General features: G+C 43.4%; 1 protein-coding gene and 2 pseudogenes across 6 annotated transcripts; 2 read left to right on the top strand and 1 right to left on the bottom strand.

Annotated features, from left to right (window-relative positions):
* The first annotated feature begins 35,590 nt into the window (after nt 1-35,590).
* Nucleotides 35,591-93,089, top strand: RNF182 (ring finger protein 182). 6 transcript variants are annotated; one of them, XM_054698321.1, is made up of 2 exons: nt 35,591-35,630; nt 89,918-93,089. In XM_054698321.1, exon 2 carries the CDS (start codon nt 90,126-90,128, stop codon nt 90,867-90,869), a length of 744 nt encoding a protein of 247 aa, XP_054554296.1. In that variant the 5' UTR covers nt 35,591-35,630; nt 89,918-90,125; the 3' UTR covers nt 90,870-93,089. The 6 variants fall into 6 exon arrangements, with proteins under 6 accessions (XP_054554296.1, XP_054554298.1, XP_037374791.1 ...); XM_054698323.1 differs by lacking the exon at nt 35,591-35,630 and adding an exon at nt 41,211-41,451; XM_037518894.2 differs by lacking the exon at nt 35,591-35,630 and adding an exon at nt 60,160-60,198.
* Nucleotides 93,090-102,795: 9,706 nt separating this feature from the next.
* LOC119253403 (keratin, type I cytoskeletal 18-like) lies at nt 102,796-104,457 on the bottom strand (annotated as a pseudogene).
* A 5,841-nt stretch (nt 104,458-110,298) lies between these two features.
* LOC119253400 (folliculin-like) lies at nt 110,299-116,073 on the top strand (annotated as a pseudogene).
* The last annotated feature ends 28,106 nt before the right edge of the window (nt 116,074-144,179 follow it).

Below are 144,179 nucleotides of genomic sequence, written 5' to 3'. Positions count from 1 at the left end.
AGCAACACTGGCTCCTTTTATTGGAAATTGGTATTTAGAGACAAATATCTGACAAATTCCAATGGCCAGAGGTGGGAAATGGTTTTTAAGAGAAAATATGTCCTGAGTTCAAATCAATAATTAGAATTATAGGATCTTTACTTAAATTGTTTAATTTATACTTACATCTCTTATGAATTAAAAACCTTGGTTCCTGATAACTTTAACATTAGTTGCCTATTTGGACATATATATATACACACACACACACAGGTTTCAGATAAACAATATCAATTTTATTGCCTAATAAATATGCAGTTAGTACAACTGAAGATTTATTTGTAGCTGTTTGGTACCTTAAGGCATAACCCACTAGGGATGTACAATTAAAATGTTGTGCTTTGCAGTGATATGAATTATTATCATTATAATGATATATAGTAAGAGTATTAGTATTATTACCATGGTAATTGTTGTACATTATCAAACCGAAGACTAAAATGAAGTAAATGAGATTCAGTGTTTAGAGTCTATAGCTATGAGAGTTTTCTATAATTCCTTGAAAACTCTAAGAGTGGTAGGGATCTCCTGGCGTGGTTGAGCCATCCACTGAGGGTAATTTCTTCTGCTTTGCTTTTGATTTCTGAGGATGCCTTCTATGTTGATTTAATTTTATTTTGTAAATATTTAAAACATGTATATAAGCCCAAAATTACATCAACAGAGCAAGGCAAATTCAGAGAGTCTAGCCTCCATCCCCACCATCTTAACCTGTTCCTTCCCCTTGTAAGTAATCATTTTTTTTTTTGCTTTATCCTATTATATAATAAACTAAGCAAATAAGACCCTGCATATTGGTTTCTCCTCTTTCTTATCTGGAGTTTAGCATTTTATCTGCTCTGAAACCTCATTTTCTTTTTTTCACTTACTATGTCCCAGAGATCACTCTGCAGAGAGAGCTGAAATGTGAGGTCTTGCAAACGTTTTTCTGTAGTTACAGCTGCAAGGTCAACAGACAGGTGTTATTTCCCCATGAGTTTCAGAAGTGTCTCATCAGTGAAAAAGAAACCATGGCCTCAAGCCTCCTCAGCCTGCATCTTACAGCTCCGGGATCTCCCAAGTCGCCCTGTGATTGAGCCACTACATCACAGAGGTCACCTCATAGCGAAACCCTGGGGCTGGGCCCCGCTGTGGAAAGCCCAGGGCGCTGCCCTGCCTGCTGGGAAGCAGAGAGATGATGCTGGTTCTCGCCCTGGGTCACTGCTTCCCAGCCGTGTGGCCTGGAGAGGGGGCAAGTTCATTCCCACTCGAAGGACTAATGTGAGAATGAAGTGAGATGAAGCGTGTTCAGTGCCCGGGTCCCAGCAGAAAGGCGACACTCAAACTGCAGTGGTCATCACAGGCGTTCAGTAAGCTTCTTCAGGAGCGTGATCCTCACTTCATCTTCAGAAATGCCTGCTGCTCTCCTTCCTTTGTAACAGCCTTTCTCGCAGCTGGCTTTATGTGCTTCAGGCTAGTCGTATAGCCCGGCGGGTTGTCCATATGCGTCCACATCTATGTCTTAGAAGCTGGGTCCCTCTACTATGATCTGTGCCTACAGCTCATTGCAGCCAAGTGCTGGATTTTTTACTGTGTAAAATTAAGATATTGTAGTGAAGGAATAGCTGCTTTTCTGGCAGACTTCTACCACCATCTCTGATTTATTTATGTAATGCTTGGCCCTTCATCAGGAGTCAACCAACAATTAGAGCAGGATCTCTGGAGGGAAATATGTTCCCATTTGTGACAATCTATTATGTGATTTAAAATGCAAGAAGGAACTGCGAAGAAAATTGAGAGCATAAACTTCATTATAAATTAGACCTTGACTTTTACTTCAGCTGTTCCCTTGAAATGGATCATTCCCATGATTCAGAAGTCATTTTCCTCTGAAGCAAATATTCTCCCTGTGACCTTTTATACACTGAGAGATGAAATTACAGAAATTACACTTTTAAATAGACACATTCAAGATATTAAATCTAATGTGTGTGGTGTGTATGTGTGTATAGTGTGTATTGTGTAGTGTCTGTATACAGTGTGTAAAAGTGTGTGATATGTATTTTGTGTGGTGTGTGTGTGTGTGTGTGGTATGAATGTATGTGGTATGCATGTGTGTGAGGTATATATATACGTATATGTGTAGTGTGTGTGTGTGTTTACTATTTTTCTTCTCAGCAAATTTCCTTCAGTTCTGTGATTCTCAAACTTGCCTGCACAGTAGATCTCAGGGGAGAAAAAGTTTAAAAACTGATGCCAAGTGATACCCCGCACCATCAAAATCACATCCCTTAAGGTGGCACCCAGTATCAGCATTGTTCTGACCTGAACCTAGATCATTTGAATGTTTAAATAGAGTTAGCTAGTTTGGTTGGTTAACTTGTTTAAAATTGCAAGGAGAGATTGCTTCTCAGCCTTTTGGCTAAGATCAAGCGTAAAATTGCAAGGAGAGATGAGATGATAAAAAAATCAGTGTTTGACTGTTATAATCCCACAAACTTAGGAACTTAAGACAATGGCAACCTACTTGGCAAAGTCAGATCTGTTGAAGTTTGAAGATTTGAAGTTTTTCAAAGAGGATTTTACAGGAACTAGTGCTGAGAAAACCACTCCCATGAGCTTAGAAAAGGTCATCCTGGTCTTAAAATGTCCAAGTATTGAAAATAGCACCACCTCAGAAAACCCCGTCTGTGGCTCCTGGTAAACTTCCCCCTATGGCCTCAGGGAGAGACCCAGGCAGTGGGTGAGGGCAGGCTTCAGCCACAGGCCTCGTGCCCCACACAACCTGGCTAAGGCCCAGCCCCTTGAGCAGCTATTGTGTGAAGACACTGGCAGGAGTCAGCACAGTACATGCAACTGTGGGGACAGTTTGATGGTGGTGGGACCACAGGGTGCCTGCTCTAATCACCTCCTTCACAATGAAAAGCATGTATATCACCTCCTATTTTCTTACAGTCACAGAAGGCTGGGACAAGGAGGGACCTCAGAGAAGCCTAATCTTTTTTCTTTTTTTTAATGAGTACAAGAACTAGATATAGGCTGGAGGTGCTGGGGGTGAGAGGAATCACCAGAGACAGAGAGGGGAACAGAAAAGGCAGATTGACTGAAATACACTGCTGAGGGGAGCAGCGGGCAAGTCAGGAGAAGTCTGCTGCTCCATGTGGGTAGCTCCCTGGCTGGGGATCCTACTCAAGCTTTAGTGACTGGTGATAGCCTGATAGCACTGACACTTTAACCCCTGTGCCATCAGGGAGGCCAGTGAGAGGTCTATTCGTATGGCTCACTGTGCTTCTAAAACTTGGGGTTCTTTCTTCAAGAGGAGGCTTTCACACAGGCCAGGTCAAGTAAAGTTGCTCGCTTAAGATGGTGGGTGCCCAGAATCCTACCTACAAAGTAAACCTTTTGCCACTAACCCCAAGGGTTTGGAAAGGCCAGGAGGAAGAGCGCTCACCCCAAACCATTTCATCTTAGAAGAAGGAAAGTGAGGCTCTCAAACCCCAAGTCCTCTTCTGTGTTGTGCAATGGCTTGGGGAGAAGCACAAAGCAAGGGCTAACACCTACGTGTCCAGACTCTCTTACGTCAGGTTTTGTTTTCACAAGGAAATAAACTCGGCAAACTTTATGTTGGGAGGCGTGGCCAGTGGCCAGAAGGGTGCTCTTGTGCAAGCGCCAGGTCTGCCCCCTAGACATGGGGCAGACCTCAGAGCTGCCACCACCTGCCGCCATGCTGGCCTCACCTCTCCAGGCTACTGGGCAGAGACTCCAGGGACCCTGGAACCCTGGATCCTGGGGTCTGTCTCTTCGGGGCCTGCACACCTGATAGTCTTGATACCAAACGCAGGCCTCAGTTTCCCTCAGCCAATAAAAGGAAACAGAGTTTGAGGAAAAGGAAAATGGTCAAATTTGTTGACAAAGGAGGAAGGCAGCGGCCTCATGTCTGAAAGACCAGCCACCGTCCTGCTCTTTGGCAGAGGGCAGGGTCTTTACACAAAGGAGTAAAACAAAAGGGAGCTGGAAAGGGTCAGCATGTCCTTTTGATGCAGGTGTGCGGAGATTTCAGGTGGGCGCCAGCTTGCTTTGTTAACACCTGATGTTTAACTTCCTTATTATCCTCTTAGGGATGTCCTTCCTTTTCCTTAGAATGCAAGAAGACAAACCTGTCAAGCAAGGGGGTAATTCAAGAAATAAGGGAAAGACAAACTTGTTCATTCTTATCTGAGAGACCAGACATTTGTAACTGCATCATTCTTGCCGGGAAGTAAATGTCTGCCTTAGTGTTCCTGGGCTCCTAATCCCATACCAGATTATTCTTTAAAAAAAAAAAAAATGATTTATTTATTTATGCATACAAGAACTGATGTACAGGCCAGAGGTGTGTGTGTGTAGAGGGGGTGGGGCGTGAGAGGATTCACCAGAGACGGAGTGGGGAGCACAACAGTCAGATCCACTGAAAACACTGCTGAGGGGAGCAGCAGGTGAGACAGGAGAGGTCTGCTGCGCCATGTAGGTTTCTCCCTGGCCAGTGGGGGGGCCAGGGATTGAACTCATGCTGCAGAGGCTGTGAACAACTTCATAGGTTGCATCTTGACCCCTTGCGCCATCAGGGAGGCTCAGAAAGACTGATAATTTTCAATATTATAAATTGTTTTTAAAATTCAGGAAGGAGGGGCCTCCCTGGTGATGCAGTGGATTGAGTGCCTTGATGTGAAGCTGTCCGCAGCCTCTGCAGTACAGGTTCAATTCCTGGCCAGCCGGGGAGCTACCCACATGGAGCGACAGACCTCTCCTGTCTCACCTGCTGCTCCCCTCAGCAGCATATTTCATCATTCTGCCTGTTCTGCTCTCCGCTATATCTCTGGTGAATCCTCTCACCCTCCCGCGCCTCTGGCCTGTACCCCAGTTCTTGTATAAATAAATAAATCTTAAAAAAAAAATTCAGGAAGGAGAATGAAACAAATCTGTGGAGCTAATGCTTTTCTAAAATTTGAAACATAAGGAGAAACCACAAATAGAGATCGACATATTTGACCATGTAAAATATTTCTATATGATAAAAATTTATTTGCTACAAATATGAATAACAACACAAGGTCACTATCTATAACGAAGTCCTTCCAATGTAGTAGTGAAGTCGTTTTTGGAGGTGTTGGGTTCGGAGAGTGGGGTCCTTGGGTTAACTCTGGGAAAAGTTTCACCAGATCTCCCCTTTCAGTGGCTCCCCTTTCAGTCTCCGTGAGACAGAGACATTAGTTATAGCCAAAAGGGCAGGTTTATTACAAAAAGGGGGAGAAGAATAAAGGACACTTGCATAGACACAAGCGGGCAGAAAGGGCTGTCCAGAAAGGGGCAGGTTTGCTAAAAGTGAGGCCTGCATGGTCACAGGCGGGCTGCCTTCAGGAGAGAGGCCTCTGCTGAGGGAGGTCAGTGCAGAGAAGGCCTAGCAAAGTCACAGATCACGGGCAGACAGGAGGCTGCTGCCCTGTGGAGGGAGAGGCCGAGGGAGAGAGTTGGTGGCTCTACAAAAGGAAAAGGTTGGCAAAAAGAAACACCTGCTTAGCCACAAGTGGGCAAAAGTACTGCTGCCCCCTGCTAGTGCAAAGACTGCACTCATAGAGCTTTCTTCTTCCTTTGTGGAGTGGTTTGTTCTTGTTGATGTTGAATAACCGTAGAATTTGAAAGGAACCAGCGCTTCTGCAATGCCCCTCCATCTCCACAGCCTCACCTCCTTACACTCCCTAGCAGCAGCCTGAGGCTGGCGTGGGTCTGCCACCACCTTGGTCCCTAAGGATTTTTCATTTCTGTATCTGCTTTAGTGCCTATGTTAATCCCTCTGCCCCCACCTCCAGCTCCCAGCACCCTGTGAGCCAGGTTTCTGAGCTTGTGTTGCCTCCTTTCCAGCTTTTCTATTATTTTCCTCGATCGGCAAGAAAACTTGAAGTGTGCACTAGACAAATGAAGAAAGACATGGACAAGTATTTCCCGAAAAGAAAAAAAATGCAAATAGGAAAAAGCCCTTTGAGGAAATGTACAGTCTTGTCCATGAGCAGATAAGAATTAACAGAACTAACTAGAATTAACTAACAGATATTTCATATCTTCTAAATTAGTCAAGAGTTCTTTTGTTTTTCTTTTTAAAAAGAGCCCTATGCTGCTGAATTTGTGATGAAATTAGAACTTCTTTTATTTCTGCTGCCATCGTCAATTTGTATGTCTTTTTTGCAAAACAAAATGATTTTGTATTGATTTAGATAAAATATTCCTATTCCATGATGCAGTTGTGCAATTCTAGAAAATTTATCCTAAAAAGCATATCCTTAATTCAAATTAAGAAAAAACCCCTATGGAATCCAGCAAGAAGGCAGCAAAGTGAAGCTGCTGGGCTCTCCTCCTCCAGACACTCAATAAAACTGATTCAAAACAAAACTAAAACCTTCTGAGGAAAAACTGGTTATCAGGGCCTCCCTGGTGGCTCAGCGGTTGAGCGCTGGGCTGCGAAGCTGCCCGCAGCCTCTGCAGCGCCGGTTTGATGGCTTGATCCCTGGCTGCCAGGTGAGGGCCCCACATGGCGCACAGACCTCTCCTGCCGCGCCTGCTGCTCCCCTCTGCAGTGTACTTCGTCAGTCTGCGTGTTCTGCTCTCCACTCTGGCTCTGGTGAATTCTCTCACCCTCCCACACTTCTGACTGTACCCAGTGCTTGTATGAATAAATAAAATAAATCTTTAAAAAAAAAACTGATTATCAGCACACATAATGGGAGCCTCAGCGCCATAGAAAGGGGTACGGATAGGAAAAACTCTAAGTGAATTTTGTTTAGAGTGATAATGGGGCCATACAGGAGGAGTGGCAGGGCACCTACAGCTATTGACTCAAGCAACATCGGGACTCCCAAGAGCCTGTGCTGCAGTGGATAGGGGGTGCAGGAGCAGGCACCTAGGACCCATGGTGCACTGTTGGAGAGTAGCAGGTGTGGGAGCACAGAGCCAGGACTACTGGCTCGAATCGGAGGCTCAGAATGTAGCCAGATCCCCTCCATTCTGCAATGAAAAGAATTTCCCTGACCTAAAAATTAGAAATAAATGGAATTAAACTCTAACCACCCTTTGATCTGCTTCCCTCTACTCCCTTCTGGTGATTAACATGAAGTGGCTTGGATCACTTAACATTAACTTAATTTGGAATATTGATTGTTTTACCTCCATAATAAATTTCTCTGTGTCCCTGCGGGGTTGATACTGGCTTCAGAAACAAACACCTGCTGATTGCCCAGCAAACACCCTGCTAGGAAAGTTAACACCTTGACTCATGTCACTGAGATTCTCTGGCACTTTCTTGATCCTGGAAATGAGAAGCCTTGCACTTCCCTCACTTTCCTTTGCCCCTTAGATAATCCCAGCCTGAAGGGGCTGAAGCCAAAGACTGTTACAGGTGGTGCCCCTGGAGGGGGTACTGGTGGGGATGAGTAGCCCCAGGTGAGATACAAAGTATCCTGAAAGTAGCTCCATTTTCAGTACGAGCAGCAATTCCACTCCTAGGGATCTACCCAAAGGACACAAAAATATTGATTCAAAAGAGCACCTGCACCCCTATGTTTATTACAGCACTATGTACAATAGGTAAAGCCTGGAAACAACCCAAATGCCCAAAAATAGATGACTGGATCAAGAAGATGTGGTCTATATACACAATGGAATATTATTCAGCATTCAAAAGGGATAAACTCGTGCCATTTGCAGCAACGTGGATGGAGCTAGAAGGAATTATGCTCAGTGAAATAAGCCAGAAGGAAAAAGAAAAATATCAGATGGTTTCACTTAGAGCAGGAATATAGGGGAACCAAATAAGACATCAGTGTAAAAAAATAATAACAGTACAAAACACAACAAAGCAAAAACAGACAATTATAAACCAGAGACATCCTGCAGGGGAAGAGGCGGGAGAGGGACCAGAGGGAGGGAGGGAGGAGCACGGATTCAGTGTTCAGGGCTCAGTGTTCAGGACTCAGTGTTCAGTATTCAGTGTTCGCGATTTCAGCATTTTCAGATCTTCAGCGATTCCGTCAGCCATTCCTGCCCCCACCACACTGATCTTCCAGAAGGCTGCTGCGGGCCTCTGAAGGATGCAAAGAGGCTTCCAGCCGCCAACCTCAGAGAAGAAAAGTTCAGAGGCTTTGCAGGCAGCCGAGCAACTGAAACTGTCCCCAGCTTTGTTGCTGTTACAGCCTGGAAGGAAAAGGCTAGAGCCCTGAGCTGGGACTCGCTCGCTGGGCTGCGTGAGTGTGGGCCATTTGTGGGGTCATTCCCTTGGGGGGAGAGGAGGTCCTGAACAGACTCCAAATAGGTTTTGTGGACCCCACCCTCACCCCAGACCAAGGAGAACCAAGGCACCAAGGACTACAAATCCCATAATGTCATCGCCACTGAAGGGAGGGTTGCTGGGAACTGAGGGTGCAGTTAAGCAGCCAGGCTTGGTGTATAACCTGACAGGTGGGTCTTGGGGGAGTCTCTGGGTTTTTTGGCAGCTCTCAGCGTGCTATTGGGGTTCCAGCTCAGAGGAACTGGTAGGACACATTCACTAATTTATCTCTCTCTTTTTCTCCCTGGGTATTCCTCTCATTTCCCCTTTTTATAAATAAACTCTCTATTAACCTATTTGTGTGTGCCTGCAGTTGAGTCTCACTATGAGTTCCTTTTAAGCATGCAGGTGAGGACCCACACTCAGGCCACTCCATTTCCCATTGGGGATGCCCCGTAGCAGTCTGGCTGCTGCAGTGTCGGTTGTCATGCTGTGCTGGCGCATCTCAGCAGCTCTGGTTTTCGTCTCCTGTGTGTCTTCTGCAGTCTTCGTGAGCTGGATCACAGCCTATAGTCTGGATGCCGCTTGCTCCAGGCCTTCAGTGGCAGGAAGTTGCCAACTTGGGAGCCTTTGCTTATAGGACTTTAAAACACTGGACGCTGCTTCGGGTGAGATAAACAGCCATTTGTGGCCTCAGTGACTGTTCCCTTGTTTGTTAAATAAATCCCATTACTGTTGCTCTTTGAACCTGAGTAGCCTTGCAATTGTGCACGCAGGTGAAGAACTCAGACGGTGACTGGTGAACTCTTTGGGCAGCGTCTTTGGCCAGTTACAGTGCTGCCTTGCATCACCAGCATCCGTGCCATTCAAGGAGCTACTTTTTGAGGGGCGCTTATCCCACTGACTCCTCTGTGTAAAGACATATTTTCTGGTTCAGAATTTGACACTCCAGAAATGAGTGTAAGACCCAGTTTGGTGGGTTGCAATACACAGAACAGGTGTTGTCTGAATCAGGTCAGAGCACATGGACTTCCCTATAGAAGAAGCTACTAGTGTATTCCAGGCCAAGATATCTGAAACATCTGCTGCCCCCCACACCCCAACCTCAAGTCCTCAAAACACCTGCTGCCTCCCACACCCCAGTCTCTCGTTCTCAAAACACCTGCGACCTCCCAAAAAAGTACTTTACAACAGGAGGTTTAAATTCCTGAGTCTACTAGAAATGTCTATTGTCCCTGTCCTCTTTAATACCTACTACCCCTCACTAGTACCACTCCACAACTACTCCAACAGGTGCAAAAACAATAGTTTAAAAATCTATCCCTAGTAAGACCCATACAAAATCAGAGATGAGGAGACAAAACACAGTACAAATGCCAGAACAACACGCAAAAGGAGTCCAACTCAGTGGAGTTGCAGTGCATGACAGAAGGGGCCCTCAGGCAACAGTCCTAGCAAAGTCGAAAAAATAAAAAAACAGGATATAAAACAACACAATAAAAATAATGACACTATGAGGCAGCTACATTCAGAAATGATAGAGTTAAGAGACACTAGCTGATTTTAAAAATTGAGGGTTTCAATAGCAAACAAACAGAAGCAACTCAGATAATTAATGAGCTTAAAAACCACAATGTTAGGGCCTCCCTTGTGGTGCAGGTGGTTGAGTGTCGTACTATGAAGCTGTCCGCAGTCTCTGCAGTTCGCGTTTGAGCCTGGCCGGCTGGCAAGAATCCCACATGGTGCACAGACCTCTCCTGCCTCGCCCGCTGCTCCCCTCAGCAGTGTATTTCGTCAGTCTGCCTGTTCTGTTCCCCGCTCTGGCTCTGGTGAATCCTCTCACCCTCCCATGCATCTGGCCTGTACCCCGGTTCTTGTATAAATAAATCTTTAAAAAAAAAAACACAATGTTAGAGAACACAAGAATAGAACAAGGTAGAGAAAAAATAATTCACCAGACTTTGGAAAGTTGACCAGGACTTGGCCTGCAGTTGAAGGCTGCTTCCTCCCCTGAGCTGTTGCAGAAAAGCCACAGTCAGGACACCTGACTCAGTGGCCTCCAAGCCTACCTAGATTGGAGGACTTCCATGAGTTTAACATACTCTTGTATATTAAACAATAACATTAATAACTTTTGGGGGGGGGGGTGAAGTGGATATCAAAATAAAGCTATGTGAATTTTTCTTTGCAATTAGAAAGTATAATTAAAATGCCTCCCTGAATGTTATGATTACAAGACGGGCCCAAAAGGATGGTGTAAAAATATTTACTCTCGACTTAAAAAGAAAGGCTATTTTGATCTGTCTTTAACTAGTTTAGATTCTGAAATTATTCTAGAAAATCTGCTTTGAGTTTACTAAGATATTTCTGTTGACATTTGTCAACCCTCCAACGAATTCCACCTCTCTCCCATATCTAATTTTAATTTTTACTCTACTTATGAAAGGATTCATTCAGTCTTGAATGCTAGAAACACAAACTGTTTCCCTAAGGAACACAAATCTGTGGGTTTCATAACATTTCCAGGAAGCATATAAAGTAAAGCAGATGTTTTTATTGGGGTTAGTGATTTTTGGCCAGAAGGTCAACTTAACCTGTTTTCCCTTTCACCACATCACCCAAGGCCAAACAGTGAGAAAAGGACAGACTCTACAACTGACCCACGTCCCCCATTCCAGAAAGGTGATAGGGCCACAGCAAAGATGCCCACTGGGGACAGGACCGGCCCTGGAGCAGCCCCGCCCAGGTATTCCCCCTGCCTGCACCCTCATAACTGTCTCTGCGGGCACATGTGTAAATGACCGTTAATTCAGCAGGGTACAGAGTATTCCTCAACTCCTTGTAGTCCAGTGATGCGTTAAGTAAGAGGTTCACAAACCAAGGTCCATGGACAGAATGTAGGTGTCTGCAAATGCAGAGAGAAAAAAAAATCACATTCCGGGCCTCCCCGGTGGCACAGCGGTTGAGCGCTGGCTTGCAAAGCTGCCTGCAGCCTCTGCAGCACCAGCACAATCCCCGGCCACTAGGCGAGGGTCCCACATGGTGCGCAGACCTCTCCTGCCGCCCGCTGCTCCCCTCAGCAGTGTATTTCGTCAGTCTGCCTGTTCTGTTCCCTGCTCTGGCTCTGGTGAATCCTCTCACCCTCCTTCCTGTGCTTCTGACTGTACCTAGTGCTTGTATAAATAAATAAAATAAAATCATTAAAAAATATATATATATAAAATCATATTCCTATGTGACTTTGTCGCCAATGGAAATCACTGGTATTTTCCTATCGTGACATTAAAAGCAACCAGCTGAAAAGGTGAATTGTGCTCATCACCTCTTTAAAAGTATGGTGGTGGTTAGGTCCGCAAGGGGGCTTATTTTTAATGCATCAGTGAAGAAGCATGTTGTTAAGGAATATTTGTATTCCCCCCCAAATTCATATGTCGAACACCTAACCCTGGAGATAATTAGGGTTAGATGAGGTCATGAGGAAGGAGGATCCAAGATAAAGTTATAAGAGGAAGCAAAATGGTGACTTGTGCAAGCCTGGAAGCAGGCCCTCATCGAGAACCAAGTCAGCTGCCACCTTGATCTTGGTCTTCCAGCCTCAAGTGTGAAAAATAAATTGTTGTTTAAGCTGCGGTGCTTTGTTATAGCAGCTCAAACTGACTAAGACACACATACAACACAGCAGCGCATATAAAAGAATCCATTAACTTTATTTGCACATAATTGGCTCCCTTTATATTCCTTAGTATTTCCTTTGAAGCATTTGCAAGCATTATTCCTGGCACAAGAAGTCTCAGAAATCTCACAAATCCCTCCATCACATCTCTGCTTAATAGCAGCAGCTTGCTCCTGCCTCCAGGGTGGAGACGTCTTGTTTTAAAACATGGTGTCGGGCCTTATTTTGTGCTCATTTTCCTTGTAGATCAGAGTCTTGATCCACTTTTACCATCACAGACCTCTCCCTGCTCTCGGCCACCATGTGAAAAGTGTGTGCTGTTGGGGAGGGTGTACACAGAGTGGTGGATACCCCACGCTCCTGGGGAAATAACCTCACCACCAGCCCTTACCATCGGTGACCTTTCAACAGCCCCACAAGTTGGCACACCCTTCACCTTCACAGGACTGTGGGTGGAGCAGTTGAAAGTCCTCAAAACATTTAATGAGAGGAAATTTTAAGTTTTATATTAGATCAATATTATTAGTCCATTTTTTTCTTAAAGATTTATTTATTCTGCATACAAGAGCTGGGGTACAGGCCAGAGGCGTGGGGGGTGAGAGGATTCACCAGAGACAGAGTGGGGAGCAGAACAGGCAGATTGACTTAAATACGCTGCTGAGGGGAGCAGCGGGTGAGACAGGAGAGGTCTGCTGCGCCGTGTGGGCAGCTCCCTGGCTAGGGATCGAACTCGTGCTGCAGAGGCTGTGGACAGCTTCATAGATTGTGTGTTAACCCCTTGTGCCACCAGGGAGGCCCGATTAGTCCATTTTTTAATAAAAGTTCAGGCAAGCCCTGTGTTCCAACCTTGCCAGTACCTTATTAGTTATCCTCATCTGTCAGGTGATGGAAAGCTGCATTTTTCAAAAATGCGTTTTCGCCCCTCTCCTCTGCATTTCCCTCTCTTTGCCCCTCCCCTTCTCCCTCACAGCCCTCTTCCTTTCTCTCCCAAACTTCATCTTTTAATTCTTTTAATACACTGGATTTGATAAGCTGGGCCTCTTGAGCAAAGGCACATAACTTTAAAGTCCATCACGGTGTGGATCTAAACTGCTCGGACTAAAACTGATTGCTTTTGGACAGGATTGGGAGTCTGTGTGTATGTGTGTTTGTGCATGCGTGTGCGTGTGTGTGCGCGTGTGTTTGTGCATGCGTGTGCATGCGTGTTTTGCTTTTTTCTATCACAAATCTGTGTTTCCACAGAAGAGCTCTAGGTGGCAGTAGAAGATCATGGAGATTTGTGGCTCACTTGCTAATCTGCAGTCTCAAGACTCCAGGCTGAGAAGAACGGTGAGGAAAATGTTCATGCTTCGATTACTCGGTGCCAGAACTAACCTGACACTGTGCTCGGGTCAGCTCACCACCTGTCTTTTCTGGACAACTGTGTTTGGAAGGAAGGAAACTCACTCTCTCTCTACACACACACACACACACACACACACACACACACACACACACACACATGTAAGCCTAGAGGAGAGAATGCTTTTGATGGACAGTAGAAAAACATGGTAGTGAGGGGGACTCCCTGGTGGCGCATGGGTTAAACCTCAGGACTGTGAAGCTGTCCGCAGCCACTGCTGCCTGAGTTCCATCCTCGACCAGGGAGCTACCCACAGGGCACAGCAGATCTCTCCCGACCCACCCGCTGCTCCCCTCAGCAGTGTATTTCAGTCAGTCTGCCTGTTCTGCTCCCCACTCTGCCTCTGGTGGGTCCTCTCAACCCCCGCACCTCTGGCCCGTACCCCAGTTCTTGTATGCATAAATAAATAAATCTTTAAAAAAAAGAGAGAGAGAAAATGTGATGGGTTTACCCTCCCACACCAAAGGTAGCTGCCTCTGGGCAGCCCCTCAGGCACCATCCAGGTTAAATGGTCCAGTCAAGAGGTGTCATCTAGGGTAGGGGACCCTGAAGGATAAATAAGGCAGCACAGGAGCCAGCTTGGGATCCCCCAGATTCATCACTCTCTATCTGGCCTCCAAAAGAAGAAAGAAGGCTCCCAGCAGCTGACTTCTGAAGAGAGAGAAGCCGAAGGGTTTTGCATGGAGCTGGAAGCTGGATGTGCCTCTGGTCTTATTGCTGCCACCGCCTGGGAAGAGCACCCCAGGCCCCAGGCTTGCTGTCTCGTGAGCTGTGTGTCATTGGTGTGGGCCAGTGGGTCATGAAGAGCTGTTTATCAGATCACCCGGTGCCGGAGACCAGCTCCGGTGAACAGGGCTGAGGAGAGGATCCAAAAGAAGCAATAAATGACGAAATAACAAACACAAAATGGTAAGAGAAGCAGGACCCGGGGGACGCAAGGCTCCTCCATTCAGGCTCAAGTGTCTCGAGTGCCCAGTGCAACTCATTTTTACTGATACAAACCGCCCCTCCCCTCCTTGTTAGTTATCAGGCAATGAATCATCTCTTAGTATTTAGCCTTGTCCCGGCTCATTCACCGCCAGGGTTCTGCCTTCTCAGGTGTATCTACTCCCTTCCTAATCTTGCCTGTTTCTCAGTCTTCGTTTTGCTGACAGAAGGAAGAACGTCTCGGGCTGGACACAGGCAGTCTTCCAGCCCGTGATGACCAGTCTTCCAGTCACGACCTTGTCATTGTCCTTGTCTCAGCACCTCATGCCTTAGGGGTCTCCACAAGTCCAGCACCACCTTGGTGCTGCTGCTGCTGCTGTTTCTTACTCCAGCATTCGGTGCTGTTCATCCAGACCTTCGGGCTATTACTATGGCTGCTGCAGCATCCTCTCAGGACCCCGCCTGTGAGCAACTCCTGCTGCCACCGTCAGCTGGATCCACAAGCTCGGCCACAAGCTCCAGGCCCTCAGCAGGATGGCGCCATCTTGGGTAAGTGGCCTTTAGTTTGGGACTTCTGGACACTGTGGACACTATTTGAGGTGAGACAACTGGTCACTTGTGGTCTCAGTAACTCTTTGTCTTCTGCATTTGCTAAATGGGGTTTACCCCATCGCGGCGTTCCCTGCGCTTGAGTGTTCTTGTGGTTGTGCATGTGGGTGAGACCCACAGGCCCCACAGGCAGTGAACAGGTAGCTGGCTAGGACACCCCTCTAGCCCTGTTTCACTTCTGGGAATATTTTAATGTGAAAGAACTCCAGTAATTAAATCAGTAACCAAATTCACAAATATTCCCCTTTGGAACCTCGTTAGCTTTACTGGTACTGCAGGCTGTGATGGCAGCCTCCGATTTGAAAACCTTTTCCTTTCAAGGTAATTGTAGCATTTGTAAGGGAAAAAAATTGTAACCCCAGCAAATTAAAAGCAAAATATAAGCTTTTAAAACTTTAAATCTGTGTTTATTACTTCTCAGAAAACAATGTTATGGAAATCACCACCTGGCTTTAGAGGTTAACCAATGAATGTGGAACGTTAAAATTTATCATCTTATAGACAGTTATGTAGTTTGCTAGCTGTGATCTATGTTTACTTTTTGTTTTGTGGGTAATGTACAGACAAGACTATGCTTTCTGCTTATTTAATATTCCTTACTTGTTGTAGCTGTGTGCTAGGCCAGGATATGTAATTAAATGCTTGTTGACTTAATTTGCTGAAATCCTTTGGCGTGAGAGAATGTTATAGTAAAAGAAAATGCTGGACTGAGACTTGAAAGACCCAAGACTCATCCAGATCCTGTGCCCCTATGGAATTATTATATAAATCACTTCATTTTTCTAGACCTCAAGGATCTCAAAAAAAAAAAAAAAAAAAAACATGCTGACCGTTCCTCTCCCTTGACTCCATGAGGGAGCTATCAAATATATAAAGCACTAATAATACTATCACACCTCATCTTTGTAAAACAATGATGATTTATAAAGTTCTCAGCGCGTACATCCCTGCTGCATTTGTTCCTCATGGCACCTGATAACATAAAAACAGTTACTCATGTGTGGTGACATGGGTGGGGTGAAAAGTTTCCAAGTCTTCAAGATCTGGTTCCTTGATGCAAAAGACAATGTCTTTTTCAATTTTGCTCTCTACACTTGAATTGTATTCTGTATAAGCAGTGAGGAGAAACCAGGCCAGGCTTTTAACACTGCTTAGAAATCTCCCCACTTACCTAAGTTAGTTAGAAAGTTCTACTTTCCACAAAACTCTAAACACAATTCAGTCAAGGTCTCTTCCACCTCACAGCGAGGACTGCTTTTCCAGGGCCCGATAACATCTTCCTTGTTTCCACTGAGATCTTATCAGAAACACCTGGAACATCCATATTTCTACCGACAGTCTCTTCAAGGCAAGTGAGGCTTTTCTAACATGTGCTTCAAAACTCTAAGCCTCCACCCATTGTCCAGTTCCAAAGCCACTTCCATATTTTTAGGTATTTGTTAGAGCTGCACCTTGCTCCTAGCCAGGAGAGCTGTATTAGTCGGCCAGGGTTGCCAAAACAAAGTAACGCAGGTGGGGGTGGCTCCAACAGCGGAGGTTAATTTCCTCATAGTTCAGGAGGCTAGGAGGCCATGCTCCGGAGTTGGCAGGGTTAGGTTAACTCTGAGGCCTCCGTTCTTGTCTTATGTCTCTGTTCTTGTCATCACGTCTCTGGGACCTGTTCCCTTTTTTTACGCTCTGTTCAAATCTCTTCTTACAAGGACACCAGTTTCTTGGATTAGAGGTGTAGGGTAAAGAAAATATCAGGCTTTTCTGCCCTCCCGCCATCAGGATAGATGATGGATCCTTGCGGTCCTGAATGCATGCCTGATGGCGGGCACCTGGAGTAGGGTGTGGGCAAAGGTAGATGGGATTCAGTTGAGCTAAGACTGTGCTTTTTAAGGGCGGCATCACGGGGACGCCAGTAGAAGCCGAAAGAGAAGCCGAGAGAGAAGCAAAAAAGGCCTGCCAGCCTCCCGGCCCCCCAGCACCCCTGCCTGCCATATGCCTGGTGAACCCCAATAAAAGACCTACAAAAGGGCCTCCCCGGTGGCGCAGCGGTTGAGCGCTGGGTTGCGAAGCTTCCCGCAGCCTCTGCAGCGCCGGTTCGATCCCCAGCTGCTCCCCGGCCACCGGACGAGGGTCCCACATGGCGCGCAGACCTCTCCTGCCGCCCGCTGCTCCCCTCAGCAGTGTACTTCGGTCCTTCTGCCTGTTCTGCTCCCCGCTCTGGCTCTGGTGAATTCTCTCACCCTCCCGCGCTTCTGACTGTACCCAGTGCTTGTATAAATAAATAAATAAATATTTAAAAAAAAAAAAAAAAGACCTACAAAAAACCGCTGAGGACTCTGACTCCTCCTTTACCCGGTCTGCATGGGATCAGAAAACCTGCACTGTGCCCTTTCCTGACCTTACAGAGGCCACCCTAAAAGCTGCATGTTAACTACGTTAAAGACTTTATCTCCACACAGTTATATCCAAAGATACTGACTTAGGACTCCAAGTTATGAATTTTAGAGGGGGACACAATTCAGCCCATAACAGACAGTAGCCTCAGGGGAGAACATTAATGAGCATAGAAATTTAAACCAAGACTCATATTTTTTTAAGATTTATTTATGCATACAAGAGCTGGGGTACAGGCCAGAGGTATGGGGGGGTGAGAGGATTCACAGAAACAGAGTGGGGAACAGAACAGGCAAACTGAATGAAACAAACTGCTGAGGGGAGCAGCGGGCAAGACAAGAGAGGTCTGCTGCGCCATGTGGGTAGCTCCCTGGTTGGGGATTGAACTCTCCTGCAGCGGCTACAGATAGCTTCACAGGTTGCATCTTAACCTCTTACATCACCAGGGAGGCCCAAGACCCATATATTCTTAATATCCTATTAAGGTGAAAAAAAGGGTAGTGGAAGTGTGTCTCGAGTAAGTAGACCTGTGAATGGTTGTCAGGAAACAAGACAAAAAGATCAGTCAAGATCATGGGAAAGGCCATGGATTCTGAAAGGCTTACTAGGGATTTGATGGATCACAGCAGGGTCATGTGCCTTTTATAAATCGTTTGAAATGCTATTATTTTAAGGTTTAACAATTTTTGATGCATTTTTAGGATTAAATGCTTCATCTGCACCAGAATTATAATCCTAAAAGTTACTAAGGCAATTGTGTTTTCATCTCTAGCCTTTGAATGGTATAAATCGCTTCAAGTCAAGCCACCATGCTGAGTGAATCTAAGGACAGGCACCATGGGCTGAGTAACCACTAGTTCAGTCATCATCAACCCAACAAAATTAGTGGGAATTGCTGCTTGGCTGTTCATCATCCCGAGATGACTCGGAAATCCCAAAACCCAAACTAACTGCCTCATTGCCAAGGTCATTGGCTTTGTCTCCTCAAATTGTGTGGGTCTGTGCTTTGTAAACTGTAGATTAACCATCTCAGAGGATTAGGATCACACTTGAAATGAATATGTTAATAACAGTAGGAGAGAAACATTTTTAAATGTTACTCTTTGAGAGTGAAACTGCTCTTGGATTTTAAAATGTGTGTTTTGAATATAACACCACCCGTGTATATTTATGTTTAAAAAGAATCAGATAGGGCCTCCTTGGTGGCTCAAGGGGTTGCGATGCAACCTGTGAAGCTATCTGCAGCCACTGTGGCGAGAGTTAGATCCCCTGCCAGGGAGATTCCCACATGGCGCAGCAGACCTCTCCGGTCTCACCTGCTGCTCCCCTCAGCAGTGTGTTTCACTCAATCTGCCTGTTCTGTTCCCCACTCTGTCTCTGGTGGATCCTCTCACCCCCCACACTGCTGGCCTGTGCCCCAGTTCTTGTGTGCATAAATAAATATTTAAAAAAAAATAAAAAGAATCAGATAATAGATGAAGATATCATTGTACAAACATAAATGGAATATGTTTGTCTATTGTCTATTGGGTCTGCCCTTGAGATCCCAGGGGCTTCCAGGAAGGCAAGAGGACACAGAGGTGCTGGACACAACTCAGAAGTTACTGCATGTCTTTCTCTCATTGGGACTGAATGGACAGTTGAGGGAAAGTTTGGGGCAAATCAAAACCACTCAATCTACAAACTGGCGTTCATTGAGTGGGTGCAGAAAAGCGGGGCCTGGAATTATTCCTCACCAAGTTCCTCTAGGGTCCAAAATCAGCAATCAATACAGATTTCTTCCTTGGTTGGGAATAGATCTAAACCCCAAGAGCGGTTCCTTTGAGGAGCTTCTGCACAGGACAAAACATTTGTGGTTTTGGGCAACCCCAGTTAAGATCTGACTGTTAAAATATTTCTTCCTGTACTTGTCTTTGGTTTTGTGATAATTAATTTAAAAGGACACACTAGTACTTGTACCAAATAATTGAAAAATTCTATTAAAGATGCAACCAGATGGTTCCTAACCTTCTTGGCAAGTCATGATTAGAGCTGCCCTTTGGTGAGCAGCTTCTGTGTGGGCACCTCCTGGCAGGGGTCCACGCAGAGATGAGGAGATGGGCAGGAGCAGTCAGATGGCTTTGCTGCTGCTGGGAGGAAGGTCCCAGAGCTCTGTGCTCTAGGGCTGGTCAGTGGTTCATTGACGCTCCATAGAGGTTTCTGCATATGGAGGTTTCCCACAGTCACCCAACTGGTATCCTTGCTTCCACTCTTACCCCTCTATAACAGTCTATTTTCCACACAGAGCAGAAGTTATGAAACATTAATGGGTTTATGCACTTCTCTGCACAGCAAATCTTCCCATATGTCCCCAGCAAAGAGATCAAAATCTAAAATCTTGAGCCTCCCTGCCTCCCTGGTGGTGCAAGGGGTTAAGCATCTGCACTGTGAAGCAATCCACAGCCAATGCAGCATGAGTTCGATTCCCGACCAGAGAGCTGACCCACATGGCGAGCAGACCTCTCCTGTCTCGTCCGCTACTCCCCTCAGCAGTGTATTTCAGTCAGTCTGCCTGTTCTGCTCCCCACTCTGTCTCGGGTGAATCCTCTCACCCCCCGCACCTCTGGCCTGCACCCCAGTTCTTGTAGGCATAAATAAATAAATCTTTAAAAAAAAATCTTTACAAGGACTTTGATTTGGCCGCTCATCACCTACTGGTGTCCTATCCCATCACTCTACATTAACCTTAATGGCCTGTTGGCTATTTCTTGAATTCCTCAGGCAGGCTCCTTCTCAAAGCCTTTGCACATTTTTTTGTTCCAGCTTCCTGGAATGCTCTTCCTCTGGACACACACTGTCTTGCTCCCTCTCTTTATTTGGGTCTTGGAATAAAAGTCATCTTTTTCAAGAGGCCCTACCTCTCCACCAACTCTACCCACTCCTCATTGCTCTTACTCGGAATAATCTTAAATTTAATAAGTTGAAAAAAAGAGTATGAAAAACTTTTTTCTTGAACCATTTGTGAGTCAGTTGCCAATATGGTGTCCCATCACCCTTAAATACTTAAGTTTCAAAGTCCCACAAACAAGAACATTCTCCTATAGGACCATAATGCAGCCAGCAGGATGGGGAGATTGACATTGGTTCATAACTGCTACCTAATATTCAGACCCCACTCAAGTGTCACCTATTGTCCCAACACAGCCAACTGCCTTGCTGTCACTTGTCATGGGTCTTGGTCTTTTTTGATTTAAAACACCATGTTTTCCAAGATCCATATTCTCCAGTCTTTCAGAAACTTTTATGTCTTTGACGCTTTTGAAGAGTATCGACAACTGATTTTGTGGAAGGTCCCACAGTTTGATTTGTCAGGATGTTTTAATCAGGATCAAATTCAGTTTTACATCTTCTGGGAGGAATACTGCAAAAATGATGTTATGTTCAGAACCAGTTAAATTATTTACAGGGCTCAATGGAAAATGAAAATGTGAACTTTTTTTTTAATTATTGAGAATTTTGAGATGGCAATACCAGAGCACTAGGCTCACGGCCAACTCCTGCCCATGAGTTTGGCCCTGTCTGTGCTCTACACATTGCATCTCATCAGGTGATTTAGCATCATCAATGGCCAATGATGTCGGGGGTCCCCCATCATGGGGCCAGCCAGAATTCTTCTCCATAAAGTTACTCTTCCTCTTTGTAAGTGGTCAGGGGAAGACACTTTTACATCAAAACAAATTCATAGTTTCCAATTGTATTCAGTAGTGTTATTCATTACTCGTTGTTTATTATTATTATTTTTTAATTTACAAATACAAGAACTGGGGTACAAACCAGAGGTGTGAGGGGTGAGAAGATTCACCAGAAACAGAGTGAGGAGCAGAACAGGCAGATCTACGAAAATACACTGCTGAGGGGAGCAGGGGCTAGAAAGGAGAGGTCTGTTGTGCCATGTGGGTTAGCAATCTGGCTGGGGTTTGAACTTATGCTGCAGTGGCTGCCAGTAGTTTGATAGCACTGAGACTTAACCCCTGCGCCACCAGGGAGGTGTATTTATGTTGTTGTTGTTTTTCACTTACATACAGTCTCCAAGGCTTGCTTTGGTGTACTGTTCTATGAGAATTAACATGTCTAAACAAATGTTCTCACCATCACAATCGGAATGCAGAGCACTTTCCACACCTCAAAAAAGAATTCTCATGCTGCCCCTTTGTAGTCAGACCTCCCCTGCTCCCAGTGCTTGGCAACCATGGATCTGTGCCCCTGTGGTTTTGCCTTTTCAGGCTTTGCTTTGTGGCATAAATAGAATTATAGTCCTAGTCATTTTTATGAGATGTGAGATGCCTGTGTGATGCATTCTTGATGTCCCCTGCATAGCCTTCACTGTATAGATGCATACAATGTACTAATTCGTTCCCCTTAGGCTAGGTTCCATTTTCCTTATTCACATTCATGGGATTTTCTGTTTTCAGACTCCATCCTCTCTGATAGAAAATATGGATCCTGCGAGTCTATGTTCCTAAAAAACTCCCAGGTGCTGCTGGCACTGCTGACCCAGGGGTGACGCTTGCAACCGCAGGGCTGTTGAGAATTGTGTGAAGTGATGATTGGAAGGAGGAGGCCGGGGGCTGCAATGCAGGTGGGCCAAAAGGGGCCTGCACCAAGGCAGTGACAGATGTCAGGACAGGAGAGAGAGATTGTAGCGTTTGTAAAGAGATGGACCGACCAGGCTTGAGGGATGGAGACTGTTCCAAGAACCCCAGAAGAGGAACAGGGATGAGGGAGGGGTGCAGGGAAAAGAGCTCACTTTTAATCATGCAGTTTTAGACAAGCCAAGTGTGAAAAGTGGTGGCAGGACAGCAGGTAGGAACATCCGGTGAAAGTTGGCCGTGAGGATTGGGGCTCGGGGAGCAGGAGGTCTGGGCTGAAGTCATTGTTGAGTGTGGGGTGTGACCCCCGGGGGGATGGGAGTGGAAAGAGCAGAGCCGCAGGGAGGGCAGGCCTCCTTCCCAGGCGGGGCTGCTCTGCTGCCCTTCCTTCCTTTGCTATGCTTACATGTGGCTGGGCCCAGAGCCAAACCTCAGCATTGCAGGGACTTGCTTCGTGTCGCAAGGACACGACTGTGCCCACAAGCTGCCGGCGTCAGAGTGGGTGGTAGTTTGGGCAGGAGAATCTGATCTCAGCTGCCCCACTGCGTCCCTGGAGAAAGTGGAGGGAACGACTATTTTAGCCTCTGCTCTTTCCCATGTTTCTTCTAGGCACAGGTAACATACATTCACCTTTTAAAAATATTTTTGCACTCAGTAAACTAAGCGAAATAATTATAAAAGTCTGCACATATTACTAGCCTGATAGCCAAAGTTAAAGATCCTGATTCAAATGATATCACAAAAACAAATAAAAAAGCAGTGGCAAGAGTCCAAGACTTCAGTTTCCTTTATCCCTGGAGTACCATCTTCTAGACAGGCTAGGACTTGCACCAGCCCCTCGACTTCTTCTGCTCCAGCCCTGCGTTTCCCTAGGGCGGTGGGGAGTGAGAGAGGCATCGTTAATTTCCTTCAACACAGTGCATCCAAGGAGACATTTTGTTCACCCCTAGGACCAGAGTGAAAACCTTATTAAAATGAAAACTTTTTCTGCACTATATAATTTTTTTAAAAGATGTATTTATTTATTTATACATGCACTGGGTATAGTCAGAGCATAGGAGGGTGAGAGAATTCACCAGAGCCAGAGCGGGGAGCAGAGCAGGCAGACTGACGAAGTACACTGCTGAGGGGAGCAGCGGGCGGCCGGAGAGGTCTGCGCGCCACGTGGGACCCTCCCCTGGCGGCCGGGGATTGAACTGGCGCTGCAGAGGCTGCGGGCAGCTTTGCAGCCCAGCGCTCAACTGCTGAGTAACTGGGGAGGCCCTGCGCTATGTCATTTTAACTTATAAAAAAAAGCATTCTAGTAGGTGTGATCCCAATTGGACAACAATGAATGTCTTTGAGTGACTTGTGCTTTTTTGTTTGTTTTCACTTATCTGTACTCTAATATTGCCTTCTACAATAAATATGCTGCCTCTGTAAGTAAGGTCAGTGCAGGTTTGTATTGTATTGTAGAGGACGTGAGGAAACAGGAAGCTTGTATATACCCTGGGTGGGCATCTAAATTGGTATGACCATTATGGAAAGCAGTATGGAGAGTCCTCAAAAAATTTAAAAAATAGATTTCATACAATTCACTTCATTTACCTACTTCTGGGGAGTTACACAAAGAATACTAAAAACACTAATTTGAAGACATAGCCACCCCCTTGTTCACTACAACGCTATGCATGAACGTCAAGAGCTGGAAACAGCCCAAGCGCCCATTAACGGATGGATAAAGGAGATGGGATACCCACACATAATGGAATACTACTCACTCAATAACATAAATGTAATATAGATATGTGTGTATGTATAATACATATAACAAGATGTATATAGGGGTCTCCCTGGTGGCGCAAAGGGTTAAGTCTCAGCACTATGAAGCTACCAGCAGCCACTAAAACACAAGTTTGATCCCCGGCCAGGGAGCTGCCCACATGGCGCAGCAGACCTCTCGGGACTGGCCCGTTGCTCCCCTCATCAGTGTACTTCTGTCAATCTGTCTTCTTTTCCCCACTCTGTCTCTGGTGAATCCTCTCACCCCTCACATCTCTGGCCTGTACCCCAGTTCTCATATGCACAAATAAATAAATCCTTTAAAAAAGACCTATCTATAAAACAAAACTTTATAGATATTATATTATATATAAAGTTAAATATAGATATCTGCATTTTATCTTACCATTTGCAACAACATGAATGGACCTAATAAGTCAGAGAAAGACAAACACTATATGATTTAACTCATGTGTTGTAAATACAGGAACAAAGGAATGAACTAAATAAAAGAAAAATAATGCCAAGTCACTTGTTACCAGAGGGAAAGTGTCAGTTGTGCAGTGAGGGATGGCCTTGGACATTTGGTGGTGAACTGAGCGCGGTACATACAGGTGTTGGTGTATGATGATGGACACCAGAAACCTAAATAATGTTAACATGCAATGTTACTTTTCAAAATAAATTTTTAAAAAGGGTGAATTATAGATGCTCTTCTTTTGCTTTCATTTATCTCTACTATAGCATTGTCTTCTTCAAGAAATGTGCCTTGCTTTTTTGTAAGAAGAATTCAGTAAGATTTTACACATTTGAAAAAGCCCACTGCTCAGATCCCAGGTGGGTGCAGGGCACATATTAGCCGGATGAGTAAGAGAGTGAGAAGCGCGTGGGTGAGCAGAGCCGGGACTGTCTGCACCACTGTGCCTGCAGAGCAGGGACTCAGTGCAGCTCTAGGTTTGCCTTCCTTTATTTCCTCCCTGAGCCCACAAACTCCCCAAGGCAGTGGGTAGGAGAGGAATTTGTTTGACTGTTGTGAATCAAAGCAAGACCCAGAAGGCCCCACCACTGATTTTTCTAAGATTTATTTATTTATGCATAGAAGAACTGGGGTACAAGCCAGAGGTGTGGGTGGTGGGGGGACTCACCAGAGACAGAGTGGGGAGCAGGACAGGCAGATTGACTGAAATACACTGCTGAGGGGAGCAGCGGGCGAGTTCTGCTGTGCCATGTGGGTAGCTCCCTGGCCGGGGATCGAACTCATGCTGCAGTGGCTGCAGATATCCTCATAGGTTGAGTCTTAACCCCTTGCGCCACCAGGGAGGCCCAACCACTGATTAATTGTAGGGATAAAGGTGAGTATGTTCTTATGTAAACAACCTGTCTCAGCGCAGCTGGTGAGACAAGTCCCCAAAGGCCAGAATCCTGCTAGCCAATTAGCAGGTGCTCAACTGCGAGGACTTTATATTCCGAGGTCTAAGCAGCCTGATGGTATTTGAAAATTAGCTTTGTTATGGCTTGTTCTTCCAAACTGAACAATATAGGATTAAACTTGGGGGGGAGGTGGACTTGGTTTAAAAAATGCAAACTGTGCCTTAGAGGAAGGGAAGAAATTCAGCCTGCAGCCAAGAAAAGGAACTGATTGCAGTGAGTGCAGTATTTGCTGTTTCAAAGGTTCTTGTTCTACCATTCAGCTATGTGATCTTATAAGAAGCAAGAGCATACTTTAATAAGAGCAAGTAGTATTTTTCTAAATTTCTTCATTCACGCAACATACATGTATGAGACACCTGTTTATGTGCTTCTCATTAGCAGCCCAGTGCCACAGCGTTTATGGTTTTAAACTTGTCTCTCTCACCTAATGGGAGTGAGGCAGGTCAGTTTGTGCCAGGCCTTGAGAGTCAATTGCTAACTTTTTAGGATCTTTGCAAGCCCGTTGTATAAATTACAACTAAATTATATTAAAAAATAAATATATAAGTACTCACAAGTCCTTCCTATTTTACTACATTTTGCTGTTATCTGTGTTCTCAAGTTTATTTTCCACTACTGTGCCTGTGTCATAGAAATCCCACATAATAGCATGCTGCTGCATATCTCTGTTCAGTGATGTCATGTGAGGGTAGCATGAAATCAGCTATGGCAGAAGCTTTTGTACCACAGACTTTGGCAAGCACTACAGTCTTAAGAAAGTGATGGAAAAAATGTTAGTGATGACTCCTATCAAAGTTTCAGTGGAATTCTTCAAAGAAACAGAACTAACAAACATTATTGAAAATTATGTAGAGCTATAAAAGATCCCCCCCCCAAAAAGGAAAAGCAGAATGGAAATATAATGCTTTCAGACTTAAAAAACTATTCTACAATAATATGGTAATAAAAACAGTATGGAATTAGAAAAAATAGACACACAGAACAATGGGATAGAATTGAGAGCCCAGAAATGAATTTATATGGAAAGGTAATCTACAATAAAGGAGCCAAGAGTCCACAATAGAGAAAAGAAAGTCTCTTCAACGAACAGTGTGGAGAAGCTGAACAGTCACATGCAGAAAATTGAAACTAGATTACTCTCTCACACCAGTCACACAACCTCTGCTCAGACTGGGTTGCTGCTGCTTTGCTCAAGTGGTAAGGACTCTAATATAACCCTTGTCACTTTTGTTGAGAATGTGTCATCATCACCAGACCCCAAGTTCCTCGAGAACAGGGACCACAGGTGATGCATCTTAAGTTCACATCCTGGCCCTGGGACTTCACAGATTTCCACCTCCAGAGCTGGCAGTCACTGGGCACTTACTGTGGATGGGCGATGCAAAAAAATAAATAAATACCTTCGATGATGCTCAGTGTAGATCAAAGCCATTTCAGAGAACTCTGAAATTTGTGTTGAGCCAAAATCCTTTCCCTGTACTTTCTATCAATTTTTTTTTTTTTGTAATTGATCTAGTCCAATCCTTCTTCCTCCTAACAGTTCCTCAGATACCAGAGATAAGAATGAGTGACCCCCTCGGGCCAGTCTTCTACAGATTACAAAGCACTAGTTCCGTTGACAGTTCCTCTGCAACCATAGTCCTAGGTCCTGTTATTCCAGATTACAGACCTCTAGAAGGCCAAGACCTTGTTTTATTAATGTTCATCCCAGCATCCAGTTCTTAAATATAGTTCATTTCCTCAGTAACATTTGCAGACCACCTACTACATGCCAGAACCTCCTGGGCTTAAGAACACAGCAGTAAAGTCTTTTATCCTATGAAACTTAACCTTGTAGTCAGGGAAACAGGCAGAAAATAAATTAACAAGTGGATGTGTGTCAGATGGGATAAATGCTAAGAAGAGAAATTAAACAAAGTCAGGAGATAAGGTAAGGAGAGTAGAGTACATTCAATAAAAATGTGTTCATTTGAAATGCAAATAGACCTTTATAGGTTCCTAGCTGTGCAAGAGGCAGGAGATGAAGAATTTGAGCACAGAGCAGCTGCTGAGGGCCAGGACATGCCCTGTTCCAACCGATAGAGGACAGCAGAGGGCAAGCCACATTCCCTGCGCTGCCTGGCATCTCCCTCGGCAACTGGGAACAACCCGGTCATTATCAAGTGAGTAAATTACCCAACAGCCCTCAACCAGGAAAAGCTCCTCAATAGCTTTTATTACTAAATTGTCAGCGGGCTGTAAGAATAGTGAGGGTTTTTCTTTCCTCGTTTGTGCAGAACCACATCCTCTAACAGGAGGACACAGTTCCGTTTTGAACAAAATAATTACTTTTTTCCAGGATGTGTCTGGGAGACTGAATGAATGATCGACTCACAGACTTAAGAATCCAGTTATTTCGATAGGGTAGACCGCGCCAGGATCTTCAGACAAGCCTCCCCATGGTGTTCAGAGCTGACCCTCCCAAGAGGCGCCTCTGGGCATGTGGATTGCTCCCCTCTGCTGTTGAGGCCCTGCAGGCCCACAAGAAATATTTCCTGTTCCCTTAACCACATGGGAGATTGGAAATTGGGGGTGTTGCCCAAAATAAGGATTTTTTTAAATCAGAAAGAAACCTTGTATTGGAGAAACCCAGCTAGAGCATGAGCACAGAACAAAAACACCTCATTTCCCTCTATTGAGTTTAAGAATCTACATCCATATAGAGTCTCCGTACATGTGTAAGGAAGTGTGTTCTTTTTCCTTCTAATCTGCCCGATATTAATTTGATTGTTCAGCTAACCTGAAAAGAACACTGCGGGGTCAGGGAAAATTCCCTCTCAGCTCCTTCACTTCCCACAGCCTAAGAGAGTTCACTTGGAATGTTTGCACAACTCTCCTGTCACTGAATTGAGCACCATTTGATTCTTGAAGGAGTCCGTCGTTTTGACACAGTAATAGTGACTGAGAGAAAGCAGCTAGGAAAAGTGGCTGACTCTTCAGAGGGAGGGGGTAGAGACAAATAATAAATTTTATTATTTTACCACTTAAATTTTATTATTTTACCATTTAAAATAATACATTTTAAATTTTACCACTCCCAACCTACCCCAGTTGTTAAAACATCTCAGATTCAGGGTAGTATCTAGTTGGATGTGACTCAATCAATATTAATAGGGTTTCCATAAGACTCAGGACCCCCAAGATCAGCATTTGCAAAAGAGTGTTTCGTTCCGTATGCCTTCAATAATATCTAGCACGCACAGGAAACTCTTGAAACTTATTTTTATTGCAAGACAAGGAGAAGCATCTGATAAGCATCCTCTTGAGTGGCATGCCCTTTTCCTGGGCTGGAGAATTAACAGCCCAGTGGCTTGGCTTCTATGATCATTCCCCGGAGTCATTTATGTTACCTGCAGCTTTATCTGTCTGGATAGGAGAAATACACATCTGAGATCAAAACACAATCGTCATTTTAATGATCACTACCATTTATTGAACCCTCTCTAGGTGCTATGCTCTATTATTCACATTCTATACTATTTAACCCTCTCTCGCCACCTGTCAAATGATGATGTGGATGTTCCCCACTCATTTTCATACAATAGAAGTTCAGGAAGTTTCAGGAAGTGGTTGGGTAAGTCTCAAGGCTGGGATTTCAGGCCAGCCACAAAAAACTATAAAACTTGGACTTAGCTCACTATCAAATTATGATTTGATGCAATTGGGGGAGTGGCAACAATTTTTCAGATGCATAGTTTCCATGGAAATAGGGTACAGGGTGAATTAAATCAAAATCAGACTTTCTTCCACCCACCCGCTGCTAGCGTGGATGCCCCAGGCCCAGAACCTGGCACACACGCCTTCAATTATGGACACTTGGGCCAAGGGAAGGGCGTGTGTATCTGTAAGTGCAGGCAACTGTGCCCAGAGGCCAGGGATAAAAGGACAGTGTGACTGTGAGACAAGACTACCACTACGGCTACACGAGGACCACTCTGAGGTGAGACCACAAGACGATACGAGAGGGAGAACATCAGAGAGACCAGAGAAAGAGAGAGTGCAAAGGATCCTGGGGGCTGAGAGCCTTGAATACCTGCTGCTTCCCAGGCCCCCTGCCAAGCCAGTGCCAGCCTCCCTGCCTGGTGAGCCCAGGTACCTGTTTTCCTAAAAAAGCATGAAAGTCTTATAAAAATCTATCAGAGGCTCCATGATTCCTTTATCCGTCTGCCCAAATGGACAATGAACTCGCCCTGCGCGTGCTTGTACAACATGGGGGTAACGTGGCTCGGATTTATGGAGATTAGAATCCAACAGAGTCACCTAGAAATCCAGAGAAGATGAGAAAAGAGAAATGAGCTTCCTTTTTCTTGTTCGTGCTTCTATTTGTCTACATATCCGTCCCATTACTAAAACCATGCTTCACAGCAGAAACTGGTAAACCATGTAATGGTGGGTTATTGAATTTCATTGTTTTCCTTTCTGAACATAAGACATCGTGTTTTATTTATTTTTTTTTTTTTTTACAAGACCTTATATTTCTCCGTCTCGGCAGGGGCTGAGAAGTCACTGAAATATGTGAGAACTTAGTGAGTTAGAAGACATGTATTTATATGACTGCGGACTAAACAGCTTCAGCAGTGCCCCATCCAACCTTTCCAAAGCACCGCATCATTTTCTGTTGCCTAGACCCGCCAGAGAAGGCTATTTTTGGTGAGCCACCTAGACAGAAGCTTCTTTGGACACTAGAGAACTCTCCAGTTCACTGAGGGTGTATCCTGGAGACACCAAGGAAGTGTCTGTGTTAGCATAGTGGCGCCCCCATTGGAGGATAAGAGAAGGATCACAGAGGCTGTGAATTGCTTCACAGTGCGGTGCTTAACCCCTTGCGCCAACAGGGAGGCCCAGAGTTCTATCCCCGGCCAGCCAGGGAGCTACCCACATGGCGCAGCAGACCTCTCCTGTCTCGCCCTCTGCTCCCCTCAGCAGTGTATTTCATCAGTCTGCCTGTCATGCACCCCACTCTGTCTCTGGTGAATCCTCTCACCCCCCCACACACCTCTGGCCTGCACCCCAGTTCTTGTATGCATAAATAAATAAATCTTTAAAAAAAAAAGAGAGAGAGAGAGAAGGATCGCTGACTAGTCCTGCTTCCTTAAAAGGAATCATTAGTAGAAGGTACGAATCTATTTCCCAGAGAACGCAAAGCCTTTTTCACTTTCCTGGCCAACAAACACTTTAATGTGCTCCTGTTCAAAGCTTCGCTCAAAGAAAGCAGATGTTTCTTTCTTTTTTTTTTTTTCATTTTTAAAAAACAGAATAGTATTTCATCTTTGTTTGTTTTTTTCGAGCATTTTTATTTTATTTTATATATTTTTTACATCATTTTTGCACAATGTATGCATTTTCATCTTGGTATAGTCCCCATACATTTGATGGCTCTCATATTTCTCTAAGGGATTCGCTATAAGGAGGGAGTTGAGAATATTTATTGAGCACCTGTTGGCCCTTTTGAAACAAACGATTTAAACTCTCGGGTATGGCCTGAGATTTTTTTAGTTCAATGGACCAATATACTTTCTTTGAGTCTGTGCTGCTTAGGAGCAGTGTAGAAGAGAGGGCATTTTTCTCTACTTGCAGGGATGTGATGGTCAATATTTGCCTTTCAGAGCAAATTTGCTAGTACCCTGGGGGACTCTTGGGAGGAGAGGAATTTGTGAGTTCTGAATCTTCAGCTTCTATGGACTCAGCAGAGACTTGTTTTCTTTTTAAGGCCTTCTGAATGGCTAGAGCAAGGGTTTGCCAATCCAATTTTAAAACTAGCCATGAAGAAAATGAATTTTAAGACATAGACAACAAAAATACTTTTTTCATGTTATGAATGTGTTGCTATCACCTCATTAAACAATGTCAGAACGTGGCTGGAAGGCAGGGGTAAAGGAGCTGTTGCCTAATGAGGTTATAATGAGAAAACATTGAAATTTGCTTATTTTTGTTCTGCCTATTCCAAAACTCACAGTTTAATAGGATAAAAACAAGCTCTCAATAATTTTAAGGTACTTCTTCATGTGTACTGGTTAAGAGCCTAGTAATTCTGCTACTAAAGAACTGTGTGACCTTGGATATAGTGTACAATAAATAAAGACTATTATTTACAGTCAAGGAAAAAAAATGAGGATTTGGGTAGAAAAAACCCAACTTGTAGAAAAGGAAAATTTCTATATATAAAGGCTTTGGTAAAGACATCTTATTTTACTTCACACATTAGGGATATGAAGATAATAAATGGAATGTAAGCCACTTGGGGACACTTGTATTTGGCAAAAGCTGAAAATTTTAATATTTAATTTTAATATTTATCAAAATGAGGTTATTATGAATGCTGATCTGGTAATTGAAACTTCATTTATTTTACCAACTTAAAATGGACCAAAATATTTCTGATATTGAAAATAATTTTAGAAACAGTTCAGAGGTGAAGAGAATTAAATTTTGATGACCCAGCCACATTTCCAATCAGCCAATTTAAAGGAAGATATCTACCTATTATCTATCTATCTAGACTAACTAAAGGAAGATATATCTATATCTATATCTCTACATCATTATCTATATATCTGTAGACTAACATGAACAGTAAGTTAATAGAATAGTGACAGATGCAACAAAGCATAACAATAATAGGGCCTCCCTGGTGGCACAGCGGGTTGAGTGTAGCGCTGTGAAGCTGTCTGCAGCCTCTGCAGTGTGGGTTTGATTCCTGGCCAGCCAGGGAGATACCCACATGGTGCGGCAGACCTCTCCTGTCTCGCCCACTGCTCCTCTCAGCAGTGCTTTCGGTCCATCTGCCCGTTCTGCTCCCCCCTCTATCTCTGGTGAATCCTCTCACTCTCCCGTGCCTCTGCCCTGTATCCCAGCTCTTACATAAATAAATCTTTAAAATAAAATAGTAGCTAATAAGTAATAACAGCTAAAATTTATTTAGCTTTGTTTATGATCAGGTATAAAAAGAAAGTTTTTCGTGCGTTATTTTCTATGAATAAGCAAAGCAATGAGGTAAGTGCCACTAAGATCCCTTTGACAGATATAGAAACTGAGGACCAGATGTTTTAAGTCGCTTGTCCAGGTCACATAGCTGCTAAACAACAAAGCTGGGAGTTAGGCCCAGGTAATCTAATTTAGTGTCTAAAATATAAGGAGATGAGCTAATGCTGGTATATATTTTTCTAATAAATTGAAACAATTTAATCTAAATTACTACATTATGGCATATCTATGAATTGAGAAATATTAAAGAGGTAATTTTATTTTGTTATAACTAAAGGTTAAAAAGAACAACTAGCTTTAGATTTCTTGAGGTTAATTTTATCAAAAACATTATTTCTTTTTTAAAATTAATTTTTTTTAATTGAGGTAATATTGATTTAGGGGAATAGGCTCCCCCTCCTCAGATGTGTGTTACTACCCCATACTGGCCACAGCTATGGAAGCACCCACAGTCTTTGAAACCTGGTCTTTGTTTTGTACTTACTGAACATGTGGATTTGGACCATTTCAGATACTCAGTAGCCGGTGTGGCTAGTGGCTACTGAATTGGACTGTGCAGTGCTAGAAGATCTTTTTAGGAAAATGAATTAATTAGTTCACATATTTCAAAGATGGTGAGAATAAGAAAGGCAGTCATGTATCCATTCACTAATTTTTCCCTTCCGGTACCTTCATTTCCAACATAACTATTTGGATTAACGGCTGCCACTTAACCTATTCAAATGCTGTCCCTTGGCAGGTAAAGTAGCAAATTTTAGAACTTCTTTACAATCTTGTAACTTTATCTAGGAGCTAGAATGGGGCTAGAACTTCAGATAAAACTAAAACCTTCCTTGGGAAAAGTGAATGTTTACAAGAATGCCTCACAGAAAAAGGCAGAACAGGTCACTAAGGAATTCAGCGAGAGTGGACCCATTCAAACCTTCAGCAGCATGTGATTCTTCTCCATTCTGTATTTTTTTTTTGTATTTTTGAGTCGGCAGTAATATATACATCAACAACTACTTAAGAATCTCCGTGTACTTTTCTAGATATTTATCCATATATCTATATGTATGTTTATTTATCCATACAGACATGGGATCACCCCATACATATCGTCCTGTGGCCCCTCTTTTTTTTTCAGTAAGAAAATAGATATTTCTATATATTTTGTTCTTTTAAATGGCCGCATACCCTTACATGAGATGAATGAGCCAAATTTATTTAGCCACATCACTATTGATGGATATATAAGCTGTTTCAGTCTTTTTGCAATTACCAAGCTGTGGCAATGCACATCCTCATAAATCTCTCATTGCATACTGGTGTATTTCTGCATGACAGATTGTTAAGAAATGAGTTAGCTGGGGGAAAGGTATGTACCTTTTAAATTTTGATAAATATTGTATTTGCCCTACGGCCTGTCGGAAAGACCTTGTATCTTGACTTCATCTAGAAGTAGCAATTACAGGCAAGTGGCAGACCTTTCTGAGGATGAAGCTGTTGCTCTTCACCAGAAAGCGGATCTTTTATTTTCATTATTTAGTACGTGTGGTTTCAATCGGTAATGACATTATTTCACCTTCTGTTTCCTCAGACAGGTAGCAAACCCAGAAAATACCGCCTACCAATGGGGTTTTAATATGTCATTGACATTCCTTTGGTGATTAACAAAGGCAGCAAATAAATGCCATGCTCCCCAGGGTCTAAATGAAGATGCTGCAGACTTTGTATTCAGTAACTGGTGATTCGAGAAAACATCGTTTGGGGTGATGACTCATGCACCCCAAGGTAGCTGTCCTCCAGGGCTGTCCTTCAGAGGAAGCATGACCGAGGGTCTGCTAGTACTTTTCCTTCCCTCTCCAAGAACTTCCTTGGAAGGATGCGTGGCATGTGCCAAGGTGAGTCTGGCCCTTCTCTTCCCCTGAGCACCACGCCCTGCAGGGCACAGCCAGTCCTTGGCAGGGACAGCCCGCGCTCATGGCACTTAGCAGGCACAGCCAGTAACTGAGCAGGGCAGCAGCTACGGTTCACAATGCAGCAGCAAAGTTGTGCGTTAGCCTGTTGTGTTGACAAGTGTGTGCTGGGTTTGCAATCAAAAGCGAAGCCCCTGCCTTTTCTCCTGCTGGCGCCCTGCGCTAGACGGATGCAGGACTGGGGCGCAGGGAGGCCAGACCCAGCGGAGGGGCAGCTTGGTGAGGGGGGCTTGGTGAGGGGGGCTTGGTGAGGGGAGCTTGGTGAGGGGGGCTTGGTGAGGGGGGCTTGTGAAGGGGGCTTGGTGAGGAGGGCTTGCTGAGGGGGGCTTGGTGAGGGGAGCTTGGTGAGAGGGGCTTGGTGAGGGGGCTTGGTGAGGGGGGCTTGGTGAGGGGGGCTTGTGAGGGGGGCTTGGTGAGGGGGGCTTGGTGAGGGGGCTTGGTGAGGGGGGCTTGGTGAGGGGGGCTTGTGAGGGGGGCTTGTGGGCAGGGATTGTGAGGGGGGCTTGGTGAGGGGGCTTGTGAGGGGGGCTTGGTGAGGGGGGCTTGGTGAGGGGGCTTGGTGAGGAGGGCTTGTGGGCAGGGATTGTGAGGGGGGCTTGGTGAGGGGGCTTGTGAGGGGGGCTTGGTGAGGGGGGCTTGGTGAGGGGGCTTGGTGAGGGGGGCTTGTGAGGGGGGCTTGTGAGGGGGCTTGGTGAGGGGGGCTTGTGAGTGGGGATTGTGAGGGGGGCTTGTGAGGGGGGCTTGGTAAGGGGGGCTTGGTGAGGGGGGCTTGTGAGGGGACTTGGTGAGGGGGGCTTGATGAGGGGGGCTTGTGAGGGGGCTTGGTGAGAGGGTCTGGTGAGGAAGTCTGGTGAGGGGGTCTGGTGAGGGGGGCTGGTGAGCGGGGCTTGTGAGGGGACTTGGTGAGGGGGGCTTGTGAGGGGGGCTTGCTGAGGGGCGGCGGGGCAGGCGCGGTGCCCGGCAGTCCCTGCGGGCTGCGGCAGCGGCCACAGCCCGGAGCGCGGGGCACCAGTTGCTCCACACTTTGTGGGTTCGCGCTGCTCCTCTGCTCTCCCGGGAGTGAATTTCCATTCGAGGGTCCCGCCCCGCCGCAGGGCGCGCGGCGAGGGGCTGGGCGCCCGCCGCGGGGGAAACGCGCGCCAGCCGGCCGGGGCGGGCGCCCCTCGTCTTCTCCCCTCGGCCGGGGCGCCGCGCGGGGCGGGAGCCGGGAGGGGTGGGGCGCGCCGGCGGCGGCTGGCTCCGAGGGGGTCCCCGCGCCTCGGAGGACGCGGGCGGGGCCCTGCCGGCGGCGGCGCGGCACCCTCCGGACCCCGGGCGCCGGGTCCCCGCCGCACCCCGGGCGCGGGGCGGTTGCCATGGTGACGCAGGGTCGGCGGCTCCGCGCGGAGGAAACAAAGCCGCCCGCCGCCGCCCGCCGCTCCCGCCGCGCGGCTCCTCCTCCGCGGGCGCCTCCCTCGGCTCCAGGCGCCGCCGCCCGAGCGGCTCCGGACCCCGCGCCCGCCCCGCGCCGCTCCCGGGCCAGGTAAGGCGGGCGCGGCCGGGAGGGGCGCTCGGGCCGCGGGGCGCCGGGCCGGGCTGCGGCCGCGGCCCCGAGGGGGGCGCCCCGCCGGGGTACGGCCTCCCCCGCCCGCAGCCCCCGCCGGCCGCTCCGCAGCCCGCGCGCGAGCCCGGGGCCGGCAAACTTCGCGGCGGGCGGCGGCCCCGGGGTGGGCACAGCCTCCCCAGCCCCGCGCGGGCACAGCCTCCCCAGCCCCGCGCGGGCACAGCCTCCCCAGCCCCGCGCGGGCACAGCCTCCCCAGCCCCGCGCGGGCACAGCCTCCCCCAGCCCCGCGCGGGCACAGCCTCCCCCAGCCCCGCGCGGGCACAGCCTCCCCCAGCCCCGCGCGGGCACAGCCTCCCCAGCCCCGCGCGGGCACAGCCTCCCCAGCCCCGCGCGGGCACAGCCTCCCCCAGCCCCGCGCGGGCACAGCCTCCCCAGCCCCGCGCGGGCACAGCCTCCCCAGCCCCGCGCGGGCACAGCCTCCCCAGCCCCGCGCGGGCACAGCCTCCCCAGCCGCGCGCCGGGGCCGGGGCCGCCGTCCGGGCGCCGCTGCTCCGCGAGGGGATTTGGCGGCGAGGCCATGGGTGGCACCTGCCGACAGGTACCCGCCTCGCTCCTTCCTCGAGTCTCTCTTTTCCCTTCCTCCCTTCACCCCCTCTTCACTGTCTTCCTCTCTCTCTGCTTTTCCTCTTTCCTGCTCTCCTTTTGGTGTGTTCTCGAGGCTTTTAGGAAAAAAGGTATGATAAATATTCCCCTTTGGACTTGCATGTTTCATGGATCATTCTCGGGGAGCACCGGATGGGGGGGGGTCCTAAGGGGAATCAAACACTTTTGCAGCCCCGGGAGAGTGAGCCCAGTCAGTGTGAGGCGTTCCCAGGTGCTTCTGCACCTCGTTTGGGCTGTGAGCGCGGTGACCTTTCTGTTTGGAAGGGGCAGGTGCACCTGCGAGGGAGTGGGAGCCGGAGTGCGTCCTGCAACACCGGAGTTGACAGGCCCGGTACTTTGCAGACTAGATACTTGGTGCCGATGTCGCTGCTGTTGCTTCTGGAAGGTGTTGTGGTCATGCTTTAAGGACCTGCAAAGCACCTTACGTTTTTGTGTCTAAAATCCCCAGCACCTCTGAGAGCAGGTAGCTGGGTGTTACCTACATGGTGTTTATGTGCCTGACGACAAGGGTTAGGATGCTGTTGCCAAGGGCACGGGGTACTGGATGGGGACTTGCTCCAGTGACGGGTGTGCCTCGTTTTTCTCAGTGGCCCCAAGCCTTACCAGTATTTCGTGATATTTGATTTGTGCAGATGCAGAGAATGAATTAAAAATAAGATTGTGAAGTCTGTTTTTTTTCCTACTTAGAAGTCACCTGCGAAATAGTGTCAAAGACAAAATAGGATTCATTTACAGAAATACAGCTGATTTATTCTAAAGGAATAGTATAGTTGTTGACATGATTTGTTTTACTGAGGAGAGCTGTCACAAGCATAACGGGAAAATGATTCAACTCATGTAATTGTATATCCAACTTCGTAAAATAGTTTATAAGTTAGAATAGGTCAGGTAGAAAACATTCTATGGAATGGAAGAAATTAGATCTTTGCTAACAGGTAGTTAATGAAAAGAAGCCCATGTCACTGATCATTTTGAATTGCAGTTGATTGGAATGATGGCTATTAAAGCTACTTGAGGTGCCAGGCGTAAAGTGATTATCTAATATTGCTCTTCCCTCTTTTGGGATTTTAACACCTGTCAGCCTGCTGATTGCTAGGCTTCTAAGTCTGTTCATATTTGCTAGCAATTTTAGGTAATGTCACTTCATTAAAAGATTGTATTGGATCTAAAGGATTAAGTTGCAACAGCAATTCGCAGATCATTTTATAATTCGGTTTGTTTTTAAATCGAGTTATACCTGTACAGTGATTCACAGATGCCCTGCTAAATACTCTGTTGATAGTAATGAAAAGGTACATTGATTAAAATGAAGTAGATCTGTTTTGAGAAGATAACCAGGAGGAAAAAAAAAATCAGCATTTTCTCATTTACTCAGGAAAGGCAATCAGAATATTGAAATCCAGGCATATTATGTAAACACAGAATATGTAGCTTCATGTTGTGGACTAAAAATAATTATTTTTGTTTTCTTTCTGTGGTACCCAGAGTACAGTTTTATTAAGATCTTTGTTGGCTAATCCGCCGTTCAGATGCAGGGTCTCTGGACCTGCATCTCAGCCAGGTGGAGCCCCACTCTCAGTGCGAGCCTCCCCCTCTCCATGGTGGCCCTAGTTTGTGTGCTGAAGAATGGGGACAGCCAGTGTGGATTCAGGACTAGGATTCACAGGGCACCAGGCTCGGTGTAGCTTGGCATCTTTAGAGCTGTATTGCTTTCTGCCAAAAAATAAAGTCAGTAAATATCTGGAATGAACAGCCATGTATCGCAAGCCTGCTTTGCTGAGTGGTTTATTTAGACAAGCTCTGAAGCATGAAATGAAACTTTTGTCGGTGCAGTAAAAGACAGTAATTTTTATTTTCTATGTGTTACTGGTGTTTTGAGGGATGTGCATAAGCAGGTAAGGAAGGAAAAAAAAAAAAAAAACAACAGACTGTGCTTGCTCCAGTGTCTCCTTAGGAAATGCAGATGGAAAGAGCTTCATGTCCCGGGTTAAGCCGCTTGGTGGAAGTTGGCAACGGCACTGTGTGTCTTCAGGGGTAAAATGCTGCTGTCACTGTCCCCGATGTACAGCTGTGTGAGCCTTCACCTGTATTTCTATGCTCAGGAGTCTTAATTTTGTGACATAAAACCGGTCCTAATTGTTGGTATAAGTTGTAGAAGAAGGTCTGGTAATTGTAACCACAACCTGTGAAGAATTCTACAACTTAACACATCAAGGATGTCCACAAATCTGAAACGAGCCAAGAAGTGTTCTCGGTGAAGTCAGGGTGTACATGATATCCGTGCCATGGAAAGGCACTGATTTGTCACCACGTGAACCTTCACGGCAGTGGGAGGCCACGGAAGCCTGTGCTGGCTGTTTCTGGGTCAGCGTTCTTTTGCAGTGTCTGACTGCACAGCGGTAACATGACGATGCTTGGTCACTCAGCATGTCGGGCAATGTGTGTGAGCATGTGCAAAGCCCATGGAGGAAGGATGGTAGTGCCTAGTGATGTCTTCATTACCAAAACATTTACTTTTAGAGTTGGGGCCCCGGGGAGTACTGCAGCCCCTCAAGGAGAAAGGCTGTAAACACCAGGTACTGTTAACTGACCTGCTGTGGTGGTGGTGATTGTGACTACCTTGCTGAGAAAAGGCGTGGGAGACATGTGACAGGAAGTGGTATTTTGCGACATGGATTATTAATAGCGATTGATGGAGGCTGAAAAACTTCTGTGGGCATGTGTTCCATTTATTGTGCTGTCAATTAAAATGAAGATAAGATGTCTTAAGCCACTTGGTGAAACAAATGCTTGGGGAGAAAGTAGACATTTATCCTGTTGGCCACATAATTAGTGATATAAATAGAGTTCAAGGCTAATGATTGATTTCCTTCTGTACCAGTTATTTGTAGCAACTATATATTGAGTTGTCAGAAAAGTCATATTTTTCTCTGTATTTTTCAAGCAAAAATGTGTCATGACTTTCCCGACATGGCAAATGTTTGAGTGTCTCTTTTTATATATTCCGTAGTGCTCAGTGCAAGTCATCTTGGCTCTAAAGATTTAGAAATTACTTCTTTTCCAATTATTATGATTATTTAAAAATTTATGTGTAACTCATTATACAATACCCAATATCCTTTTTGGCCTAGTTTTTAGCCTTCTTTTTCTTAGGGGAAAAGTTACCAGTGAATTCCTTAATGCTTTTAAAATAATTTTATGGCCTCAGGGCTTTTTAGAAAAACAGGATGTTAATTTGGTATTCAAGCAGAAAAATACTAGAAACTTAGTTTTAATGGTGTGCACTCAAAAAAACAGCAAACCACATTATAATCTTTCATTTCACATTTCTAGAGGTTATATGGTGGATAGGAAATTTTGGATCCTGTTAGGTGATTGAGTGCCACTTCCCTAAGTGTCTTGGACCAGCTCTCTGCTGCTGTGCCTTGTAATCAGTTGAAGTGAAAGCTAAATGGCCACGAGGTGGAGGCTAGTGAGTTAAAAGGTGTTAAAAAGGGAGATTAATATGTACTCAGAGCCTGCAGGGTTTGGCTGTGAAGGGGTGGGCAGGAAAAAAAAGACTGTTGGCACTAATAATTTCTTAAACGCCTTATGGGCCAGACTCCTGAAGTAATTACTCAAGGACTATTTACACAGTTTCCAGAAGCTGCCACTCTTACAACAGAGATGCTGCTCCAGGTTGCTTACCTTTACCTTTTCTCTTGCTTAAGAAGTGACTCCCTTGAATTGTGGCATAAGTGCACTATGAACGTCAAAGGTTTTGTGTGGGTATGTTATGTAATCTAACTGGTCAGGTACATAATGGAGACGTTAATGGAGCTATAAAATAAAATTATGTGCCTAATAGATTTGAATAAGAGTTTATGTTTCTGATTATCTGTCCACTATAAACCATCTTTCTTCTCTTAGGACATAGCGATTCAAGGGAGGCATGGCATTTTGTAGAATTTGATTACTACTTAACATGTCAGGCACAGTTATATTGAAGAATAGATGTTTACTCACTCTTGGTTTCTTCGTGAAAGATTTCTTTGTGGCCTTATCTGGTATTTCCTCTTGATATATACGATTTCCTTAGACCCTGTGATTGTAGTTCTTTTTCCTATCAGTCAAACCCTTCCTAGTGCTCTCTGTGGGCACTGTGTAAGTGCCCCAAAATATTAACTTATTTAATCCTCACAAGAGCCCTATGAAGTAGGTACTATTTCGATCTCCAGTTCAAGGAGGAGGAAACAGATATGATCTCTCTCCATTATACTAACCCAAAGGTCCACAAAATAAACCAGAAACCTGACTTCTTGATATCAAAGAATACACTTCAATTCACTGATGGATATTAACAGTAGAAATAATTGCACTAAATGCTCTGGCACTTGGGCTTTTATTTCCTAATAAAAAGGAAGAAAACCTAAATTCATAAAACAAGAGTTCTTCATGGCACAGTATGATATGTACTAATATTCTTTTCTGTATATAGAAACTAGGATTAATTCGCAAAAAAAGATACTTCCTGAATGGTAGTTCTTCACTTACTTCTATTCATAAATCACAAGGATATGTATTTTTCTATGGTGCGGGTTTTGCTAGATGTGTGTAACTATATCTTCTAAATGTTTTTCTATTTTGCATTGCTTATGTGAACTATCAGTCAGGCCTCACCTGTTTATTCCTGAACTAATTCTAACCTGTCGTAAGGTTTTTTTTTTTAAAAAAGATTATTTATGCATACAAGAACTGGGGTACAGGCCAGAGATGCGGGGGGTGGGGGTGAGAGGATTCACCAGAGACAGAGTGGGGAGCAGAACAGGCAGACTGACTGAAACACACGGCTGAGAGGAGCATCAGGGGAGGTCTGCCGCACCATGTGGGCAGCTCCCTGGGGTGGAACTCCTGCTGCAGAGGCTGCAGAAAGCCTCACAGTGCCCTGCTTCACCCCCGGAGGAGCCCCAGGGAGGCCTCCTGTGTTAAGGATTCAGGGATTATCCTTTCTCACACTCTCTCTCGAGAAAACTCCATTTCTACTCTCTTAAAAAAAAAACAAGTCAGTTGTGTGGACACCTACGTCTGCCTGTTTTTTGTGCTACCCTTGAAGTTTCTCAAGAACGACAGCTATGTTTGCTTGTTTCCAAAGCCAAGGTGGGTACAGATGTCCTCTCTGGAACAAAATGATTAAAAGATTTTTCATGTGATAGAAAATTACTGTTTGAACCGAGTTCCAATGGCCAGGCCTGCGGGGGCCAGGGCCAAAGCGGGAGGAAGGGCACAGGGACTGTGGGGAAGGATCATGGGTGCTGGGGTGCTGGGGAAATTATGGGGACTAGACCTGAGGGGAGAAACCAATTACTGTAGAAAAACGAACCTGTTATAAGAAGATAAATCAATGAAAAAAAAAATCAGGGTGCTATGAAATTAATTTGAGCTTTTAATTAACTCTGAAAAATAACAGTAGAAATCAAATATCACAATTCTGTTGTCAAGTTATTTGGATTTCTTGAGATGTTATATATAAAGGCAGAAAAAATGAGCTCGTTTAATTTTATATTAGCGGTTATGAATAAGCTTTTGATTGCTCTGCCCAAAGAAAGCAAAAAAAATGATCTTTGAAAATCATTTGTATTTGTCTTGATAATACTTTTAGTGTCTTACACCCCAACCCTTTCCTTCCCTGTCCCCCATTTACCAGCATGTTCTCACTGCCTCCATGGAAGTGTGATTAAATAAAAGATATGTCCATAAAAGCCAGTAATGAAGCACAGTCCTGCAGGTGCTTTTAATGACAAGCGTTGTAATAGCTACCACTTATTGAGCACTTACTGGGTGCCCTGTCCTCAGCCGAGTATGCTTCATAAACTGTCTCTTAATTTCCCCTTTCCTCAGCCATGAAGTGTCAATAACTAGCTTATCCAAGACCGCAGAGTCGATAGATTTAAAAGCATGATTTGTGGGTAAACACGAGCAGAAGTTGGCTGTGATGGCTTTGTTAATTATCAGCAGACAAAGAGCACCTTTTTGGTTATGTCTGCTTAGGACAGTGGCCTTGAGGACTGCCTACGTGGGGCAGATTCAGAGTGATTCCTGTGGGTAATTGACAGGGAAAAGGTGGTTCTCAGGGGGCACCCAAGAAAAAATTGTTTATGCATATTGCTGCAGAGACCAGGTGGGATTTCAGGGTGGAAAGGGTGAGAGAGTCCTTCCTCTGAGTCCACTTTAGAATTAAAAACAAAATTAAGTGGCATTAGCTTCTAGCTCCTGAACTTTGTTTTCCGTTTTACTGTGCTCTGGATTGGGAATGAACAGAACAGGGCCACACGAGGTGATACAGGATGAAAAGAGATGAGATGAAAAGGAACTCAAATACCGTCTCCCTCTGGCTGGCCTTGTCTGAGGCGCAGAGCAACAGTGGGGGGAGGGGGGTGCAGGCTCAGATGAAGTTCTAAGCCTGAAAGCTATTGTCATCTGGGTGATTCCTCTGTAATCAGGGCTTTTCCTGGAATTCCTAGTGCAAATCTTTCTTGATAGCTACTGGGAAAAAAGAAGAACAAGAGACTTTTAGTTAAAATTGTAACAGCATGAAAAAGCTTCCTTTTGTGAACAGCTAGTTGTTTTGGCCAGTGTGAAGGCTCCCTCCCCCATTCAAGGACAGTAAGAGAGTCAATAAAACAGTGGTTTGAGTGTGACACTGAGCTCTGTACGTACCTTCTCCATGTCTGACCTTGGGGCCATCTCTTCATCTTCATTACCTGTAAAATGGAGAGAGTAATATTTCTTACTTCACTGGGTGGTTGTGAGGATTAAGTGAATTTTAAAAATGCCTAATTATTAACTGTTAAGGGTAAGTTTTTGTGCAGAAATGACAACTAACATTTGCTTTCTTTACAGGTGAAAATAAAAATCTAGTTTTTTTTAGGTCTCTGAGTTGAGACTTACTTATTATTATGCTAATAAATCTGATAAATACAAGAAATACCCTTCATGTTTTCTTCGGTGAAACTTTAATTCATATTGAACAGATGGAATTTTGTAAACTATCCGTCTCAGTTACAAACTTAGTAAAATTGAAATCCTTAAATAATTTCATTTGTATGTATAAATTTAACGTATCTGATTTTGCTGTTTAAATAAATAAGATGTTTATCTGGCAAATTTATGACCCAAATAAGTAAAACTTTTCCAAATACTTAGCTCAGGCACCTCTGACTATTCCATCACTTGCAAAATCAATATTTTATAAATATGGCCAAATTTTTAAAAACATTTCCATCTAAATAAATCTATTACACATTTTAAACAAGAATCTCAAGGCTACTCTATTAGTTTAATGTCAGATTCTTTTAAACACTAACAATGTAGCAACCACACTGTTTCATTTAATAACACATATTTCTAAACTTTTCTAAAAAGTATTAATAAAAGTCTGACCTTCTCATCTCTCTACTTAATTCAAAACCTTCTCTAGATGGGAAAATACCTAATAGAAGGAAGTTTATTATCTAAGGTAAGGTGAAGGTACTATTCCAGGTGAGCTTGAGTCATGGCACCATTCCATATTGATTGCAAATTCTGCTTAATGATTTTTCATTGAAATATGGTTCCTTATTTCACACATTTCAGGGTTAGGTGCTGTACGTGGGTTGAATACATCCTGGACAATTCTTCCTGTGATAATGATGGACAGGCTTGACCCTCTTTTATTTATATTCACCATGACGATGGGTGACTCCAAACCATGCTTTTCAGACAGTATTTTAACCCTTTGAACAGTGCTGTTCCAAGATGTAGTTTTAAATTCTTGATAGCCATATTAAAAAGTAGAAAATCAGTTTAATATTAGATTTTATTTAACCACAGTATCAAAAATTTCATGCTTTAAAATTTAATCAAAATAGTTTTTAATATTTTTTTACATCATTGTTCATTTTTAAACAATGTTTGCTTCCCCCCACCCCCTCAGGTGTGATCCCCATAGAGTTTCCTTCCCCAAGGCACCCGTGCACCATCACCCCAGTCCCAGTCCCCTGTGCGCCTCCCTCCCTCCCACTGACCCCTCTCCCTCTTCCTCCCCTGCAGGGTGTCTCTTATTTATGCCGTTTTGACTTGAAAGACATTTTAATGTCATTTCATGGAATACAAATATCCCATAGTTTTGTCTGTTTTTCTAAGTGGTTTCTCAACTTTGTTTACAACAGTAGGTTCATGTAGGTTCAAAGTAGGCATGTGCCATCTTTGTTTCATTATAAGTAGTTTACCATTTAGAGATAAATGTTAAGACTTAACTGTGATATATGTGTGAGTCCAAGTGCTGACTGGAAACACTACTTCTTTCTTCTGGTCTTTCATGATCCTGTTATCCTAGACAACCATTTATAGTATCTTCTTTTTTATCCCTCAAGCCTGTAGCCTCTCTTCTCTCCTTATTGTCTGCAGGTAACAACTTCCATAAATTTCCACCACTGAATCACTGGTCCCCACCTGCTTCTGAAACCTCTACCCTGACTCCCTTCTCAGGCAGAAGTGGCGAAGGCAGTTCAGGGCCTCCAAAGTTCTTTGTCCTCTGCGAGCCCCCGGCCTCATCTTCCATGGTTCCCTTGCTCCTGCAGTCCACGCTGCTGCATGTCTGCTCTGGCCTCTGGACCTCAGGGCTGCTGTCTCCTTCACCGGGATTGCTCCTTGTCCAAATATGTATATGACTCACTCCCTTGTGCCTTTCAGGTCTGTACTCGCATGTTATCAGAAGGCCTTGCCCGAGCACTGCGTGAAAGTCGACATCTTTTTGTCTCTTGTACTCTCTGTGCCTGTTCTTTTCCTTAGCACCATTACTGCTGGCACATCGTGTAAACTCACACAAAGTATATGTTTGTCTTCTTCTTTTGTGCAAAATCCACTAAGACAGTGCCTTTCCTCATTTGTTTTTTTATGCTGCTATAGTTATAGTCCCTAGAGCAATGCCTGGAACATAGTAAATGATCAATAAATATTTCTTTTTAAAAAAGATTTATTTATTAATTTATACAAGAACCAGGGTACAGGCCAGATGCGCGGGAGGGTGGGAGGATTCACCGGAGACAGAGCAGGGAGCAGAACAGGCAGACTGACGACGCACACTGCTGAGGGGAGCAGCGGGTGTGACAGGAGAGGTCTGCGTGCCATGTGGGACCCTTGCTGGTCGGCCGGGATCGAACCGGTGCTGCAGAGGCTGTGGACAGTTTCACAGCGCAGCGCTCAACCACCTGTACCACCAGGGGAGGCCCTCAATAAATATTTCTTAAGTGAATAAGAAATATTCAAACTCCAGACTGTTCTGTATTTCCATTGTCAAGCTATGTTGCTTGGTGTTGTCAAGTCAAATGATCCCAGAGAAGAGCACAAAGGGTGTGGTCCTCTATTCTGGCAAAGAGATCAGAATTATTTACTTCGTAAAACTTGAGACATCTGTAATCACTGAGATGAGCCTTTCCATGGCAGACATGTTTGCAAATGGGTGAGGGATTTTGCTAATCTTGTAACTTTTCATATCTCATAATTTTTAACTATTTTGTTGAAGTCTTAAAAAAGCTGCACTATAGCTGGGGTGGTAAAGAAGGTACCCTTTCTCAACTGCAGTCCTTGCCTACTGCCTCATCTAGGCTCAAGCATAGCGTAGAGGTGGAAATAAAAAAAGATTTTACCTAAGTAGCGCTTAGATGGAAGAGCTGGCCTAGAGGAGGGATCGCTGTGGTTCCCCACTACACAGCTCAGGGGCCCACAGCACAAGAGGAAGCTGGAGTCCCTGACCCTCATTGGAGGTGACCTTTCAGTACTTGGCCGCCTTAGATCCTGTCTACCCCTTGTTGGTACCAGTTCTCCAATCACTTCAACAGGTGCAGAGCCCAATGTGAAAGTTTGGCCCGATTACAGACCATGGAAACTAGAAGTGAAGACAACGAAGAAGATGTCACAAGTGCTGGAGCAAGGAAACCCAGGGAGGTCTCAGCCCAGCAGCACTGCGGTACAGGCCTGAAGAGAAATTCAAGGTAACGGTTCTCACAGTGTCCACGGAATTCAGCACAGCCACGGAGCATAGAAAACAGCAGCAGAATAAAGACCGAGGAAATAGAAAACAAAATACATCTCCGCTCCCAGCCTATGAATTAAAAACAGTCCTGCTGATTATTGGAGCTGATGCCCATGTGTTATTTATGAACCTTTTCTTTTTGAGCTTGTGATCTTGTCTCCTGAGAAAGTGAACAGTCTTACTGAAGATTATCAACCCAGGTACTCAAAGATGGAAGTTAAATCAATAGGTGGTTACGGGTGTGTGGTCTGCTCGCTGGTGCCCTGCCTGCATTGCACGCACATGATGAGCATGTCCTTCCTCGTGGTCACATCTAGGTGTGAAGTCACATCTGGCTTTGCCACTTAATAAACTGCATGGCCTGGATTGCGTTACCTCGCTCCCCTAATGGCAGCTTCACTTTCCTTATTACAGAGTGGGATCCTATCAAGAAGATGTGGTATATATACACCATGGAATATTATTCAGCAATCAAGAAGTATAAACTCATGCCATCTGCAGCAACGTGGATGGAGCTAGAAGGAATTATGCTCAGTGAAATAAGTCAGAAGGAAAAAGAAAAATATCAGATAATTTCACTTATAGCAGGAATATAGAGAACCAAATAAGACATCAGGGGAAAAATAATAACAGTGCAAAACACAACAAAGCAAAAACAGACAATTACAAATCAGGGACATCCTGCAGGGGAGGAGGAGGGAGAGGGATCAGAGGGAGGGCGGGAGGAGCTCAGGGGACTGAGGTGATGGTGCACGCACGGGTGCCTTGGGGAAGGAAACTCTATGGGGACTGCACTTTATGGGGGGGGAGCAAATATTGTTTAAAAATGAACAGTGATGTAAAAAATTAAAAATTAAAAAAAAAAGCAAAGTGGGATCCTAATGGGGCCAACATAGCGAGTTGTCTGGAAGGCTAAAGGATTAGATGAAGGAGTAGATGTACTTACTATCAGCTTATTTATTACATTTCTTATTATCTCTGCGATGTCATTAGCTTGGGAGTGTTATAGGAGAAGTAACTTGTAGTGGTTGCACTTGTATACAGAAAGATGGTTTAACCATCTTGAACATAAACACTCCCAGCAATGGAAGTTGATTTGTGTCCATTTAAAGGAGTTTTGCCATTTAGCCGCCAATTTCACTGAGGCAAAGTGCTTGCTTTTGTACCTGACACCAGTTTGTAGGTTGGAAATGATCATATTTAGCTGTATCCCTGAAGAGAGGGCTGAGTTGGGATCATTTGGGGACTGTTGTAACAGATAAACCTGTTAGCATAAGGCAGAAGTTCTTCCTACTGATAAGTGATGAAGGTCTGCAATTTTAAAGAGCAGGATAAGCAACACTTTCTGTGAAATCTCTTCTATATTCAGAAGGTGTCAGCCCTGTACTCGCCCCAGGAATTTCCTGGTTTTATGAGAGTGTATTCATTGATGCAGTACATTTACACAGGTAAAATAAATGACATCCATACAAGGAGGAGACCAGGAAGCAGTGGGCGCCGAACTGTGAAATGACTGTAGTGTCGTCACCTGATAGGGCTGTCGGAGTCAGTGATGGATGAATGGACATTTACAACACGCGTGCTTGACAGAAGCACTTAATAATGTCAGTTCTCCGCTGCTTGGCATCATTTCCCTCTATCATCTGACCTCTCGTTTCTGCCTTTTTGTGCAAGAGATGAGACTTACGCTTGAAGCTGTTTTAATCATTCTTTAAACAAATAACTCTGGCATTTTACTTCCCCCCCAGATCTCTGTTTTGTATTTTTTAGTGCCAAAGTTCTTTACAGCTCTCTTCAAATGTCCAGTCCCATGTAATTTAAGAACGGCACCGACTCTACTTAAAAAAAAAAATAATAGTGTAACATGAAAAAGTCAGACATAGTCACTATAGCATCAACATCTCATTGCATAGACTGCAAGTATTTTTTTAATTATATTTTTATTTTATTTTATTTTTTTACATCGTTCTTCATTTTTGTGCAATGTGTGCTTTCTCATCTCGATTATCGTTCCCGTGAAATTCCCACCACCGGGTCACCCATGTACCATCACCTTAGTCCCTTGTGCTCTTCCCTTCCCTTGTTTTCTCTCCCCCCACCCCCCTGCGTAATGTCTCTGGTTTATAGTTGCTTGTTGATTTTGATTTTCACTTTATTATAATAACTTTTTTTCCTCCCTGATCCCTTATTTGGATCCTCTACATTCCTCCTATAAGTGAAATCATCCGGTATTTTTCTTTTTCTTTCTGGCTTATTTCGCTGAGCATGATCCCTTCCAGCGCCATCCATGTTGCTGCAAATTGCATGAGTTTATCTTTTTGGATTGCTGAGTAATATTCCATGGTGTATATGGACCACATCTTCTTGATCCAGTCATCGATTTTTGGGCATTTGGGCTGTTTCCAAAGCTTAGCTATTGTAAACAGTGCTGCTATAAACATAGGGGTGCAGGTGCTCTTTGGAATGGATGTTTCTGTGTCCTTTGGGTAAATACCTAGGAGTGGAATTGCTGGATCCTATGGAAGCTCTATGTTTAGTAGGTCCAGAAATCTCCACACAGCTCTCCATCGTGGTTGGACCAGTTTGCACTCCCACCAGCAGTGCAGGAGAGTTCCTTTTTCTCCACATCCTCACCAACATTTGTTGTTAATTTTTCTGATATGTGCCATTCTCACTGGTGTAAATGGCATCTCATTGTAATTTCGATTTGCATTTCCCTGATTACAATGATGTTGAACATTTTTTTTTCATATGCCTGTTGGCCATCTGCATTTCCTCTTTGGAGAAGTGTCCTTTTAGCTCTTTTTTTTTTTAAGATTATTTTTATTTATTTATACAAGCACTGGAGCAGGAGGGTGAGAGAATTCACCAGAGCCAGAGCGGAGAGTAGAACAGGCAGAGTGATGAAGTACACTGCTGAGGGGAGCAGAGGGCGGCAGGAGAGGTCTGTGCACCATGTGGGACCCTCGCCAGTGGCCGGGGATCGAACCGGCGCTGCAGAGTCTGTGGGCAGCTTCGCAACCCAGCGCTCAAACATTGTGCCACTGGGGAGACCCTCTTTTTAACTCTTGTGCCCATTTTTTGACTGGGTTGTTTACTTTGTTTTTGTTGAGTTTTGTCAGCTCTTTGTAGATCTGAATCCAAGTATTTTTATTAAACTAAATCTACAAATAAATTTTCATTAATTTGATATGTTTGTGAAACATTTTCATGTAATAGAATAGCATTTTTTAAAAGATGGATCAATGTTTAGAATCAGGATAAAAAAATAAGAACATGTTAATAAGTTGTGGGATTGGGTTAAATATGCTGCAGTAGCTTCTTTTCTGGAAGTATTACTAATCAGAAAAATTTTATCTTGTTTTTCAATGCCTGAATTTTTTATTATTGCAAAAGAATTCTGTAGTGATTTAAAAAATATATACAGCTCTTGTTTTCTCTCAAATCTGACAAGCATATTCATTTTGTTGTGTGATACTTGCCTTTGTAGCCTTTGAAAGGCTAGCAGTTCTCTCCTATCTTCCTTCTCAGCTATATTTCTTTTTGTATCCTGAGCTCCAGTGTCCTGGGTCTTTCAATCCTTCACTTGTGCAATGCTTCATCCTGCCCCTGGTCCTTTGCACCGGCTGTTTCTCCTGTGTGAATGCACTGCCCGTCTCTCTTCTACTCAGTCAATACTTGCTCATTTTTCAGATTTCCACTCAGTTGTGCTGCCTCAGGGAAATCTGCCTTTAAATTCTTGACCTCTTCTTGATCCAGTCATCTATTTTTGGACATTTGGGTTGTTTCCAAAGCTTAGGTATACACCGTGGGATATTACTCAGCATTCAAAAAAGATAAACTCATGCCATTTGCAGCAACATGGATGGCGCTGGAAGGGATCATGCTCAGCAAAATAAGCTAGAAAGAAAAAGAAAAATACCGGGTGGTCTCACTCATACCAGGAATCTAGAAAACTTAAATAAGGGACCAGGAACATGAATATCTATAAGAAAGTGAAAATCAAAATCAACAAACAACTATGAACCAGAGACATTCTATGAGGGGTTGGGGGTGGGGAGGGGAGGGATTGGGGTCAAAATAAGGGGCTCGCAATTGTATGGGGAATATAAAAATAAAAAATAAATAAATTCTTGACCTCATTAGACATCGCTACTCATTCAACAAATACTGAGTGGCTGCCGGGGGCCAGGAGGAGTTCTAGGCTCTGGGAATACAAGAAGACATGATTTTATTTATATAAACAAAAACATTTATTGATATATATATATATATTTATACCATTGCTCATTTCAGCACAGTGTTTTCATTCTAGTGATGAGATATGCAAAACCAAACAAGAGCCAAATAAACAAGAAAACTTGCAGAGTGGAAATGTAGATACTTAAAGTAATTGAACTAAGGGATGGCTACCTCAGATTAGAAGACAAGGTAGCATCATTTAGGCTGAGATCTGGGTGACAAAGGGAACCTTAGTCGCTTTAGAGAGAAAGAATTTAGAGAGAAAGAATTAAGTGCAAAGGCCGCAGGCTGAGAGAAGGCAGGAGAGTGATAGGAGATGATGTTAGAAAGGCCAGCTAGTGGGAGGCTTTGTCATTCAGGGTGAGGATTTGGTTTTAGGGTATATGCAATTGGAATCCATGGGCAAGGCTTTTGAGGGTAGGGGATGGGGATAGTTGGCTTCTATTTTAGGAGTGGGTCATGAGAGACCCACAGTGGTAGCAGGGAGAGTTGTTAGAAACCCCCCAGCAGTCTAAATGATAGATGGTGTACTTAACTACAGTTGTAATCTTACATTTATTTATGAGGTTATTTGATGGATATTGCCCTTTATTGGGTTGTAATCTACACCAGGGCAGAGGCAATTTATTTTTTTGCTTAGAGTTATATCCCCAGTGTTCACTTCAGAGCAAGCACCATATGGACACCAGGATACTTAGAGCTTAAGTGACTAGATAAGTATGATGAGAAACAACAATGAATAAGATATAGTTCAAGTATGTATACTTAACTATCGAGTCATTGTTTTCCTTACATCACACACAGGGGATTTATGTGTAGCTCAGCCAAAGAAATTACTATAGCGAGCAGGAAAAAATTCTTGAAGTCATAATGTCAAGGTTTTTATTAAAATATTTAGGTTAGAATTGCAAATCATTCGCTCCTGTTTTAACTGTGTAACCTCTAGAAGCCACATGTTAATAAGCAAAAGATATTTTCACGGGGAATCTGTCAGAACATTAAATAGTCAAAAAGGATAGCATATGATGTCATTGAAACTATGAAGATTGTTAGGATCATTTAATCATGGTAATAATGGGTGGAAAGTTTCTATTTTTAAAAAAAATTATTTATATTTTATATCTGTTATTTTTACAGTATTTGCTTGCTCCTCTCAAGTGTAGTCCCCATAAAATTCCCACCACCAATTCACCTGTGCAGCATCACCAGAGTCCCTTGTGCTCTTCCCTCCCCTGTTTTGATCCCTCTCCCTCACCTGCAGAATGTCTCTGATTTATTTAATTTTTAAAAACAAGATTTATGATTCATTTAAGATAGACCTCACTATAGTGCGGTATTAGAAATGGACCATGGGATCTCCTGGTTTATTTCACTTTTCATAATCCCTTCCAGTTTCATCCATGTTTCCACAAGTGAAGTTCTCTAGAACTTTTTCATTGCATTGATTCTTTTTGGTTCTTTTTTGCAAGTGACTTTTAAAAGTTTCACCTTCTAATTTCTTGTTATGTTTTTTTATAAATACAACAGATTTGGTATGTTGTCGGTGAACCAAGGATTTTGCTACATTCAAGCACCCTAACAAGCTCCAGGCAGTGCCGGGGCTGCTGGAAAAAAAAAAAAATCTTTTGGATTTTCTGTGTACAAACTCCTTTTATGTGATGGAGTTTTATTTTTTCTTGTCCACTTTTCATATGTCTTTTTATTGCGTCATTGCACTAGATGGATGAGGCCTTGGTTACAATTTTGAGTAGAAGTGATGATAGCAGGAGCTTGTCTCATTCTCATTCCCAATTTCAGAGGGAAAGCTTTTAATATTTATAATATGGCATTTACTTTTGTCTATTGTTGAAACCCTTTTATCAGATTACAAAGTCATTTTATTTTGTGATTTTAATCATGAAAATGTATTAAGGTTTATCAAATGCTTTTTCTGCATCTATTGAGATGTTCTTATGATTTGCTTCTCTTATTTTGTCAATGTGGTAATCACATTTGAAACAAATGTTCAAACACGCTGGTATTCCTGTTATAAATCGAGCAGATGTGCTATCATTTTTATGTTTTGTTGAATTTAATTTGCTGGTATTTTGTGTAAGTAATTTTTGTCTGTATATTTAGGTGATTTACTAGCTTTTAGTTTTCCTTTTTATATGCAATGCATTTGCTTTGTTTTGGTATCAGGGATAAGTTGGTCAATTTGGGAAACATTCCCTTTTCTGTCCAGTTTTCTAAAAGATATTGATATTCCTCATCCCTTAAATGCTTGATAGAAAATTCATCCGAGACTGAAGTTTTCCTTATAAGAAAGTTTTAAATTATGGATACAATTGTGTAAATGAGCATAGACCTATTCATATTTTCTATTTCCTCTTTTGTTAAGTTTGGTAGGTTGTGATTTTCAGAGGAATTTGGTCTAAATTTTCAAATTTACAATTGAAAGTTGATAATAAAATAATCTTAAAACCTTTGTAGAACCTGAGTAATTTTCATTTCTAAAATTCACAATTTGTGCTCTTTTTTTCGTGATCAATCTTGAGCTCATCTGTGATTCATCAAATTTATCATTCTTTTAATAAGTATATTTTGATTTTTTTGGGATTTTTTTGAATTTTGGGTTTTTTGTTTTTGCTATGATATGCTTGTTTTCTAATTCATTCATTTCTAGGGTTTTTTTTTTTCTGGCATATCATTACCTTCCTAACATTTTTTGGCTTTTATTAGCTACTTTTAAAAATTTTGTAAGGATACTTAGATTATTGATTTTAAGTTTGTTATTCTAACATATATGCATACAAAGTGCTACATTTTCCTTTGAGCCGTGGTTTTAATAACATTCTATTTGTTTTGATATCATAATTTAAGTTTTTTGCTTAATGTATTTTAAAATGTTCATTGTACTTTTTTTCTTTGGCCTATAGTTTATTTGGGTACTGACTGCTTAATTTCCAATTACTTGGGATATCCTGTTTATTTTTTGTTGATTTCTAGCTTATCCTAACTACTGTCAAATAACATGCTGTCTTTTGATATTTTTGAGCCTTGTTTTATGTTTTGAATGATCACTTATGGTAAATGGCATTGTACTGTAGTTACTAGTGCAGTATTCTATACATTAGATTAAATTTATTAGTTGTATGATCAATCTTCCTAGCTGCTTCTTTATTTCCTGCTTATGTCAGTCTTTGAGAATGATAAGGTAAATTTCTCACTATGATGAGTGGTTTTGGGCTTTTTCAAATAACTTCTGAGGGCTATGTTATTAGGTACATATACATTTATAATCGTTACACTTTCTCATTTTATTGGACCCTTTTATTGTTACTAAATGCCTTTAATTAGCTCTGATTATGGTCCTTCACTTATAATCTATTCGTCTGAAAGTAATAGAATGCAGTAGACCCTTGAACAACACAGGTTTGATCTGCGAGGATCCACTTGTCTGTGAACTTTATTTCATAAATACCATTGACCCGCTATATCTGTGGGTTCATATTTATGCATTCAGTAAACCACAGGTGTTGATGAGTTGAATCTGTGGAACTCACTATACAGAGGGCTAACTGGAAGGGACTTGAGCCAGTACTGATTTTGGTTTTCAGAATCCAACCGACCATGGATGTAACAAGGGACTACTGTAGTTAAATTTGGGGAGAGTTAAAAGTTATCCTGCTCTGCAGGAGTTTAGAAAACCTAAATAAGGGACCAGGAAAAAAATAACTATAATAAAGAAAAAATCAAAATCAACAAGCAACTAGAAACCAGAAACATACTACTTGGGAGCGGGGAGGCGAGGAGAGGAAGGATTGGGGTCAATATAAGGGGGGGTGGAATTGTATGGGAATATAACCAAGATGAAAATGCATACATTGTTCAAAAATGAAAAATGATGTAAGAAATATATTTTAAAAAATAAATAAATAAAGTTAAACCAGCTTAAAAAAAAGTTATCCCACTCTGGTATTGGCACCCCTAACTCCTCCATTGTTCAAGGGTCAACAGTACAAGCTTTTCCTTGATTAATATTTGCATTGTTTATCTTTATCTATACCTAAGTTTTTGGACTTTTATTTTTGAATTGTTTCTTTTATAAAAAGCATATAGTTTTGTTTTGCTTATTTATTTCACCGGACAATGTTTGGAACATTTGATAGTCTATTTGTATTTAAAATAATGATAATATGTTTGGATTAAAATATACCATTTTACTGTTTGTTTTCTAATTCCATCTGTTCTTCCCGCTTTCTACTTTTTTTTACTATTTTTTGTTTTTTAAGATTTATTTATTTATGCATACAAGAACTGGGGTACAGGCCAGAGATGTGGGGGGTGAGAGGATTCACCAGAGACAGAGCTGGGAACAGAACAGGCAGACTGACAAAGTACAAGACTGAGGGGAGCAGCGGGCGCGGCAGGAGAGATCTGCTGCACCTTGTGGGTTTCTCCCTGGCGGGGGGTCAAACTCCAGTGGCTGCAGATTGCTTCATAGTGTGGTGCTTAACCCCTTGCGCCACCAGGGAGGCCTTTAGGTTGTCCTTTCATTCCATGCTTTAAAGGTATAATTTCAGTGTCTTCTGTATTTTATTAATTTGTTTAACAAATTAGCTGCCAGTCTCATTGTCAGACCTTTGAAAAATATGTGCCTTTTGTCTGCTTTAACATTTTTTTTTCAATGTCTCTGATATTGAGGAATTTTACTGCAGTGTACCCAGAGAGTTTTTCTTAATATTTATTCTCTTGGGGGCATAGAGCTTCTTGAATCAATTTTAGAATATTCTTTGCACATATTTAATCAAATATTTCTTCTTCTGGTTCAGCCTCTCTCCTCTCCCCTTGAAAGTGAAATGTTCCATATGTTAGACGTAGCCCTTTTCACTGTGTCCTACTTGACCCATACTCTTTTCCTTATTTTCCATCTTTTTTCTCTTTGCTTTAGTTTAAACATTTCTAGCTTATATTCTAGAGCCCTCGTGTTTGTTTTTCCTTGGTGTTTAATCTCTTACAAACATCTATTGAGCTTTTATTTTGTTTCACATTTATTGAGGTATAATTTAATTTTCATAAAATTCGCCATTGTGACTTCACCCACAACATGGTGGATTAGAGAGAGGGGAATTGCCTTCTCCCCCAAAAACAACTCTTAAAAATATTTGCTCAGAAGTTGTCCCAAAGACACCCAGGACTCTTCCACAGAGATCTTGAACTAAGGTTGATGGCTACTGAGGGGAAGGAGTAAAAGGATGTGAAGGCGGTGTGGCTGGGAGAGCAGACATCTTAGCTGGCAGAATGGCTGGGTAGGGTTCAGCCATTCAAGCCATGACAGGACACCGAGGGACTTTGTGAAATTTCCTGGAGGAACTGTGCTTATGTGCAGGTATAGGTCTGCTCCTGGGGCAGTGGGAATGCCGTGAGTGCAGACCTGAACCTGGACACTGGGTACTCTGTGACCCATGGGACATGGACACTCCCCCTACTCCCTTCCTCAGAAGAGAGCAAAAAGATGCCAGACTGAGCTAGGCTGGATTCCAGGCTGGATTCCGTAGCAGAGAGGGCTTGTGATACTACTCATGACTCCCTTGGGAGATGAATAAATGGTGAGCAGATCTTGCAATCCCGAGGCATTGCAGTGGTGAGGGATTTAGAAATGGAGGGCCTATTAAACAAAGACTTCGAAACAACAATATTAAACATGCTAAATGAGATACATGAAGGTCAGTCAAAGGCAGATAGGCAGGTGTAAAGTCTTAGAAAGGGGATCCAGAAGGAAGGAGAGTTCTTCACCAAAGAGACTGAAAATATTAAAAGATCACAAAAAGAGACCAAATGAAATGCAGACAAATTTAGAAAGCACTTTAAATAGAATTTAGCTGGCAGAAGAATTTCCAGAATAGAAGACTCAAGTGAACAAACCATTCAATTAGAAAGAGAGAAACAAGACAAAGGAAAAATGAGGAAACTATGAGAAATATCAGACTCAAGAAGAAGTGGAAACTTAAGAATAATTGGGATCCCTGAAGGTGAAGAGGGAGAGAAGGAGCAGACGTCTTATTTAAAGACATAATAACTGAAAATGCCCCAAACCTAAGGAATAAATAAATATGGATGCCCAACAAGCAGAGAGAATACACAGATTTTTAAATGCAGGAAGACTTATATGAAGACGTATCACTGTTAAATTATCAGGAATCAAAGATAAAGAAAAAATTTTATAGGAAGCAAGCAAAATGAAAATAACTTACAAAGGCACCCAAACTAGGCTTTCCTCAGATTTCATGCCAGATACTCTCCAGGCAAAAGACATGAACTACCAGCCAAAATTACTCTATCCTGCAAAATTATCATTCAAATATGTATGTGAAATAAAGGCTTTCCCAGATGAACAGAAGTTAGTGGAGTTTATCACCAATAGACCTACCTGCTCTACAAAAAATGTTGAAAGGAGTTCTACAAGAAAAGAAAAAAATGAAATACAAAATCCTGAGCAAAATGACAATAGGAATACAAAACCAGAGGCATGAGCAAGAGCAGTATATATCAACAACAAAACACTAAAGGTGAGGGAGAAATGGGCAGATCCTGTGTAGTTAAAATGTTGGAGAATGGACACCAATTCATAAAGGACTTGAAACATAGTAATTTAAGCAAAATCACTAACCAGAAATCCGGAATAGAGGCCAACAGTTAAGGAAACGCATAAATTGATAGTATCACTAGGGAAAGCCATTCAGAAAGACCAGAGAGAAACAAATGGAAAAAGAAACAACAGAAAAATCAAAAATAAAAAACAAATGACTGATAATAAACATATCAATAAATAATCAATAAATATGAATGACTTGAACTCACTAGCTAGAAGACATGGACTGACAAAGTGGCTTAAAAAGTTTTTGGCACTGGGCCTCCCTGGTGGTGCAGAGGGTTAAGTGTCAGTGCTATGAAGCTATCTGTTGATCCCAGGCCAGGGAAGTGACCCACATGGCGCAGCAGACCTCTCCTGACTCGCCCGCTGCCCCCCTCAGCAGTGTATTTCAGTAGATCTGCCTGTTCTGCTCCCTACTCTGTCTCTGGTGAATCCTCTCACCTCCTCTGCACCTTTGGCCTGTACCCCAGTTCTTGTATGCATAAATAAATAAATCTTTTAAAAAAAAGTTTCAGCCACTTATACATTGTGTGTAAGAAACCCATTTAAACCTAAAATACAAAAAACCCAAAACTAAAAGTAAAAGTAAAAAGGTTAGAGTGAGAGCATACATGATAATAATGTACTGAGAAAAACAGGAACTGCTATTCTTATATAGGATTAAATAGACTTTCAACTGAAAAAGGTAATCAGGGCAAGGGTGCAAATTATAGAGTGATCAAGGGAACAATTCAGCAAGAAGATATTAATGTTATTAATATCTATGTACTTAATATGGGCGTACCTAGTTATATAAAACAACCATTACTAGACCTAAAAAACCAGATTGACAAAAATACAATTATTGTTGGAGACCTCAACACACCAATGACGTGAAGGGATAGATCATCCAGACAGGAAGTTAACAAAGAAATAAAGTCCTTAAATGAAATGTTGGACCAGATAGATTTAATGGAAGTTTCTAGAACTTTCTATGCCAAAGAAATGAATATACTTTCTTCTCAAGTGCACATGGGAATTCTCAAGAACAGATCATAAATTGTGACATAAATCCTGTTTCAGGAAATATACGAAAATAGAAATTATACTAAGCATCTTCACAGATAATAAAGGTTATAAAGTTAGAAATTTACTGCAGAAAGAATCCCAGAATAAACCGAATGTGGAAATTAAATAAAATGCTTCAGAAAAGCTCCTGGGTCAAAGAAGAAATCAAAGAAGAGATCAAAAAAGTATTTTGAGGGCCTCCCCAGGGGTGCGGCGGTTGAGTGCTGGGTTGTGAGGCTACCCGCAGCCTCTGCGGCGCCGGTTCGATCCCCGGCTGCTCCCCGGCCACCGGAGGAGGGTCCCACATGGCGCGCAGACCTCTCCTGCCGCCCGCTGCTCCCCTCAGCAGTGTACTTCGGTCCTTCTGCCTGCTCTGCTCCCCGCTCTGGCTCTGGTGAATTCTCTCACCCTCCCGTGCTTCTGACTGTACCCAGTGCTTGTGTAGATAGATAAAAATAAATCTTTTTTTTTTTAAAAAAAAAGTATTTTGAGACTAATGAAAACGAAGAGACAAGCTATCAGACCCTATGGGATGCTATAAAAGCAGATAGATGGGAAGTTTACAGCAATGCAGACCCACATAAACAAGAAAAATCACAAGTAAACAATCTAAGTCTGTAACTGACGGACTAGAAAAAGAAAACATACATATCCAAAAACAAATAGAAGGAAAGAAAGAATAAAAATTTGAGCAGAAATAAATGAAATAGAAAACAAAAAGACAAAAAATGCAAAGTATAAATGAAACCAAGAGTTGCTTCTTTGAAAAAATAAACTGAATTGATAATCCCTCAGCTAGGCTTGTGAAGAAAAGAAGAGAGAAAACCCAAAGAAGTAGAATCAGAAATGAAAGAGGTGAAATTACATTAGATGCTGTAGAAACAATAAGATCATAAGATCCTGTTATTACCATCTCTGCACAAACAAGCTTGTCAACCTAGAAGAAATGGACAAATTTTTAGACTTAGACGACCTTCAAAGACTGATTCAAGGTGTAAGAGACCCCGTTTAAACAGTCCAATCACCAGTGCTAAAATTGGAAGAGCAATAAATAGTCTTCTCTAAGAAAAATGCAGGCGTCACCCTTTCTGACTTCAAACCTTATTACACAACAATCAAAACAGCATGGTGCTGGAAGAAACACAGAAACTCAGACCAACAGAATGTAATAAAAATCCAGAGATAAACCCAACATGGACAGTTATTCTTCAACAAAGGAATTAGCGCTACACAATGGAGAAGAGATAGACTCTCTAATAAAGCTGTAGGGAAAGCATGGAGAGCTACGTGGAAAATAATTAAACAAGATCCATGGTGAACTCCAAACACAAGTATCAATTCAGAGTGGGTTAAAGATCTGGATATGAGAACCAAAACCATATAGTACTTGTACGAAGACCCAGGGGACACACCACAGGACAGATCTTTGTGGGCGCTCAGCCCCAGCAGCCAGGGAAACAAAATCAAAAGTAGACACGTGGGACTGCACCAACCTAAAAAACTCTTGTACCTGAAAAGAAAGCATCACAAAAACAAAAAAGGCAACCTGCAGAATGGGAAAAAAAATATTCCATACCCCCTGAAAGTCTCTTGACTCCATTTGCAGTGTCTGCTCCCATCTCTAATCTTAGGCAGCCACTGTTTCTGTTTGCCTTTTCTACACTTTCAATATATGTCGATTGTACAATATGTAGTTTTCTGGGCCAGGTTTCTTTCACTTAGCATAATGTTTTGCAGCTTTCAAGTCTTATATATGTTGTAGTATGCTTTAATATTTTATTCCTTTTTATTGCTAAGCAATATTTTATGGGCATACTACAGTCTGTTTCTCCATTCATTGGCTAATGAAAATTTGTATTGTTTCCAGGTATTGGCTACTGTGGATTATGCTGCCTTGACTATTCATGTGAGTGTTTGTGTAGACACGTATTTTTTTCAGAGAACTAGAATGGCGTACACTGTCTGGGTCGTGTGGCATATATAAGTTTAATTTAAGAAACTGCCTGTAACATTTTATTCCCACCAGCAATGTGGGAAGGTTTCCGTTTCTTCACATTTGCACCAACTATTGATTACAGCCATTGTGGTGGATAGATTTTGATTTGTGATTTAATTTGCATTAAATTGTGATTTAATTTGCATTTTCCTAGTATCTACTCAATTCTTTTGCCCATTTTAAAATTGGGTCATCTTATGGAATTGCAGGAATATTTCATATATTCTGGATACTTTTTTTAGATAATAATTTGCATATATTTCCCCCAAATCTGTGGTTAATGTTGTTATTTTCTTAATGTGCCCTCTTTTGAAGCACAAGGGATTTAATTTTGGAGAACTCCAGTTTATTAATGCCTTCTATAGCATCCTTTTGTTGTTGTACCTAAGAATGTGTTTAATAACCTGAGATTTTCTAAATTTTCATAATACATAGAGATTTCTATATTTTCTTCTAGAAGGTTTATAATTTCAAGTAACACATTTGGATCTGTGATCCATTCTTAATTAATTTTTGCATATGGTGTGGGGTAGAGATCTGTTTATCTATGTGTCCGTTTACTTATTTGCATATGGGTAGCCAGTCAGTCACCAGCACCATTTGTTAAAGACTGTAATGTACTTATTGAATTAGCATGTTTGTCAAAAATCAATTCACGGTAAATATACGAGTTTATTTCTGGACTTTCAATTCTTTCAGCTTCTGTGGCTCTTTAATTCCATTGTGATCAGAGAATAAGTATACTTGATCAGAGAATAAATATACTTGATTTTAACAAGCATGTTCTATATGTGCTTGAAAAGAAATTGTATCCTATAGTCACTGAATAGAGATTTCTAGTTAGGTCAAGCTGTTTTTTTGTTTTTTTTTTAAGTGTTTGTTATCATTGCTGACATTTAGTTTAAATGTGCTACCAAATCTATTCAGAGTTTGCTGTTTGAGTTTTGGGATTATTAGTTGCTGTATATGTGCCTATAACAGTTATGTCATTATGAAGTATCATTCTGACTTTAGTAGTATTTCTTGGTTTATAGTCTGCTGGATTTGATATTAATATAGTCATTTCGGTTCCTTTTGGTTTACTTTTTACGTGATTTATCTTTCTCTTCTTTGACCTTAAATCCATTGTTAGACTCTGACATGTATCTCTTTATAGCATCCATTTAAGTTGTGCTCCTTTATCTAGTCAGAAGATCTCTGCTTTAGGAGGGGAATGTTTAGTCTATTCACGCTTTTTTTAAAAAAGATTTATTTATTTATGCATACAAGAACTGGGATACAGGCCAGAGATGTGGGGGTGGGGGGGTGAGAGGATTCACCCGAGACAGAGTGGGGAACAGAACAGGTGGATTGACTGAAATACACTGCTGAGGGGCGCAGCGGGGAGTCAGGAGAGGTCTGCTGTGCCTGTATTCACACTTAATGCAATGATTGATAGGGATTTATGTCCGCCATCCTGCAATTTGTGTTCTCTATTTCATACATGCCTTCTTCCTTGAGTTCCTTCTTTTGTGTTAGCTGATTTTAATGGGACATTTAAATTGTTGATTTCTAAATTTTCTTTATTGTTACAGTTATTTTCTTAATGGCTGCTCTAAAAGATCACAATATGGCTCTGAAATTTAGAGCAGTGTATTTTGGATTAATAGTAATTTAACTCCAGTGAAATATAGAGGTTTGGTTCCAATATATCACCTTTTCCTCCCCCTTTCTTTGGGTTTTTATTGGTGTATACTACATGTTTATATATTAAAAACTAAATTGGTCTTCTTTATATTTTTCAAGCCCAATGGTATTATTACTTTATACATTTTGGGGCTTTAAAGACATTAAGAAATTTGAAGTATATATTTATTTATAGAATATTTTGTATTTACTTACATATTGGGCATTTGGAATACTTTAGAGTTCTTCATGTCAACTCACGTTAATGTCTGATGTCTCTCTCTTTCAGCTTAAAGAACTCTTTAGTATTTCTATATGAGTGTCCCATCCATGCATGTTGGTGCACGTGCTGATATTCCACAGGTCTCTGTTAATTTTTAAATTTTTTCTTTCTGTTTTCCAGATGCGATAATATCCCTTTATATATAGTAACATTATTGATTTTCTCTTTTGCTATCTCAAAGGCACTAATGGGCCCCTTGGCTGAATTTTTCATTTTAGCTGTTGTCATTTTCAACATCTGCAACTTCGTTGTTACATTTCAATTTTTTAAAAAAATAGTATCTCTTTATTAAAAGTTCTCTGCTGAGTACTGTCATACTCAACTTTAATTCTTTTGATTGTTTTTAAAGCTCTCTCAGTGTGCTTGTAATAGTGGTGTGATGCCCTTTGCTAAATCCAACATCTATAGACACCCAGAGACAGTTTTTTTTTACTGCTCTTTTCCCTCTGGAATATCGGTCGCACTTTCTTGTTTCTTTACATGTTAAAGGTTGACTACTGGGCATTTTGAATTATATATCAACTGTGGACTGTGATTTACCCCCCCCCAGGGGTGCTTGATACTGTTTCATTTTTTTGGGATTAAAGCTTAACTGGCCTGCATTTGTGAAGTGTGTCTTCCCATAATATACAGCTAATGTCTGCTCAGTTCTTTTTGTTTTTATTTTTAAACTTGCTTTCCTGGGGATCTTTCTGTGTCTGATCAGCCGAAGGTTCAGCCAAAGATGAGTCAGAGGCTGTGCTCAGTATCTCAAGCCATCAGGCTCTCACTCTGTAGGATGGGCTGCATATGGGCTGTGGAGCCCCTTCAGAGTTGGGACCATTGACGCCTGCCCTAGTTTTCACTTGCTTTGGGAAGGACACGCTTAGGTCTTCTTTGTCCATGGATTTATGCTCTTTTAGACCAGGAATGTTTAAGTGAGGTGGATGCTAGTCTCCAACTATGACTATGCTCAGCCTCTAGTCAAGTCAGACTGTAGGGGAAGTTTTTCAAGCCTTTTTTCTCTTAACTTCTGAAACTCCTTATCTGACCAATCTGCCCTCTGTGACTTGTGCCAAACAGAATTTGTTTATTATTATTATTTATATATATGTTTATTTTATTGTATATATTTTTACAACATTTTTCATTTTTGCACAATGTATGCATTTTCATCTTGGTTATAGTCCTCGTACAATTCCCACCCGCCTTATTTTGACCGTAATCCCTCCTACCCCTCCCCCCGTAGTGTGTCTCTGATTTATAGTTGCTTGTTGATTTTGATTTTGACTTCATTATAATTAGTCTTTTTCCTGGTCCCTTATTTAAGTTTTCTAGATTCCTGCTATGAGTGAGACCATCCGGTATTTTTCTTTTTCTTTCTGGCTTATTTCGCTGAGCGTGATCCCTTCCAGCTCCATCTATGTTGCTGCAAATGGCATGAGTTTATCTTTTTTGATTGCTGAGTAATATTCCATGGTGTATATGGACCACATCTTCTTGATCCAGTCATCTATTTTTGGGCATTTGGGTTGTTTCCAAAGCTTAGCTATTGTAAACAGTGCTGCTATAAACATAAGGGTGCAGGTGCTCTTTGGAATGGATGTTTCTGTGTCCTTTGGGTAAATAGCTAGGAGTGGAATTGCTGGATCCTATGGAAGCTCTATGTTTAGTAGGTCCAGAAATCTCCACACAGCTCTCCATAGTGGTTGGACCAGTTTGCACTCCCACCAGCAGTGCAGAAGAGTTCCTTTTTCTCCACACCCTCGCCAACATTTGTTGTTGCTAGTTTTTTTAATATGTGCCATTCTCACTGGTGTGAGATGGTATCTCATGGTAGTTTTGATTTGCATTTCCCTGATTGCAAGTGACGTTGAACATTTTTTCTTATGCCTGTTGGCCATTCCCATTTCCTCTTTGGAGAAGTTCAGAATTTGTTATCTTAAGCTAGTGGAGCTGCTGTCTCTCCCTATTAGCTTGGACTGAGAGCATCACTTTAACAACAACGTTTCATAACCTCTCCGAGGCCGCAGTGTAGCTGCTGTTCTCAGTCAGTAATGTGCTCATTGAACTACCACACTTGAAGGGGTGGGGCGGATGGGATGAGGTGACGGACACAGCTGCAGGCAAGAGCACGGCAGTATTTATGTTAATCTCACCCAGGGTTCAGTCCTTTTCATGAGGAAGTGCTTCTCGGTTCGTGGTGTGCTGGAAGTTACAGTGTGGAAATGATTGTCTTTGACAGTTTAGACCAGCTTTATAGTTGCTTTGTGGGGAGAGGATTTTTCACCCTCTTCACTCCGTCATGCTGAGTGATTGTAATTAGGAGATGTATTTGATTCTTTCCTTTTTATTCTTTATTTGATTCTTTCCTTTTTATTCTTTATTTGATTCTTTCCTTTTTATTTTTAAAACAGATTTCGGTGCTGTAGGGTAAGGAAAAATGTCAGGCTTTTCTGCCCTCCTGCCATCAGGAGAGATGCTGGATCCTTGCGGTCCTGAGTGCATGCCTGATGGCGGGCACCGGGAGTAGGGTGTGGGCATAGGGAGATGGGATTCACCTGGGCTGAGACTGGACTTTTAAGGGTGGCATCACGGGGACGCCAGCGGGAGCCAAGAAGCAGCAGAACAAAGGAAGAGCAGAGAAGCAGAGAGAAGGCCGGAGAGTCCAGACAAAGTGAAGACCTGCTGGGGGCTGGGAGGCCTGTCGCCCCCTGGCCCCCCGGCACCCCTGCCTGGTGTGTACCGGGTAAATCCCAATAAAAGCCTGCAAAAGCCACTGAGTACTCTGACTCCTCCTTTACCCCGGTCTGCTGGATCCTAGAAAACCTGCTCTGTGGCCTGTCCTGCCCTCCACAAGTGCTCTGGTGCAATTCTTCACTTGTCATCTATTTTCTTGAGCATTGTGATCTTCATGCTTTCAGTGTCCGTATCTCATAACTTCAGTGTCTTTCTCTGTCTTCCCACTAGATTTTGGTCACTTGATCGTGTCCTCTAGCACATGTGGTTATTTTTTGATAGACTATCAGACAGTTTATTTGAAAAATACTGTAGAAATTCTGTTATGATGATGTTATCCTTCTTCAGAGTGCACTTGATTTTCTTTTGGAAGACAGAGTAGGGGGAATATTTTGATTCAGTCAAGGATTGAAAAGATTGGATTTTGAGTTTCTTGTTTTCTGAGAAATATTTTCCTTTTGGTTTTCCTTTATTCCCAGGGCATGGTCTGTTAGAGATCCCAATGGAAAACTTGAGGTGTTTGTGGGGACTGTAGGGTAATGACTGAAATAATTGTCAGGCTTTGCTGCCCTCCTGCCTTTAGGATGGATGAGGGATCCCTGTGGTCTAGAATGCATGCCTGATGGAGGGTGCCTGGAGTGGGGTGTGGGCATACGTAGGTGGGATACTTCTGGGTGGAGAGGCTGGACTTATAAGGACGGCATCACGGGGTCGCCAGCAGAACAACAGAGTGAAAGGAGCAGAGAAGCAAAGGCCAGGAGAGAACGCAGGAGAGCCCAGAGAGAGTGAAGATTCGCAGGGGGCCCGGGACGCCTGCCAGCCTTCCGGCACCCCGACACCCCTGCCTGCCGTGTACCTAGTAAAATCCCAATAAAAGTCTGCAAAAGCCACCGAGGGCTCCATGATTCCTCCTTACCAGTTTGCTCGGGTCATAGAGAACCAGCTCTGTCCCTTCCTGCCGCTACAGGGACCTTCTTCCTTGGTGTGCCTGAACCTCACTTTTTTCTTCTCAGCTTTGTGAGTCTACCAAAAACTCTGCTTAGAATTTACGTATCACTTTGCCTTTGGCTTTCTGGCTTCTTGTATCATGTCACTTAGGAATGTTGAAGGAAAATGCTTTGTAGATTGTTGGTCTTGCTGTTCTGACCTGCTCTTTCCTTTGTGATCTTGGCTCCGCCAGTCCTTCCTACTTTGCTAAATGCAAACTAACTTTTGAACGACGAGTGCAGTAAGCCAATATATTTGAATTTCTGCTTTCTTGGGGGTCTCTCAGCCCTCAGGTGTGCACAGAAATTAGCAAACGCCTCGGTGAACAAAGTAGTAAACTGTCACCTTCACTTCAATGCATTTCCCTTTCCTTCTGTTCTCTCGAGTCTTGGTTGCTGCCTTAGACCTTGAACAACTTCACAGCTTTCTTTCGTGGGTGGGTTGGTCTGAGATGAGCTAGTTCGCTGCATGTGGAAGTGGAACTCCAAAAGCATTCTGTCACCACTTTATTTGACTCAAGTAGATCGAGATATGTGATAATGAAGGAATAAACAAGTAGTTTTTTTCAAGAGACAATGACTAGACAGGAAAGATTAAAAGTTGTCTTGTACGACGTGAAGTAGGGAAATTCTACGCAGTATATGCTGGCATATGAGATTTAACTGTTTTGTATAAAAGGATAAAGTGACCTGCAGTGTGATAATATTGGATTTTTAAATACTTTCTTTGAACCAGATATTTTTTCACAGTAAAATATAATTAGGCAACTTCATACAAATTTGATAATGACTTTTAATGTAGATCTTTGTAATTTGTGGAATTTTAAGACCAACTGTATTTATTATTAGGAAAACACAAATATTTGACTTTACTCATTAATGTCCAATTATTGTATTAGTTTTCTGGTGAAATGACACAGGGTGCTTTTTAAAATGCAGCTTTTTTAGGGACTTAATACTTTTCTCTAATAATAGAAAGTAAAAATCAGTCTTGAAAATAGCTTTTAAAATTTTGGATAAGGCTCATCAGTTGTAGCAAATGTACCACTCTGTTAAGTGATGTTGATGAGGTGGGAGGCTGTGCTGTGGGGCAGGCAGAGTCTGTGAGAAACTGCTCTGCTATCTTCTCTGTTTCGTTGCGAACCTAAAACTGCTCTAAAAAAAATAAGAGTCCAAAAAACTATGAGATCCACAGAAATTACACTGACTGACTTTGACATATTAGTGTTAAGTTGATATATTGCTAGAGGAAATGTTCAGATATTAACCCTTGATTATTTTTTTTTAAGATTTGTTTTTTATTTATACAAGAACTGGGGTACAGGCCAGAGGCACGGGAGGGTGAGAGGATTTACCAGAGACAGAGTGGGTAGCAGAACAGGCAGACTGATTAAATACACTGCTGAGGGGAGCAGCAGGCGAGACAGGAGAGGCCTGCTGTGCCATGTGGGTACCTCTGTGGCCGGCCGGGAATCGAACCCGCGCTACAGAGACTGTGGACAGCTTCACAGCGCTGTGCTCAACCTGCTGTGCTACCGGAAAGGCCCCTAACCCTCGATTATTAACAAGTGCTTTTTCCCCTATACCCACTGTAGTGAGTGAATATTATGGTGAACTATCATGACCAAAAGCTGTACTGTTGATAGGAGTTAATTTGGGATTAATATTAGCTCAAGAGCTGAGCCCATAGCATTATAAAATAAAAAAAATTCCCAGGTATTAAGTGTATGATTATATTACACCAAAGAATAAAAAGGAGGAAAACCAGTGATTTTTCTAGCACCACATGAAAGAAAACCTTCCCCTGGTTTTTCTTTCTTTTGTTGGGGGAAGGGGGGGTCTCTTTCTGGATTTCTTATTTTTTTTTAAATTTATTTATTTATATAAGCACTGGGTACAGTCAGAAGCGCGGGAGGGTGAGAGAATTCACCTGAGCCAGAGCGGGGAACAGAACAGGCAGACTGACGAAGTACACTGCTGAGGGGAGCAGCGGGCGGGGCAGGAGAGGTCTGTGTGCCATGTGGGACCCTTGCCTGGCAGCCGGGGATCGAACCGGCGCAGAAGAGGCTGCGGGCAGCCTCGCAACCCAGCGCTCAACCACTGCGCCACCAGGGGAGGCCCGGATTTCTTATTTGGTAGATTAGTAGAAACAAAATAAGCCTTAGTAGAGCTATATAAATATTTAATGCACATAGGGCACACTGCTGGGTACTGGATACCTTATAGATGTCAAAGTAGCACAAGTAGTTGTTTCTAGATTATAAAATGCTATGTAATTTTATGTATCTAAATAACAAAGTGTATCCAACAAAAGGATGTATGGCAAAACCCTTGATAAAATTACAAAATGCTGCACAATTATTACTAGGCCCTGGGAGTGGGTGCCTGCTTTGTAGTACATGGTTTTTCAATGGAGATACAGAAATAGGATTTTTTTTAATAGAAAGTAAGTTATACCTTTAACAAACTTTGACCCAGTATGAATGTTGAGATGCCAGCAAAACTGTGAGTGGCCAGCACTTATCTCTGTCTGTAACTGATGTATTTTGTATTTTGCGTGTATGCCAGTCCTTGTCACTAGGCTGGATTGTGAGCTCCACGAGGAAGGTGACAGCGTGTTGCTCATTGTTCGACATCTGGTATCTGGCACGTGAGATACCAACATTCAGTAAGTGTTGGCTAAGTGAATAATGTCAAAGAAAAATTTTGCACCCGACATTTATTAAAAATGGCAAGGCGGATTTTATTCAGTGTGACTGCAGAAGGGGGAGAGACGCCTCAATGTAAACCGAGCTCAGTGCCCCTAGAAAAAAGGCAGGAAGCCTTTAGGTCCTGGGATGTGCTAAGGGAAAGGTGTGCATGGTCATCAAGGGAAGCTGGTCTGTGTGGTTAGGCGATCTGGCTCGCTTGGTTTGTTGGCTCTTATCTGCAGGAGAAAAAAGCTACTTCAGGGCAGGAAGTAGCTTTGCAAATTGGGGGTCTCTCCCCCACAGGAGAGTATCTGGTGGATGTGCATGTGCAGAAAGGTCACTCCCAGGTCCTTGAACCCAGAGGAACATTTCTGGGTGGTGGAAGTTTTACATCTCAGAGGGGCAGGGAGAGAATTTATAATGGCAAGCATGTTCAAGCAAATGCTCTAACAAAAGGGAGGGCAGTAGCAGCCTGTCATCAGATTTTTGACTGTCAGGACTGAGCTTTCTCAGGCAGGCCTTTTAGGGAGCTGGGTCCTTTTTCTGGGTTCCTAACCTTCAGTTGATAGAAAACCAGGCTAGTATTTAAGTCTCCTATTGTGGGACATGGTTGAAATTGGGGAAATTTTTGTTCGCATGATGGTGGAAGTTGTGGAGGCTGCGTCGAGGACAGGACTCAGCAGAGCCTGCCTGAAGTTTAGTCAGGGACACAGTGTTTGTCAATAACACAGGCAACGCAAGGGCACTTTGTGTATGGGAACCCAGAATGAAACCGTAAGTGGAGGTGGGGGGGGCGGGTCAGGGATATCTAAAAGAATTCACTGTCCAGAACTGGGAAGAAGGAAAGGAAAGAATGTTTAACCAGGTTCGACTTGATCTAACAACTCTGTAAGGTCAGTGCGAGCTCCATGTTAAATGAAGAGGCTGTGGAATTTTTAATGACATGACCAGGGTTATTGTTAGTGACTGGTGGGTGGATTTGACCCATAGTATTGCCAGTGAGTTCTTAGAGAAAGTAACTGTAGGTGGATGGTACCCCCATCAGGTGATTGAGCAGAGCTGTCCCTCACTTCTGTGGAAATCTATTGCATCTCTTTTTTTTTTTTTTTTTAGTGTTTTTTTTTTTTTTTTTATAGAGGCATGTTTTTATTTATTTGTTTGTTTGTTTGTTTATGCAAGCACTGGGTACAGTCAGAAGCGCGGGAGGGTGAGAGAATTCACCAGAGCCGGTGCAGGGAGCAGAGCAGGCAGAAGGACCGAAGTACACTGCTGAGGGGAGCAGCGGGCGGCAGGGCAGGAGAGGTCTGCGCGCCATGCGGGACCCTCCTCCGGTGGCCGGGGAGCAGCCGGGGATTGAACCAGCGCCGCAGAGGCCGCGGGCAGCTTCGCAACCCAGCGCTCAACTGCTGCGCCACCGGGGAGGCCCTGTTGCATCTCTTTTAAGTGGACCTTCCCCCTGCCTGGCCCAAACTATAGCTTAGGCAAAACCACAGTAACAGTAACATGGCATTAGCCACAAAACTACCAACACAGATGGGAAAAAACCAAGCTTTTAAAAACATTTTCTCTAATGTTTTAAATGTTTCAAATTTCTCTATTAAAAGCTCTTAATTGATACTCTTCTGGGTGTAAAATAGGAAAGAGGGTTGCTTTTTGTTGAAGTTTCCCTCTATTGTTATGCTTGCATTTTCGCTTGACAGTTTTCCCCTATTTTTTTCTAATACTGACATAACCTGTTTATACTGGTTGATTAGTAACAGTTCCTTTTCCCCTCCTTGCACCCCGTACCCCACAACTACATTCTGTTCTTTGATTCTGTGTGTAGTGCCAGCAAGGCACAGGCAGGTTCCCTATGATACGGGCAGATGGGTATCAGAGAGTCCTGGAGCCCTCGGAGGCTTTTCAGGCCCTTATTGAGCTTTTTACACCATTTCTAGTGAGGCACCCAGGTACACGGCAGGTGGGGGACCCGGGGTCCAGGAGGCTGGCATGCCTCCAAGCCCCCTATCAATCTTCACTGTTTCTGGGTTCCCTGGCCTTCTCTCATGGTCTCTGCTTCTCCTTTGCTGCTCTGCTGGCTCTGCTCTCATCCTGTTCTCTCTGCTGTCCCTTATAAGCCCAGTCTTAGCCCCGGTGCACCCACTTCTGCATGCCCACACCCTACTCCAGATGCCCACCATCAAGCATGCATGTAGGACCGCAGGGGTCTACCATTAATGTCATGGTGGGAGGGCGGAAAATCCTGATAATTTTCATTTACCCTACGCTGTGGATTTGGCTACTTTAGATCCTTAATGTCGGCGGAGTCATCAGTGCCTGTTTCTCTGTGACTGTCTTATTTCATTTAGAGTAATGTCCTCGGAGTTCATCTATGTTGTCAAAAGTGGCAGCTTTGTTTTTCCTTTTTATGGCTGAATTGTATTACTGTGTGTGTGTGTGTCACATTTTCCCTATACATTCATCTGTGCGTGGACGTTTAGGATTTTATTACATCTCGGCTATCGTGAATAACAGTGCTTCACTGATGGCAATGCTAAAATCTCTTTATGATCCTCATTTTATTTCCTTTGGATAAAAACCCAGAAGTAGGAATGCTGAATCCTATAGTAGTTCTGAAGACCTCGCATAATGTTTCCCCATACTGGCGGCTCCATTTTGCATCTCACCAGTGGTGTGCCAGGAGTTCTGACTTCTCCACCTCCGTCAAAACTTGATGTGTTTGGATTTTTTGGATAGTAGTGAAACTGACCAGTGTGAAGTGGTCTCTCATTATGGTTTTGATTTGTGTTTCCCTGATGATTCGTGACATTAAACATTTTTTCATAGACCTGTTGGCCATTTGCGGGTCTCTTAGAGAAATGTCTGCCCAAGTCCTTAGTGTGTTTTCAGTGGCATTAAAATTTTTCTACCATTGGGTTATAGTTGTTCCTATTATGTTTTGGTTATGAACCTCTTATCAGATACATGGTTTTCAGTATTTTGTGCCATTCTGTAGGCTGTCTTTTCACTCTGCTGATTGTTTCCTTTGCCGAGCAGGTGTATTTTAGTTTGATATTGTCCCATATTTCCTTCTCCCTTTTTGTTGTCCCTTTTTTTTTTTTTTTTTCAGTTCTACAGGTAGATCTCTGGGTGTGGAAGCGATGCTTGGCTCTTTATTCTGTTGTTTCACATAGTGGACAGGTGAGTGAAGATGGAGAACAGAGTGTTGATGCTAATCTGGGGGGTATGTCACTGTGTGGTGGTTAATGGCAGGTGAGCATGAGTAAGGATGGGAGTTTGGGGCTGTCAGAGTAAGTCGATCACAGAAGTAAAGCTCCCCTGGGGAATAGAGTGGTGGAAGAAGCCAGTGTTTCTGTTTGGTGGAGTCATGCAGTAGACAGTAGGTAACTCAGTAGGTGATAAGGTCACTTAGAGAAGTGAAATCTGTTTCCTAGGAGAGAAAAGCAGAAAATCAGCATAGACTATTAATGGTGGGAACGAGGAGCACAGAAAGGATGGTGCCCCCTAGCAGCCTTTGAATCCTTCGGTTTCATTTATCATCAAGTGCTCTAACAACAAAGTCACTTGCTGGGCTCCACCTCTAGACTGTATAATACTTGAAGGTAAGATCATTGCCACGACCTGGCACAAGGTGCAGGCTATAGAAGTGTAATGACCTGGTGTATGTGGCAGATGTGCAGGGGAGAAACACAAAAACCAGGATCCCCGGTGTTGGAAAGTAGAGACAGAAAGCTTTTGCAAATGAGTTTTATTTTTATCTTTTTATTATGGAAAAACTTTACATATATTCAAAAGAAGAGAAGGTGATAGAATGAATCCCGTTTACCAATCACTCAAGCTTACAATGATCAACATATGGCCCATCTTGCTACATTTATCTCTCCTCTCCCCATTGGATTATTTTCAACAAAGCCCAGCTGTTATTATTTTATCTGTACATGCATCGGGATGTAGCTATAAAACAATGAAAAGACCTGCCTTCAGTATTCACATTTCCCCTGATTGTCTTGTCAACTTTTTCTCCAGTTGGTGTGTTAGGATCTAAATCCAAATAAGGATCACACATGCATTTAGTCGATACATCTCTTAGGTTTCTTTTAATCACCCGTCTGGCCCCATATCTTTTATTCTTTGTCATCTGAATTTTCAGTTTGTAATCAAATATTGAAGGAACCAGATTCTTTGCCTGTAGAATTTCCTATATTTAATTTTTTCTAATTGTAGCCCCGTGGTATGGCTTGGCCTGTTTTTCTCGTCACTGTATTTCCTTTAAACTAGTCATTAGAGTTGGAGGTTCGATCAGATTTCCCATTTTTTGGCAAGAAGACTGTGGAGGTGGGCTACGTACTTTCTGTTGGGGGCGTCAGGCGGCACATGCTACCTTGTCCCCCTCTGTGAGATCAGGGTTGACCAGTGCGCGCAGGTGTTACCTTTCTGATTCATCCATTATAAACTTCTCATCTGCTTTTAGCTTCACCGTTGATAATTACTGTCTGGATCAAGGCTTGGCAAGCTTTTTCTGTAAAGGACCGAATAGTGAATATTTTCAGCTTTGTGGGCCATATGGTCTCTGTCCTTGTAGTTCGAAAGCAGCCTGAGGCAATATGTAAATGAATGGACTTGGCCGTGTTCCTGTATAACTTTATTTACCAGATCCCATGGCCCTCTGGCTATTATTTGCTCCTCACCTACATCAATTTTTTTTTCATTAGGGATGGCACAATAATATTATAATTATGTTATTCTCACTTTGCTTATTAATTGAAATGCTTCTATAAAAAAAAGAATTTTGCCTCATCACACCAATTACTTGGTTGTAAAGGAAAGACAGAATTGATGCTTGAGTCTCTCCACTTTCCCCTTCCAAGTTTCACTATTCGACAGTATTACCTTCCCAGTATTACCTTATGCTCTCTCTGTTCTTTTATAAAGGAAATTTTTTGCTTGTCTCCAGACCCTCAAAATAACCTACCAAATCATACCATGTAGGCATGGTTAGGAATGGTGTGTTTGTGGGTAACAGGGCAGACCTTTATTTATTATTCAATTTTAAAATAAGGAGTTGATTTCCTAGCATCTTCCAAAAGCAGTCAGTTTTTTAAAGTCTGACCATGAAATTATGGAATTTTAATATGCTTGATGTTTCTTCCTAGACTGAGGGCCCTGCAGGTGCTCAGGAGAGCCCTGGGGAAGTGTCTGCCGCAGGCCCACTGCTGAGCCACTAGTCACTCCAGGAGGATGTCCTGGTTGTGCTGATGTCACAAAGAGGACCAGTGCTCTTTGTCTGCAGCTGTTAAATCCATGATGTTACCATTTTCAGTTTTATTAGATTCTTTAGATTTATTAGATTCCATTCTTTATCAGTTTTACATAATTTTTATCTGTTAGCATAATTGTTCTTTTTCCCCAGTACTAAGTCATTATTGTTAAGCAAAATTGACATTTGGTTAACCTAGAATTTGAAATTTAATTTAATGATTTAGGGGTATAGAGTCACACCTCCTCAGATGTATGTCACCATACCTACCACCAAAGCACCCACAATCTTCCGCCATAGTCCACGGTGCCCACCTTCTCCCCTTTGTCCCCAGCTTCATACTCCCCCCTCTAGTAGCCTTAATTCTGCAGTCATATCTCTAGGGTTTATTTTTGGTTTAGTTCTGTCAGTTTTTTGTTATTTTTCTAGATTTTTCCTGTGAGTGAGATCAGCTGGTATTTGTCTCTTTCCTTCTGACTTATTAGCATAATCCCTTCCAGTTCCATCCGTGTTGTCACAAATGGCAAATTTTCATCTTTTTTCTTTGTATAGCTGAGTAGTATTCCACTGTGTATGCACCACAGCTTCTTAATCAACACATCTGTCCTTGGATGCTGAGATTGTTTCCACAAGTTGGCCATTGTAAATAGTGTTGCGGTGAACATAGGAGTGCTTATATTCCTTCAGATTCGTTTTTGCATTCTTTGGATAAATACCAAGGAACAAAGCTGCTGGATCCTATGATATGGTATATACTATTTTTAGTATTTTGAGGAATTCCTATCTTGTTTTCTATAAAGCTGGAATAGTCTACATTCCCAACAGTGTACAAGGGTTCCTTTTCTTTCTTTCCTTTTTTTTTTTTTAAGGATTTATTTATTAAGGATTCCTTTTCCTCCACACCCTCACCAACATTTGTTGTTTCTTGTATTTTTGATGTGGGCCATTCTTATGGGAGTAAGGTTTTAATCACATTGTGGTTTTCGTTTGGGCTTCCCTCATAAATGACAATGTGCATTTTTCATGTTTCTGTTGGCCATCTGTATGTCTCATTTGGAGAAGTGTCTGTTTAGCTCTTCTACCCGTTTTTGTTTGTTTTTTTTTTTTTAAGATTTATTTATTTATTTATACAAGCACTGGGTACAGTCAGAAGCACAAGAGGGTGAGAGAATTCACCAGAGCCGGAGCAGGGAACAGAACAGGCAGACTGACGAAATACACTGCTGAGGGGAGCAGCGGGCGCAGCAGGAGAGTTCTGCGTGTCATGTGGGACCATTGCCAGCAGCTGGAGATCGAACCAACAACGCTGCAGAGGCTGCCGGCAGCTTCGCAGCCCAGCACTCAACCGCTGTGCCACCAGGGGAGGCCCTCTTCTACACATTTGTTGACTGGGATTTTTGCTTTCTTTTTCTTGAGCTTTATGTGTTCTTTGTAGATCTTGGATGTATGATATACAAATATTTTCTCACATTCAGTAGGGTGTCTTTTTGTTTTAATGGTAATTTATTTTGCTGTGCAGACACCTTTTAGTTTGATGTAGTCCTGTTCATTTATTTTTGCTTTTATTTTCTTTGCCATTGGAATTGAGTCCCCCAAGGCATCTGTGAGGCCTGTGTCGTGGAGTGTTTTGGCGATGTTTTCTTCTATTGTCTTCTCCAACCCATAACAGTATTCCTTGAATCTTGTTTTATATTCTCGGTGTTTCTCACTTACTTTCTGTGTTCATTCAGCTTCTGGGGGAAACTCACAACTCCCCGTCTCTTTTTGCTGATTTCAGTCTCTCTCCCGACAGACGAGCTTTATTGCTATGTCCCTATTTTATAGCACTGATAGTTCTGTTTCTGTGTTCACTGTCAAGTAGAAGATATTTACTTTTTATTTTTTTTAAGTATAAGATATTTAAACTTTGACTTTTTAAACTTTTTTGCATAGAAGAACTGCGATGTAGGCCAGGTTGCAGGGGGTGAGAGAATTCACCAGAGACAGAGTGGGGAGCAGAACAGACAGATTGACTGAAATACACTGCTGAGGGGAGTAGTGGTCTAGACAGGAAGGGTCTGCTGCACCCTGTGGATCAGCTCCCTGGCTGGGGATCGAACTCAGACTGTAATAGTGCTGTGACTTAACCCCTAGGCCACCAGGGAGGCTCTGACTTTTTTTTTTTTTTTTTTTTTAAGAACTGAAAATAAAATCCAGGGGAGGAGAATACGTCATTTTCTTGGGGTAGCTTAAATATGTTCATGTCACTCAGGAACTGAGTAGAAACATCTTGAAGGTAGGCTGAATCCTGCAGAAGCCCCTTCTGTGGCGACCTGCTTGTGTCTGCTGTCTGTTTTAGCCTCATCTCTGTTGGTGTCCTCACGCTTTGTGACGTCCTGTTTCTAGTGCCACTCATCCCACTGCAGTTGCCCTTCTTTCCATGAAGAAAGGAAGCGATGCTCTCCTGGGTTTGCCTTTTGAGGAGACAAGTGGTTAGTCTGTCACACCACAATTCATGTAACCTTAATATGTAGTAAATACAAACCATCTTTCCTAACAGTGTCCTTCCTTTCTTATACGAATATCATTTTTAGGTCATTAAAGTAACACTTCTGCTTTTTGCTTTATCCTAATCTTCACAGTTGAGTACATGTTAATCAATAATGACACATTATGTAGCTGTGTTGTAAAGTGACACATTCATTAAGATTGAGCCCGAAAGGCCTGCTGAGAAAAGCCATTCTGGGCAAATATACTCGATAAAATCTAATCTCCATTTCTGTTTCTCTTTGCCACGCTAAGATTAAGGCATCTAGTAGAATTAAGAAAGTGCTTTTATTTTTCTTTGAAAACCTTTATGCCTATTATTTTTTTTTAATTGCTTCTTTTTTTTTTAAAAAGATTTATTTATTTATTTATGCAAGCACTGGGTACAGTCAGAAGTGTGGGAGGGTGAGAGAACTCACCAGAGCCAGAGCGGGGAATAGAACAGGCAGAAGGACCGAAGTACACTGCTGAGGGGAGCAGTGGGCAGCAGAAGAGGTCTGCGCACCATGTGGGACCCTCACCTGGTGGCCGGGGATTGAACCGGCGCTGCAGAGGTTGCGGGCTGCCTCACAACCCAGCGCTCAACTGCTGCGCCACCAGGGGAAGCCCCCATTATGCCTATTATTAATTGAAGCATTTCATTAATTGAGGTAGTCACATTTTGTTGAATCAGTACAGCTAGACTTTGCTCAGTATAAAGATGCTCCATTTCAAGAGTTGTGGTAGTAATTTTTATTAATGCTGGCGGAAAAATGATATATTTTCAGGATTATGGCAGGTGAGTAAAACACTTTTGGGAGAGACGAAAAGGAAAAAAATGTGGCTTTTTTTTATATTAGAGTAATATAAAAATAACATTTCTAGATTTTGGTCTATTTATAATTTTTGAGAAAGCTGTGAGTATTGAGATATAGCAGTGATGACTGTTTTACTTAGCATATAAGGAAACATCTAGAGAAAATTTAAAAGCCATAGAAACCAAGCCATCCCTCCTTGGCCTGATGTCTGGACATATACAGAAAAATAGTCCTAGAGCAGTTATAGTCTATGAATTTTATTAATGAATATCTTTGAGCCTAAACCCAAAGTTGATTATGAACAATTGTTTATGAAAACTAGGGATTTTCAATGATGAAGATAAAGAGTTTCTTTTATTTATTCAACATATACTGAGGGATTTTGAGATGCTGTGATTCATGATTTTTTATATATATATTATCTTATGATTAAATATTTCTTGGGAAGTTCTGCTGATCAGATTTAATATTTCCTTATGGAAATTCTGGGATACTAGATTTATGATTTTAAAATCTTGATTATAAAATACATGTGGTATCAAAGACTATTTATCAAGACAAGGTATTTAAAAAAAAGATAATATGCTGACCTCCTCCCACTTAGAAGGGAAGGGTCTCCCCTAACATTTGTGGAAATAGATGATGTCTCAGAGATAATTCAGTACATTTATTTATATGACAGGTGTTTATTGAGCATTTGTACTGGCCTGATTGATGGTGGTGTGCTACAGTGGCAAATGGCATATCATTTAACTCATATTCTTAGAATTTACATTTTATTTCATTGGAGGAATTGAGAACAAACAAATTAGCTAAATTGGGCTTGTTGAAGTTGAAGAAAGTGAATAGTGCTATTACAGAAAATAAAGGGTGAGGGATTTAAAGATTAAGATAATCAGGAAGAAGCTCCTTGAGTGTTTTGTATTGAAGTTGAGAGCTGTAGAAAGGAATGATCTTAGTTAGGACATATCACATTGAGGAAACATCCTAAAGCAACAAACTACACTTTGGACTGTTCCATGAACTTAACTCCCTGTGCCCCAGGGAGGCAGTTGGACAGCAGTTCAAGATGGAACTGTGGGAAGATGGGGCCAGATTATGCAATACCTCACTGTATGGAGTTAGAGTTTACTCTCTACTTAATGGATGGCTCCTGAACAGACAGACAATAGATATACTCTAATTCATATTTTCAGAAGCTAACTTTTGACAGTTGAGGAGAAAATAATTTGTAGTGAGGCAAGATTAGAAGCCGGGAGATCAGTTAGGAAGTAGCTTTAAAGGACAGATTGGATGAAGGGGAAATATTGGAGACATACTTTGAAGGAAGAATTGACTTGCCTGGGTGGAGTGTTAAAGGTGAGATGCCATTTAGAAACAATGGTAGCTCCCAGATTTTGACCTGAAAAGCTGAGAGAATGGTGGTGCCACTTATTGTGATGGTGAAACTATGTTGGCTGAGGGTTAGAGGTAAGGATCAAAACTCAAGTTAGGGCCTCCCTGGTGGCCTGTGGATTAAGTCTCAGTACTATCACTGCTATGGCCTGAGTTCAATCCCTGGCCAGGAGCTAACCCACAAATGGCACAGCAGACCTCTCCTGTCTTGCCCACTGCTCCCCTCAGCAGTGTATTTCAGTAAATCCACCTGTTCTGCTCTCTGCACTGTCTCTGATGAATCGTCTCACCCCCCCCACACCTCTGGCCTATACCCCAGTTCTTCTATACAAAACAAACAAACACACAAAAAAACTCAGGTTAAATTTTTATCTGTACAAACATAAGTGGAGGTGTCCGGTGGGCAGTCTGGAACTCAAAGGAAGGTATAAGCTGCAGACACAAAATTGGGGGAGTTGTCAGGTGGCTTTCAAGCTGATGAAGTAGAGAAGAAAATCAGGAGAGACTGTGAGTGGAGAAGGCACAGTGGCTCAAAACCAAGTGCTAGCATGCTCTACATTTAAAGATTTATAGACACATTGAGAAAGTGATCAGGATGAGAACAGGCAAGTGGGATAGTTTCAGGAGGAAGAGAGTGTTTATTGAGTAGAAAGCTCTTGAGAGGTGAAGCAAGATGAGGGCAGAAAAGGAACCATTTACTTTTTTTTAAAAAGATTTTTTTTTTATTTATGCATACAAGAACTGGGGTACAGGCCAGAGGTGTGTGGGGGGTGGTGAGAGGATTCACCAGAGACAGAGTGGGGAGCAGAACAGGCAGATTGACTGAAATACACTGCTGAGGGGAGCAGCGGGTGAGTCAGGAGAGGTCTGCTGCACCATGTGGGTAGCTCCCTGGCCGGGAATTGAACTCATGCTGCAGTGGCTGTGGGTAGCTTCATAGGTTGCATCTTAACTCCTTGTGCCACCAGGGAGGCCTGGAACCATTTACTTTCTATAATCAGCTTCTGTCTTCAGAAACCTTGTCTTAATTTGTCTTTGCATTCCCAGCATTTAGCACCCAGCCAGGCACATAACGGGTATTAAGTAAATACTTGTCAAATGATTATGTGAAAGAGATGGTATCAAAAGAGGACTACATTGTGGGTTCATCAAGAATCAAAATTTTTTGCTTTTTTAAGTGAATTTCGGTAGCCGTTAAACATGATTAGCCTATCGTTTTATCAATTGTTAAAATATTGAAAATCTGCTTTTCAGCCCTGGGTTTAGCAGCAGAAATGTATATGTTTTTAGCCAGTGAGTCTATTTTGTCTTTGAAAAGAAGGGCAGTCATATTGGTTTGGAAGAAGAAGAAACATTTGAGTGTATGTGTAGTATCAGTTTCATTTAGTGAAATCAACATCAAAGTAATTGACCTACTCCCACATAAATTTGAAATCGTAAAAGTGGTGCGAAGCATTTTATTGGCTGTAGACATTTTATTCTTTCTTGAAATGATTAGAGAGTTTTATTAAACTTTGATGAAGGGAATTAAGAAGGAAGGATTGAATAGCAAAGAGATTTGTCTAGTTGGCAAGGACTAAGCCACTTTGAATAATGGAATTTGCAGCCTGTATTACTATTAACCTGTGATCTTCTTCAATTATACGTTTAAATAATTATGAATTATTTTAATTTTAAAATTTTATCTTGTTGGCTTCTTTTAACTAATAAGTAATGTACCAGGGAGATAGTATGAACTTGCAAAACTTCATGCATTGCTTGTTATTAACTTATATATGCAGGTAGAATAAACAAGAAAAATAGGTAATGAAATTTCCCTCTGAACTCGTTAGGTAGTGGAGATTGTTATGATATTCTGAACTTGGTAGATTGTCTTACTAGCTGTGTGCATTCTCTGTGGGTAAGAAACCTGTGTTCAGTGCATATTCTGTGTCCACCATAAATTTAGAATGCTGAAGAACTATAAAAATATCTATGGGTACATTATTTCTAAATTTCTAAAGCATCCATATAGTGCTTATTTATGTAAATTATTTAGACCTATATGATTTCATTGAATCCTCCCATTGTTACCTTTTACTTCAAGGTCATATAATCAATCAGTGTCATAACTAGCCCCCAAACCTAGGTCTCCTAACTCCAGAGTCTGTGTGCTTCTATTTCTGACTTACTGCAAGTGATGGTCATGCTCCTGCTGCACACCTGGGGTCCTGAGGTTGCAGACCAGGTAGTGGGTATTTGTCCATGAGTGAGGAGTACTTGTTTTTCTCCTTCATTACAGAACATACATTAGTTTAAAACCGCTGGCAAATGTTGCATCATAAATCCCTCTTCTCTATTCATAAATAGTGGCCTCTCATTCAAAATTAATAGCCTGGAATTCCAGATCATTAAGCTGACTATATTCTAATAAATAGATTATGATTCCCCATCAAATTAAACTGCCTGGTCTTGGAGGAGGGGTAAAGTAGAAGTTTTAATGTTTGAGGACAGCTTCCGGGAAGCACTCTGTGTGCCTCCAAGCAGCCATTAGGAGCTGTCGGTGTTGCAGGTGAAATTCTTTCAGGAACTTGTCATAGAGAGGTTTGGGGACTCCTGGAGGAAAATTGCCCTCACATCAGTGTGTGCGTTTGTATTTGTGTGTGCAGTGTGTGTGTGTGTGTGTGTGTGACAGAGAGAGAGAGAGAGAGAGAGAGAGAGAGAGAGAGACCCACAAAAGACCAAGGAGAAGATGTACCTTGAGTTGGTGCTTCTATCTTGGAGGCTGAGAGAGTGTGAGGAGACTGCTTTGGAGCAGAAAGTCTTTTGGCATCTTGGCAGAGGCCCGGCAACCTGCCTGCTGTGACAGTGATAGATCACAGGTCTAATCACAGGATTGGAGACCTCTGGGCTCCCCTCTGCTCTTACAGCTGCAGCCATGTGGGCCCTGCAACACCAGACCTGACCCCGGTGGTTGAGCCAAGGAAAGTCATGGCACTGCCATCAAAGAGAAGAGTCCTCGATGGGGCACAGATGTAACTCATGGTCCTGTTTGTAGTCGATGCCACACAGTGGGCTGGAGACAAAGGACAACCTGACAAAAAATAGAGCACATAAGGAGATTTAGATGCAGTACAATCAGACTTCCTGGAGATGAGATGCACTATTTTCCAAACACACAATTCAGTCAATGAATCAAAGGAGGTGGTATCATTCTTGAGACTTGAATTAGTAGCCTGCTTCGTCAAAGGGAAGAATCTAAGAGCACAAAACAAAAGTGTAAAGGGATGGAAATCACAAGGAAAAATAGATCTAGGAAATATAACTTGTAAGTAACAAGAGAGCCAGGAGGACAAAAAGGAACAGATGGAGGAAAGGCAGTAATTAAATAACTATAAGAAAATTTTCTGAACTTAAAAATCAAGACTTGAGTCTGTAAATTCAAATGGTTTATCAAGTTCCAGGGAAGATTATGAAAAAAGACATCTGTGTATATTTTCGGAAGGTTCTTGAATGTCAAAGAACTCTTCTCTAGGTAGGTATTTACCCAAATAACATGAAAACACTAATGTGAAAAGTTTAATACACCCCTATGTTCATAGCAGCAGTGTCCCCAACTGCCACGTCCTGGAACCAACTTAAGTCCCCAGTGACAAACAACTGGATAAAGATATTATGGAATAGATACTCAATGGAATACTACTCAGCTATTAAGAAAGATGAAATTATGCCCTTTGGGACAAAAGGGGTGGCCCATGAGGTGTTATGTAAAGTGATATATCAGACAAACGTAGGATGATTTCACTTATTAGTGGTGTATAAATAACAAAAAGAAAAAACTATGCTATAAAGCACAACAAAAACAAATCTTAAACTCCGTGAAAATTATACTGGTCACCAGAGAGGAGAGGGTGTTGGAAGGAGAAAAGGAGGAGGGAATTGGGGAGTGAAGGGGGTAAGGTATTGGCACAGGAGGCTTGGTGCAGAACATACAGAGACATAAAAGTATAACCCAAAGTTGTGTAAGTTACATAACAGGCATCATATAAACGATTGACACATTAATTCCAAAAAAGAGAAAGAAACGAAACAAGCTCTTAGAAGCTTCCAGGTAGAGAGAACAAATTGCCTACCTACCGCTAACAAGTATATCAGACTTAGCAGAGTCTCATTCCTGACCCAGAAGCAAGAGATAATGGAGTAACTTCTATGGGGCATGGAGTCAGAGAGCCCTCAGCCTGAAAATCTACAGGTAGGCAAGCTGCCAGTTCCCTGCCAGGGCAAAAAAAATATACTGTATGGAAGAGTTTAGAGATGTCCTCACCCATTTTCTAATGAAAATACTCAAGAAGACAGTATCAAGCGAAAAGTATCTAAACAGAAACACCTGGCAATGAGGCAGAGACAATAAAAGAGGAAATTTTTCTGCATCAACTAATTCATATGAGAAGGAATGAAGAAGTTCAGATCAAACAGTCTTCATATTAAATGTGTATGAACTGAGTTTGCCTATTAATCATTTGGAACAGTCAGACTGAGTTAAGAAAGTAAAACCCAACTATGTGCTGCTTGTAAGAAACACTTGAAACACAATGATAGAAATTGAAAATAAAAGATTGGATAAACATCTAGGCAAATACAGCGTCAGAAGAACTAGCAGTATTAGGTTTAGACAGGCAGTATTAAATAAAAGGCCTGAAGACATGGTATGTTTTTTAAATAGCACCGTTTATGAGGAGAATAAATAGACTTGTATATACAAAATAATGTAGCCACTAAATCTGTAAAGCCAGTGTTAGCAGTGCAAATATGGTTATGCTGACACTTCAATAAGCTTTCCTCCTGTATGTCTCAATCTGTCTTAACTTTGCATAGACCCTTAAGATAAAATGAACATAGAAAAGTTAAATTTAATAGGTATGCAAGAGCCTTACATCCTTTAATATAGAATATTCTTTTCCGGTTTACTTGATCATATACTTGACCCTAAAGAAAACCTTAACAAAGTCAAAGGAAAATGGATTTTTTATAGATTTAGTTCTCTGATCATAATTTAGTGATAGTAGAATTAAATAGCAGAAGGTAATAAAAAAGAAACTTTACAACTTGGAAATTTAAAAACAATTATATCTATCCTCTGTATCAAAGGATAAATCAAAAGTCAATTTAGAAGTTATCTAGAAATCAATGAAAGTAGCACAGTTTATTCAAAAGCTGTGGAATAGAGTGAAAGCTGTACCAGTGGAAATTTATAGACTTAGCAATGTTTTCATCATTTAAGAGTAAAGACAAAGTGCATTCTTGTTAAGAAATGAGAAAAAATAATAACAACCTAATATAAGAGACAACAATACCTAAGTGATGAAATAAAAAGGATAGAAATTAATTGGAGAAACAAATGAATGAATAAGACAAAAATAAACTTTTAGACCATAAGATTAAATTAGTGGTTACCGAAAGTGAATAGGTGGGAGGGTGAATTTGGTAAAAGGGGTCAATTGTATGGTGAATTGTACAATTGGATTTTTAGTGGTCAACGTAATGTAGTACATACAGATATTGATTAATAATGATACTCACCTGAAACTTATATAATGCTATGATGCAATGTGACGTCAACAAAAATCATCAAAAAACAGAAGTGAAAAATACATATAATAACTTTTTTTTTAAAGATTTATTTATTTATTTCTACAAGCACTGGGTATAGTCGGAAGCATGGGAGGGTGACAGAACACACCAGAGCCAGAGCGGGGAGCAGAACAGGCAAACTGACAAAATGCACTGCTGAGGGGAGCAGCGGGCAGCAGGAGAGGTCTGCACGCCATGTGGGAACCTCCCCGGCGGCCAGAGATCAAACCTGCACTGTAGAGGCTGCTGGCAGCTTCGCAGCCCAGCGCTCGACCGCTGCACCACCAGGGGAGGCCCCATATAATAACTTTTTTTCAACTGCACAATACAATAAATTAAAGATTTTGTGTGTCGGCCTAGGAAATTAATAAAGATTTAAAAAATTTTAAGATTAGAAATGAGGAAGAGGACACAGTCAAAGATGCAGGAACAATTAAAGATAACAAAGATTCTATGGCAAGGAATTTGAAATAACAAATGAAATGGGCTATCTCCTTGCTAATAATAAATGTCTAAACTTGACTCAGAAAGAAGTGTAAAATTTGAATTTGATAGTAACAGAAGAGAGTGGAAAAGTGAGTAAAGATTTATCCTTTCAAAAGGCAATAAGGGGGGCCTCCCTGGTGGTGCAAGGGGTTAAGAGGCAACCGATGAATGCAGCCACTGCACATGTGTTTGATCCCCGGCCAGGGAGCTACCCACATGGCGCAGCAGACCTCTCCTGACTCGCCCGTTGCTCCCCTCTCAGTGTATTTTCAACCGGTCTGCCTGTTCTGTTCCCCACTCTGTCTCTGGTGAATCCTCTCACCACCCCCACACACACCTCTGACCTGTACTCCAGTTCTTGTGTGCATAAAAAAATAAATCTTTAAAAAAAAAAAAAAAGCAAAAGGCAATGGGTCCTGTGGAGTTACAGCTGAATTTTATGTAACCTTTTTTTTTTTTAAAAAAAAAAAAAAAGATTTATTTATTTATTTATTTAGACAAGCACTGGGTAGAGTCAGAAGTGCGGGAGGGTGAGAGAATTCACCAGAGCCAGAGCAGGGAGCAGAACAGGCAGACTGATGAAATACACTGCTGAGGGGAGCAGCGGGCGTGGCAAGAGAGGTCTGCGCCCCATGTGGGACCCTCACCCGGTGGCCGGGGATTGAACCGACGCTGCAGAGGCTGCGGGCAGCTTCGCAGCCCAGCGCTCAACTGCTGCACCACCGGGGGAGGCCCTGAATTTTATGTAACCTTTAAGAAATAAATTATCTTATTATTATTTAAAAATATTCTAGAAGATGATGAAAGATTCCTAATTCATTTGTAAAATAATTATACATTTAATTTCAAATTCTCATATACAACATGTCTGGAGACAGTGTTCATGTTGCATATAGATGCAAACATCCTAAATAAAATATTAGCAGAAAGAACCCATCTGTGTATGTGAGGACCCAACTATGGTCATGTAGATTTATCCCAAGAATACAAGTGTGGAAATTTATCAGTGCAATCCAAACCGTGTGATCATATCAGTAGAAGTAGATAGCAATAAATAATTCAACAAAATGTAAAGACACTATAAATATAAAGTATAAATTTGGAACAGAAAGAATGGGAGGAAACTACTTTAATATAATGGATTATTTACCAAACCCACAGTAAGTATCATCACTAAACAGCAAAACATACAAAACATTACAATTAAAATTAGAAACTAGCAACCTGGCCATCACTAGACTCACGCAGCAGTGATTTTTTTCTGCACCTATTTTGGACCAGGGTATTGTTCTTTGTTCTGAGGAATGAATAAAGAAGACAAAAGTTTGTCTTTTTTTCTCACTGGAAACTTTAATGAGTTGGTTAAAACAAGAAAAATGAGTGACTGGAATAAATATACTGGAATAAATATTGAAAAAAGGGGCTAAAATGATCTCTTTCCTAATGATATGATTATATACTTTGCAAGTCCAAGAGACTCCCAGTGAAACCTTTTAGAATGAATAAGAGAATTTGGTCAGTGACTGGATTCAAAATAAATAACCAAAAGCAAGAGCTCCTTCTCTGATAATAACAATAGATTCTTAGAAATGAAAAGAGGGAAAATGAAAATAATGTCTAAAACATTAAAATACTAAGGAGTAAATTTAAATTGTGCTACCCAAATGCCTGGACATTAAGGTGATAAATAAATGACTGACATTTCAATTTTGTGGGAAAAAATGAACAGGCTTACAGGTCACAGGAAAAAAAAGAGATAAATTGACTCAAATTATCCATGGACAGAAAAATTGACTATAAAAATATCTAAAACACTTAGCCACAGATTTCTTTGCTTTTTACCTTTTGCTGTGAAAGATAGCAGCAGCACAGAACGTGGACTTACGTGCAGCACAGTGAACATGCCTCCGTATCCCCCAGATCAAAGACAGAACTCATCATTTTAACCACCTCAGCTTGTATCCCTAATCACTACAGCTCAGTTTTGCCCATTTATTCGTGCTTTCTGGAAATGGAATCATACAGCATGTGTTCTTTTGGGTCTGGTTTCTTTTTTTTTTTTAAGATTTTATTTATGTATTTATTTATTTATAAGCACTGAGTACAGTCAGAAGTGTGGGAGGGTGAGAGAATTCACCAGAGCCAGAGCAGGGAACAGAACAGGCAGACTGACGAAGTACACTGCTGAGGGGAGCAGCGGGCGCGGCAGGAGAGGTCTGTTGCGCGATGTGGGACCCTCACCTGGCGGCCGGGGATCGAAACAGCGCTACAGAGGCTGCGGGCAGCTTCGCAGCCCAGTGCTCAACCGCTGCGCCACCAGGGGAGGCCCTGGGTCTTTCTTTCACTCATCTTTGTAATTGTTGTTCCCAGCTTTAGACGGGCGCGAAGGCGGGGTGGGCGAGGTTGGAACACATAGCTGTTAGAGGACTCAAATCACAACTCAAAGTGACAGATGTTAGGTGATGATTCGAATTCTTTGTGGGACCTTCTGGTCATAATGAGGTAGATGAGGAATGTATTCTTAAGAACTGTGGGGTCGGTCCCCTGACTTCCCAGAGGAACAATCACCTGCTGTTTTATGCCTTTCCAGGAACAGACACTGTGTTGGCTGCGTCTCCAGGATGCTACCCCAGCTCAAGGCTGTCGCCAGCCCCACCCAGATGGGCCATGGTCAGCAGGGCTTGATGAAGTATTTCCAGCTGATGGAGTGGGTTTGCTAGACTTGGCTTTAGAATTAAAGTAGATATCTTTTTGATTGTATTTTGGAACATTGAATATTATCCTTGTGTCTTACCAAGAAACCTCCTTTATGAATTTTTATAAATGTGAATGTTGTGATCGCATACCACTGTGTCTTAACACATTTAAAGGTCTCTGGAGTGTTTCTGTGCAAAAAGAAAGCTTTGTTTCAAATAATAACTCAGTATTGTCAGAGTAAATCATCTATGTGCTCCATGTGATAAACTGCTCCTTGCCTAGTGCTGGGAGCTGGGCGCAGAAGGTGTTGCTGTGATCAGGTGACTGTTAGGTGCTGACAGTGTGACGTGTTCTCACATACACAGAAGCCTTTTGTTGGCATTTCTGGTATTTTTGTTGTATTTCTAGATAGCATTTTGTTTATTTATCCTCACTGAATATTTTATTCTCTCTTTCCCTGATGTTCTTTATGTATATATTTACATTCTTTTCCTTCTTCACACAACTTCACATACATGGGTCCTTGGGATGGCAGTGCTCGCTGTTGTGAATCCCAGTACAGTCCGCTTCAGTGCCCCTGGGTTGTCAAGGGCACTGAGGTTGAATGCGAAGGTAGCTGCAAGGAGAATAAACACATTCAGTTACAGTGGGTCTTTTCTCGGTGTTACCCCAAGGAACAGATGAGTGGGGGCTACCCAGTGAGCAGATCACCGGGACCTGCCCAGGCCTGGAGACCATCCTGTGATGACATCTGGAGTGGAAGTGGTGACAGGGACAGAGGCCTTCTTGTTCCTTGACGTTCATCCTGGAGGTGTTTATCCCACAGGAGACTAGAAAGCTAGCTGCGTGTGCAAGACACAGTCTTGGTTTACAGTGACTTGAGACTTAGATACTGAATGGGATCAGCATCAGGAAGGAAGAAAATATTAAGGCACATGGAAGCAAAGAGGATAGAAGAGTTGATGTTTATACCTGTATATTCTTTTTTTGTGTAAGAATGGATCCACAGAAACTGGTTTATGGTAGCAGTTTTGACATACATGCATTCATGTACAATATGTTCTGTTTTTAAAAACCTAACTACATTATTTAGCTGGTGCCAGAGATTCTGGTTATAGATTGACTTCCTTTTCCCACTAAGAATGTCTTGCTACCGGTAGCCGTAATCATTCTCGTATTATATGAAGTCAGTTATAAAATTAGCTAAAGTCCAAGTAAAAAGGAAAATATGTAGCCAGAAACCAACTATTCGTGATTTCAGAAATTATCTAACTTAGCTACCCACTGCCTGTATTCTGTGAAGGCATGTGATCCATAGCAAATTTTAAATTCTAGCATAATTGCTCTCTACTTCTCAGAATTATTATGGCAGTCTTCTGCTGTTGTGCTTGGGAGGGGGGTGTGTGCTCAGAAATTCAAATGCATTTTGATATTTGTCCAAGTAAAACGTAATTTGAGACATACCTACTGCCCCAAACACCACATATATTAAAGCAAAATAACAACTATTTGGAGATTTTCTGTATGCTGACCCTTTCCATTAGTACTAATTGAGAACTGACTGCACATCTGTCCAAGCCAGACTTTGTAAGCAGGGCCAAGGTTAGACTGTTGATTGTGTTGCACTTTCTGGCCACTACAGGAAGAGAGTGAAATAAAGTGAGTATAATAAATATTCATAATGAAATATGAAATGAAGTTGCCAGTAGGTGAGCATTGAATATTTCTGGGTAGCTGTGTGTATGTGCTGCTTCATATTGGGAGGTGTGGCTGTGGATGTGTTGTCTGTGTTTGCTTCTCTTGGGGGGGGGGGGCGTTAGACTTGACTTGTTTATTATGCTTGTCAACTAGTCACGTATCAGGTGTCATACGCCTCATTTTCCCTTGAGTGGATATCTGTGTACAACTGGTTTTCAATACCAGTTTCAAACACAAAGTTTGAAATTGAATAGTCAAATAATAAAGGCATTTATAACACATTTTTACACTGGGAAGGTGAGAACAGTCAGTTGTATTTAAATATGCTCCCATCGCTGGTGCAGTACTTTCTGAAAACACATTTAAAACATTTATCTGAAGATTTCCCTTCTTTTGTATATTCCTATGAACCATTGAGGGCATTTAGACAACAGGAATTTGTACCAGTGAGACTCTGAATTAGTCCATATTGAACAGAATTTGATTGCAAATGTATTTGTTCCTGATACATGTCATAGTCTACTTTCAAAGAGGCCAGACTTTGTTACGAATTTCAGAGAGAAAAATCTGTCTATACTCAAAGTATTCTAGAGTGTATATACACCATTAATATTCTCATTCCTGATATTATCCTATTTTTGGACGGAAAAAACTATGCACGGAGACAGCATGTTCCTGTCTTGGGGGCCGAAATGTGTAAAAAGATGAAGGTGACTTAACCTTTTAAGACGATTGCTTCTAATCATCGAAGCTCAGAAAATTCCATAAAGCACTATTTAGCAAGCTGATCACTACCTCAGAATCTCTTTTTGCCTTTGCAGACCCTACACGTGGCCTTTTAAAATATGCGTTTGAGACAGAGTTCTACAACGTAGGAACCGAACATGCCTGGGGAAGTTCTGGCCGTCACTGCTCATGACTTTTTGCACCTCTGCCCGATTTGGATGATGTGATGCTCAGCCGGGCACCTTAACCAGAGTGGTTCTCCCACGAGTCACATCTGGCCAAAGATCGGCTCCCCTGGTCGCGATGGCCAGCCAGCCGCCAGACGACGCCGCCGAGTCTCAGGTCTCGGACGAGCTGGAGTGCAAGATCTGTTACAACCGCTACAACCTGAAGCAGAGGAAACCCAAGGTGCTGGAGTGTTGCCACCGAGTTTGTGCCAAATGCCTCTACAAGATCATCGACTTTGGGGACTCCCCGCAGGGCGTCATCGTCTGTCCTTTCTGCAGGTTTGAGACCTGCCTGCCGGACGACGAGGTCAGCAGCCTGCCGGACGACAACAACATCCTCGTCAACTTGACTTGTGGCGCCAAAGGCAAGAAGTGCCTGCCAGAGAACCCCACGGAGCTGCTGCTGACCCCCAAGAGGCTGGCCTCTCTGGTCAGTCCGTCGCACACGTCCTCCAACTGCCTGGTCATCACCATCATGGAGGTGCAGAGGGAAAGCTCCCCGTCTCTGAACTCCACTCCCGTGGTGGAATTTTACAGGCCGGCGAGCTTCGACTCCGTCACCACCGTGTCTCACAACTGGACTGTGTGGAACTGCACGTCCCTGCTGTTTCAGACATCCATCCGGGTGTTAGTTTGGTTGCTAGGCTTGCTCTACTTCAGCTCCTTGCCCTTAGGGATCTACTTACTGGTCTCTAAGAAAGTCACCCTCGGGGTCGTCTTCGTCAGCCTCGTCCCTTCGAGCCTCGTTATTCTCATGGTGTACGGTTTTTGCCAGTGTGTCTGTCATGAGTTTCTAGACTGCATGGCACCTTCTTCTTAACTGATATGCAAACCTAGGAACTGGGCATCAGTTGCCACATTGGAAGTTAGAGGACTTCTTTTCTGTTCATCTGAAACACTGTCCAAGGCACTGACAAGGCCGCTGGCCCAATGTCTGTGGTCCGTTTTCCATCACGCTGTTTATTGACTTGGTTCTCCTGTTTGCTGGAGGTAAAAATGGTATTTCTATGTAGGTGTCAGCAAAGAAGCAAAAATGTCTAAGCTCAGCTTTCACGGAGCTCTTGTGGGGAGTCTGCCCCGGGGAGGGCCGGGTTTCGCTCAGCGCTGCCAGGCAGACCCCAGGGCAAGGTGTGCTGTGCTGCTGTCGGGGAGGGAGTGACCCTTCTCCTGATCACCCCTGGTCAGCGGGGGGGAGTGGACACGGGGGAAAGCTGTTCTGAGATGCACCCCTTTGAAAATGGGGCTCCCTGTAGGTCCTTGCCAGGCGTCTTTGTCTCTAGTCGTCGCCTGCCCGCTGCACCTTCTCCCTCGGCAAGAGGGGAGCGGCCTGTTCCCTGGTGTGGATTCAGTGAAGCACCTGTTTTGCCACACGACTAAAGAGAATGAAAAACCGTGAGGAGTCTGCAGCAAAGTCACCTCATGACAGAATGTAGCCCTTGGTTTTGAGGTGCAGCCTTTTCTCCACTTTTCTTTTGTCCTTCGTCTTCTCTGAAATTCTCCCAGAGAATTCTCACAGCTCCTGTTCGTGGAAATTTTCAGTTTTTCCTTAAAACATTTCAGTTCAGTTTAATTTTTTTTTTTAAACCATGTTGCTTAATCAGCCTACCCCATATCCAGAATGACGTTCCTTTTAGATTAGTTGCTAGAAGTTTGTGAGGATTTTGTGTTCTAAATTCTATTGCAGACTTAATCCTACAATAATTCAGGGTAAAAATGTGGCACTGGAAACCCAGAAACAGTGAATGAGATATTGTTGCTTAGAGCTTGAAGTACCGAGAACCTGTGTGTTTTGCTGTACTGTAGCGATGACACCAAAATACGACGCTTTAGGTTCCTGTGCCAGGCGCGGGTGCAGTAGGCAGGCAAAAGATGGGCAGGAAACACACAGAGCTGATGCCCTGCCTGAAAAGACCCTTCCAGAAGAACAGTGGAGGTGGAACGTTGCCGTGTTGCTATCCTTGTGGTTTTTAAGTCCATTTTAGAAGGGATTCAAATTCTTACACGGTTATTTGAAATAAAATTGTAAGCTGTGTGACTCGAGTTAATGAATTTCTTTTCATGATGAGATTTCTAGATGTTGGGGAGGTTGAATGTACATATTTCAGAGAAGAAATTGTTTTAGCAGATTTTAGGTTTGAGGGAATTAGACTGTCCAGAAAGTAGTCTTCCACCTCCTCCCTCACAAAAAGCAAAAAAAAATTTTTTTTTTAAGTTTCTAAAATCTATTACTGATGATTAACATGAAAATACTTATAACTCTTAGAAAGGGCATTACTAAAACGACCTTAACTTGTTTGTCATGGAATACTTCTTGTGTGATTTAGTGGCAGTGGCCAGTTCCATTCTCCTTATTCAGGAAAAAATGACTTGTTTCTAGAATAATAGTTTGATTTTAAATGTGTAACTATTAACTTTGGAAATATGTATCCCCAAGGTAAGTATAATGGGAAAGTATATATGGGGTGTGACCCAATGAATTTAAGCCCCAAGATATAGCTAAATACATGAAAAGTTTCATACAATCTGGTTTAGATAGCATTGTGAATGCAATCTCCAAAAATCTGTTTGTATTTAGAGTAAATAGAATATTTAGGAGATGTTTTGTGGTTTGGATTTATATATTTATAAGTTTTTAAAAAATGTCCATTTTGTCTGAAATGTAACTTCAAATAAATTGGTGAGTTATATGATGAGATTTCTAGTAAGCGCTGGACATGGTTTTTATGTATTTTGCTTATATAATTGTCTGTAGTGCTAAATTTGTGTCTCTCTGCAAATTGTAATAGTCTTTTTTTTCAGTTGTCAGTAAGTTAATCTGGTTTTATCGACTTTAAATATATGACCACAAATAATTCTTCTTGCAGTTAAATGAAAAGAGAACAGTGCTTCAATATTTTATTCACTGTGATGATGGTTTGTTTGTCCATTAAATTGTTATTACTTCCAAACTAGAAGTTTGAGTTCTGTGACTCACAGTTGAGATTCAATTATTACTTTGGTCCTCTGTTTATATTAGATAACTGCAAAAATGAGCTTTCCAGAACATCAGTTAAGTCAATGCCTTAGTTATAGTCCATGAAGATTTGAGAACTTTTCCACAAAGACAATCTAGCCCATCCCACTTTTAGAAGACCTTCATATCTTCTTTTTTTTTTTTTTATTAGATAATAAATTTTATTGTTATATTCCCCATACAATTGCAGCGCCCCCATTCTGACCCCAATCCCTCCCCTCCCGCCCCCGCCCCCCTAAAAGTGTCTCTGGTTCATAGTTTTTTGTTGATTTTGATTTTCACTTTCTTATAGTTATTCATTTTCCTGGTCCCTTATTTAAGTTTTCTAGATTCCTGCTATGAGTGAGACCATCCGGTATTTATATCTTCTTTTTTTTAAGAGAAGGGGTGATGAATTAGGAAAGATAAAAACAAAAATATCTTTTTTAAAAAAGATTTCTTTAGGCATACAAGAGCTGGGGTACAGGCCAGAGGTGTGGGGGGTGAGAGGATTCACCAGAGACAGAGTGGGGAGCAGAACAGGCAGATGGACCGCAATACACTGCTGAGGGGAGCAGCGGGCGAGACAGGAGAGGTCTGCTGCGCCATGTGGGTCACCTCCCTGGCCGGGGATCAAACTCATGCTGCAGTGGCTGCCAAAAGCTTCATAGTGCTGACACTTAACCCCTTGTGCCACCAGGGAGGACCCCCCCCCCAAATAATATCTTTATAGTTTTGTTTGCTATGTCTCCTATATTTTGCCTACCTGCCCAACAATAAAATCCACTTTAGGGCCTCCCCGGTGGCACAGCGGGTTGAGCACAGCGCTGTGAAGCTGTCCCCAGCCTCTGCAGCACGGGTTCGATTCTCTGCCGGCCAGGGAGATTCCCACATGGCGCGACAGACCTCTCCTGTCTCACCCGCTGCTCCCCTCAGCAGTGTATTTCGGTCCTTTAGCCTGTTCCGCCCCCTGCTCTGTCTCTAGTGAATTCTCTCACCCTCCCACGACTCTGCGACTCTGGCCTGTACCCCAGTGCTTGCATAAATACATAAATCTTTAAAAAAAAAAAAGCCACTTTGGTTGAGGAAATTACTAACCTCACATAGTTTGAGTGAATTAAGAAAATATGATATCTAAATATGACCATGGTTAGGCAAAATAGAAATAATTTTGGAATATGTAATAGTTGTATGCTTATATAATAAGTGGATTGGTACTCTGAGTTGATTAAGAGTAATGACTGCATTTACTTCCAAAATGTCTATGTAAATGAGCAAAGAATCTGGTTGATGAAAGCAGTTACCAGTGCTTGGCATAACTTAACATGTGGATTCTTGCTTATCTGCTGAGAGTCTGTCAAATAATGAGCATTTGCTCCATTGTAAATAGATACTAGGCTTCAAAGACCTCCCCCCCCAAGTTTGAAGAATTTCCTAACATGTCAACTGGGTAGACACAGACGCCATGGGAATCCAGCATTGATAGAGTTATTAATATGAGACTGATACAGCCGTTATTAATATGCCCTCTGTGAGTACTGGGGTGCAAAGGTGCTGGAAAGGTGTTAGTTTGAGAGTGTGTAACGGAGGTGAACTACAATTCTCCGTGTTTCTGCGTTTTTAAGACTTGTCCTTTTTGTGTGGGCTTCATGGTAAAACAAACTAATCCTGGTCTTGATTCTATCGAAACACTGTCAAACACTACATATTGTTTCAGAGTTTTCCACAAAGCCAGTGAGAGGTTTGGTTCATGGGTAGATCCCTGAAAAATTTAACCGTTGCTCCTGAAGCTTGAGTCTTATGTGTTTTCTGCATCTCTATTTCTTTGTGAGATGTTTATTTTTCTTTGCCTTAAGCCCTTTATAAATTGTTTGCTATGAGAAACTAGAGGCTTAATACTGAGTCTTCCTTTGTAAGTTAACTTTTGTGTAAGAGACTTATAAAATGGAAGAATGTGGATAATTAAATATTGAAATTTAAGTAAGTTCCATATGAGTCCAGATTCAACTCAATTGCTTATATCATTCAGATTTTGGCATAACTCAAATCTAAATATATTCAGTGTGTAGATACTCACGATTTTGACATGGAGGTACCTTACATTTAGGAGTTAAAAATCAAAATTTAAATTGTGCCCTGAATATTGTATGTATTAAATAGAGATGTATGATAAAATTTTTTTAAAGTAGTTGAACCTAGATTTTTTATATTACTTCCCCCCAAATTACGTTTATTGAGATAAAGTAGGTTTACATCTTTGTATCTGCTCCAAAACTTGATTTAATTAAAACATTCAATTATATGGAATACTCTACAAGCATTTTAATTAATCAGGAGTGTATTATTAGATTTGCAACATTTCCCCTTTAAACTGAAATGGTTGTCATTTCATAAGAGACTCTAACTTGGTATGTCATTTGATAGGTCTTGCTTTCCCCCTGAACCGCAGTACTTTAGGTAAGGAATTTTCTACGTTGAGACTCATTTACCTCAGATAAGAGATCTGGGCTGAAGATACACATTTGGGAGTCTGGCATTTCAACAGCAGCAGAAGCTAAGGGCGTAGCGAGGGAGAACCAGCTAGAAGGGCAGTGCTGAGCTCTCTGCAGCCGGGACTGCAGGATCAGCAGAGGCCCTGGCAAAGGGACACTGGAGCAGCTGGAGCCCGAAGAAAGGGAAGAGGAAATTGGAGAATGTGTGGTCCCTGGGGCCAAAATAGAGGTGGTAGAATTAGGATGATTAGGTGAACACAAATGGAAGCAGATTTCGGATTAGCTTGCTTATTAAATTATTTTTTATTGCAGTAACATGACTGCACAACATTATGATTCAGAGGTAGAGTTTTACACGTTTTCAGCTATGTGTTACCTGGCCACCCCACCCACAAGGCACCCATGTGGCCCCTGGCCCTCTATGGCCCCCTCCCTTCCCCTTGCTCTCTCATAGCCTCAATTTTATAATCATGTTTCTAGGGTTTATTTTGGTTTGGTTTTTGTCCGTTCCTTTGGTTTCTCTGTATTCCCCCATATGAGGGAAACTGGCCAGTGTTGGTCTTTTGCCTTACGCCTTATTTCACTGAACATAACCGCTTCCCACCTCCATCCCCTGCGTCCATCCGTGTTGTGGCAAGTGGGAAGAATTCATATTTTCTATAGATGAGTAGACCCCATTGTGCGAATATACCACATCTTCCTAATCCGCTCATCTGTCCTTGGGCACTTAGATTTTTTTTCATAACTTGGCTGTTGTAAATAGTCCTACAAAGAACATAGGAGTGGATATATTCCTTTTTTTTTTTTTTTGTAACAGCTTTTTTTTTTTTTAATTTATTTATTTATACAAGCACTGGGTACAGTCAGAAGCATGGGAGGGTGAGAGAATTCACCAGAGCCAGAGCAGGGAACAGTACAGGCAGTCCGACGAAATACACTGCTGAGGGGAGCAGCGGGCGGCAGGAGAGGTCCGCGCGCCATGTGGGACCCTCAACCGGTGGCCGGGGATTGAACCGGCACTGCAGAGGCTGCGGGCAGCTTCGCAGCCCAGCGCTCAACCGCTGCACCACCAGGGAGGCCTGGAGTGTATATATTCCTTTGAATTAGTAGTTTTGCATTCACACTCTGGCATTGCTGGATCCTATTTTAGTTGTGCTACCTATAAGCCTCACAGGTGTGAGGTTGTGTCTCATTGTGGTTTTGATTAGCAGTTCTCTGATGATAAGTGATGATGAGTTTATTATAAAAAAGATTTTTCATGAAAATTTTCAAATATCTAGAAAAGTTGAGAGAGTGCTTTAATTATTACTGGTACACTTACCAGTGTGAGCAGTTAACCTTCTGTTACCTTTGTTTTTTTCCTCTCCCCTAAATATAAGGGCTCTGTAATTTGACTATTGTATCTAAGACAATTAAAATACTTTCCTAGCATTTAATATTCAGTGCACTCAAATTTTTCTATTCTCAAAATATTATCAAACCTTAAAACACAACCCCAAACGGGATCAGGTTAAACTTCATACATTGCATTTGATTATGTACGTTACCCTCATTTATTGTGGAAGTCGCCTAACCTTATGTCCCCTATAACATTGATTTTTTAAAAAATATTTATTTATTTATGCACACCAGAATGGGGGTACAGGCCAGAGGTGTGGGCGGTGAGAGGATTCACCAGAGACAGAGTGGGGAGCAGAACAGGCAGACTGACTGAAATACACTGCTGAGGGCAGCAGCGGGTGAGAAAGGAGAGGTCTGCTGCTGTGTCCCTCATCGCGTTCCTGACGCAAAGCGGCAACAAATTCCTGTCACAATAATTCTTAAGTAAAACTTATGACATATAATTTTAATTTTAACATCTGCCCATATTCTTGCCAAAACAATTCCACAATTGCAATTTGGTTAGGCCGATCATGAATTATTATTGACTAACAAATGTATACTGGACACGTCGTCATGAGATCTGGCTTAATGTCTCAGATTCCATCTCAATAGTGTAGATTAGATTAAGTTTTTTTTATTATTCCACAGCTACCGATAAGAAAGCTTATCTTGTAACAGGAATTTTAAATGAATTAAAATAACACTGTTGCTATAAAATGTTATTTTTAATGCTAAATAACATCACTAGTCAATAAATGAGCATCTGTTTTTCTTAGGTGCTGAGCCAAAACTTGTCACATTTATCCTTTTTCCTGTTTTCTCTGATTTCTTTAATACCATTTATGAAGAACCCTGTGTTCCTCTACCACCTTGCTCCACACCTCTTGTGCACACCTCACCCCACGCCCCCACCCCACCCCAGGTTGTCTCGTTTTGTGGACATTGAAGGTTAATCTTCAGCTAGTTGCTGATTATCCACACCCAATATTTAAGCTTATTTTTGTGACCTCTGACAACTACATTCAGAATCTGTTCAATTCAACTGCTTGTCTCAGAGGTAATTACATTCTTTTTGCAGTTTTCACAATTACTGAGCAGTGAAGCTTATCCCTAGCCATGCAATGGACTGGTGGTTGACACTGTATTGTTGAAGTATTTTTTGAAGTATTTTTAAAAGAAATTTCAGCTAACACTGGGTATTTATGTGGTTAAATTTATTGTCATGATGAACTTATTTTTGGCTAGAACTTGAAAAATTATAAAATTATTTAATCATCACTCAAAGGGAGCAAAATGTACTGTTATTTTGTGGGATTTTTCTGCTGCTAGAGTTGAGGGTGGATGGAGTCAAATGGCACCAGGAGACTAAAAAATATAAAATGCTATTCTTGGAGCTAAGGAAGAAGATTGCACTGCTGATTACTTAATCCCGTCCCTTACTTTTAGCTTTACATCTCAAATAGACCCCTCTCATGTTTTTTGATAAACACCTAAAGATTGATTATCTTAACTCATATTTCATATCCTATCATACTACCTATTACATAAATATACAGATATCCCCTGACTCTTTGACATACAATCTACGCATGTCGCACTTCATTGTAAAGACACAAAGAAATTCTGATATTTAAATAGAGTGTCTCACTAAAGCAGTTGTTCCAAAATAAATGCCTTGGAAAAGATAAATACTGGGTGGTGTCACTCATATGTGAAATACAGAGAAACCAAGCGAAAGATCAAGACAAAGTCAAAACCAGCAAGCTGACCATAGAACTGAGGCATACAGCAAAGGAGGGGATGAGAGGAGGCAAAATAAGGGAAGGAGGGGGCCTCCCCTGGTGGTGCAGGCGGTTGAGCACTGTACTGTGAAGCTGTCCGCAGCCTCTGCAGCGCCGGTTCGATCCCAGCCGGCTGGCAAGGGTTCCACATGGCGCGCAGACCTCTCCTGTCTCACCTGCTGCTCCCCTCAGCAGTGTGTTTCATCAGTCTGCCTGTTCTGCTCCCCACTCTGTCTCTGGTGAATCCTCTCACCCTCCCGTGCATCTGGCCTGTACCCCGGTTCTTGTATAAATAAATAAATAAATAAGTAAATCTTTAAAAAAAAAAAAGGGGAAGGAGGACCACAAGGGACTATGGTGTTGGTGCAAGGGTGATAAGGTGGCAAGAGAATATGGGGACTGCAATGATGTAAGAAAAAAATTTAAAAAATAAAAAAATATGTATGACATACAGCAAACCGAAGTAGATGGCACAAGAGGGGAGAACTTACAGGTTTTGCATGTTTAGGAAGTTGGAAATACTGTCTCCTTCTTAGATATTTTTACTAAGTATCTGCACATTCATGTGTTTGAGAAGACACTCAGCTAAGAGAACTGTTTAGCAGTTTAATGTTTTCTCAAACTTACATAATCACAAAAAGTTTTTCTTAAAACATCTATTAATATTTTGTGGAATTGATATTGTGTGGAACACAGTGTGTGAAATTTTCCCTGGAGAATGGATAATACAGAATCTGACTTCATATGTAAATATTCATGAATTAAAAAGACAGTCAAGAACACAGTCTTAATTAGGCAGAGGATTCAAGTAATAGCAAAATGCAAAGAAGGAAAAGAACAGATTTTCAACTTCAACAATTTACATTTTGTAAATGTTTATGGAACGACACGTTCAAAACTACGTTTCTAACCCTTCTGTCAGCATTCAGTCTTCCTATCACACAGAAGAGAACATCCACATACATGCAGAGGTCCCAAACTCAATAATTATTATTTTTTGAGCCAATGAGATTTCCACAGCTAATTCTCAAAGGATGAGATCCAACATTCCAAAATCTTGAAAAAAATTGTACCAGATTTAGAATTTATCATTCATCAAATGTCAGGGCTGGGAAGACCTCAGAGATCACAGACCAACTGCCTTAATTTACTGGTGCTCTGAGGAGTGATCGAAGGAGTCACCTGACAAATACTAGAATAAGTTTCAGCAAAGGTCCTTGGAATACAAGTTTACTTTTTCATTCTACTCTTGCCTTTCTTCATCACTATCAGTCAATTTATATTTTCAACATAGATGATTAAATTATGGGTCACAAAATATGCAGCTGAACAGAGATGATTTCATTCCTAAAAGCTATGTCTGGCTGAAAATTTGTAGTGAAAGCATGCAATAATCATTGAAATTGTTTAATGCCTTACTTTGTTCTGGACAGCAGATCGCCCGAGTACTGAAAACTTAGCCTTGAAACAAACACCGAGAGCTTTATCACACACAAGCAGACAGCAAAGAGGGTGTGGAGGTGGGAACTAGGGCATGTGTGACGAGGAACAGATTTGGAGACCTCTTATCTCTCTTCTTTCCGTATTGTTAGAGAAAAAAATCTTTGTGAAAGAAAAAAATAGGCAATGATACTTGTTAAAGAGCAGTGACGCCAACTTTAAGCAAGGGAGGGGGGCAGGCATCAAGGTGGGTGCAGGGACCTCTGCAATGGGGTCCTGTGGTGAGCGGGGGAGATTGGACTCCACACTGGTTCCAGCAAGTGTGAGTGGGGCTAATAGCCAAGGAGCAGGATGGGAGACAGTGGAGAGAAAATTACTAAGTAGAGTTGTTGTCCGGAGTAAGGGGGATTCTTGTTAGACTCGTTCACAGAATTCCTGCTGAGGCAGATCCAGAGATACCAAGGGCCAGTGTCAAGGGCAGGGGACTTTGCTGAACTAGTTTAGGACTCTCGCTCAAGATGGATTCTGTTGGGACAGAGAGGGAAGCCCAAGATTGGGCTTAGCTAAGCAGAGGATTCAGCAGAGGCTGATTAAAGTGAGATAAGGAGAGCTTTTTCCAGTAAGCACTACCCAACTAAGAACCCTACTGGGATGGTTGGGGGGCTCTTGAGGCAATTTTCTTGCACCCTGCACAGGGACAAGCTGCCAGTCTGACCTCAGTATCTGGACTTTTTCTCACATCTTTGACTGCAATGATTGGCCCACCCTCCATGTTCTCAACACCCATTCTTACCCTTGAATCACACCCATTGGCCTTTACTACAACCACTCACTCCCTTTCTCAAGGGGACTGATTTTTTTTTTAAAGATTTATTTATTTATACAAGAACTGGGGTATAGGCCAGAGGCGCGGGAGGGTGAGAGAATTTACCAGAGACAGAGTGGGGAGCAGAACAGGCAGACTGACTGAAATACACTGCTGAGGGGAGCAGTGGGCGAGTCAAGAGAGGTCTGCTGCGCCATGTGGGTAGCTCCCTGGCCAGCTGGGAATCGAACCCACGTTGCAGAGGCTACGGACAGCTTCACAGTGCTGCGCTCAACCCGCTGCGCCACTGGGGAGGGCTGATACTTATTTTAAAAGTAACATATTTTTATCAAAGTTATACATATTCATGGTGTTAAAAGCTAAATGTATAAGGGCATTTAATGACCCTCTGTCCTCTAGAAAACAACCACTTTTCATTCTAAAATCTATTTTCTTTTTCTGTACTTCTGGAAACTGTATTAATATGGTAATTCTATCCACCCACGCCACCACCAATTTTAGTCATTATCTATTTCCTGTTTTGGGACATGAAGGTTTAGTTTTCTTACTACCTACCCTCCATACCTACCTTTCTTTCTTTCTCTCTCTCCATCTAATGCATCGAAATAGTTTCAAAAATCACTACTAATGGATTAGATTATTGTGATATGTAATACTGCTCATAACTGAGATGCTAGCAACTGTGACTACATTTTCTTTGTTTAAAACAGTTTTATTGAGGTTCAATTCATATATGAAAACTGCGTGTATTTATGTATATATACCATTGGATGAGTTTACACGTATAGATCTGTGAAACCATATTCAGAGTCAAGGTGATAAAATCTGTCAGCCCCCAAAGTTTCCTCCTGCCCCCTTCCTTTTGCGTGTTTAGAAAGAACACTTAACATGACATCTACTCTCTTAACAGCAATGCCTGCTTGTTAACCACAGGCACCTTCCTGTAGAGCCGACATCTAGAATTTTTTTTATCATGTGTAACTGAACCTTTATGCCTGCTGTCCACCTCCCGATTGCCCCCAACCCAGCCCCTGTAACCACCACCATTTTCTTTCTTATTTAATTTTAAACTTTCCCTGGAATTAATTGCCTCATTTCAAAATTTGCTTAGATTTCTCAGTACTTCTGACTGAATCATGCTGAGTCTCAACGACTGAAAATCTTTCCTTCTTGTCAAGCGAGAGGGATGAGCTGCCAGGCTGTCCTCTGGGAGGCCCTCATTGTCTCCATCTGAGCCAGATTAGCTGCTTTCTGCACAGCTGTCACCCAGGGACTTCCTTGCATCCTGGGAATTCACTATTCTTGACTCTCATGCCATCTTTTTCTCGGTTTATTTACTATTTGATGAGGCACATTCTCTAGCAGTTTGCAGGGGATAAAAGAGGCATAGAAGATAAAAATTTTAAGACCTTGTATGTCGGAAAAGATCTTTTTTTCAGCTTTAGGTTTCACTGATCATTTGGTTTGAATGTTTCTTTGCTTTGCAACCCTCAGCGTGCTATGGTGGAGTTTTATAGCCCTCTAATCTCTAAGCTTCGGAGGCGATCTTATTTTTTTCTATTTTTGAAACTTTTAGGGTCTTCTTATGTCCATGTAGTTCTGAAATTTCATGGCGAAAACCTGTTAGAAGGCTGTTTTCCATTTATTTGTGCTGTGGCTCAGGAGTCCTTTTCCATATGGAAATTCATGTCCCTTGGTTCTCGAAATGCTCTTGTATCACTTTTTTTGCAGAATATCCTTTCCTCCATATTTTCCCCTCCTAGTTTCTGGAACTCTGCATGGCTAGCTTTTGAAACTTCTAGATTCCTCTTCTAATTTGCTTTCTGGGCTTTTTACTGACCTGCTCCCCAAAAGGCGTCCCACTCTGCTACTTCCATGTCTAGAACTTTGGTGTCACTGGTCTCAGACATCCCTTTGCCATCCACATCGGTGTGTTGTGACCCTTTGGATGGTTTGCATGGCATTGCCGATGTCCTTGCTGGTGTTTGCCAAAAGTGAAGTCCTCCCCATTCCTAGCAGGTGGCGGTGGCTGGCGATCTTAGCCTCCCGCTGGATTTGGTGTTCAGCAGACACTCATTATCTTGGGTCCGGCACTGCCCCTCTGCCCAGTCTGGGCCAGCTCCGATTCCAGGTGCTGCTCCATCTGCAAGGCACAGTGGGCCTCACCTCCCTTGGCTGGTGTCTAGCTGGCCTTCAGATTTCTCATGGATTCCTCCAAGGCCTGGATGGTGCCTCTTAGCTCTGTGAGTGTCACTGCAGCCAGTTCTCTGTGAGGGGAACACTGCAGCGCTCTCCTCAATCTACTGGAGCAGCCCTTGTCCAGCCCCTCTCGAATCTTCTGAACCAGTTTGTCATACAGGCCCCAAATATCTGCCATGATGTTACTGAAGTCCTGAGCTCTGGGGCATCTACCTCCACAGTCAACCCAGAGTTGGCAACCTGGGCTTGTAGACCCCTGACTCCCTCATGGTTCTTTTTTTTTTTTTTTTAAAGATTTATTTATTTATTTATACAGGCACTGGGTACAGTCAGAAGCGCGGGAGGGTGAGAGAATTCACCAGAGCCAGAGCGGGGAGCAGAACAGGCAGACTGACGAAGTACACTGCTGAGGGGAGCAGCGGGCGAGGCAGGAGAGGTCTGCCCACCATGTGGGACCCTCGCTGGCGGCTGGGGATCGAACCAGCGTTGCAGAAGCTGCGGGCAGTTTCGCAACCCAGCGCTCAACAGCTGTGCCACAGGGGAGGCCCCCCTCATGATTCCTTTTCATGAACAGCAGCTTGTCCTTGTGAGCCTCGATCTCCATCTGCAGCTGCAGGGTGCGACATTGTGTGACATCAGTGACCGTGTGGGGCCCATGGATGTCACTACTCAGACTGGCACATTGCCAGATCTATCTCATACTTGACTCCGAGGTCAGCAGCAGCAAGATGGGCTTTGTCAGTTTGCAGGCGTTGTCTACACAATTTGCCAAGTTGTGAGCATTCAGCTCCCCGACAGTCTTGAAGCAACACCTCCTTTCTCTGACCCGGGGTCCCTTCTTCTCCAGGTGTTGCCAGAATTTGCTTTCCATCCTCCAATTATCAGCCTCCAGCGTCCTCACCTTCTCTAGGCGGGAGGCCAGATGGTCTTCAGGTCTTGCACAATGTGCTGTTGTCCCTGGATGCTCCCCATGCCTGCCAGGCCCCCGGCCATCCCAGAAGCCAGGCCCCCAGGTCCCCAGTCGCCTGTGAAGCCGGTATTGCAGGACACAGAGATCCAGGAGCTTGAGCCCCAGCTCCTGCATAGAGACTGGCCACCTCCTGACCAGCAGGGCACAGAGCCCAGGCCAGGTATTTGGTGGAGAAGGTGGACAGGATGGTGATGTTTACGCTGTTCCAGCGGGAAGTTGAGAAGGCAGCACTAGACTCCGGCGGCCTCTCTTCTGAGTTTCTTGTCCTTTCTTCCTACGTCTCATCTCTTCCTATTTTATCTAATGTCTGAGAATGTTCCTCCATTTTATCTATCAACTCTTCTCATTCATTTTCTCATATTTGCCATCATTGAAAATTTCTTAGAGTGCCTTCTTGTTTTCTAAAGGTTACTTTTCCTTTTCAAAATGGTATTCATTCCTCATTTCATGAACACCTTGTCTTCTCTTGCCTTAGTGAGAATATTCATTCTCGAGTTTTAAAGTGCTCTTTTGCTCCCTGCATTGCCTATTTCCTCTCAGTTAATTTTGTGTGTTTGTTTTGGTCTCAATCTGTCATGGAGAACTATCCCTCCACTCTCTTAGCCTTAGCTGCCTTTTCAGTTTAGCAGGAAACTAAATAGACCAGTTGGAAACTGTATGCATGGCTGGGGCTTGTCAGCGGATGGGCCTCTGGGGAAGGTGCTCCTGTTTTATTCAGTTCTCACTCTATCTAGGTCTTTCTTTTAAGTTGATGAGTTTCTCCACCGAGGGGGATCCTGACTGCTAGGATCTTGGGAGCAGAGTGCGGAGAGAAGGAGGTTGAGCTCCCTTTTCAATACACAGGCTGGCCTTTCATTCTTCTCATTTCAGTGGGACTGAGAGCAGCACCTCCTCTCCACGCGCAGGTGCTCCTGGTGGCTCTGGGGACAGGCCTTCCCTGATGCAATCCCTTAAAGCAAGCCTGGGTCTTGGGCAGAAGAGAGGATGTAAGAGGATAATTCCCCCATGCTCCCTCCCAACCACTCTGTGCCGTCATGCTCAGAGGTAGCGGGTGCTTCTCGTTCTCCAGCTTTTTCCCAAGGTCCAGCTGCATGAATGAACTTACTTGTTTTTGACCTCCCTTCCCGGCCTCCCTGCCTCTGCGGTTGTTCCTCTTCTAGGCTTATGGGCAGCTTTCAGGAAGATGTGTGCTCACTGTGTTTATTAGCCATGGTGATTCAAAATGAGCTCCCATGGGTTCATTTAGAAATTACAGAGCTTTTTCTGATTATGTTGTTGAAGGATATATACAACATGATGAGAGTTAAAAATTTCAAAAAGGATTTGGCAGTACCATGTGCTGATTCCACCTGAGGCGCGGATGGGTTCACTTGGAGTTCAGAACTGAAAGGCAAACACACATCCTCAGTGGCAATTTCACCAAAAAGAAAGATTTTTATCAATGGGTATTACTCTCATCTCACTACATTAGGGAGTGAAAAATGTGCAGGGCGGCCTGGTAGATTTTTTTTAAAAACCATCTCTTTCCTTCTCTTAATGGAAAGAGAGAAAAATGATTGCTGGTTTAGTAATTATTTTTAATAGAGTTTGAATAGCCATGGGCAAAAATCATTTTCTTTCTTTAACATAAGTCTGATAAACATGCCATGGCCCTCAGGGTATAAAATAACTCTCCAGCAGAAATGAGACCTAACTCTTGCTATGATTAATGACCTCATAATCTGAAAATCTCCCATCATCAAAGTCAGTATTTTTCTTTCAAAAGGTTTACTGTGGCCAAGTTATTCATCAAAATCTATTTTGGAAGTTGCTGACGTTGTTCTAAAATGAGACTCAGAAATAATTAAACATTTGTCAGGCATCATTTGTTTTCAATTATGCAGGTAAGTGTGAGGCTGGGGTCCGTCGCCTGACATTGGCACATCAGCAGGTCTTAGCATTGGGCTGAAAAATGACAGCATGTTCTCTACACAGCAGCACAAAGCCGAAGGGATGTGCTCTGCTGTGCTGTAAGGGTGTTACCTGCATGTTTTAAGTGATATTGTGCTTACAAATTTAGAGCCTGGGGGAACTCCTCCTGCAGTGCCTGCAGCCAGCTTTGCTGAGACTCCTCCAGCTCTTCCCACTGGCCACACCGGGCGGCTGCCTCAGTGCAGATCACTCATCAGCGCTACCCTGCTTTTCTCATCGAGGAGCTAAATTTAGGATGCTGCCAGGTGAAAAAGGAAAGTGTTCTTTATCCAAATCCAACCCTATTCATTAGAAGTATTTACTATTAAATATTAATTTTTTTAAAGTAGCTTCTTTAAACACTAGTTCTTGATTCCTTCTCCAATAGGGAGATATTTAACTCACATGACCCTCATTTGTTATTTCCAGTTTTGTTAGTTTTGCTATTTGTAATCTATTTGTTGATTGTGTTTACAATTTAAATAATATAATCCTGGGCCTCCCCGCTGGCGCAGCGGTTGAGCGCTGGGTTGCGAAGCTGCCCGCGGCCTCTGCGGCGCCGGTTCGGTCCCCGGCTGCTCCCCGGCCATCGGAGGAGGGTCCCACATGGCGCGCAGACCTCTCCTGCCGCCCGCTGCTCCCCTCAGCAGTGTACTTCGGTCCTTCTGCCTGCTCTGCTCCCCGCTCTGGCTCTGGTGAATTCTCTCACCCTCCCGCGCTTCTGACTGTACCCAGTGCTTGTATAAATAAATAAATAAATAAATAGTAATCTTAAAAAATATATAAAAAATAAATAAATAAATAAATAAATAAATAATATAATCCATCCTGAAGGTACCCAAATTTGACCACCCCACGATTCTCATAGCAGGTTTCCTTAAGGCTGGCATGCAGTGAAATCCCTTGGGTGAGAGGATTCACCAGAGACAGAGTGGGGGGCAGAACAGACGGATCTACTGAAATACACTGCTGAGGGGAGTCTGCTGTGCCACAGTGGGCTAGCTCCCTGGCTGGGGATCGAACTTAGGCCGTAATGCTAATAGCTCTGCGACTTAGTACCTAGGCCACCAGGGAGGCCCTATTTACTCTCTTTTTAAAATGCTTTATAGAATTAACCAGAAAACATCTGAACCTGGTGCTTTCTCTTTTGGAAGATTATTCATTATTGATTCGATTGCTTTCATAGAAGGAATAGAGGGGAAAATAATAAAAAAAATTTCTTTAATAGAAACATAGTTTTATTCAGGTAACCAGGATTTTCTAATGTGTTGTGTTTATTATTCAAGTCACATGAATTTTGGCAGTTCTGTTGAACGCTGGACATTTTGTATTGTGTAAATGAACAGAGGTAAATAGGCTTTAGTGTGAAGATCTATGTTAATCTGACTAGCATTAATAAAGATATTTATATGTAAATATATATATACATACACACATATAGTATTAAATACTTCAAAATACTATCTTCAGGGGCATTCTGTTATCAATAAAATTTGAATTCTTTAGCCTGACAGTCAAAAGGCTCCACATTTTGACTGCTACCTAATTTCTCAGTCTTCTCTACAAGTAATATGAGGTCATCATTTGGCTATGATCTATGAATGTTTAGCTCAGTCGTGCTGCAAGGCATGTCTCCATTTTACAGATGTGAACACTAAAGGCAGAGAAATGCAATAACATATTAAGGTCTTATAGAGAGTGAGTAACCTGGATTGGACCCTGGGTCTGTCTGGATTGGAATCCCATGCTTCTTATCAGACTGCAACTTTCATTCCCTTTATCAAATCCTCTCATTCAACCCAGTCAAATCTGACTGCCCTTCATCCCTCAGACATGCTAATAACTTTTGCTATCCTCCTTGTAATGCTTGAGCCACTGGTGTCAATAGTGGAATCACCAACTAATGTATTTTAATAAACAAGGCATAGTTATTTCAAATAACAGCAAATCTGGAGATGAGCCACCCATGGCTGATGGACTATCTCTGCAGTGTCCTCTTGACACACTTGTTCATCCTGGTATTGTGCTATCTTCATTGTCTTGGTGATGCTGAATTCAGCTTTCTGAATCATATCATCATAGGACAGAAATACCAGAGGAAACAAGTGAGTGGGGTGAAAGTCAAGACAATAGTCCCAGCATTTGAGTGGACACAGCTGGACTCTAAACCCAAACAAACCCCCAAGCCATCATCTGCAAGGACACCAGGGATTCTCTAAGACATGATTTATTTCCTAGAAAAGGACACATTGCTTTCTAAACAAAATCAGTGTTCTGAAAGCAATTAGGAGTGAGAGAAAGACTTTGGAGTCTGACCTCAGGGTTTGCCAGACCATCCATCTGTGGATGTCCAGGTCAAGCACTGTCCCCACCTGGATGAGCTCCTTAGCACATAGCATAACACATCTCTCTTGTCACAGAATCCTCACAGGTGTTGTCTCTACATGTGATTAGCTTTTCTTTTTTTACTGTTTTGTAGTATGAGTTATTTTCTTATGCCTGTATCTTAAGCCTATATGTAGTCATCAGAAATATCTCCCAAGTATCTTGTGAGTAGAGACTAAGTATTATGTGTTGCATTACCTGCCCCACATCTATATGCGGGAGATACATGATGTGGATGGTCAGCAAAATCACGGCTGGGCTGCCTACTTACAGTCCTGTATTTCTTGGATAAGGAGATGGAGGTGCTTCATCTCCTTTCCTCTCACATGCATAAAGGAAGGATTTGAGAAAATAAGCAGGTTTAAACATGATGACTACATAAAATTGTTTTTGTAATACGTAATATGTAGAATGAATAACAGTAGACCTTGAAAATGGCATCCAATCTTCTGAAACCAAGAGAAGTTTAGCACATGAACAAGGTAGTTTAAAAGACCGTGGCTTTGTAACATGGCATCTTCCACTCTATTGTTAAAAGCTGAAAGAAATGCATTTTCTATTCATCACTTTGATGGTGCTATTTGACACATTGAGAAAATGATACCAGTTAAGAAGAAGTTCTGAGAAATCAATAGACCAAGTCACTGGCTAAGGGGCCATATTTTGGGTGTAAACATGCAATTGTGGCTTTTCAAAATTCCAAGCATGAATTTAAATAAAACAGACCCAGAGGTGAGCAGCATTATAAGAATTATAATGAAATACAGATCCACTCCCAGGATCTGCACAATCGGCCTGTTGTTCATTTCTTTTAAGATCATACAGAACAGTAACTAGTTTTTATTTCCATAAACTATATCAGAATTTTGTTCAATCCTAAGGAGAAAGATCACATTGCTGCTATAAATCAGGTACTATACCAAATAATTTAAACACACCATCCTTATTGAATTCTTCTAACAACCCATAAAATAGGTTGTTCTGTTATCCCTATTGTATTGATGGAGAAATGGACACTGTAAATGCCCAATATTACGAAGCAGCACATACCAGAGGGTCTTCTCAGCTGGTAGATTCTAAAACCCGAGTTCTTTACCCCATTTCTGCTAAAGCAGCTGCTGTCCACTTTGACAATACATTGGAATCACCTGGAAGTTTTAAATTCTCTGACCCAGACCCAAGTCACACCCAGACCAATTTAATCAGAATCTCTGGGGTTGGGACCCAGAGATGCCATTGATTCCAGGGGAACCCAAGTTGAGAACCACTGTGTTAAAAAGCTGGTTTATGCAAAAAAGGCCCAGAGAGTTTAGAATTAGGATTTATTCAAATTCTGGGAGCATAAGCGTGGATAAGTGAATAAAACACTGATCGAGGCTCATCTTGCCCTTGCTTATTTTGAGGTTTAGGGAAGTCATAGCTGTCAATAACCAAAGCGCATGCGCAGACCGAAGCACATGCGCAAGCCAAGAAAAGCTCATGCGCAGACTTTCATATATATATATATATATATATATATATATATATATATATATATATATATATATATATATATCCCTGCCCCCTCGGTAGTAAAGTGTGAGTTCCTGCAGCCATCCATGTGAGTAGAAGCGTTTTTCATCCCCAGCCCCTCCGTCGTGTTCCTGAACCCCGTCGGCCTGCGGGATGGGCCGACAAGTGGCGCATAGCAACCTAAGACAGCACCGTCACCTTATCCGGAATCCAGGTAACGGACAAGTGGCGCCCAGCGTGGGACACGAGGGATCCTCTGAGGGACCGATCCATCAGTAAGGTAAGGATTAGGTAAGTGATCGGCATCATGGGCCATACCATGTCCAAGGGCCAACTCGTTAGAGCCCTGCAACTTCTGCTTAAACATGATGGAACTCCCGTTAAGGTGCAGACCCTTCATAATCTAGTCTCAGTCCTCGCAAATACCAGCAAATGGTTCCTTCAGCAGGACACGGTTTCTGTACGAAACTGGGAAAAGGTCAACGCAGACTTCCTTCTTCACAGGGACCTTTATGGACCCCAAACTGTACCCCCCCCCCGCCGTATTCTTTCTGTGTGGCAACTAGTCCATGATGCCCTCAGTGATGGGGGAGCAGCTGCTTGTGAACTAGTGGCTGAGGCATTGCGCTCTGGGGCTCAACCCGAAAGCGAAACTACGCCCGCCATGTGCTCGGCCAAGGCAAGCTCAGCCACAGAAACACCCCCTTCTCAATCCTCAAATCCAGGGGGAAATTCCTCTTCAGACGAGGGGGATGTGGAGGACAATACAGACTATCCACCTCCCTATGATAGACCACCCCCGTCAACCAAAAATCGGCGGTATCCCTCCCTTCTCACTGTGCAGTCCCTCCCTTCTGCTCTTTCAAAATTCACCTCCTCAAGCCCTTCTCAAACATCCCTCGAGGAAAACACCTAGGAGTTTCTCTTTACATATCATTTCTGTAGTTAATATCCCTCTATCTATATTATCATAGCTGTAAAAGGCTATCTACATACTTAAATTAGTATAATAAGTTTCACCATAATCTAAAAAGTCTGTTCACTTGTATTTGATAAAGTATCTTAAAAAATAGGTAAAAAGTGTTTTCACCTAGCCGTCATATAGATTAGTTCTCTGCATACCTCTGCTACTTATTTCATCCCAGTGTGCTTATTTTTTTTCTTTTCTAAATGTAAGTTAAAAAATAAATTAGCAGAGCCACAAAATTTTAACATGATAAGAAAATATTTAGAGGGTGATAGTCCCCAGTGATACTTTAAGTAAAATTCAACCAAACCGTACACCTTAAAAAATGTTATTCCAGAGAACTTCCGTATTAACCACCATGTTCACATAGTACTGATTACTAGTCACTCTAATCCTGTAGTGTATAATCAACGTTTTAATGTGTTCCATGCATTCGTTTAGTTTGAACCCTCCCAACAACCCATAAGGTAGGTAATAATCCCATTTTATGTATGAGTCAGACTGAGATAAGCTACACAAAAACACCACTGTTAAGTAGCAGAGCCAAAATTTAACCTCAAAATCCCAACCACAATACAAACTTTTATTTAAATAAGGAAAAAAGACTACTGTACAATATTGCTTTTCAGGTACAGCCTGTAGAGCATAGCCTTGAATTACTTAACTCTATGGAAGTGCTTCAGAGATTCTTAGGTTTAGAAATAATACCATCTGAATACCTTTGCTTGAACTGAGCAACAATATCTGGGTCTAGTAAATGGATCCCTCTTGGTTCTAGAAAGGGGGGTATTCTCCCGTCATTCTTGTCTACCAATTCCACCACTGGACTCCTTTCTATAGTGTCTTTCAATCTGCCATTCAATAATCAATCCTCCCTCAATTGTAGCTGTCACCTTTCCTCTTGTTGGTCTAAAACCCTCAGCAATTCCTTCGTTGTCATGCGTTTCCCTAAGGTCGTTATTATGCCTGTCAATGTGTCTGAGTTTACTTCTCAGGTAATCATCCGAAATCGACAAGCAGGTCCGGCATTGGTTGTTGGCGCCTTGATCTCCGTCTTCTCGACGCTGGCAGCTGTGTCCGCGGTGGTCGGTGGCCTAGCTCTATCCAACTCCGTACTCAACGCAGATACCATCAACCTTCTCTCAGAAAGAGTCTCCAGCGACTTTCTCACACAAAATTCCATCAACAACCATCTCGCAGTCGGACTACTCCAGTTGAATCAACCAGTTTCCTTAATACAGGAAGAAATTGACTTACTGACTTTAACTGCTCATATCCCCTGTATGCCTACCTATGCCTTCACCTGCGTTACCCCTGCTGTTGTATCCAACTACTCCTCCCAAGTTCATTCCCTTAATGACTACCTGCGCGGCCCATGAAACCAAACCTTTCTTAAATTTACTGTCCAATTGGCTAATCAAATCCTCACTATTAATCCCAATCAAGCCCTCTCCTGGCTCTCCAAAGCTTGGGGATTGGTCAAATCTTTAGGTGGAGCGGTCTCACTCCTCAGTCTAATTTTCCTCTGTCATCTTGTGGCATCAATGGAACAGACGCAAAAACTTACGAGTAGCGCTTAAACATGTGTGCTATTCCCCATTACAACCTTCTCAGGACCCAATGTCTGGATAAACATTGTGCTAGACCACTTGTAGGCCAATGACAGGTAAGATGGTGGTATGCCCCATAGCAACCTAAGACAGCACCGTCACCTTATCCGGAATCCAGGTGGCGGACAGCCATGACGGGTAAGCATGGGTGCATACCTGCCACAACCTAAGACAGGCCCTTGTGTGTCCGCTGTCAATAACAGATGCAAAACTTAACTTTGGCAATACCGCCTTGGCAATGCTGCTTTCTGGCTGACAGAGGGACCTGAGGTAGTGTTCGCTTCCGCCAACCGAAAGAACTACAAATCTAATGCAATCTTAACAGAAAGGTGCAAGGTCCATGGAAAGTGCATGCGCAGAAAGTAAAAACGGGGGAGCTGTCAATAACCAAAGCGCATGCGCAGACCGAAGCACATGCGCAAGCCACGTAAAGTGTATGCACAGACCAAAGCGCATGCGCAAGCCAAGAAAAGCTCATGCGCAGACTTTCATATATATATCCCTACCCCCTCGGTAATAAAGCGTGAGTTCCTGCAGCCATCCATGTGAGTAGAAGCATTTTTCATCCCCGGCCCCTCCGCCGTGTTCCTGAACCCCGTCGGCCTGCGGGATGGGCCGACAAGTGGCGCATAGCAACCTAAGACAGCACCGTCACCTTATCAGGAATCCAGGTAACGGACACATAGGTAAGAACAAAATCCGTCAATGTACAGCAGAATGAATGAATATCTGTGAACTCAGCTCCCAGCTCTATTCAATCTCAGTCCAATAGGAAGATGAATTATTTGGTTTCACTTTTCCTAGGTTTACATGTGCATGGAAACCTCCTGTGTTCCCAACACAATACCCCTCCCTTCTATTGTGTTTATAATTCCTGTGCACTCTTTCCTACTCTTACTATACATGCACGTATCTATTAATGTGCTTGCAAACTCTGTATAAACAGCACATATACCACACCACCTTCTGGAACACATTGCTTTGTTGTCGTTTAATGCTATGTTTTTGAGATTTATCCAAGTTGACGCAGGTGGCTGTGTAGTATTCCAGTGTATGTACCACAATTTACTCATTCATTCTGCCAGTGGTGGATATTTGAATTGTTTCTAATTGTTTGCCATTAAAAACAAGCCTGCAAAAATGTTCCTGGATTACACATAGCCTTGTGCAAATGTGCCCGGTTCCTTTAGGACGATATACTGAGAAGTATTGCATTGAAGGATGCATGTCCTCAAGTTCACTAGATTTGGCAAATTACTCTTCGGTGTAGTGTAGTTTTTTTTCCTAGACATCCTAGGAATTATCAATATTTTAATATTCACCAAAGTAATTGGTGTGGAATGGCTTAAATTGCTTTAATGTGCCATTCCTCAATTATCAAATGACTTTAACAGTTCTTCTGTATGTTTATTTTCTTTCCATGTCGATCCCCCATTTTCCTTTTGGCTTGTCTGTCTTTTCTAGATTGCTCTTTAGCGTGTTTTTATGTATGTTCTAGCCTTTTGTCAGTTATTATACAAGTGTCTTTTCTTGTTTGTGCCTTATTGGTGAGCAGAAGGCCTTCAATTGAATGCAGTTAAATACATTGATTTTTCCCATAGACTTTGTAATTTAAGATCCTTTAAAAGGAGTCCTGTCCTGCGGAGTTGGCGCCTTGGGCTCCACTCCTGGATCTGGCTGAGAAAGCAACCATGTGGCACCGGGTGTGGGGGACAGTGCTAAGGCTGCCCTGTCTGGAGTTGGGGCCAGGGACTCCCGAGGAGCAGGCAGGCAGGGCTCCCGGAGGGCCTACAGCAGTGTGGCTGGACTGGTTGGATGAAGAAGATGTGCTGTCAGAAAATGTCAGATGTTTCAACTGAAGTATGACTGTCCAGCTCATTTGGAAATGACCTTGCTGGCTGCAGGTATGTGATTCTGCCAAGCATAAAGGCTTGTGCCCTCTCGCAGGCACCAAGAGTGCCATTGTCACTCTGTCGCTTCTGTGAGCTCCACAGCTCCACACTCTTTTGCACAGAGGTTCTGCATGCCCTACTTCCACTAGGGGCTGGCATGGAAACAGCCCTAGCCAGGGTGAACAAGCTGAGGGAGAGAACAGTGGCATTTAGATGAACAGTTGAATCCCCATCCACAGCCCAGCAGAGGGGCCAGCACAGAGCTCAGCAGCCCAAGGCCCAAAAAGTCAGACAGGCGCGAGGGCGCCAGACACCCAGGGTCCATCAGCCGTGAACGGAGACTTCAACTGAACACATTCATCACTAGCACCCCGCCCACCCCCAGCTCCTCAGCACTGTCTCCAGGCCTGTGCCTGAGACAGCTGTGAGATCTGTCCTGGCCATAGAGCCCCGTCTCCCCTGGGGATGAGCAGCCTGGCTGTATGTGGGCCCAGCCTTGCTACAGCACCATGGCCATCGTCATGGCCCGGATTTACCTCGTCAGCTCCTGGCCGTTCCTGGTGGGGAAGATCTGAGGGATCGCTGGTGAGCTCCAGGGCAAGGCATTGGGGGTGTTGGAATCAGAGCAGTAGGATGCTGCAGCATGCCCAGGGGGCACACACGGCTTTCACTCCATCTCTGCATCAAAGGAAAGGTGATGCCCCCGCTTGCTGACATCCTTGACCAGCGATGGCAATTTGTGGGCCTCATGGGGCAGTCGATTGATGGAGAAGCTCCTGCAGGGCTTGCCCACCGAGGACATCCTGGTCCAGATGGAAAAGCTGGCAGACTTAGAAGAGGAATCAAAAAGCTGGGGCAACTGGGAGGCTGAAGAAAACAAAGTCCCTGCCCTGCCAGATGGTGCAGATTGTGGGAACTGCCAAATGCCCAACAGACACTTCCTTGCTCTCAGACTGTGGAAGCTGGCGGACCTGAAAGCTGTCGGTCTTTAAGTCCCTTGGGCATGTGAAGCAGGTCCTGGGTGCCCCATCTGTTCATGTATTGACCTGGCATGTTGATCTGGAGAAGCAGCGATGCAGACCTGGTCCAGCCAGCTTTTGAAGTACTTTGGGCCATGCTGCTGACAGGCCGTGCTCACATCACCCCTTACAGCATCCTGCATGAGGAGGCCTCCCGGGTAACCTCCTGGGGCTCAGTCCCCACGTGCAGATCTCCCCTGCACTATTCTCAGAATTTGCTACAGTAGTGGAGTTCTGCCCAGCCGCCCAGTCAGCTGCCCACTGGGTGTGAGGACGACCAGGACGCGTTCGTGGTGACCTGTGGCAGCTGCAGATCAGGCTGGACCCACCATCCTGAATAAAATGGAAGCTGCTTCGACTAACCAGAATCCATGGGTGTGGTGCCTTGTCTGTCTCAGGGGGGAGTGGATAAACAAAGTGAAGGTCCTTTTTAAATTCACCAGGGTAGACAGTTGGCCCAGAGAAGACACCCGTGGAAGATCCTGAGGACCTTGGTGCCTCCGAAGAGGGCTGCTCAAGTTCTGGATGGCACATCTTAGCAAGACCTCCAAGTCACACTTCATGTCTGCTGTCTGCAGCCCCACGGCCTCAGAGCCTCGGAACTGACCCCACCATGGGAGCGTGTGCTGCACACCCTCTGGGAAGTGGTGATGGCCATTCTTGCCACTAAACTCAGATCTTCTGGGGCAGACACACACTATCCTCCTGCTCCTGAGCTGCTGGCAGGGAGATGTTTCCCAGCAGGGACTGGAAGCTTGGGGTTGAACTTTGCCTCCTGGAGGCACTGGGCCCTGTGTAGTTCTTAGTGTTGTCCACTGAGCTGTTTAATTGCATCGGCCCCACCTCATGAGCCCCACCTCATGAGCCCCACCTCAGCCCCACCTCATGACATTTCCCCGGCATTCGCACACCTGTGAGAAATGACTGAAAGGAAAACACACATCTCATCCCTTCCAAGGACTTAGAACTCGACATTTTTAGGATAGACATGTCAGGCCAGCCCTGTCCATAATAACGTATCCTTTCTCGAGATTATTGTTTGAATCTTTGTGTTTGGAAATTAAGCAAGAGTTTTCTAGAGTATGTGAATATGTTTGTATACTTTTTGCTGCAATTTTGAATTTCCAGTACATGTACCAGTCATTTTTAGTAATCTGTTTTTAAGTTGAGGCTCTAGGAAAGGCTTTTGGGGCAGAGTGGGTTGAGTCCGCATGTCTGGATCCTCTGGAATTCATGTTCCGAAGTCATGTTCCTACTTAGGCTAAATGTGCTTCCCTGCTGCAGCACTGAAATGCCACATGCTGGAGATGACAAATCCCTGCTCTTTTTTATAGGATGATAATGCTTTGCTGATGTGTCAAATCCAGCCATTTGATTTGCCTAACTCAAAGTATATGGAGCTGGGAAACCCACCATAGTTTTATTTTATATCACTTTGCCCTCTATTGCTTCTTAAAACGTATCCATTTGGCCACAGGTAAGTTTTTCAGAGGCTGCTGCCGTAAGACAGCTTCATCATGCCAGCGAACACTTTTCATGTGGGCTTATGACTTGGAGGGATTTTCCAGTTTTGCTCATTTGTTTATATTTTGTTTGTTTGATATATATTTCACATGAAGATAAAGTTTATGTGACTAGCTCTCTGTATCATTTTAGGATATTGAAACACAAGAAAGATGTGTATTTGTAAAATTAAAAAATAAAAGAAGTCCTCTAAGGTCATAAAGGTATTTGCTATACTATTATTCTAAAAAATTTTGAAGTTTCCAAATGTAGGTCTTGAATCACTAAAGGTTCTTTTTTGACTGACTTTTTGAATTAGCTAGGAGAGGCTAGGTTATATGAAGAAACAAACAACCCCAAATCTCAGTGGTTTAACCCCAAATAAACATGCAACTTATACCATTATCCACTGTGGGTCTGCAAGGTCTCTGCTCACCACAGTCTTTCCTCAGGGACCCAGAATGATGGAAGCTACGTGCTTAGGGCTGTGCTTGAAGGTGACAGATGTGTCTGCTGCTCACATTTAAGTGGACAAAGCAAGTCACATGACTACATCTAATCTCAGTGTGGACACAGACGTGCAGCCCCATCCTCGGCCCAGGAGGAGAAAACTAGAGTATTTGGTGAATGAAATTAATTTTTTATCGGAGTAATCCATCCTTTCAACACCATTTTTGACATAGCTCATGTTTCCCTGATTCATTTGTTATGCCACCTCTGTCACAATTGAGTTTATTTCTGGCGTGGTTCCACTTGCTCAGTTGGGCTGGGATACTTACTCCCACGTTCTCATCACAACAGCTCTACATGGTTTTGAGTCTGATATCGTGCTGTAAAAGACCCCTAACCTTGATTGTTACCCTTTAAGTTGTCTTCACTCATCTGATCCTTTGCTTTCCCTATGAATTTCTGAATCAGTTTGTCCAGTTTTAGGAAATCCCTCCTAGGATTTTGCCTAGTGTCCCACAGCAAGCACGTGGCAGTGCCAGAATAAGAACTTAGGTCTCTCCGATCCCATATGAAAAAGAATTATAAATGTCAGCCTGTGACTGGAAGGGGACTTAGAGCGATTGTCTTACTTTTCTCCAAGCACCTCAGGGCATTGGGTCTATTTCTGTAGTTTCTAGAATGGGACCTACCCAGACTAAACACCACCCTGTGAACATTTGTTGAATCTAAGTGCATGGGAATGTGGGAGACAAGAAATCTGAATGCATCCCGAGGAACGGCTTGGAGGTTGAAAATGCAGAATTTGCTTCCTATGATGGGATGGCTTAATCTCCTCTCTGGATAGTGGAGGGAGGCCACAATATAGAGTAGGCCAGGATTTCTCAGCAACCTCCAAAGTAAGGCATCCGGGAAGTGAAAGTCTGTTTGCCATTTCCTCCTCAAGCTTTGATCTCATCATGAGTCATTTAGCCTCCAGGTAGTTCCTCCTGCTGGCTCCCAGGAACTAATCGGTCCTTCACTCCAGTTATTCCCCCTGGGGAAACATAAACAGATGCCCACTGAATGGGACTGTAGGGCAGCTGGCTCTCAATGCCTTCTATGTGTGATTGGTTGTAGGAGAAGAAGGCAGTGGAACATGTCTAAGATGTTTCTCTCATCCTTTCAACTCCTCCGGTGGGATTTCCCCATGATTCACAGCTCCTTTTCCTTCCCTGCCCTTTTGTAGCAGGAAAGGAAGATGCTGCTTTCTGGCTCATGAGTTGTGTTTATGACTCAGCCGGCCAGCCTGTTAGCATTGATTTGTTCTTGGTGGGCACTGTTGAGCAGAAGGCTCTGCAGAGCAGAGGAGAATGCGAGTGTGCTCTTGCATTTTAGTTTGTATTATCAAGGTCAGAGCTCAGAGGCTGTTTATTTCCATCCAGGCTCCTAATACTTTTGCTGCCTCTGAGTAAACTCTGGTGCCTTGGTCGAAGGTGAAGGTGTGCACCATATACTTTTCTACACAGCACCGTTAGATTAAGCATGATATTTTCCATGTCATTGACTCTCTAATATAGGCAAAATAATGAGAGAAGAAAGTTTGTTTATTTATTTATTTATTTGGCTGCAGGTAAAGAACCACTTCCAGCTAGTAGAAGAATCACGTACTGGAAAACAATCATGCTTTCCTCAGATGTAAACTATTTAGGTTTAAGAGCAAGCTCAAAATGGAAGACACATTAAGATGAAATAAATAAGCAGGATTTCATTAAAAAGAACTCCTAGAAGCAAACCAAAAACAATAGCTGACTTTCTTTTGACAAGGGAGATGGACATGAATAAGTGTAAACATTTTGGACTCAGTCTTCTTTAAGAGGCTATGGAATGTTTCTTAAAATAACATTTCTTCCTGTTATAAAAAGAAAGTCAGTTTATAATAGAAAATTAGAAAATACAGAAAACATTTAGTAAGATAAAAACTACGTCCACCCCCCCCCCCCAGTAATCCTCTGACTGGAAATACCAACTCTGTAGACTTCAACTACAATTAGTATTTTGTTATTTTCTGTGCATGGGGTGTGTAGGTATGTAAGTTATATATTTTTAAACAAACAGCAACAAAAATGTATCATATGCCCCCCACAAACACAATGAAATAATGGTAAGTGATGCCCCAAGCACATCCCTGAACGTGCCTACGCTTTGCTGGATGTGCCCCAGGGCAGCTCACTGAGTAGCTTGAGACCATGAAAGGCGGGGAGGCCAAAGGTCACTGCAACTGCAATTGCAGGACACAACCCAGATTTAGTGTTTGGCAACAACAGGGGTAATTTACAAAGGGGAGAGAGAGCTAGAGAAGTGGGAGAGAGGAAAGAGAGACAGGACCAGAAGCAGGAGCAATGGTCAGGTGGAGGTTTGGAGCAGAGATCAGATGTGAAGGTCTCGAAGGTCACTCCATAGGTGGCACCAAAGCAGTCAGCAGTAGCAACAAAAGGCCAGTGGGGCAGCACTGGACACCAGACTGGTCAGGGGCAAAGGCAACACCACCACCAGGGCGTGGTGGCAGATGTGTCAGAGGCAGGGACCAGTGTTATAACTTACATCATAAAGCCAACAGCAAACAGCTCTTTTAGAGACACCTAACAGAGGGCCAATGGTATCATTCGGCAGGTGTTAGAGTCAAAGTTGGAGGCTAGGTCTGAGAAGGAGCAGTGCTAGAGGACAGGGACCAGCATTACAGCTCTAGGAAGGTCTTTCCAGAAGAGAGTCCAGAGGAATCTGACTGACTCACTTGCAGGTGGATGGCGCCTGACTTATATACGCTTCAGAGTGCCTGCCTTTCAAACCTGATTGGTTCATTTATTCGATTGGCACCCTGGGAGCTCCAATCAGATTGGTTTGCTCACAATCCCAGCTCTTTTGATTGGTACAGGTTGAATTGTACCAGTGTGTCCAGCCTGACCTATACATAGTGAGGATGCATTTCACACTGGACACCAGGTGCTCCTTTAGCCCTGCACAAGCTCACACCTGATTGGTGCCCATAGGTGCTCCAATCAGATTGGTTCATTTTCAATCCTGTGCTGGTTTCATGGGCTCCTCTGACATCCCAGGGAGGCCGACTGGAGTAGCCTTACAGGGAAGGAGATCTGCTTTAAAGGAAGGTGGATGAAATAGCTTCTAGGATTCCTTCTGTATTAGTTTCCTGGGTCTGTTATAACAAAGTACTAAGATCAGATTAGTTAAACAATACAGAATTATTGTCTCACGGATCTGGCCTCACAGAGAGGCTGGAAGACTGAGAGCAGGTACCGGCAGGGCCACCGCTCTTAAGACTCCAGGGAGGCTCTGTTGGGGTGTCCCTCTCAACTTCTAGTAGTTCTGTGATGTGGCGACTTAACTCCAGTTTCACACGTATTTTTGTGTCACCATCCCCTTTTCATAAAGGCACCCCTTGAATTAGGGGGTCCACCCTGCTCCCAGTGACCTTAACCTAACTAATTACAATCCTATTCGAAAATAAAACTCTGAGCTACTGGGGCTAGGACTTCAAAATACAAATTCGAGGGGAATGCAATATGACCCAAAACACTTTCAAGTCTGCACTTCAGTCAGATTCAAGAAATGTGGTATGAATGTCTAATTTTAATAGCCACTTATATGGTTAATTAACCCTTTTTAGTTATTGCTCCTCTGACCCTAGTATTCCTCATGTCTGGGTTTAAAGAGGACATGTCTCTCTTATTTAACCCTGAATTCCTTTCAGAAGTCCTTTTACTTCCCCATGTTCCAACTGCCCACCCCTGTGCTCCCAGCTGCCCACAAGAGATTCTTGGGCCTGATTGCATTTAATGGAAATATAATCTGGCTTTAGATCAGCAGTTAATTTGATTTTCTCAGTAATCCCTCTGCTCTCTCTTTGTCTCTGCATTGGCCAGCCTGAAATTCTGGGCCGCCCTTTTCCAGTGTGAAGGGAGGATTTGTCCCCATTGATGTCAGCTGTTTGTGCTTTGAACCTCGAGAGAGAGAGAGAGAGTGTGTGTGTGTGTGTGTGTGTGTGTGTGTGTGTGTGTGTGTGGTCTCCAAGTGCCCACCTCACACTGAAAATCAGGGGAACATCATTTTACTGTTGAAGCACTACCTAATGTAATTTTGTAACAGGTGTTTAAAATGGGATGAATGATTCTATCACAGGAGGACAAAGACAAAACAACTGATTAGGAAAAAGTAGCGGGAATATACTTCTTATAATGTCAACAAGAAAATAATCAGGAAGTCAATTTATATATTTAGTGCAATTTCAACTGTGGGGAAAAAGCAGAAGAAGAAAGGAGTGAATTAAGGCAATATGCTAACAGTAGATACTGACATCACAGAGTGCAGGTGATTGAATTTTTCTTTATACTTGCCACTGTTTTCTAAATTTCTTTCAAATGGCCTAGGTTCGTTTTATCTTTCTTTTATTAATGAAAACATAAGGATATAAATTCCCTTTCCCCAAAGCCATTCTGTGTGTCAGTGTGTTGTGTAATCTAGCGCTCTGCCCCTGAAGGTGCTCTCTCAGTCCTGGCTGAATAAATACAGAAAGAAGATCATTTGGGTTGTGGTTTTATGTGAAGAATGGTGCAGAGTAGCCATTTTTCTCCTTTTCTTATCCCATTACACTTCCAGCGCATGTCTTAAGCTGTGGCCATAATGAAGTTAGACACAGGAGCCCAAGTTTGTTTATTTATTTATTTTTAAAGATTTATTTATTTATGCATACAAGAGCTGGGGTACAGGCCAGAGGTGTGGGGGGTGAGAGGATTCATCAGAGACAGAGTGGGGAGCAGAACAGGCAGATTGACCGAAGTACACTGCTGAGGGGAGCAGCGGGCGCGGCAGGAGAGGTCTGCTGTACCATGTGGGTTTCTCTCTTGCCAGGGATAGAGCTTGAACTACAGAGGCTGCGGCTCCCTTCATAGTGCGGTGCTTAACCCCTTACGCCACCAGGGAAGCCCAGGAGTCCAAGTTTAGATGAAAATAGGAGTGTAGGCTGAAGGTCAGAAAGGATTTGACAAGTGGTAAAGACCAATTATGCAGGCTGCTGCCCTCTAAATCATCTTGCTGGAAAGAAACTTGTGAAATTTGTGGTGGAAATCAGTAAGTTGAGAGCACAACGATGGAAAGAGATCGAAGGAGTGAGAGTCAGGCTGCATGACCAACTTACTGGCTTACTTAAGGTATATAGCAAAACATGGTAAGTGGGACCTACATCAGAATACATATTCTTATTTCATGTTCAAGAATGAAAGCAAAAGGGCCTCCCCAGTGGCGCAGCGGTTGAGCGCTGGGCTGTGAAGCTGCGCGCAGCCTCTGCAGCGCCGGTTCGATCCCCGGCCTCTGGGTGAGGGTACCACATGGTGCACAGACCTCTCCTGCCGCCCGTTGCTCCCCTCAGCAGTGTACTTCAGTCCTTCTGCCTGCTCTGCTCCCCGCTCTGGCTCTGGTGAATTCTCTCACCCTCCCACGCTTCTGACTGTACCCAGTGCTGTATAAATAAATAAATAAATAAATAAATCCTTAAAAAAAAAAATGAAAGCAAAAGTCATTGTACTTTTTCAACCCATTGCAAATCTCCATAGCAACAGAAGTAATTGGGCCCCCCCACTATCCCCTCTATGACTGATGAGGAGCCATTGACAGCTATTAGAGAGTTACTATCCAGCTCCGCAACTTTTCTCAGGAAAACCTGCTGTTCTTGCCTCCACTCAATAGCTCATGGCAAACCCCACTGAGTCCTCTGAAGAATTTTGTTTCATGACCCAACCAGAGGACCCCAGGCTACTTCCAAAATGAGTGTAGTGAACAGTCCCTGCTCTCTATGGTCAATCCTCAGGGCGGCACTAAGAGGACCCCTCAGGTATTTCCCCGAATGACCATGGGCTCACCGCCAAGCTCCTCGCTCTACCCGAGGCTCCCTTTTATGCAGCACAAAAATAAAGACCACCAATGCCTACTTCCCTCAGTCTGAAGGGAGCATTTCCAGTAGAAAGTTGGTTCTTCTTTTGCGTGACTTCAGTAAGGAAGGACTCATCAGTGAATTTTGTGGCTCCCTTAACACAACAGGAATTGCTTTTTGTCCCCATTAAGAAACATACGCGCCTGTGATTCCACAGAAGACAACGCGAGGGCAGAGCAGAGGGAATCATTTCCAACTGGAGTTGAGACTTCATCGCTGAACTTGCTCAGTTAGTGGAGATTTTGCTAAAAAAACGCCCCATTTTTTCCCCTTAAGTAGTAGAGCATCCGTTTCTGCCTTCAAACTAACCTGCAAATTTAAGCTGAGTGGACGTGAGCACTGGCCTCACAGGTTGGGGAAGAGGACCTGGAGCACTAGAGGTAGTGCTCCCCTATCTGCCCTCCCTTGTCCTGCTCCCTGTCGCCGTTTGTTCCACACCCAAATCTGCCTTTTGTATTTTGAGAGAAAGGATGTCACACTCCCTCCAGAAACAGGGGTTAAGACTTCACCCTGATAGCAGTTGTTTAAATTGTTTATTTATTTTTTGCTCATCTATTATTTTTCTTGTAATACAAAAACTCCTACCGCTGGGTTGTTTGGGAGTGCTGTGCCACGTGCTCTCTGTGCATACACCATGGTGAGCAGGTCAAGCCGGTAATGTGGGGAAGCAGGGTGCTTCTAACAGGGGTGAGTGTGTGTCTTTACAGTTTGGGGTAAAGCCCTCTCTTCCTCACCTCTCCCCTGCCTTTCCATACTTCTCTTCCAGAAGTGAAGGACGAGGAATAGTGCTTCTTAGAATCCATGCCTCCCTCAGCGTGGAAGGAATGAGTTTCTACGAGGAGAGTTAGATTATCCTACAGCTTCTTTGAATTTTCCCAATATAAACATTTCATTTCTAGGACTCTTGCGTGCCCTGCATTCTCTACAAGCCCGTTCCAGAAACTTCCACTGGTAACTGTCCTCACCGAGCACTTTGGTGGTATCTGGAGGCCAGTGGAGGCCTTCCGGAGTAGCTGTCCGGATCTTGTTGTAGGAAACCACACTGCTGAGTGTGATTCCTGCTGTTCTGCCAGAGTGACTAAGTGGCTTTTTTTTTTTTTTTTTCATTTCTTTTTTTAAACCTGACGATTTTCTTCAACTCACCTGAGATTAAATTTTAACTTCATGATCCTTTACGTGTTTTGACATTTTAGAAATCAAAATGTCAGTGAGATTATCTCCTAGCAGAGTTTGATCAGATATTTCACAGACTTTACCAAAACAGGGATTAGGCTTGCCTGCCTGTATTTTGTTGATGGGGAAGCTAAAATATTGGTTCCCTGTGAGTCTCTCACTGTGGAGGCTGGAGGAAGAGGAAGAGTCAGAAGGTCGGAGATGTCGCTGGCTCTGCCCCTTATTCCTGCCGTGCTGGGAGGAAGCTGTTTGTTTTCTCTGCCTCAGTTTCCCTCTCTGCAAAATAATCATAAAGGCCCCTTTCGATGTGGATATTTGCTCCCTACCCATTTTTCACTTAATAGCAATCTGTTTTTTGCATCTCTCTGAGATAAAGTCAGACTAATCTAGGAAGTAAAGAGAGTTAGGGCATCAACAAGTCCTTAGGTTATAGCCTTAATTTCCCATAGTCCCCGGAAAATATAACATGGGTTAGGAGCTCGTCTGCTCTGGTCTCTGAGCTGCCAGCCACCCTGTTTCTCTGTGAAGTGTGCTGTAAGGGCTTTGAGACTTTTCTGGATTTCCCTTTTTCCATTTATAAAATGGATATGTTGTGTTATACCTCCCCTCTGGTAAAGCTGTTATTCGGTTATCTGGGAATGTGTTATAATGCTCTGAACTCACTAGAAAAAAAAAGAATTTTTCTGTTTTCCTGCTGAACAAGTTTTTGTGGACTTGATAAAAACAAAATCCATCCCGTTAGACATTTGCTCCTGATATTAATCTTATAAACACTGGCATTACTAAAACCTTTGAAGCAGTTATCATCTTCAAATAGCATGCTAAAGATATTTTTGGTTGCATGTAATAGACCACACAGCAAGCTGAGGAAATCACTTTGCTTTGTTTTTAGGAGAAAAATATCTACCAGTAATAAGCTGGAAATGGACATGTCTATATCATTAAAGCTAAGTTTATAGCAGCGACAGTCCTGTGAAGACTGTCACCTTCTGAACCATGGCATCTGGGTTTGAAGATTTATTTATTTATTTATACAAGAACTGGGTACAGTCAGAAGCACGGGAGGGTGAGAGAATTCACCAGAGCGGGGAGCAGAGCAGGCAGAAGGACCGAAGCACACTGCTGAGGGGAGCAACGGGCGCGACAGGAGAGGTCTGCTGTGCCATGTGGGACCCTCGTCAGCGGCCGGGGATCGAACTGGCGCTGCAGAGGCTGCTGGCAGCTTCACAGCCCAGTGCTCAACCGCTGCGCCACCGGGGAGGCCCAGGCATCTGGGTTTAAGTAATAAAGGATGAAAGACTGATTTGAGTACAACCATCTCCAATCTTTTCACATACCTGCTGTCAGAGTCTGTCTTCATTTCTACTGGCTCCAATGGGAGACACAGCCCCCTGGCAGCCCCATGTCCAGTGCCCCTGCTCCAAAGGTCACAGTCCCCAGAGGGCTCCACCACTGCCTTGCTGTCTGTAAGCCTCTCTCCCCAGCTCCTTCCTGGTCTCACGTGAGCTTGCTGCCCCACTGTCCACATGCCGTCAGCCAAGTTTCCAAAGCCCTCATGATGCCTGTGCCTGATAAGCTTGTGCATATGTTTGAAATGTACAGGGACTTTAGGGACACAAGTTTCCTCAAATGCAAGCACTGCTGTCGCCCTTTGACAACTGTGTTGGCTGTCTGCAAATGTCTTCTAGAAAAAGGGGCTCTTTACCCCAAAGCCCTTGATGCTATTCTAATTTCCTGCTGCTTACAATCCTTTGGCAACGGTTGAAATCTTCCACAGCACTTCATTCTTTGCAGCTCCCCACAACTACAGTTGTTGTCAGGGGTCAGCACGTTTGTGTTGTAGATCAGCCTCACTCAACACGGTGGCGGGTATCCCCAGGAGACCACACCGAGTGACAGTAGCCTCCATGAGGAGTCAGGACCCATGTGTTCTGATACACAGCATCTGAAGGGAGAAAAGGTAGGTATCAATGGAGGGGCTAGTAAAAAGGCATGACATTGGGGCCTTCTCGGTGGTGCAGCGGGTTGAGTGCAGTGCTGTGAAGCTGTCCACTGTCTCTGCAGCACGGGTTCGATTCCTGGCCAGCTAGGGAGCTACCCACATGGCACAGCAGACCTCTCCTGCCTCACCCTCTGCTCCCTTCAGCAGTGTTTTCAGTCCGTCTGCTTGTCCTGCTCCCCACTCTGTCTCTGGTGAATCCTCTCACCCTCCCACATCTCTGGTCTGTACCCCAGTTCTTGTATAAATAAAAAAAAATAAATAGGCAGGACATTTGCAGGGGGGGGGGCATTGCATTTTTTCCTTCAGTTTTCCCAAGGAATAGTATAAACCCACTGTGCAAACAAATTGAATTAATACATACTTGTAGATATAAATTAGCAATAACAATTTTGTATCCATGTAAAGAGTTTTACAGATTACAAAACATCATAAGGTTTCTATAAAGGAAATGGGTAGACAAGAACTGATTATGCAATGATTTTTAAACAATGACCTGCTGTTATTCACTCAGCTTAGCTCTTCCCCCAAATGCTCTAAGTGTTTTTCTCCGTTGACTTTCTGTTGCTCTAGTCCTCCCAAAAGCAAATTTGGTGGCTTTGAAAATTTTGAGTTGTCATATAGTTGTAGAGTTTGCCTTTCTGACAATACTGAGGTTAGTTCAGAATTAAACTCAGCTGGCATATTTCTCTTCTGATGTGGAAAGCCTTTCCATGAGATGTGGGAAGCCTTCTGGCCATGGACGGGACCCACCAATTGTCAGAATTTCCGCTGCTCATTGAGTGGTCCTGAGTATCTACCTGGTTTCTGGCTGGGGAGGGACCGTCACTGGAGTTGTTCAAACACAGGTGTAGGTGACCAGGGGAGACATGAGCATAAGGAAGATGGGGCAGTTTGCTCACCAGTATGTCTTAATTTCTTCCCAGACAGCGATTAGCTCTCTGTCTCAAGCTCCCTTACAGTTTTAAACTTTCATTTTTTTATGTCACAGAAATTTCTGGGTTTATTTGTTTTAGTAGCTAACAATTACCTTATCTAGGACAATAACTGTTAAGGTTCCACCCAATCCAGAGATTCTAATATTGTGATTTCTTACCATTTATAGTTGATCGCTTTTATGTTTTTCTCTTGTGATTTCTGCAGGATCTCCATCACTCCCCTTTTAATTTTTATAGGGTTTCTGATTCATTTATGGACAGGGAAATGACTAATATGGGTTTAACCTGACTCAAAAGCAAGCATGTTTTCTGGCATGCATTCAGCTGCTGTGGTCGCCACCTGGGTCTGGGAGTGGGCTGAGTACCCAGGCAAAGCCTGGCACAGAAACAAGGGTGACACCAACCCAGGACATGGTGATGAGAGACAGCATTTGACAGAGCAAACTGCGGGGATGGAAGTGGGGACAGGTTCCAGAACTTTGGAGAAAGATTTAATGAAATTTGTTTTTAATGGTAACTAATTATCGATAAACCAAGGGACTGAGCTCACATTAGCATAGGCATTTTCCTGAGAAATTAGGTGTTAGTTTTAGACTAACTTCGAATTGGACTCTCTCTCAAGTGGAAAATCATTTAAAAGTGCATCTTTCTGGAAATTCCCATTTTTGTTTTGAAACCTGTAAAGCAATCATCTTCAGATGAACAGACACTGAGTAGAGATCAGAGTTCTCATTCAAGAGACTGACACTCTTAAACGAGGTGTTCTTTTCGGTGTATACACTAGTGTGGTGAATGAGCTGGCTCAGCCTCTCCTGCGGGTGATGGCAGTGGGTGTGTGTGTCTCAGTCTGTGTGCATGGGTGTGAGTCTGTGTGAGACAGAAAATTTCATCAAATGTTAAGATTTAATCCTTTCTATCACACTTGTTAATTACTCTGTTTTTATTGAAGTAACACTGGTTTATAACATTGTATAGGTTTCAGGCGATAGACTTAGTTTTTGGTGTATCACATACTATATTGTGTTTATCACCAAAAGTCTAGTTTCCATCCATCACTGTACAGTTTCTCTTGACAGAGCCAAAGGATGATCCTTGTCTAATTCACAAATGTTGAGTCCTGGAGAGATTTATTCCATTTGAATGCTTGCATTGTTTGAATGCAATTATTTACCTGAAGCCTTTTAATGCAGTGATTGTTTTTGTAGAATTAGGTTATTTTAATATGCACTGAAAGTGATATTCAGCAGTGGCGGATAGTATTTGAACAATTTCCCCTCTATTTTTTTTTTTTACTCAACTCTTAGATGTTGCATAAGCTATTCACAAATATCAGTTGCTGTTGACATCCAAACCAAGAAATATATTTAGCATAATACACCAGTGGCCGGAAAGTAAAGCTTTTAATTAACCTTCAGGGAATTTTCTAAGATCATAGGTTAAAAAAATATATATCAGAGGCAGGAAGTTCCCTGACAAAGGTAATACATGCACTTTCTCCTGACATTTGGATGTGAGCACAGAACAGGGGTGACCTCTGACCCACCAAGGTAAGACAGCAGATTAATTACCATTAAAAATCTGTGCACACACTCCGTGGCCCAATACAATGACCTTGCCCTGGGAAGAGAACAGGAACACCCAAACACCCAGTGAATGGTTACTATGATTAGTTTGAAATTTCAAAAGTTGTGGGAAGGTGTGTTCCCCTCCCCACTTCTTGTTGACATTTTCACTTGGGGAGCCCTCCTCGAGCCCCAGGACCTGGCTGGGTCAACCTGCACTTGTTCTCTGGCAGGAACAACCTGCACTTGTTCCCTTTTCCAGATCATGAGGAGCCCTGACCTTGTTGGTGGCCCTTCCACCTCCCCTCACTGTCCCAGATCCAAGCTCACGCTACAGGATGTCCATTCCTTGCTCTCTACTTTGCAATATAATGAATTTTTCTAAGTACTAGTTGTGGTACTAAGTGTGCTGCATTTAATCCCCAAGACTGTGCTCTGCAGGAGTCATTAGTGTTTGCACTAAACACTTATGGGAAGTTGAGTCAAGAGAAGCCAATGACTGGCCCATGTGAGGCTAAGCCTTTCCTTTCCTTAGGCCCTCTTTTCTTTTCTTTTTTTTAAAAATGATTTATTTATTTATGCCTATAAGAACTGGGGTACAAGTCAGAGGTGTGCAGGTAGAGAGGATTCACCAGAGCCAGAGCAGGAAACAGAACAGGCAGACAGATGAAATACACTGCTGAGGGGAGCAGCGGGCGGCAGGAGAGGTCTGCGTGCCATGTGGGTAGCTCCCTGGTCAGCTGGGGATTGAACTTGTGCTGCAGAGACTGTGGACAGCTTCCTAGGTTGTGTCTTAACCCTTTGCACCACCAGGGAGGCCTAGACCCTCTTTTCTTCAAGGAGGTTTTCTGAAAAGAGCTTCTTCTCCTCTCCCTATCTACCTTTCCCCAAATCCTTCACTGTTGGACACAGCTGACCACCAATTCCTGCCCACTCTTCCTTTGGGCTCTTTAGTCCCATTTTAATCAATTCAGATCCTACTTTTTCCCCTTCCATTGCCTTCATCACCCACTTCACTCTATCCTCTAAGCTCTTCCAAAACTCTTGAACACACTGCTCCCCTGCACCCAGGCTACATCTTCAGGGCCTGGCCACTTGCCTGGGGAAGTGGGTTGGGTGGATGTGCAGCTGGGAAGCCTGATGGTCTGGCTCACCAACACTGTGCTCTTGTGCCCTCTCACTCCCCTCTGCTCTCTCTAGTCTCTGCTTCTCTCTCTTCTCATGCCTCTTACAGCTTTTCATTTTCCAGAGATGATCAGAGAGAACAGCCATGAAGCAGCGCTTGTGCCTTTTGTGCTCCTTGTCTGGACCCCACTCCTGCTTCTGCACCTCCACCCCCACCCCCTCTGCCTGGCCCCGCTTCCACATCCTCAAAAATTCTCTGCCTGCCAGTGTCAGCAGGGGTCCAATTGGGAATCAGAAACCACACAGTAGGTTGAAAACGGGAAGTTTAATATAAAGATGTTTTGACTGTCATCTTTAGAACTACAAAGATGTCAAGAAAATGGTACAGGGCCTCCCCTGGTGGCACAGCGGTTGAGCACTGGGCTGTGAAGCGGCCTGCAGCCTCTGCAGCGCCGGTTCAATCCCCGGCTGCTCCCCGGCCACCGGAGGAGGGTCCCACATGGCGCGCAGACCTCTCCTGGCATGCCTGCTGCTCCCCTCAGCAGTGTACTTCGTCAGTCTGCCTGTTCTGTTCCCCGCTCTGGCTCTGGTGAATTCTCTCACCCTCCCCCGCTTCTGACTGCACCCAGTGCTTGTATAAATAAATAAAAATAAATAAATCTTTTAAAAAAAAAAAGAGCCGGGCGCAGTGGCGCGCGCCTGTAATCCCAGGCTACATGGGAGGCTGAGGCAGGAGGATCGCTTGATCGGCAGTTCTGGGCCACAGTCGGCCACAGTGCGCTGCACCCAGGTGCCCGCACGTTCACCTCCTCAGACGTGGTGACCTCTCCGGGGGCGGGGGTACCACACACAGTTGTTCGGAGCACAGAGAAGAGGCTCCTCAGGCGTTCTGGAAAAAAAAAAGAAAAAGAAAAAGAAAAAGAAAAAAGAAAACTGTACAGATACCCCAATGCTGCTGCAGAATATCCATGGAAAGACCGGCTAGGAAGGTGGTTCCCCCACAAGGCTGGGGTTCACACAGTTGAATCCTGTTGGCTGGAGGGACATTCTATGGGTTGTCCATGGTTGCTGAACAAGGAAGAGATGCCTCTTTGAGGTACAGGAGGATGCAAGGGACAGTGGACTTCCAGGGACCAGCTCTTCAGCAGGGAGTGCAAGAACTGGGGTTCTGGGCTCTTAATCATCCCCCCTGGCCTCCAGCTGAACACTCAAAGAGCTTGGGAGCCTCTTACACACAGCACTGCTTGCAGCGCTTCTGGTATTAGGAAATAGAGTGCCTGTAACAGCGCCAATTAATAGCATGTAACTTCCTCCATAATTTTGTGGACTAGGGGAAGGAGATGTAAAAATGTCAGTAATAAATGAGAATGATTTTGCCTACCCTGACCTGCGTCTGGATGGGAATGACTATCTCCTTCTCTTTATCACTTTTCAAAGAGTCTCTTTTCGAACAGAGGACTTATTTCTCCAGATGAAATACTGGAGATCATAACAAAGCGGAGAAAGAGAATGACCTGCGTGCTTCGTAAGGGACAGTTTATTGGATCAATGCCGCTTTGTCTTATTACTTTGTGTTTTCCCAAATGGCCTGTAAGTGATTCTTGAATTTCTGTGATCTCAGCCTCAGTAGTCAGGTCTAGGATGTATTAAAAGCTTTGGCCTGTGCAGTGAGTCACTTGTTGTTTATCGAGCAGAGCTCTGCTCTCTCTGCTGGCATTTCTAGACAGTCCTTTTAAGTTATCAATTTCCTTTTATATCTGATTTCCTTTTATATCCCTGACAACCTTTGGGTAGATGTTAGACTGAACTGTTATTCCTCTTTTGAATTTCGTTAGCATTAAAAGAAATTCTGTGTGTCTGCATGTGTGTCTATATAAACATCTCATCCCACCCTGCAGTGTAATTGTTAGTTAACTCCTTGTCATTCTGGAATGTGGCATCTTTAGCTATGAATTCCCAGCCTCTGAACCAGTGGCTTACATACACAGAGGATCAATAAATATTATTTCATTGAGTGGATCATCAAATGATGAAGCAGTCACGGTTATTTTGGCAAACAACAAGAGCCCAATGTAACTTCTTTGAAGCATAAATGAACATTTATTGGCTTATGTAGTTAGGAAGCTCAAAGGCTAGTCCTTCTGGTTTCAGGCATGCCTCGATCCAGGGATTTGAATTCTATCAATATTTGATCTCCCTCTCTTTTAATATATCTTGGTTCTGTTGTCATCTCGGTTTGCTTCATTTTCATAAAAGCTCTCCACATGGCATAAATAAATAAATAAATAAATAAATAAATATAAATAAATAAATAAATCCTGAAGACTCCAGCCCCAACTTTTTCAGTCTGTATCTTTTGACAGTTTGGAACGTATGATGCTTTGAGTGGTACTGTTCCATGCATGGCAGGATGTATAGCATCCCTGGCTTGCAGGGATCAAATGCCACTAACATTACAATACATTGTGATGATATGTTCCCCCCAGGTCCCAGTGCCCCTTAGGGGGGCAATGTGGCCTTGGGTTGAGGGCCACAGCTCTAGGCTCGCTTTGTACCAGCAGGGAAAATGACTTGCTTCTCTGTCACCTCGTATCCATCTCACCTTTGAAAAGGCTTCTGACTGGCTCTGCTTGGATTGTGCTTGCAACCCCAGACAATTGCACTGTTTGAGGCACTCAGGAGTTCGGCCTAGTGCAGTTGGCCAATTATCAGTTATCTATTGCTACACAGCAAATTACTCCCAAATATAGCAGATGAAAACTTCTGTCATCTGAAAAACTTCTCTGGGCCAGGGCTATGAGAGCAACTTCCCGGGTGATCCTGGCTCAGCATCTCTCACAAGACAACAGTCAAGTTGCTATCCAGTCAAGTTGCCTCTTCTCAAGGCTCACCTGGGGCTGGAGGATCCACTTCCAAATTGGCCTCATGGTTACTTGCAGGCTCAGCAGCTGGCAGGCTGTTGGGCACCTGCCATAGGCCTCTCTACCAGCTGCCTTAATGTCCTTTCTACATGGCCACTGGTGTTCCCTACAGTGACCAGTCCAAGAGAGGATGAGGAGAATCCAACATGGAAGACCCAGGGCTTTATAGCCTAATGGATCATCACGTGCCATACCTTCACTTCTGCTGGGTTCGTTTGCCCACACAGACCAATTCTGGTGCTCTGTGGGTGGGGGTGGCACAAGGGTGTGAGCACCAGAGTGGGGGGCATCTTGGAAGCCACCTCTCTCAGACCCAGGGCACAGCCTGTGCTCATTTCTGTGTATAGAAGCCAAGATCATGAATGAACGCTGGGAGGTCACAGGAGGTGAATGGAGCATTTCCCAAAAAGAAGTCATGCATTAAAAATACAGAGTCGATGTCTACTACAAATGAATATTTAAACTCTTTCCTCACTAATTCATTAGAGGTGGGACAGGGTAAGGTCTTTCTATTTGTAGATGATCATTCGTCCCTTAAAAATATTTTTCTGATGGTTGGAATTTGTTTGTGAAAAGGCTTTCCCAAGCAACTGCTGGTTTATAAATAGGTTTTGTAGATCATGGGAGTGGACCAATATTTGAATATTTGTCTCTTATATAAATTGCTTACTTTCTTTCCAATGTTCTCTTTTCCTTGGTATTCTTTTAATTTTTGACAGCGAGGAAGCACTTAGATATACCATAGCATGTTCCCTTTGGTAGAGGTCGGAGCTGGAGCAGCCCCATGAACACGGTGCAGCTGCACCCAGAGTGGACAAGAGGTAATTATTCAAAATAGGTTTTTTTTAAAATTGTTACTTTTTAAAAATTAATTTTTACATAGAAGAACTGGGGTGTAGGTCAGAGGTGTGGAGATTGAAAGGATTCACCACAGTCAGAGCGGGGAGCAGAACTGGCAGATCTAGTGAAATACACTGCTGAGGGGAGCAGCTGGTGAGACAGGAGAGGTCCGCTGCGCCGTGTGGGTAACTCCCTGGCTGGGGATCGAACTCGAGCCATAGCAGTGAAGTGCTGAGACTTAACCTGGAGGAAACCAGGGGGCCCAAAATTGTAACTCTTTAAAAAAAATGTTATTCCCATAGCATTGGTTTATGTTTTACGGGCATAGGTGCCACACCTTTTCAAACATTTGTGACCACACGATGCCCATGGCCAAGCACCAGCGACCCTCTGCCACAGTTCACTGGGCTTTGCTCCCACTCCCCTCACATTCTGGCAAGCTCAGTTCTCAAGTCAGAATCCAAGGGTTTGTTTTGGTTTAGTTTTGTCTGTTCCTTGGCTTTGTTTCTTTCTATTCCATGTGTGAGTGAGCTCATCAGTATTTGCCTTTCTCTTTTTGATTTATTTTGCTTGGCATAATCCCCTCTAGTTCCATCCATGTTGTCACAAGGGCAAGAGCTCATCTTTTTAAGTAGCTGAGTAGTATTCCATTGTGTTTATATACCACAGCTTCTTGATCCAGTCATCCATGGGTGGGCACTTAGGTGGTTTTCCTGTCTTGGCTGCTGTGACTCGCGCTGCAATGAACACAGAGGTGCATGCATCTGTTTGGATTCATATTTTTAGACACTTTGGATAGACACCTTGGAGAGAAAGTGCTGAATCACCTGGTAGATGTATTTTTAGTTTTTTGAGGAACATCTACACAAAAATAAGTACCATGACTCTGTGCATTGGGATAGATTTTTTTTTATAGTTGTGTTCCCCACAGACTACGGAGAATAAGTAAATGCTGTTTCCTCATTAGAGATGAATAGCCTACAGAGGCAAGGTGAATTTTGAGACTTTGGTCTGTGGTTGAAGTACTGCCAGCCACTGAGCCATCCTGACACCCTGCTGCTCTCCGTAATGGGAAACCACTATTTGTCTTCCGGCACCTTGCCAGTAAGAAAGCTGCCAGGTATCACATAACCAAAACCCCAGACAGCTGATTAAAGATTTGACTTATTTGGAGCCTTCTTCCAAAGCCCTTGGAAAGTAATAATAGCAGTGCTGAAAACAAGTGACTTAGGAAACGAATTAAAAAGAAGTCTTGCTAGGGTTTAATCATACAAATGGAGAAACTGTTCAATTAAGGATGAGACTTGTGTTACTCAGGTTTGTTTTTATCCAAATCCTATGTGCCAAATGGGGAACCCATCAAAATAGATATTTTGTGCTATGTGGGAGGAGAGAGTGATGGCTGGGGCACTTGGTAGACCAGCACTCCGAGGTCAAGATTGTCCGTTGCTGGGCAGAGTCTCCAAGTGCAGAGGGAAGTGTGCGATATGACAAAGGGGTGCAGATGGATGCCCTGGCCTTTTTCAAAATTTCAAAAATTATCAGACATTGGAAGATGACATTCTCCCATACTTATTTTGTCCCTGACAGTCCCGTCGCTTTAACTTTCCAGGTAGTGAAACAGAGGTGAGACGAGACGGCGTAGGAAAATGTCATTGTTTCTAAATATACTGTTTATCCCTGTGCCTTTCAACACAGATGAAGAGAGAGGGGAATGAAGAGGCCACATCCACTCCATTGGCTGTCTTATACTGTATCTCATTACACTTAATGTTTTTATTTTACATTCGTAATGCCTGGAATATTTGGGGAAAGCTTTATCTATGGCTAGCTGGAGCCATATGCTGGGCGTCATTTCTAGGGGTCTGGAAGAAGTGGGGGCTAGGGTTGCTACTATCTCTGGAAGAATGAATGGGATCTGGCTTGCCCATATCTATGTCCCTGTTTCTTTTTCCCTATACTTGGGCTCTGATTGTTCTGCTCAATCTCAGCCCTTATCCAGTCCCCCACCACTGAAGATGCCAATTGGCAGAACTTGCACAGAAGAGCTGATGACTGCAGAGGCCAGTTCATGAGGCAGACAGTTAAAAAAGGTGGAGACCTCAGTTTCTAGGCCCAGACAGGCCTGGATTTGACTTTTCCTCGCTGTGTGAGCTTGGACAAGTGACTTGAGCTCTCTGGGTTTCTGTGACACGAACAATGGAAATAATCACAGAACTTCCTTATCCACAGGGTGGTGGTGAGGATTCAGCAGGAGAATGCAGTGAATGGTAAAGGAACTCAGAAAAAGTTAGCTCTTCTTGCTCTAGCACCTGGTATCGGGGGGTGCCCTGCCTATCCTGGTCCCAAGAACTCGGGAGGACAGAGTGGAGAGGTGGAGGGGCCTTACGCTTTCCAATCTTGGCTCCTAGGGGTCAAAATACAGTGCTGTTGACTCTTCATTTGTTTTCTTTCAGGGAAGGGTGAGTTTGTAATGTTTCACCTGCTTTATCCTAGGGAGCGGGGGGACCCCAACACAGCCCTTGGAATTACCTGCCATCTGCAGTTTTACTGGAAGAAGCAGAGCTCCGAGAAACAGGCACATGATCTTTCTTGAGCAAATTTTGCCACACTAATGCTTAGGAGGCTGCAGGCAACAATTTTTCTTATCATTTGACCAGGTTTTTGGTCAAAGGAAGAAAGGCAACAATTGTGAAATGCAGCCTGTAGGGAATAAACAAAATACTTCCGTGCTCAGTAAGCTTCTCATTCACTTTCCTAATCTCCTGTGAGGTTTTCTTTTTCCCTTTTTTTTTTTTTTTCAACTGGAAAAATCATTTTGTCTACTTTTTCCTCATGGAAAGAATTTGACAGAAGAAATTCTGTGGGACAGTTGGTCCCTGTCCCTCTTATTCTCTCTGAAGCCTGGCAGGGGTGCGCTGTTGCAACAGGTTAACTGCTCAGGAATATCTCAGGGCTAGGCTTGCCCACCATGGGGCAGGCTCCGTCCTACACTCCACAACCCTGGCTGAGTGTTTTATTCACAGCTTTATGCCTAGTGCTAACACAGTTGTGCTCATGTCCAGCCTTGGCCTGCGAAGCTGGCCTGCCAGCGCCCAAGGCTCCGCTCATCAGCATGCGAACCCAGACCAGACACAGCCCTGCTGGCAGGACTGGCTATTTCCTGGATGCTAAGGGTCAAGAGACATTACTGGAAAAAAAAATTTTGGCAGCTCTTCCTTCACAATCATGTTTGAGACTGAATGAAGGGGGCGGTGGGGGACAGAGGAAAGAAAAGTGGAGGAAATAGAACGACACGTTAGCCCTGGCCGTTTGCAGAGCCCGCTGTCAGCATGGGCACTTTCAGCCCAGAGGCTGCTTTTGCCTCGCCCAAGGCCACTGTCGCTGGCATGTGCCTTGGGCACGCACCTGCAGGAGGCTGGCTGCCAGGGCTGCTGGGCCACAGCGGTCATTCTGAGTGCGGTGGACTTTGAAGTCCAGCCCTGGGGCCTGCTGAGGGCTGGACTCCAGCCCCCAGCCCAGAGTCAGGCCTCTCCCCGCACTGGGGTGGTCCTGATGACCTCATTCCGCCTCCCTTTTATTGGCTGCATCTGCAGCGAGAACTCCCAGTGTTGTTTTGGTGTTTCAGCTTTGGACACATTTTCCTCTCCTTCGCTCAGTTGGTGTCTCCATGACAGCACTAAGTGAAGCCGAAGCAGTCAGATCTATGGCCCTGTCTGGGGTTTGTAGATGAATGACAGTGAAGGTGGCTTGCCCTGGCATTTAATTCACTCAGGAGTCCATGAGCTCACCCCTCAGTGCGGGCACATCTGCGACCTCACTCTAATAACTTTCTCGGCAAAGGCAGAAGTGACAGCCGAGCCTGAATCATCATGTCACTCCCCAACCCCTGCTCTGGGCTGCTGCTGGTGCACCGTCCCCCGGGCACATCCGGGGGGCAGAGCCTGGCATCTGAGCCTCTCCAGCCTTTCTACCCTCCCCAGGCCTCCTTGTGTAGCCCACATTCTAGGATAACTGTTTCGACTCTTCCGGAACATTCTCTGGTCTTCCATGAAGATGTTCTGTCCCCTCCAACCCTTCTCCCATCTTTACCTGTTGATGTCTCATCACTCTTCAGGGAACAGGGCAAAAGTTATTTCCCTCATAAAGTTTTTTCTGTTATTTTCAGAGCTTCTTAATGATTTTCGAAACTTTCATTGCTTTGTCCATCTCTGACCACAGCTAAGCCCCAAACTTTCATCTTTGGTGTGGGTCTTCAGCTTTCTGGACCAATTTTTGTTTCACAAACATCCACTGTAGTTCTTTGAAGTTCCAGCTACTGTGTTAGATGTGGGCGATACAGAAGTGAATGAGAGACTGAGTGCGTCTTTGGGGGTGTCAAAAATCCAGTGAACAAACAGGACAAACACCTAATCACACTGAAAGATGCTAAGACACAGGAACAGAGGCCTGGGCGTGCACAGGACGGGCAAGGAGCCAGAACTGCAGTGTGTCCAAGGCTGCTAGTCTCTGAGTGGCCAGAGGAACGCCCAAGTATGGGGGTCTGGCAAACAGAGGCTGGAAACCATGTTTGTGGTGGATAATTTTATGTGTCCATTTGGCTGGGCCACTGTATCCAGATATTTGGTTAAAAAATATTCTAGATATTTCTTTGAAGATTTATTTTTTAGATGAGATTAACATTTAAATCATTGGACTTTTAGGGAAGCAGATTATCTCCAAAACGTGAGTGGGCCTTGTGCAATCACTTGAAGGTGTTAACAGAAAAAGACTGAACTTCCTTGAGGAAGCTGGAATCTGCTGATGGTCCTTGGACTGGAGCTGTAATATCAGCTCTTCCCTGGGTATGCAGCTTTCTGGCCCGCAGAAGGTTTTGCTTTGCCCTGCCTGCCCCCATCGAGCTCACTGCTGCATAATGGAAGCTAATTGGACATGCGGACTAGAGTGTACCCAGTGGAGCTGCCAGCCTGGGAAGGGTCTAGATAGTCTTAGATGGGACATGTGGGGCTGTTGAATCCTGTGTACTTATCAGTAGGGATTGAGAGGTGGCCCTCCCTAGGGTGGGTGGGGCAAAGCAGACTATGACCTATGGACAATGGGCTGCAGACTTTAGGATCGGCCTGTCCAGAGCAGGTGAGGCACTGGCACTCTGGGGGAGGGGCTAAGCATGGCCAGGAAGTAGCCCAGCTCGATGGTGTGGCTCCAAGCTGGAAGGGCAGGGAGTGTGCTAACTTGAAGCAGCTGGAGCTTGCAGGGGCCCAGAAATTCAGGGTCCCCAGATTCCCATCTAGTGGGGGGGATGCATAACTTAACCCCATGCCACATTTACTCCTGTGGCTGAGGATGCTGATTATTTCCTGTTGCTGTCAGGTGAGGCTCAGGTGCTGCAGTCACTGTGACGGTGTGTGGCTGGAGAAGGTAAAGGTGAGGGAAATGAGGCAGGGCTGACAGTGGTGCCAGGGTCTTGCAGACCTTCTTTTTATTATTTTTTTTTTAAGATTTATTCTTTATTTATACAAGCACTGGGTACAGTGAGAAGCGCGGGAGGGTGAGAGAATTCACCAGAGCCAGAGCGGGGAGCAGAACAGGCAGACTGATGAAGTACACTGCTGAGGGGAGCAGCGGGCGCAGCAGGAGAGGTCTGCGCGCCATGTGGGACCCTCGCGCCAGCGGCCAGGGATCGAACCTGCGCTGCAGAGGCTGCAGGCAGCTTCTCAGCCCAGCGCCCAACCGCTGCGCCACCGGGGAGGCCCTCTTGCAGACCTTCTTAAATTAGCTGTGGGGAGAGGAAATAGGAAAGAGAAGCCAGAAAGCCAGCAGTCAGACTTTTCCATGCCATCTGTGAGGGGAACACGCGAGCTGCCAGGAAAACCACGTGCTCCAGCTAATTGCTGGGCCTTGAAAGCGAAGTTAACACAGCACTCCGCAGAGCAGGAGGGATTTTTACCTTTTTTTCTCTTCTCCTCCCTTTCTCCCTCTCTCCCCCCTCCGTCCTCACATCTCTCTTTCCTTTGCCTTTCCTCGCTCCTCGCTACTTCTTTCTTCTTTAAATGCACAAAGTACGGGGACAACTAAGAAAGTGCAGACCTAAAGATTTGGGATAATAAGAAAGCAAACACAGAAGCCAGGGAGCCAAGATGAAGCTGAGTCATATCTGATAGTTTATTTATTTATTTTTTATTTATTTATTTATTTGTTTGTTTGTTTGTTTATACAAGCACTGGGTACAGTCAGAAGCGCGGGAGGGTGAGAGAATTCACCAGAGCCAGAGCGGGGAGCAGAGCAGGCAGAAGGACCGAAGTATACTGCTGAGGGGAGCAGCGGGCGGCAGGAGAGGTCTGCGCGCCATGTGGGACCCTCCTCCTGTGGCCGGGGAGCAGCCGGGGATCGAACCGGCGCTGCAGAGGCTGCGGGCAGCTTCGCCACCCAGCGCTCAACCGCCGCGCCACCAGGGAGGCCCTATGTCTGATAGTTTAATACGAGGCGGTGCCAGCTTTGTGTGGAGGAGTTTGATTTTTTAAACTCTTGCTACAATTTGGATTCTTTATGTGTGACACTATTTAAGGGATAATATTTTTAAGAGAAAATAGCCACAATTGGATGAGGGCATGGCTTCATTTCTTCTTTTTATGACTCATGATGAGGAGTGGTTTAGCTGGGGGTCCAGTTACTGTGTCAGGCACAGCCAGACACCCGGGACAGTGAGCACCCCATATCTGGAGGATTTAGAGAGGTTTACATGATTGCTGGGGGCATTTAACCTTATTGAGTTACCTCAAAGAGCTTATAGGGAATTAGTGCTTCTCATGGGGTAGTTCTTCCATCTTCGCCCAGGCAGACGAGAGAAGCTGGCTTTGATGTGATGAGTTGTACAACTTTCGCTGAGTTGACAGTGGATGGTTTGCAGGCATGTGTGATTCAGAAAACCTGTTCTCGTTCTGCTCAGCAATTTCATCCCATGGCCTCTGCTGGGACACTGAAGGGTTAATGGAGCTTGCAGGCAAGAGAGAGAGAGTAAGAAAGCTGCCTACCAGCCTGCTCTGGGCCCCAGGCAGGTGGGCAGCATGGAGGCTGAGAATATTGACTGATTTGCTTTGATCCTATTTTTCATTCCTCTCGCCTTCTGCCTCTACGTCTGCAGAGTTTCCATGTGTCTCTACACCCAGACAGCCAGCCCTGGTGACTCCATGCACAGATGCTGCATCGCCCCAACATGGAAGTGTGCCTCTAGGTACAGTGTGCCCCACACCCCAGGTGCTGGCAGTTGCCTCCCAGCGTAGTCAGGCACCATCCCCCACTAGGATCTCCTGTCACCTTGCTCTTCCATTTGTGCATGTTTAATAAGTGCGACCCCCCCCCCCACGCTTGTCCCTGTGGACTAAGAGTGGTCCCAAGTGTGCTCCAGCTGCCAGAGGTCTTCCCTTCAGGAGGCCATGCCCCCAGGGCCTCTCCAGGGTTAGCAGTGCAGCTACACTTTGCTTGCTTTCTCCAGCTGAACTGATTACTTTTCTACTCTCTGTTGGGCATTTTTAAACACGGCTTAAGCAGAATTATTACCCAGGGAGCAGGAGACAGCTTGCTCTCTCCCTGTTGAAGCATCAGGTTAGTAACTGATGTCTGTTTTGGCAATACCGACTCCTGAGACTTCAAACATCAAAGGGCATTGTAGTCTATGCACCCAAAACACAAGCCAGTAATTTATTTCTGCCTGTGATATAATGGAGTAAGTCTTGCACTGAGGAATCTGATAACTTAGAATCGAGTTCCGGTTGCTCTGCCTTGGATGGTTCGCGTCACTCAGTTACCCTCAATTTCGTCGTGTGCAAAATGGAGATACCCTAGTAGAAACCCTCACAGGGCAGCTGTGAGAATCACAACGAGGTCATGTATGTGAGAGCACTGCATCCTATAAAGGCTTCGGCAGATGTCAGACATCAAAGTTAACTAATATTCCACATGCTTTTTCCTCCAGGATCCTCAGGCTCACAGCTCAGTCTGCTCATCTTTGCAGCGAGAACACAAGGCTGCATATTGCACAAGGTCCCCCACACAATGTGGAAACTGATATCCTCACCAGCTCCCCTCACGAGAAATCACTAAAAAGAGCCAAAAGACCACTAGAAATGTTTCACTTCAAGCAGTAAAAAGGAAGGAAGAAGCTTATTGCGTGTCATAACACGTTATCTTATCCATGTTACTCTTTCCTTCCCTCCTCCTCTGTGTCCATGCATGCATCTGTCCATCCATCCATCCATCCATCCATCCATCCATCCATCTATCCATCTATCCATCCATCCATCCATCCATCCATCCATCCATCCATCCATCCATCCATCTATCCATCCATCCAACCTTCACTGAAGCACATGGGGATGTATAATACAATTGATTGTTACACAGTGCCTGCCCTTTAATTACTTATTGGAGTAAGAGAGACAAATGGGTAACAAATACCTAAAATATTATATGACCAAGCGCTGTAAACTGATCAGGTAGAGGTCTCTCCCTCCCATATCCCATCTCTTCTTCCTTTCTTTCCTTATCCCCTCTTCTGACTTTGTTTCATCGTTCTTTGTATAATGCCTGGTGATCGAGAAGATACTGCAGGCCTTTCTCTTTTTCTTAAGAAACACCGACATCGGGCAGATCTGCTCTTTTTCAAGCTGCCTTGAAAAGTGTTTATTTTTCTCTAGAGATAGAGGACAGACTTGTTCATTAATTGAAGAATAATACTTTAATGGACTTTATGGTTATGAAACTCATAAATCCAAGACCATCTTCTGGGATAGAGTGCTTTAAGACAATAAGTATTAAATGTTTTGCATAATTAAAATGTCTTCACTGAGGGTAGAATTGCAAATCTCAGATAATTTTCCTCTACAATTATGTTTCTTCTCTAGAAGCCTCAGAAAAGACCTGCCTGGACTACAAGTTGGAAAGACAAGTTTTTTTTTTTAAGATTTATTTATTTATACAAAAGCTGGGGTACAAGCCAGAGGTGCGGGAGGGTGAGAAGATTCACAAGAGAGAAAGCGGAGAACAGAACAGGCAGACGGACAGAAAACACTGCTGAGGGGAGCAGCGGGTGAGCCAGGAGAGGTCTGCCGCGCCATGCGGGTATCTCTCTGGCCAGCCGGGACGAACTTGTGCTGCAGAGGCTGCAGACAGCTTCACAGCGCTGCGCTCAACCCCCTGCACCACCAGGGAGGCCCTGGAAAGACAGGTTTTTTTTTTTTTTTTTTTTTTTGAGAGGAATTGCTCTCTTCATCATGACCACAGAGCAGGAGAGCTCTGTTGAGTGGAGACCTTGAGGGAGGCGTGGCTCACAGCCTCCACGAGCAGCCTGATGGTTGTTGTACCCAAGTCTTGTTAATCACTACAATGTCTATTTAGAATTAAAAGACAGTTCAGGGTACATAGGGGGCAAAGCATTTTTGAGAATAACAGAAGCCCTGGAAGGCTGGTTTCTGCTCCATCCTACAGATGACTGGATGTGGGTTGGAGGAGCAGACAAGAGCCAGGTGGCGGATGAGATGACCCTCACCATGTGGAAAACACCCCTTGGGGAGTCTCAGAGTAAAGTGATTGGCTCATTTTTCAGGGTATTATTGAGCATGTGATTCCTAAAAGGGGAGAGTCTCAGGCACCTAGGTGTTAGCGAGATCCACTCAGTAATTTCTCACCCTTCTTTATGCAAAACACACCATGCTACAGTTGTTGGCTTGGATTCTTGCCTGAAGAGAATAGGACCCATGTGTGCCCACCAGCAGGTTGGGCAGCCTCTTCTCAGACGAGGTCAGCAGCCAGCCCTGAAGTCAGCCTCATGGAGGTGGGTGGGCTTGAGCTGAGACTTGAAGAAGGCACAGCCCCCTGACTTCCCACTCCGGAGTACCCTATTCCTTGTAGTTTGCATCTAATCTCACACTTGGCTACATGCTCTAGTTGATACTGGGATCTCTCTCTCCCCAACCAGGAGGGAACTCCCTGGCAGCATGTTTCTCCTAACAGGGTTTCCAAAACCTATGGAAGTGCAACCTGATGCCTAAAGAATGTTTTCCCACAAGCTGGTTTGGGCTCAGCAGAACCATCTGAGGCTGACAGAAGGCTGGATTCACCCACCGGGAACAGATTACATCACCAAGTCTAGCCACCGGAGACTCTACCTGGTCTTCATTTTCCTAAAAGGTTCTAGCAAGTCTGCAAAGGTAGAGAACCTGAAAG

The sequence above is a fragment of the Talpa occidentalis genome, unplaced genomic scaffold (genome assembly GCF_014898055.3).
Source record: "Talpa occidentalis isolate TD23 unplaced genomic scaffold, MPIMG_talOcc4v2.1 talOcc4.2, whole genome shotgun sequence".
Lineage (NCBI taxonomy): Eukaryota > Metazoa > Chordata > Mammalia > Eulipotyphla > Talpidae > Talpa > Talpa occidentalis.
This window is presented reverse-complemented; position numbering and strand designations above follow the sequence as displayed.

What these genes read in the sequence shown, in the direction of transcription:
- RNF182 (XM_054698321.1), top strand. Translation starts at nt 90,126, where the DNA reads ATGGCCAGCCAGCCGCCAGACGACGCCGCCGAGTCTCAGGTCTCGGAC.